Source organism: Dreissena polymorpha, chromosome 6 (assembly GCF_020536995.1).
Source record: "Dreissena polymorpha isolate Duluth1 chromosome 6, UMN_Dpol_1.0, whole genome shotgun sequence".
Lineage (NCBI taxonomy): Eukaryota > Metazoa > Mollusca > Bivalvia > Myida > Dreissenidae > Dreissena > Dreissena polymorpha.
In genome coordinates, this window is record NC_068360.1 from 14,157,820 (window position 1) to 14,273,076 (window position 115,257).

The window sequence follows — 115,257 nt, forward strand, 5'->3', positions numbered from 1 at the left end:
TCCAGACCGGGACTCATGCACAATAACAACACCAGCAACAGAAACAACGATAACATTTGGACTATGATGGATGCGCTCACCTCAGCACTGGCACAGATTACAATCACGATACCGCTTTGAGCGTATTTTTCTGCACGGGGCTGTTGTAATACTCGTACTAGTCCTTAGCCTGTGGCTAATAGTACCTACCTCGCACAAATAAAATAGCCTGTACCAAATCCCGTACATGGTTTGTCTGAACGCTCTTATTACCAAGTATTGGCATAATTATGATAAACTGTATTGTAATACAGTTTGTTAATTCATTGACGAGTGAAGTTTCCAAACATAGGAATTAATGGTATTTGTTTATACTGACATACCAGAAAGCTAGGTTTACGTTATTCATGAATAATGTTCCATCTATGACTTTTTTCCAACTTTAATTTTACATGTATATAACATGACATAAATCATTCAAATATATACATGTATGCACAAGTCTTCCGTGTAAAAGTTAATTTAGGGAGTATGATCAAAATGTAGCGAATGTGATCAACAACGAAACACCGACGTTTTGGATTGACGCGTGTCATTTATAGGGTCAATCGGGATACATGTTACACCGAAAGTTTAAACAAATCATATCATAGAATGTATAAAACTAAAATAAACCTTTTCACTTGGTTGTTCAAGAAATTGGTACCCGGTTACTCTGCTAACGCCGGTTTGCGCCGGGTCCGACTCGGTGTTCAAACGGTGGAACCAGGCAAAAGAATCTGTACACCACTTCCTGAAAAAATAAATGTACTCAGTGATAATGGGGAGGCGGAAAACTACAACGGGCGAGGCATGGTATGGTATTGCGCAAGGGGGGGTTAGAGGGTTAGGGTAATGGTTTGGGTTAGTGTTAGGGGTCGGGTTAGGGTTTGGGTTAGCCTAAACCCAACCCTAACCCTAACCCGACCCCTAATCCTTACCCTTACCCTAACCCTTTTTTGGGGTTATCACCCCTGACCATGCCTCGCCCGTTGTAGTTTTCCGCCTCCCGTTTTCCGCCTCCCGTGATAATGTTAGAGTCACGTGGGTTTCTGAGACACGTACTAAAGTGTATCGATTTGTTTTGTTAAATATTGATTTATTACCACTTCCTTGATTTCGCTAGTGTATTGACTGGTTTCGGTTTAAATTTACTCTAGTATCGCATTTTATTTGAGGTATAGTATTATGACAGGTTATTTTATATAATTGAAATATTTATTTTCTTAATTGACGGATAAAAACATACCATATTTGAGACTTAAGCACTATTTCTTTTTTTAATTATTGTTTTTGATTGCATTCAAATTGATATCTCTTTGTTCGAACATTTGGCGAAAATCACACAAATGATTACGTTCTTTCATATTTGATTAACACAAAAATGACGACTCGTTTAATAAATGATTTTTATATTAAACATTATTCTTTTGATTAATAAATTCAATGAATGTAAATTTCAATAAGCAGTAACAATTTTAAACGGATATAATGATAAGAAAACATATTGAAACAGTGGGTAATTTTGGGAAAAAAATCAGTGCATACACAGTGCGGTTTTCCTTTTTAGAGATGGGCCGTAGCCCGTTGTTCACAAATTTGAGCAGTTTGCGACTCAAAATTTCACAATTATTAACAGTTTGAGTCTCATTTTTCACAATTTTGAACAGTTCGGGACTAATTTTTTCACCAAGCGGGGCCAAGGCCGCTTCACAATGATCGGAAAAAATCACTGCATACCTGAACTGTTCAATCGATTCCACAGGCGTCTTTACCGTCGTCGGCCGGCAGATGCCGGCGGCGCAATGGCTGGTCGTCTCCGTCGTGAATTTATCTGCGATAATTGTAACTTTGCGACCCGGAAGTGCATCCTGGATGCAGAAGGCGGTCGAGAGGCCGACGGCGCCCGCCCCTAGGACTACGATATCGTACATAACCGGAAGCGATCCCGTTGGCGGGTACCAGTATCTGAAATGTATGCGCTTGACAATCACATATCATCATTCAAGTTAACACGTATGTTTTTCGTAAAAGGATACAATATTGATAAGAAATACAATAAATACAATATCAAACGTGCACTACATAACTAATCATCACCTTTTTTCCCACTGTTTACATCTTGCGGCGTCTCATCTGGGTCCAGCTGTTTGCAAAGGCCCTTTTTCTATACGCTAGGCATAAATGAGTTAAACTGTTATGTACGAATAAACACATAAGGTATTCGTCATCATTTAAGAATTAATAAACTTGTTTCTATTATCTTTTTGTTCTGTGTCGATCTTGTGCTAGTCTTATCCCTCGTGAATATATCCATATTAATCACAGTTGAGTAACTCGTTGTTATTTGGCCAATACGCATCGATGAATCGAAATGTATTTTTAATGAAAAAGTATGAGGTATTTGCATGGCAATTATTATGTTAAATGGGTCTTTTCACGTTTTGGTAAATTGACAAAATTAAAAAGAGTTGTTTCAGATTCGCAAATTTTCGTTTTAGTTATGCTATTTGCGAGGAAACAGTAATACTGAACATTTACCATGCTGTAAAATAGCGATTTTATTTATGCATCTTTTGACGATTTAAAAACCTGACAATTATAAAGCGTTGCAACGCGAAACGATTGAATAATTTGGAGAGTTCTGTTGTTGTCGTTATATTTAGTGAAACTACGAGGATTGCGTATATAAAGTATAAATTTATACATCCGTCAGAGTATGCGCACGGACGGCCGAGTAGTCAATGTGGAAGGGTTTACTCCAGGGCCCCAGGGGTCAGTGGTTCTAGCCCCGTTGAGGATTACTTTTTTTTCTTTTGTTTTTACATTTTATTCTTGATTTTTTACTGAAGCTTTTTAGATACATTGTTTACATTTATCAATACTTCAATACATGCTAAAATCTGTGAAAAGACCCCTTTAACATATCGGTATCTCGTTATTATGACGTATCCTTCTGTTTAAAACATGAACATGTATCCTTTCTTATAAAATCATCTTCAACCATTTACGCTTTCGTTGTTCATACAAAGTATTCGTAATTACTAATTATTAAGTATTCTAGCAAATGATTTCGTCCATACGTCCTCATTTTTCGGCCTTTCACTTATAAACACTGTTGAATGATAAACGAACATAAACAAAGGCCGGTTTAAACCGTTCATAGAATGCAATTTATAATTCATTGATTTCTGTTTACAACATTTTTCAACAATAACATGGACATAACATGAAGAGCATAAATACTACAAAAATATATTAAGTGTCAGGGTTCCAATTCCTGCTCGTTATTAATACATATACATACCTTCAGGCGAAACACAATCACGCTTCACCAGCTATTAACTGGCACAAACTTATGGAACGCGAATGCTGCCTTCTGATGGCACTGGTCTTTATGTTCTGTGCATTTACTAAGTTGTTTTGTTTAAACTACATTTTGTCCTGTAGAAACATCATTTTGTTCTGTACATTTTTCATTTTGCTATGTGCATTTGCAATATCGTTTTGTACTAACAACATTTTGTTAGGTGCATACATCTTTTCGTTCTGTACATTCGTCATTATGTTGTGTGCATTTACCAACCCGTTTTGTACTAACGACATTTTGTTAGGTGCATACATCATTTCGTTTTGTGCATGTGTCATTATGTTGTGTGCATTTGTCAGTCATTATGTTGTGTGCATTTGCCATTATGTTGTGTGCAACTCTTTCTGTATTAACGACATTTCATTTAGTGCATACATCATTTCGTTCTGTGCATTTGTTATTATGTTGTGTGTATTTGTCAGTCATTATGTTATGTGCATTTGTCATTATGTTGTGTGCATTTGTCATTATGGTGTGTGCATTTGTCATTATGTTGTGTGCATTTGTCATCATGTTGTGTGCAATTGTCATTATGTTGTGTGCATTTGTCATTGTGTTGTTTGCATTTGTCATTATGTTTTGTGCATTTATCATTATGTTTTGTGCATTTGCCATTATTATGTGTGCATTTGTCATTATGTTGTGTGCATTTGTCATTATGTTGTGTGCATTCGACATAATGTTGAGTGCATTTGTAAATATGTTGTGTGCATTTGTCAATATGTTGTGTGCATTTGTCATTATGTTGTGTGCATTTGTCATCATGTTGTGTGCATTTGTCGTTATGTTATGTGCATTTAGTAACTTGTTCTGTACTTACGACAGTTCGTTCTGTGAATTTGTCATTTTATTATGTGTATTCACTAATTCGTTCTGTACAAACGACATTATGTTTTGTGCATACATGCAATTGTTTCCTTTTGTGCATTTTCATTATGTTATGTGCATTTACTAATTCGTTCTGTACTAACGACATAATGTTTTGTGCATACATCATTTCGTTATGTGCCAACGTCGTTATCATGTTCGGATACATTACACTGGGCAATAAAAGAGATAACACCGCTTCGAAAAAATTGGCGGAAAATGTAACCACGTTGAGGTTACAGTATACTAAATAATCGTTTTATGTAGGGCTGTACATTCCACTAAGAAACGGCCGGAAAAAAGTTGCAAAAACAGTCGATTTTGATTAGCGTCAAGTTCTTTTTTGGTTTGAACATGACATATCTTTTTTATTGCATAAATCGATTCCGCTTAGAATGGCCTTTAAGAAAAAAAGTACGGTAATGGGGTCAGAGCTCCAGATAAGGATTTGGTCTAAAGGGTATTTCACCCCCTGATATTATTGTAAAAGCGTATTTTACTCTTTTATTTCAGCCATAAAGAGTATTAAGGAATATTCATGGGTATTTTCCATAGAAATCTGACATAGTAAATGGCGTGTTTAACCTACAAATATTATTATTGGTTATATATATTATTAAATGCAAACAGAATGATTTTAAATGACGATATGACCAGACTTTCTTAAAAAATATTCCCACAGAAGCCGCTGGTCGCTTAAAACGTCCCTTTTTCTTATCCACAAACATTATGGACCGCCATTTTTATTACAAAATTATTTTGATTCACTTACTTTTGATTCAACGGTAAACTTACACTTAAAAGTAAACTTGATTTTTGGTTAAACCTGTTACGCACTTTAATCGATTTAAAATACGAACCAAGATTTGTATTGCGTTTTGTTACGCAGTGGGTCGATTTTTAATGCGTTTTTGTATGTTTTTCAATGCGTATAAACGCAGATACGCCTCTTATCTGGAGCTCTGAATGGGGTCTCTATGTGCAAAATGTTGTAATTATTTTCGCTTAAAGTTGTCAGGGAGGCAAAAGTTCGCCGCTGCTGTACCTTATCTACATAAATGGCCTGATAGAGAAACTTGAAGAGAGTGGTGATGGTCTGTGCATTTATGACATAAATAAATTCGCCTACTGTGGCCGATGATATGGTTCTAGTATCATACTCTAAAAATGAATATGCAAACAGGTGGAGGTTTCTTTATAACGCATCGAAGTGCTCAGTACTAGTCTAGAATAAGAAGACAGAAGAGACTTCAACCTTCTATCTTGGACATGATCGTCTGCCCGCTAGCGACAAGTATACCCATCTTGGCATTGAATGCAACTCTCTTCTAACCACTAATAATGCGATTCATGATGCATGCGTGCGACTGCGAGGAACATACATGAGCTTGTGCTCAAAAGGGGTAGCGCCTGAAAGAATGAGTCCACCAATTCTCTTAACGATATTCAACTCATCTGTTATCCCAAAGGCCCTATATGGCTGTGAGCTTTGGAACAACAACTCGCAAAGTGATCTTGTTCAACTTTCTATTGCACATAACTTTTGCCTGAAACACATGCAATGGTATGACAGAAACATCTCAACAGATTATTGCCTGTCAACCGTTAATACCGTTCCGATAGTGAATGAACTGGAAATCAGAAAACTAACATTTTTCTGCCAAATATGCAGATTGAATCCTAAATACCTAGCGAAAGATATCTTCAACAATAGACTTATCCGGTATAACGGAATTTTCGCGCTTCATTCACTTAAGTGGCTTAGAACAAAGTGCATCGTTGCTGAAAATGATATCTGAACTTGTTGACTCATATTTTGTGCATTTTAAATTGTGCAAGGCTGCTGTTTGCATCCTGAACTAGTGTTAGACGCTCTGAGCCAGGTTTTGTGTGTTTTGTTTTTGTTTTTTTACACATATATTGACATGTCTATCCAATCTATATTAGTGTATCTTAACACTATATAGCAGCCTTCCGTGGAAGGCAAAACCTATGACACATGTTAAGTATATTCGTCTATTATGTCTTTATTGTCGCTTTCGCTTTAAGACATATCCTCGGCGAATAAGTTACACTGAAAAAAATATGATTTTAATTATTATTTCAATGTGACTAATTTTCCTTATTAACAATTATTTATCACCTACATAGCTATGTTATACTTATCTTTGTAAATAATCTAATTGAATGTATTGAGTTGTTTCATTTATGATCTCATGTGTGTGTATATACTCGATTGTACTTCCTTGCTTGTATTATATGTTATGCTCTGCAAGAATGCAGGAAAAAAAAGTCTATCAATCTATCTAATTTCAAAGTTTTTGATGTTTTAATTTTGCACTCTTTTTTATTAGTCCAGGTTTCACTGAACAAAATGATATCATATTGATTAATGTATTTTAAGTCTTGATCCTGCCCATTTGGTTGTTTTACAATTCGTTCCCGGCCAACTATGTGTTGTTTAACTCGTCGCTTTTCCAGGGTAGCCTTTGTCTGCTGTATCCCAACGCCTTGGTGTAGTGCCCTTCAATCTGGATTCTTTTCGATTGAGGCTTTGCGAATATGCTCCCGGTCGGAATAATGATGGAACTTCGCCACTATTGGTCTTGTTTTGTGCATACAATATTACAAATGGACCGATATTTAATGAATGTTTTAATTCAGTGTAACATGACTAATTAATTTATGTTGAAAAACGCCCTTTCCAAACAAGTGGTATTTTTCAAGTATCAGAGAGGTCGTTCAAACAATTTAGATACATCTATCGGATTGCCGTCATAAATTGTTAACAAAATGTCGTCATAAAACAAAGTCTAATTTTCTTCAAAGCAACTATTAAAACCAAAACCTAATTCTTTTTCTGCCTTTCCTCTCCGTTCGATTCGGCCGATCGTGTACGCGCATGACTTGCCAATCACGTGATGTATCGGTCGATCTTATACGCTGCGCTGCCACTATGGCGGTGTAGTTTCGCAAGTATTATAAAGCCCTCTCCCTAGACCAACTCAAAAAAGCAAATTATTAGTCCCCTACCGGTTTCACAGGAGGGGACTTATGGTTTTGTATCCGTCAGTCCGTCAGTCCGTCACACTTTTCTGGATCCTGCGATAACTCTAAAAGTTCTTTCATGAAACTAGGAATATGGATAGATGGCAATATGGACATTATGCACGTGCACGTCCTTTTAATTTTGTTCCTACGTCAAAAATTTTGGTTGCTATGGCAACAAATAGACTAGAAATACTGCTGAAAATGGTGTTTTTTCTGGATCCTGCGATAACTTTTAAAGTTCTTAATATTTTTTCATGAAACTTGGAATATGGATGGATGGCAATATGGACATTATGCACGTCATTTAATTTTGTTAATACGTCAAAAATTCTGGTTTCTATGGCAACAAATAGACTACAAATAATGCTCAAAATGGTGTTTTTCTGGATCCTGCGATAACTTTAAAAGTTCTTAATATTTTTTAATGAAACTTGGAACATTGATAGATGGCAATATGGACATTATGCACGTCATTTCATTTTGTTCCTACGTCAAAAATTCTGGTTGCTATGGCAACAAATAAAAAAAATATGCGGACAATGGTGGAATTTCTGACAATGGTGGAGCCGGTAGGGGACTTTTATTGCTTGACAATAGTCTTGTTTAAATAGATTTATTCAAAATATTTATTTATTTATTCATAAAGTTTGATTTGGGTGTTATAAATGTTTTCCAAAATACTAATACATGTATCTTTTATTGATTTGTGTTAGAAACTTGTCTACATACATTTCAAAATGAAAAGGTTTGAAAAGAATATAATTAACACATAAAAAACAACCATCATGCACAAACTTTAAGTCAAAGTAATATATAAGTTCGATTTACGATTTATTACACTCCTAATAGATAGAGTTTATAGTTGCCTTTTTATCGACAACAACTTATAAATGTTATTTTATTCAAAAACACGCGCTATGTGTCTGTTTAAATAAAACACGTATTCAAAATATGGGAGTCCTGTGTCAGCAACTAGTCGATATGCACGCAGAATGTCACAACGTTAGCGACCCATTCTAAATAACATAAAATGCACGAGTTCAGTGTTTTTGTTAATATTAATAATATAAGTACTCCGGAGTGCATAAGATTTTTGAAAACAAATGTGTGGGGACACTTTCCCATGTTAACATCTGTTTAATTCATATATCAAATATAATTATGTGAATAGAACTACTAGTGTCTAGCACTGGGGCATGACATGGGTCAACGGTATTATTACCTAAGTATTATAGTGGTTTTTGCTAAGATGTGGAGGAACTGATTACGCCTATTTTGCTTCGTGTGTTTCAAACATATTTCAAATAAAGATATATTCGGGTTGTTCGATTGAAAAACTTGAACATACCGTTCGTATTCATCATCAAAGAGACAATTTTTATGACCGAGGTACTCCGAGTACAGGCTCCAGTCCTGTTAGATAACAAGTTGAACGAGTCTTTAGTTAAGATACCTCGTCAGCGCACTAAATTAATGGCCATGTCAACCAAGATAGCACAAAAGACCGACTTCAGTATTTAATAGCTTTATTCTCATTGTCGTAAAGATAACAAAGTGGTACACTGCAAACAAATCATTTAGTTAATTTGCTTAAGCGGGCTAAAAATAGCTAAGAATTGTACAATTTGTTAAATGTTCCAAAACTAAAAGGAACACTCAACAATGGTTGCGATATAACTTAAAATCGACGAAGACATTAACCTGTAACCGCCAACGACTTATGGAATCTGATGGATTTAACACTTCTCTTTAGATTCTTTAATACGGGACCTAACCTCTTGATATGCGGAGTGAAACGGGAACCAGTTGAGGACATTGTAGAAAAACAACATAGGATCCCGGCGGAATTCCGATGGATTGACCTCATTGAGTAACAGTGCTACAGCAATAATAAAGTTGTCCTAATTTTAAAAAATCATGTTATTCATATAATTATTATTTCATGTCTTCTTATGCAAGCTCTTTGTGATTTCATCCCTTACAATACTAGAGATGTTGTTAGCACCCATAAAAGTGTTGTCTTGTCACAATACATTTAACATATACATTTATAATACGTTTCTTAAACGAATTCTTATGCGTCATGGTACATTGCTGAAGATAAACTTCACTATTAGGTGAATGGGCGGTGAGAGGATACGGTACAGACTAAAACACCTGTCTTACTCACGCCTCTCTAGCTACGGTTGTCGACAATATATATAAATCTTAACCGCCACAGTCATTCAGACAAGGAGACAGTTCCAAGAACGAATTATTCTTGGGAATAAGTTGTGCCTATAGTACGATGTAGATGTTGATATCGACAGGAACTTTATAGAATGGTTTGATCGGGTCCAAGAAAAACGGCATTTTGTTGCTGTCTATGAGTTTATTCATTCATCGTCAGCTGGGCCTTGGTCTTTCTGATTCCATTGTTTCCCACTTAAGCTCCACCGAAACCGTCGTATCACTCACCCTCGATTCTGTAAAAGATACAAAGAGCGTTATATAAGTATTAATAAGTATTTTCTATGTCATACAAGTATGATATACATATATTTTACAATAAACGTATACATTATCTAAGTGTCTTTTTAATGTATTTCGCTATTTAGCCACTCCATTAATGTCATAGTTTAACGACATTCTGATTTACAGGGATTATTTCAATAGACGTTGTTTTCAATACTCAGTTATACTTAAAAGTAAGCATACAATTAAAAGTATTCTAAAGAAACATGTGAATGAAATAACTTACTTTCTATCATATTTCTATGCGTTTCAGTTTCATACGAGAATACCAGTGATTGTGCATAATGTTTTCTTTATTATAATCACATAATAAATATAATTATTTAGATAAAATACTTATATATTATATTTTTGGCATCTTCATCTTACTATAATTTGTATGTACGAGTTAAATTGTCATGTGTATTTATTGTGTTATTGTGTTGAATGTTTGTATCATGCATCTGAATATTACAGTGACAAAGTAGTCTTACTATTTAAAAGATTTTTTTACGATTGTGCGTGTATAGAATGCCTTATATTTCTTTAAAATTTGAAATAATTCGCATCAGTGCATGTAAGAAACATGGTTCTTAGAAATTAAATAAACATATTTATTAAAGAGGGGATTAAAATCGTCTAAGGCACGCATTGACACCCGTTCGTGCATCATAGTCGCTTGAAGAAAACAGGAACCAAACTTAAACGTGTATACGAAAAACGAAAACGTGACAACAGTCGCAATTTACAATATACGATGATGTACATCATTTTTGATTTGAAGAGTCCGCAATGCTTCCAGTAAAGTTATGATTTGGAATGACCTATAAGTGTAGTTTTATGTAGAAAACTAAACGTGGAGGTACATGCACTAGTTTTTTTAATTAATGTCAAAAATTGAAACTCACTCCTGCGTCATCGAGCTGTGCAATTAGTCCATTTAAATATATAATCAAAGTTTGGATTAAAACCAATGTCGTTAATCTAGGAATAATTTGAAATAGTATTTGATCCTGTAATAAATGCAGGTTTTAGTAATAACCATTTACAAGTATCCATTTGATTGATTACTCCAAACCCTCCTCTCCAACCGCCAGCAAGTCATATTACATTATTATTATTGCGATAAACTACTTTAACATACATTCAGTAATAAATGTAAAGCAGGAAACGTGTTGGATGTTTTCATCATTTGCATTAATGCAATAATAACTGACTCACACGTGAAGCAAATCTCTTACCTTATGGATAATGTCGGTGATTCATTGAACGTCTTGTAAACCCAGTTTGTGTCCATCCATTTGGGAAATCTCACCAGACAGGCGCCACTTGATGCAGGCTTTGTAATAGTTGTGGGTAGGGTCCCACGTTTCCACGGCCAACATCTCTAGCGTCATTGTTATGTACTAGAGGTTTGCGGAGACAAAATGTTTGGTAAGAGTTAATAAATTAATATGCGCGATTTAAAAAGCAAGTGTATTTTTTCTCTTACAAGTAATACATGTTTGCTTAAAGAAAGTTTGAACATGTGTGATAAAATGTACGACCACAAGTCAAAACTTCATTCTTTCTCATCAACATAATAATAATTTAGAGTTGCGTGTATAATGTTTATGTCTACGTGATTTCGTGGACAAGGAAACTGGTATGTTAAGTACATGCGTTTAACAAGACGTCTCAAAACAATATCATCACTTATTCGATTTGGTGTTTGATAGAGTAACAAATGGCCCAAGGGAGCAAACGCATTCGCTGTCTTTAAGTGTGTTAAAAATAAAAAATAATTCATTATAGGTGCTTAAAGGGTATATATATATTCCCAGGCGGTTTAGGCACAGCGGGCCCGCGGTGCTTGGAAGTCAAATTTTTTTTTTCGCGGCGCTTGTTTTTCCGATCATGTCGCCGCGGCGCTTGAAAATTTCATATATATTTACTGATAAGAATTGTACACAGAATCTTGGGTACAAAATCTCTGTTATATAAAATGAAAATTGTTAACGACAATCTATGTTCTTTTTGTAAAAAACATGAGGAAACCTTAACTCATCTTTTCTGGGAATGTGAACACATTCAACCCATTATCAACTATATAAAATATTCAATGAATCTAAACAAAATCAATTTTCCCAACATCTCTTGCCAAGATGTTCTACTTGGGATTTGTTCTGAAAAAAATGACCCCCATTAATATTTTATTTCTTGAAATGAAAAGGTATGTTTTTATCTGTAAAAAACATAGTAAAATCCCAACAGTACCAGGGCTAAAAAATAGTTTTCAACTAGCATGGGAAATTCAAAAGCACACCATTTGCCAAGGATCGGAATTTCCAAATTGGTCAGTTGTAAGATTATTAATCAATGAACCCATAACTTAAAATGTACTTGCTTTACATTGATGTGCACTGAAATGAATGATTTCAACTATACACTGTGGTTTTGTTTTCACATATTTTGTTTGTTCAAATCTACACTTTCTTTACCTTTTACAAAAGAAAACAATGATATGTGTAGTACAAATCTCCATATTAAGTATGAAGATCCCTGTGTTATATAGAAAGTATAGTTGCTACTTGTATTTTCTGTGCTTTCACAAAGTTTGTCATCAACTATGTATCTATGTATACATGCATACATTGTACATTGCTAAATATAAACTTGCATCCGCTGTTTATAAACGTGCAAATCATTTAGTTGTATACTAACACAGGCTGTATTTAATTGCTACTAACACATAATTTTTGTAAGGTATGGAGTAGGATGGCCTCGACCTACACATACCTATTTACGAGGTAAATAAAGTTTTCTTATTTAAAAAAAAAAAAAAAAAAAAAATTTACTGATATGATCTTTGGTATCATACATAGAGTATGTGTTTAAGAGCAGGCTTTATATTGATTTGTTTGCATAATGTGTATAAATCAATTCAAGTTGTTATCTCAAATATATACACACATCCGTTTATGCATTAAATCATTAGACAGTTACCGGATGGCGTTAAGACAGCAGTATCAATGTTCTAAGAATTTAACACATACTAATTCATTAAACCTCTCTGAAAACCAGGATTTGTGTTCATGGCGGAGTATGAAAATCAATATACTCTAAAAAATTTGGAAGGTTAAAGTTTCTATAACGCTCAAAATCAACGAACATTTCGTGAAGTATTTCGTAAAATAAAGTTAAACAATTAAAAAGCAGTGTTCATTATGGCAATTGCCGAAATTTCAACGCCAGATGCGGTAAAATAGATTTTTGTAGATATAAAATGCTCGTTTTTATTATTGTTTTGTATATTTAATTTTTAATATTTACTGTTGGATATGTTTAAACTTTTTTTTGAAGTTTGGATGATGTTTTTACTGCAATTGTGTATATATTTAAGCAAAAAATGGGATTAAATCACTCCCTAACTTACTTTTATTTTAGTTTTAGTGTTTAACGAGACACAGATACAACACGATCTTCTTTTGCGGCGATTTGATTAGTACGAAATCTCTTATGCAAAAGATAAACACTGTGAGCCTCATTCTGGAAAATATGGGCTCAATGCTTGAGCGTTAAATTCTTAGCGAAAATTCAGTTTACGCGGAAAGAATCATCCCTGATTTGCCGGTGTGGACTGCACAGACTGATCAGGGACGACACTTTACACACATGCATCATGTCCCGTATTTGCATTTTCCCGGAGAGCGATTCAAATCATGGTCATCCAAACTGCCACACAAACTGTAAAACCAAAAAAGACAGCACAAATATCAACAACTACAACAACGACGGCGGGATAAAACACTCACCGGTACCTCCAGATGGACCCTGGGGCACTTCCATACATTATAAAACTGTATGTAGTCGTATCCGCGCAGGTTGCAGTGTGGGAAACCATCCTCTGAGAGCTGGGTACCATACATTAGGAAGGGCACCGTGTACTTGATGAGTTGTGTACCGTGGACAAGCTGGCTGTACGGTTCCATGAAGGCGCTGGCCTTAAAATGCATTCGTGTATAGTAAAGTGAATTGCGTTCTGGGCTTAATGCAAATTGGTAAAGTGTCTTCCCAGAAAAGCATTTGCAGTCCACATAGGCTTATCAGAAACTACACTCTCCACTTAAATGAAAATCCATCGAAGTTGGAAAGTACTGCCTTTGTGGAAAGTACTGCCTTTGTGGAAAGTACTGCCTTTGTGGAAAGTACTGCCTTTGTGGAAAGTACTGCCTTTGTGGAAAGTACTGCCTTTGTGGAAAGTACTGCCTTTGTGCGGACTGCAGAGGCTTATCTGGGACGACACTTTATGCACAGGCATGAAGCCCGATTTTCACCGAGCGCGAATCATATATTTATCGTTAAATTTTACATTCAAATATTCGGTATACAGAAACAAAACACAAAGCAGGCTTGATCTTCTATTTTCATACACGCTGTTTATCTATCTGTTGGACTTGGAATTTTAAGAAGAAGACGAAGGATGGGTAAGAGTGTATATCGCTTATAGTCATGTTCAAAGTATGTTTGATTTCGATTGAGTGTTTTGTCTTTATAAATGTTTTACTAAAAGGGATTAGCCCACCAACTCAATAGATCGAAAACAAAGAGAACCAAACGTGTCACTCCGACCTACAGCCCTCATTTTATTTAGTTATGGACATCTTCGGCCGTTTTTCGCATAACGGCAATCAACAGCTAGTCAAATATATCTAGATAAACGGCACTATCAATTTCACTGTTTATTTATTTAAAACAAAAACATCGATGCTTTTTCATATTTTTTGATTAATTTTAATCAACCTTACAAATGGAATTCACAAATCCTTACCCATATAGTAATTTATAAATCTAACACTAACTAGAAACTTTTCTATTTCTTAAACGTTCAATACGACACCATTATTCCTGACACAATTGCGGATGATTTAATACAATATTTCATGGACATTTTTCATTTCTATAATTGTCAATGCTATTTATTAATTTCATCACATGATCAATATGTGTAAACTTAATGAACAAAAGTTAAACATATATTTCACAGCATAATTCTTTGTATCATTTATGAAACCTTACAAAATTTAGTTCCTCGAAATATACGTTCAGATCCTCCTAAACAGCGTCCAATAGAGGATAACCATAGTCTATCCCGAGCACGAAGAACACGTGTGTGTGACAGCACGATGCTATAGACTTCAGCAGGCACGTAAGCGCTCAGACCTCCGATGAAATATATCACTGGAAATTCCCCTGGTCCGAGTGGGAAGTACACTATAGTACAAAGTACAAGTGGCGACTTGCTTTTTTGTCAGGATGCGGAAATGGTGTATTAAACTAGGCACACAAATGTGCCGTTAAAATAGAAAAGCACGAGGAAATATATCGAAGTTAGCAATTAAATAGTAAAACAAAATGATATCCCATTTGTTAAAGATAGACACATTTGAAACTGTTCTCGTTTATATGTTATGTACTTGGTTCAATTCTTATTAAAACTGTCCGCTTCTAATTTAAATGATTTGTATAAACGACCGAGTAAAAATGCAATATATTCGGGCAATTCATTTTACAGGCTATGAAATAAATTTAATGAATTTTTTTTTGGAAAATATGCAAATGGGTTAATAACGTACATACACGTTTAACTCATAAAATGCTTAAACCTTAAAACTTACCTTTGACATGTTTAGGACTGGCGTCAATAGTGACTTCAATAGTAAGCTCTGCTGATGATAATTTCCCATCATCATAGGGGATACCGTTGTCAACGTAAATGACATTACCTTCAAACAATAAAAAATAACATTCATTTTAAATATGGTGATTAAATGACATCTGTGGTCCATATAATAAAAAGCAGATGCGATAGGGTTTATAGTGTATTTTTAAATAGCGATTAATACGTTACAACATGTGGATAATTTGCAATGTTGAATTAAAAATCTGATGGTATCATATTGCAGCAAGATGGACGGACAGACACAGCACGGTATGTTAGACTAATCCGATCTCTTAAATATAACGCACCTTTAGTACGGATATTATATGTTTATGGATTTGCTGCCAGAACAGTCACTTATCGTTTAACTAGTCTACACATGTGCAAGCCCAAAAATTGCTTAAGATACGGTTTTAAATAATGATAATTATGGATAACAGTAATTTACTGAGCAGCGGACATTTCAGTTATCGCGCAAAAGGAATATGTTTCAATATTTAGTAGTCTACAAAGTAACATTTTAATATTTCAATATTATACTCTACTGGAATCAGTATATATTATATACCTGATTTATATTGTTAACATACAAATACTTTATACATAAAATTGAATATTGTATAGATTTTAACAAAGAGCATTTATAATATTTGCACATAACCTCATGATTATCAGAATATAGAATAATCCCTTAATTCAATATGGTAATACAGGTATTCTCAGTGCTGTATTGTTTGCGGATTGTTTGAAAAAAATATACCGAACATTTAATGTGAGAAAAAGCCAACCGTTATAAATTATAAGCTTTGAAATGTGTAACGTTTTGTAGTATATATCAATCTGTTTATATAATGATTGTCATGATAGCAGTTGGTTCCTCTTGAAAATGCATTCACATAACACTAATAACAACTGTATGAATGTGTATTAATGCTAACAGCATGGACCTCATTTCCAATGCATGATGTTTGCATGCATGCATTTGTTTTTTTATGATTATGGAGTTTTAATGATTCTACTTTTATAAAAAGAAACTAGTACTTATGATAGAAATTAATCGATCGTCGCAGTGTTCTCATTGTTTAGAAATTTACGTCTATATGATCAGTTACAAATTCAATTACAATTCAAAACAAGACTCAACAATATTTACCGCATATGTACTTCATTGCGTCACCTTGCTAGAGATATCAGTATTGAGTATTCGGAACGACTTAATTGTTCCTAAATTAATTATTTGAAGAAAATTTAGACAACGACACTGTGTTTTATGGTATAACATGTTTGTCATATAAACAATTTAACATTGTGATTAGGTTTTCTTAAAACCGGACTGAACTGTCTACATAAAACGCAGTCATTTTTTTCTAGTAGAAGACTTTTTGTAGCATTCTAAATTTTATCATTTTTATGATAATACTCATTAGTCAAAAGTTGTTTGACACGGAACAATTTTCACTCTTTCCTGATACATAACGCCTGAATAAGCTTTTCAAAGCTTATTTTTACAAAGTTTATACATTTTCTTTATTATACTAAACAAATCAATGTCAATATACAATTAATACGTATGGCGTTGTAAACGAACTCGTCTTTTTGATATATAAACTACATTTATTTTATAGTATGTCCATCTTTATTTTTCGCGGTGTAAGATCGAAAGTACCATATTCTTTTTGCATTAACCTTGTCATTTATGACGTATCTTTGTTTATATCTAGAAACTTATCACATTAAAAAGTGTTCTACGATTTTGGTGAAAAACTAACGCTTCTTTATAATTATAATGCTTGGATGTGAAAGTATTGAATTTGAACGCAATAACACGCATTGTATTTCACGGATATACTTATATAAAACATGTTCAACGTGATTGAAGTACATACAAAATTAATGGAAATATAATTTAACTTGAAGACACAGTTTCGTGTTAAAATAATGGTTTTGTATGAATGGGATGGAACAGCGTTTGTTTTGCGGACAATTTTTTATAAGCCTTCCGACGATTTTTTAAAAGTGTTGAGGTAAACCAAAACCATTAATGCCACAACTCTTTTTGTGTTTAGAGAATTAGTATCATGTATTTTATATGATCCTCAAACAAGTACATACTGCTATACTAGTAAAATGAGCATGTACCTTGTGAAACGAATTTTGTTACTTCGGTATAGTACAAAATATTTGTATTTCTATCTCAATTGTCATATGATGTCCTAATTTAAGAAATATTAAATAACATACATTATATCGATTTATATTAATATAAATGCCAATTATCTAATAAAACATGTATGTATTCTTGCAATAACAAGTAGTATTACTTTATATATTATAAACTATTGAAAATCACCAAAAACATCCCGTTATTACAAACCACTTGATCATGATGGATACAAATATATTTCTTATATTAAATTTGTGACTTTATATTTTTGGACAAAGATTCAATAATAAGACCAGTTGTGCATAGATAATCATTTTTTCTCAACAACAATTTTATGGTCAATGTGTGGTTATATTCTCGAGAAGCTTCAGTATTTTTTTGATGACGTGATTCGTGTTACGTATCCAAATTGCAGGTATTCTTTTATGAGACAGAGTATTTTCTTTCTTGATCCTATTTGAAGACGGGAAGTTATATGGTATATTATGTTCATCACATTTATTTAATGTCGAAGGTTTGAGTCTCAATTTGAATAATTAATACCGATAATTTTCATATACTGTTTCCAACAAAATGTAATTGTGTATGTGCTTATTTATGGTATGTCTTTTTGCTTATTTCCTATGTTTTAACTTAAAATATAAAATACAATAGATCACTACAGTTACAAACGTTCTTTTCATTCGAGTATGTCGCATTGCGTTTCTATTTAGCTTCTTTTGCTATTATTTCAAACATGATGTAGAAATGACATTCGCGTATAATACTCAATAACAAAGTTTAAAATTATAAATAAAACTTCCGATACGGTATTCAAACCAAAGCAGTTCGTTTGAACAGCCGATATGCCTCCTTTTTGACAGACTCGGCCACTGATATATATCGGATAATTTCCATGTAATTAAATGTGTCATCGTGACCGCGGGCGAATACTTAGACCTTTAAAAATTTTGTCCTAACTATGTTTCAAACAAATTAAAACCACATTGTTGTGCGATTTGCGAGAGTCACGTATAAAATTTGATGTTGCCAAGTAGACGATCTCGCTAAAACTGATTACGAACACGTTTCACTTTTAAAAAACCACACACAAACCAAATTGCAAGCCCTGTTTGACTTCTCATGTCCGTTAGAACATCCATGTACCGTATTTATATTTTTACACGTAGCTTTCATAAAAACGACGTTGCCAAATGCGAAACCAATTTAATTGATATAAACATGTATTCATGCATTACCAACTTATACCCGAATATAGAAAACAAGTACTGTTTATGTTGTGCGACTTTGCTTATTGCTCGATTAGATGTTGGATAATTTTCAAGAATTGCATTTACCTAATAATTTACCTTTTCATGTTCATTCTCTTTGTGAGAAATGATGTGCAAAAATGCCCAAATATACATGCAGGCATAGATGTAGAGTCCCATAAGTCTTATTTAAACACATAAACAGTACAAACCCGAGCAATTTTATAGTATGATTGTTTCATACTCAAGAATTACATCATATGAGAAACGAAATTTAAAGCGAAATAATAATGTTTGTGTACGTGTGTGCATATGTGCTCAGCACGTTGTATATAAATCGACATTAAAACTTTCACAAAATGATTGTTTGCATTGCATTGAAATACAGTATTTTCATCTTAATGTTAATGGCAAATGTCAAAATATGAAATTCAGGATGACACATAATTGTGTTCAAACGGTAGTAAAATGATACAATATGACTGCCAAGATTAATGGGTCATTCATAACAACGGTAATGTAGATACATTAAGAAGACAAAAGAACTCATTAGTAGTAAACAGGACTGTTTTACTCATTTGTTGTAATGACACGCGTTGTTGACACTTGTTTTAATTTTAATATACCTGCACTGCACTGTAAATCAATAACGTTGTATGTCAGGGACAAAGGGCTTCATTATGTTAATATGTTTAAAGCAGATTTATTGCTGTCAGTTGCTGCTACTGCTTAAGAAATCGTAGTTGTAATAGTAAAAGTAATAGCAGTGCAAGAAGAAGAAATAATAATTATTCAAAAGCCGGTGTCAAGAAGTAGACACCCGTCTCGATTTGTTGATAATTAAGAAAGTAAATTCTTTTTTTCCCTTTATATTTCATATGTATCGGGGGCTGCCACCACAAAACCCCGTTTTACGACACCCCCAATGAATCAAACAGGCGGCTAAATTTGGTCAATCATATTCTAAGCAACGAAACGCGGACCTGCTGGAATGCACAGTAGTGGTAAACCATTTCGTAATGGAAAGTTCACCAGATCTACCAGAAGTTTCACTGCAATCAAACAATTTATTAATTATGATATGACCATTACAATTTGTATATTTAATTGTGATATGCAACAAACTATTAACACGAATTTACGTCTACAAACATTTGGAGACTAATAGTTCTTCCATTATATAATTCACCGCAACGGCTTCTGTCTTAATTCTATTAGAATAATAGAATGTACATGAAATAAACAAATTACAATATGTATGCAAAAATAAGGAAATGCGTCATGGTAGTTTTACTTCGCACTACCTCCAAAGCACTTCATCGATATATTAAAGGGTCAATTGAATCAGTTCGTTTCTTTTACTTGCTTTGCACTTCAAATCCCGGTATGTAGGTATTATTTTCACATGAACCAAACGCCGAGTGCAATGACTCCAAACATACTTAAGAAATAGCCATCCGTTCAAGTAATGATTGTGAGCTGTGAGCTTCATTCTATCAGGTTTCACGCGAGCCGTACTTGTATAAAGATGCATGACCTTTGGACCTGTGTACTGGGTCTTTGGCACAGCGGAGGTTTGGAATCAGTGAGTAATTTAGGTCGGGGATACAACTTACAGCTGTTATTATTTGGAAAACATTAACTTGTAAAGAGTTTATTATACGCGTTTTGTGAAAATAAAAATAACACAAAGACACACGTAGACATTCAGTTTGCACATGTTCCATTATTAAATTCACGCGTTTCAACTACAATATATGAACTTAAAATAACAGAATACGGCACCGCTTTTCCTAATATAATAGCTGATGTAATTGGTATCAACATGCAAACGCTTTTTGCGATTTAATTTCAATACCAATTTTTAATACATCGAATGAACCTTATTAAGTTCGAGATAGTTGTATTTATGTTCGAGATAGTTATATTTGCATTCAATCAGTATAAGATTGTGCATATTGTTTACACAAGAGCAACTCGTTCTGATCTCTATTAATGATGATTTCCAGAGAACAAATCAAACAAAGACCGTCTAAAGTAATAATCTCTTTGTGTTCCCAGCCATTTCATTACCAGGGAATCCGTTAATGTAAATATTCTTATCTATTAAAACCAATTATTTGGTACAGTTAACGTTATAAATATTTTCTTTGTGTGTGTTCACATAAAAGCCCATCTGTCATCAAACTCGTACTTGTTAATATCCTAATATTGATTTTTTTTGTTATCGATACGAATCATAAGTCAAAATTTTGTGATTTTTTATTTTATTACAATTTAAAATGTCTTATTAATTCAAGCGATAATATTCAACGGACCTATATTAGAGATTGAGACAAAACTTACGATCTTCATACTCTTACCATCGGTCCATGTTACACAGGCTTTATGATTCCCACGAAACGCCTAACCTGAATTTTATTAAGAATAGTTGTGTCCATCGGGAATCCGTTCGCAAGCTTTTGACCTGCTCAATACTTTTTGTAACGAAGAGTAAGTACTCTCAACTAAAATAAATCGAAGAATACATGTTTTCTTCGCTCCTAGTTTATATATCAATTCGACGTATTCTGAGCTGATACTAAACTGTACCTTAACGTGTGTTCGGCATTCGCAAAATAGTCTTAGGTGAATCTTAGCTGAATAATTCACACGTTGAAACTTTGACCTTTTTTTTAAATCTCACAATATGTATATTAATCATTGCTAGATTAAGATTGATGTTTTTTCAAAATGTGCCTGACATATCCCCGTTAGAGTGTTTTTGTTATACCAACTGCCACACACATTCCGCATGTCAGATGTACGTATTATGAAAGTTAGACTAATTAACAATTACGCATTAGTCAAGTTAGTATTACGAACATGAGATGACATGACGATGTCGATGAAAAAAATCATCGACGAATATCTTTGGTGTCTTGATAGTATTATCACTCGTCATAATTGTTATTTTGGTGTGAAGCTTTAAACGGTTAAATATTAAAAAACAACATAATAACACTGTGCACTTAATACTATTTTATTAGATTTGTCCAATTATAAAATATTATTTTGTATGCTATTTAGCAAGGACTAATTCGTCAAAAAACATTTATGCACCGTTTTTTATAAAATGAATAACACAAACAATCATTGGCGGGTTTACAACATTATCAAAGTAAGTAGAGAACTGAAGACCACGTGTGGCTAGTATTAGTCCGTCATTCTCGCGAGGGGGATATAATTTCAAGACGATAACTCCACAAGACCGAGCGAGGGCATCTGGCGAATTAGTTGCTAGTCATTTGAAAAACACAACGGGGTGTACTTCCCGTCACCTCACATAATTGTATTGAAACTATATGGTAATACATTGAGAGAAAATGGTCTAGAATAACATAACATTAAAAAGCAACAACGATAAATTATGTCGCGCAGTCAACGATATTTGGCCAGCTTTTGGCATTGGTTTATACAAAGCCCGTATGCTACGTAGCAAAAAAATCTAACAAAATACTATGGAAGAATATTGTCATTTTGTTTACGCTTTCATGGTTATTTAAGTGTAGTGTGGTATACTGTTTAACATTTAGTGTACAATAGTTTATTTACTTTCATACAATAAATCAAACTTAAAGAAATCAAAACTTGCTACGTGTTCGGGTATCAACAAAACCGATGCAACTTCGTTTTACATTGATGGTCAATATTTAATCTGGTTACACATTTGTTTAGCTTTGATCCCATGAATAAATATCAACAATTAAAATTCACAAAATAAGGCTATTAGTATTAATTAGATAAGATCGTATCCGTATGACACAACGAAATTACAATAGGTGTGCATCAGCTTGTTGTCCGATATTCATTCGTCATTATATATACTTAAAGGGTACAGTTTAACAAAATCATTGTCAAAGAGAATACACATAAACTAAAATGATTGTTTGAATACTCCACCTTTCCACAAACAAATCATAAAATGTTCAAAAATTTAACTGTAAAACATAAAGCCTGACTTCGTTCAGTTTATGGTAGAGATTTCTATGACAATAGTCAGATATAAACAAATTATTTAAATATTTGCAGATATCGTTGCATCATATACTGTGTTTGTGTTATAGGAGGAGTCAACACGGGCAACAATTTATTAACATCGTTTTACATAAGCAAAATTCATTACAATAACGACACTTAACTTATAATAACGTCACTGAACGTTGACATTCAAGGCTTGCGAGCAATATCAGAAAAACGTATTTGTGAGCCTCGATACATACATGTATATCAATCTAAAGATTGCCGGCATTCGCACCGTACCGAGTATATATACAATTTAATGATCAATAATGCATTGTTGGGTTACTGTTATTTAATGAATTTGTCTTCTTTTATATTAATAAGAATTGACCAAACCCTTTGAACTTGGGTGCATAAAAGCTTTATTATACCGTATGTTAATATACAGATACTTGATACGATTAAGCGTTTTGTTCGAGTTTCAACTGTACATGTTTTAAGAAGCAGTTAACTAATTGTGTTAAATGAGTTATTGCTGTATAAATTAGTTTATTTTGCTTTAACTGTCTCCAACTTGTTGACCACTGGGAAATAAACAAATATGTTGTTTACGACTGGCTTATACTTGTACTTAATGTACTGATTGAAACAGTCGTAAGGTTTCTTAATAAATGAGCGATCATCTTAACTTTGACCTCAAAACATTCTTGCATAATCATTTAATACGTTTTGTACTAGTTTTACAAAATTAATGACAGAATCTTATGCAATGTTCGAGTTATCACATTTATCCTGTGAGGAATTAAGGGCACTTTATATAAGTTTAGGAGTTGCATTCGATAAAATAATTTAATAGCTTAAAGTCCAAACGTTCTTTAATCTTAAACAGCTGCAAGCGAACGTTACGAAAATTATGCAAAATAACAAATTAAAATAAAAGCAACAATTGCCAAAATATAGACCAATACAGAACCCCTAAAGAGGTAAGTGTCAACTTTGTATGCAAAATTCATTCTGACCACATTTGATGAAACATCATTGGACTTCTCAGCATTTGCGTCGTTAAATCCATCTTTAGGGCGATCATCTCTTCTCACATCGCCAACGTCTTCATGTGTATTCAAATGTACATATCTTACGATCGCAATGGACATAATGGTTATAAATGCCGAGAACGCAATATCAAGAATAACAAACACTTGAAGAAATGACACGTTTGAAACCTTCGGCACAGAATCACTCACTGCGTTCAACAGAACCGACAATGTAAGAAACAACGAAACGCAATACGAAATTCGCTCTCTACATTCAGGAGGGATCATCAAGCTTAAAATATTTAAGAAACACAGAACGAATATGGGAATGAAAATGTTAATAATGTAAAACGCCGGTTTTCGGCGTATATTTATTTCAATAGCTATGCCTGTAAAATCGAGATGGTAGACGTACTGTTTCACTCCAGTAGAGATTATAGACCATTCATCACGATTTCTGTTCCAAATCTCCAATCTTTATGTTTCCGTTGCCATAATCATTTTCTTGTCAGTGTCGAACAGCTTCCCAATCATTATATGACACGTTTGCACATCAAATGGATACATTGTAATTGTTACTTCACACTTTGTAACCAGGTTAAACCAAACAGAAAGTTTTACACGTCCATTCGAATAAAGTAAGACCATTAAATCCTCTGAAGCCTCAGTCAATGGTGTAAACGTTGTTATTGTGTGCAGTACGTGAATACCGGGTATCCATGTTTGCTCTTGTGGCACTGTAACCATGTCCATATCACTAAATTCAGACATGTTCCAAGTAAATATATCCTGACTCCATTCAAGCTCTAGACCAAACGAGGTTCTCAGAATTTGTTTCCTTGCATCTAACTTAATAAATGCACTAAGATGTGGAATAATTGTCACGTTAATTGCTTTAGTCTGATCAAGAGTCGGCCTTATTCGCGGATCAAATGAGGATTTGATTAAGTCATGCAAACGTCTTTGGTCAGCATATGTTGTACAACTACAGCTGTGCAGAACAAAAAGTAGAAAAACACCAGTGATAACCATTTTCAAAGTATGCATTTTAAATTTCAAAGCCACATGTATGTCAACTTGAATATCCTTTAACGAAACCGATACAAATTACGTCCAGTTTCACTATCACCCAATGCAAATATCATTTTCAATACGCGTGAAGTAATTTCATAACATATTTTGACAAGTTATAGAGTACGAAATGAAAAGTGTGTTAACTTTTAATGTTTTAAGACCAAATACAATTTTGAATTGTCCGTTATACCATTTGCTAACTTTCTCAACCGAAGTCCTATTCCTTGAGTCTACCCGACCGATTTAAACTATTTTTTCACATCACATTATCCATTAAACACATTAGAATGTGTCGACATCGACATTGGAAGCATTCATTACAGATCTCATACAGCCGTGAAGTGTCAGAGGATTCGACCAATCGCTAGCTCTGGCAAAGTTAATTTTGTATCAATACAAATCGACGGCAGGACATGGGTTGTTTTTACTGACGATAAACATGGCATTAATCAAAGCGCTAATAGCTATGAAAGACAGTCGCCAGGAGAAATCATGACACAATAGGAACAATCTACTGATTAAGATCTACATACATTCAATTTCTAAATTTTGAACATGAGTATCGTATGTTGCCATAGTAAAGAATAGGCTAGAAACAAAAGGACAATTAGAAGGAGGTTACATGTTAATAGGGTACTAAACAGACGAGCGAATATTTGTAAATATCGTCCAGCTCAAAGAGAGGTCGGATTTTGTAGGAGGACTGGGAATGGTCTAAATAAACACACGTATAAGTAGAAAGGAGCCGAGTGTTGATGCTAGACGATCACCTAATCTGCAAACTGTCACAGACGATAACCAGAAAATATTTCTTTTTATTTTTACGTGAGTACAGGTCAATGTCACTGTAGCTTAAATTAGACCAAACAAAACAACATTTTTTACTAAATAACGTGAGATTACTGTGGTGATAGAGGTATTGCACGAGCATTGTGTTTGTATGTAGCTTACATGATGACCTTGAGCGACATTGTATAAGCGACCGGCCATAAAATGGTCCATTAACTGTTCAGTCCTACTTAAAATAAAAACAGCAGGCATGTGGTTTCCGGTCAATTACTTTAGTAAACTTGATTAAACATTTCTTATAGCAAACTCACATGGATTAAGATTGTTTTTGTTCCAGTCGGTCAAAGTAAAGGTATCTGTTTCTAAACTTGAAAAACAAGAGGACCAAGATGGCCCTAGTTCGCTCACCTGAGAAGAGTCGGTTCATTCAATCTTTACCTAATGTCAAACATGACCTAGATGTTGACCAGACAAACATCCTGTTCAAGTTTCATCATTATTGAACCAAAACTCTGGCGTAGGGAGTGTTTTTGTTTTTGTAAGATTTGAAATGGTGACCTATATTTTGAGTTGACCCCCCAAACATCAAACTTTGCTTACAAGGATTTTGTATAATACTGTGAAACCATTATTATTCGTCCGACATTAATTTTCGCCTTTTTCGTCCTTCGACCGATGGACGAATTCAAGATCCTAACGAACAATCATGTCCCATATTTGAAACAAATAAGAATGAATTACCATAGGCATGAGGCATTTAAATCCAGCGTAATCCACGCATATACACAGGGCTCGAAATTAACACTCGCACACTCGCAAAATGCGAGAAAAAAAGATTGCAAGGTAAGTTATAAGCCACTAGTATTTTTTGCAAAAAAAGAAATAGTGAAAAAAAACGAGTTATATTTCTTAATGCGTTCGACGGCATGAACGCTAAACCGTAGGTCAATTTTTTGAATTTCCGAATACCCATATGCGGAAGCACCTTGTTTGTTGACCGGTATACTTATAATACAGATACACAGATGGTATTGGTACGCAGAACATGAAACAGTCGACTATTCACACTCAAGTTAAATCCGGTTTTGACACAAAGGGGTGTTCATTATAGAGTGTACTGACAACTGACATTTCCTGTAAAACGCGAATGCAATAAGGCTGTATCGAATGCGTCGACTTCGTTTAGGTATAATAGTGTTGATTGCGCTAATTGTTAGCAACTTTATTACCCATTGTGTGTATTGTGTTTTTCAGGGGTGTTGCAGATTATACAGCCTACACGCGGCGAATCCGGATTAAAGACAATACTATTAAACGCAATTAAAATATGACGATGTGTGATCAACACCTGACTGAAATATATTCTGCGCTTTGTTACAAATTAATAAAGAACATTTTGATTTGTGTTTGGTTGTTTGGTTTTAACTGCATCTACTATTTTTGTACATATACATAAAAACCCGTACCTTTGTTTTTTTATAACAAAAACATTTTTTTTATAGATTTAATACTGTAGTTTATCAATAAATGCAGCGTTCCATTCAGAAAAAAAAACACTTAACAAACTAGATCCTCTTTTGTATAATAGAACAAGTTTGATAAATGCATTGACCAAATTTTAATGAAACTAAGGTCATTCAGACTAAATACCATACTCATGAAAAATGCACAAATGTTAATTTTGTTTTATTTGTCACATTAACAGTGACATTTCAGACAAATTACTGTACTTAAAATGATCAAATATTTGCAATGCAAAACGCTTGAAACTTTAATGAAATATGACCAAAATAATTTGCTTACGCTAATTATAACCCATAATGTTCGCACCTTCTCTTATTGGTGCCGATGAAGGTAAGATTGTTATCAGTTTGACCGTGATAGTAATGGAAAAAGACTAATTGGCAATTGGCTTCGTTGTTTAAAACACTCGTCAACGATTATTCAGTCCCACTTATCCACTAATCATAACAAAGAACGTGTCAATGACATTAAATAATAAGGGACAGTTACTATTACCTAAAATAACAGACTTGTTAATTGGCATATGCCAAACAAGGCCCACCTCCTGCAAGTGACTACCAAGTGTCACCTCTCTTTCCCCAGCACGATTTTTTCGCAACCGCGTATTACATGTATTACAAACAAATCGGACGTTTTTTTTTTTTTTTCAAAACCAGAAATGGACGAATTTAAGAGCGGACGAAATAGTCATTTTTATGAAAAGGGCGAAATTTTGTGCCGACGAAAATAAATGGTTTCACAGTATAATGAAAATTTTGACAATCTAAGGGCAATAATTATGGCATTAATTATGTGATTTTGCTCATCATCAAACTTGACTGAGATCTTTCAGCAACTTTGATAAAGAATGCTTGAGAAATGTGAATGCTAGAGTGTTTACAAACCAAATGTGGACGGACGGACAGCGGACAAAGACCAATCCTTAAACCTCACCTGAGCAATCAGGTGAGCTAAAAAGTGTGTTTCACCGATCTGATCCATTTTCCAACTTGTCCAAGAAATCAATAAAACCAATGTTTTGACTAAGTTTCACGATGATTAGGCAAAAAATGTGACTTCTATAGTGTTCGATCACAAGGTTTCTCTCTATATAGTCACACAAGGAAAACTGCCCCACCCCCTCCATGTTTATTGACCCATCGGGATCATTTGCAAACTCATCTGAGATATATATAAAACAAATCTATTCACCAAGTTTCATGATGATTGGGCAAAAAATGTGACTTCTAGAGTGTTCACAAGCTTTTTTTTTACTATATAAATATAAGAAAACTGCTACCCCCCGGCAGCAATGTTATTCAACTGACCGAAACCATTTTCCAACTCAACTCTCGTATCTAGGAAACAAAAGTTCTGACAAAATTTCATGAAAATTGGGCAAAAATGTGACTTCTAGAGTGTTGACATGTTTTCACTATATACATTTAGAGAAAAATGCCCCGCCCACTGGCGGCCGTGTTTTTTCACCGATTTGGACCATTTTCGAACTCGTCCGAGAAATCAATAAAACCAATGTTTAAACAACTTTCATGATGATTGGGCAAAAATTGTGACTTCCAGAGTGTTTACAAGGTATACTATAGCCAAATAAGGAAAACTGCCCCGCCCACTGACGGCCATGTTTTTCAACGGACCGGAACCACTTTTGAACTCAATCAACGTATCATTAAGACAAACATTTTGACAAAGTTACATGAAGATTGGGCATGAAGTGTGACTTCTACAGAGTTTACAAGTTTTTTCTTTTTTTGACCTAGTGACTTAGTTTTTAACCCGGCATGACCCAGTTTCGAACTCGACCGAGATTTCATAAGGACGAAGCTTCTGACTAAGTTTCATGAAGATCGGACAATAAATGTGGCCTCTAGAGTGTTTACGAACAAATGTTAACGGACGGACGGACGTACGACTGACAAAGACAGGTCTCAAAAGCTCACTTGAGCAATCAGGTGAGCTAAAAAACAAGGTTTCCTCTTAATAAATTGTGTTTGGATGGGAGTATTGCGCTGAACGTTAACTTGAGAGTTCATTTGGGCCAAGGTCATCGTCTCAGTTACCAAAATAGAAATTTGGTATCCGCATAATTACTCCCCTTTTGATTGAGGTAATGAGTAAAGTTATGTGCATAGGTAATTAACATGCAAACGTAACTTGAGAGTCAAATCAGGTTCAGTCAACGTCAATGTGAACAAGATACCGTCGGAGACGGGTGATGCTCCCCAAAGTGTTTTTTGTCACAATGTTGCACTATATATTCAGATAAAAGGAAACGTCTTGAGGGTACAGTAGTTGGGGGGGACAATAATTTTTGTATATAAAATTTTAAAGGGCCATAACTCTGTGAAAATTTATCCGACCAGAACCCACTGATACTATGCACATCTCTTCTTGGTAGTGAAGCTTCCCATAAAGTTTCATTGAATTCCGGTCATTAGTTGCTGAGAAATAGCCCGGACAAGAATTGCACTATATGTACAGTTGATGGAAAATTTCAAAGGGCCATAACTCTGTGAAAAATCATCCGACCAGAACACGCTGATAATATGCACATCTCCTCTTGGTAGTGAAGCTTCCCATAAAGTTTCATTGAATTCCGGTCATTAGTTGCTGAGAAATAGCCCGGACAAGAATTGCACTATATGTTCAGTTAATGGAAAATTTCAAAGGGCCATAACTCTGTGAAAAATCATCCGACCAGAACCCGCTGATAATATGCACATCTCCTCTTGGTAGTGAAGCTTCCCATAAACTTTCATTGAATTCCGGTCATTAGTTGTGAGAAATAGCCCGGACAAAAATTATGCACGGACGGACACGAGGTCGGACGGACAGACGAAGCAGCGACTATATGCTCCCCCCAAAAATTTTTGGGAGAGCATAATAAAAATAAAAAACAACAACAACACGATTAGTGCTCAATAATTGCAGTTGTAATGAGGTATAATCCATTAACAGGTTTCTTGCATGCATACGTAATCTTAGTTTGCATATGAGGCCATTGGATCCACGTCGAAGTCAATATGTGTGTATTACAAAAACGTAAGTAAGAATGGAAGTATAGCGCTGAACATTTGTGCGTAGGTAGCTTACATGCAACTTTATCTTGTGATTGCACAGTTTTTTAATTAAAATAAGTACCTTAAACATTGAAAACCCAGTTAAATAGCATTGCGGTTTGTATTACTATTTATATAAAGGAAAGTTTCATTGCAAAGAAGCGATCATAAGCTTACTTTCGACTTATATTCCCAACTGATCATGCCTTTAAAACAACGTATGCTACTTACATTTTGTGCGCGGAGTCACGTTGGAGAAAACACTGACTGACATCAAAAATTGTGACTTGCAATCAAAAAGAAATTGTTAAATCGTGTAGACAAGGAAAACAACACACACACATCAAGAGTGTTTTTTAAATACATGATGTATTTCTACACATAAAGGTAAGTGAAAACATAGTATGAGCTAAATGAATGAAATGCCATACATAATAACACAGAAGTAACACATTCCCTGGACGCAACCTACCCTTTGAATGCAGCTAAACTACTCGCTTCAAAGAAATTGTAACTTGAAAAAGAGTTTTGTCTTTATGCAATAAATACTGTAGGAATATACAAATAATAGAATGATAAGTTTTCATAAGCAATAAAGCATGATAAACGCTGAAAGCTTGATACGTAAATGGACATCTGCGAACAAGTTTACGTAGACCGACGAACGGACATGACCGATGTACGGCCATTATGAATCCAGAATACCAACTTCAATTCGTAGAGGCGGTTAACAGAAAAAAATGTACATTGTTCTGAACAAGGATGGTCCAAAACATAAATCATATTGAGATTCTATTAAAAAGCTTTTATAAAAACGCTAGAGAATCAGATGCGAAACAAATTGATTAAAAGTATATCATTTACATACACACAAATGTAGGATACTAGCTATACATCTGTTGTGAAAATTATTGCTCTGATCATTTGACATCAAATGTTGTATATGTATCTAGACATAAATTATTCCCATATTTATTTTTAAAATATTTCCCGCTTGGAGGGAATTTTTCGTTCACATTTGATCCCTGGGAACAGTTTTCTTTCACGAATCAAAATGTCTCTTGCCGTCCAGATAAAGCATAGACTCTGAAACATACAAAACACAAAATAAGAAATACTTCAATAAATACTTTCAACATAGTCAAGGTCCTAGTTCAAAGTTTGGATTAATGACAATTAAAAAACAAAATTGCCATATAGTCTCATACTAAAATGAATGAATTATAATTAAAAACAAGAGATGTGTTCGTCAGAAACACAATGCCCCCTATTGCGCCGCTTTGATTTTTTTTTGACCTTTGACTTTGAAGGATGACCTTGACCTTGAACTTCCACCACTCAAAATGTGCAGCTTCATATGATACACTTGCATGCCAATTATCAAGTTGCTATCTTCAAAATTGCAAAAGTTATGACCAACGTTAAAGTTTTTTTTCGGACGGACGGACAGACTGACATACTGACTGACACACTAACGGACAGTTATACTGCTATATGCCACCCTACCGGGGGCATAAAAATAAGCAGAACTAAGACAATTTCAAACATATCGGTTTGTTTAATGATTATCACTAATCGAAATCGTTGAAATAATGAAGCGTTTGTAACATCGATAATGACGATAATGATAATTGATTACCTGATTATATCAATTTCGCATTTTACCAAATTTGTGTCAGTTAACAAGTCAAAATTATTTAATAATTAATTATTTGTTTTTATATGTGTTGTCTGTTTAAATGAATGGTGTATGAAATGCACACATGTAGCAATTGTTTTCAAAAAGCATTCTTTGTTAAAAGCGATAACATAATAATGCAAAACAAATGTGTTTTGAACAATTTATTAAAATTCCATTTAGATAAAAATAATTGTGTTGGCGTTAATATATTCATACGCTTAGATTCAAAAGTTCATGTCAATTAAGTTAATGTTTCGCTCTTTAATGCGTGCCACTCAACTAATTATTTTCAGACATTAATTAGTATCTGTTATTTAAAGGCTTAAACCGGTAATTGCAAAAGTCACGATATAACATGATATAGTTGATAAATAGCACATACTCACGTTCAAAAACGTATTTTTAATAATAAAAATGTGATCACAAAGATTAATGTGTTGCATAAACTATGGTAACCACACAAAAACTCATTACGCGAACAAACAAGTCCATTAGTCCATCCATTAGTTCATGGGATTCGGATCAATAGAAAATAGTCAGTAGTTAATGTGTTCGCATTAAGGTACTTGTCACAATTGTTTGCATTTCAACAGAAAAACTTCAACATTTATGTCAAAATCAGACTTATAACTTTATATCGTTCTGCTACTGAACACAATAGTTATTGGAATAGTAGTTGTGGCAGTTAAAATAATAAAAATAAAATCATATTATTATATCAATAACAATAATATTAATAGTAAACAAGAGATGTGTTCGTCAGACACACAATGCCCACTATTGCGCCGCTTTGAATTTTTTTTTGACCTTTGACCTTGAAGGATGACCTTGACCTTGAACTTCCACCACTTAAAAGGTGCAGCTTCATGAGATACACATGCATGCCAAATATCAAGTTGCTATCTTCAAAATTGCAAAAGTTATGGCCAACGTTAAAGTTTTTTTTCGGACGGACGGACAGACTGACATACTGACGGACAGTTCAACTGCTATATGCCACCCTACCGGGGGCATAAAAATAAAATAAAATGAGCGAGTATTTGTCACAAAATACATAAGTTAAATGTATGGGTTACATAGATCCGTGAGGGATGTATTCATTAGATGCACACATGATGGCACAACAATATAGGGTACAACCAAAAACATTCCAGTGCAATGAAACCATGTATTAAGCTATCTATACACACCATTTGAACAGTTTTTGCAAGAACCGACCTTACCAATGAACATTTTTAAGGAACCGCCAACAAGTCTTTCCGGATTTGTTTTCATGTCCGTGATGGGGCCTTCTAATTCATTTTAGTGAAATAACAAATAAACTAAATGCAAATTGGAAAACAACACATACATTTGAATACTAAATTAAATGATTGTCATTTTACGATAGTTATCTTTATTCGAACATAATTCGAAACAAATCCTGTCGACTTCCATCATCAGTTCAAGATTTCGCTAATCTCTTATTTTTTTGTTTTTGAATGTTGCTAATATTCAGTTATGATTTACCATGCATGCACTAATACACACATAATTTCCATGTTTACCAGTGACAGTATCCAAAACATTTATGGGAAGCGGATAACGACAACGAGCGAGGCCTGGTATTGTAATGCGCATGGGGAGGTTAGAGGGTTAGGGTAAGGGTTAGGGGTCGGGTTTGGGTTAGCCTTAACCCTAACCTTAACCCTAACCCGACCCCTAACCATAACCTTACCATAACCCAGGGTTATCTCCCTATACCAGGCCTAGCTCGTTGTCGTTGTCCTCTTCCCTTATGTTTAGTGCAAAATCTGAGCTTAAAGAAATAAAGGCAGTGACATACCTGCATAAGACTTCGGTATAACTCTCGGTACTGCTGTGGTCTGCGCCGCAAACATGAAGTAGAAGTCATTGGTAGTCTCCCTTGAATCGTCTTTCGGGTTGACAACCTCGGCGTGTACCTTCACCATCATGTGATTGTCCAACGTGTAAACAACCTTTATTGAAATGTAATATTAACATTATAAAAAGGCAAATCGCCAACGTGTATGACGTCTTGATTTAGATGTGACATTTATTTCATTAAAACACGATTGTCCAACGTGCACATAATCTCAATGGAAATGTTATATTCATATCATAATAATGTGATTGGCAAAAGTGTATGACAATTTGATTTAGATGTGATATTCATATCATAATTATGTGATCGGACAAAGTGTATGACAGCTTGATTAAGATGTGATATTGTAACGTGTCTTCGACCGAGCGTCGGTCTTTATAGTATGGTTCAGACAATAACCCAAAGCACAATACAATTGTATAAAATTTTCCTCAAGCTACCTTGCTTTATGATTGGTTATTAATACAATAATTGGTTTGGAACAGTAAATCAAATGTAATCAAATGCTATATTCATATGACCTCGAACCCCCCTATTTACGATTATGACCTCGGGTCTATGTATGGAGACCTATGTCTCAGAATTATGTATGGAACCCTATGCCTCGGAGCTATGTATGGAGACCTATGTCCTCGAGACGTTGTATGGAGACCTATGACCTCGAGACTATGTATGGAAACCTATGTCTTCGGGTCTATGTATGGAGACCTATGTCTCGGAGCTATGTATGGAGACCTATGACTCGGAGCTATATATGGAGACCTATGACCTCGAGACTATGTATGGAGACCTATGTCTCGGAACACTTCGTTATGACTCCGAGTCTGTGTGACTCGTTACCCTAGGTATGGAGCCTTGTAGTGTTGTGTGAAGGTATGTGACTTATATATCAACTATTAGCGACCCGGGCTGCTGAGGGGTAGGAATCCAACTTCAAGGCTCTCAGAACGTTTGAAGAGGATAGCCAGTCTCTATGTGCCCAAAGTCCCTAATGTATGTTAATAATATAATTTAATTACCTAATTTCGCGATGTTAACTCGACGAAGTCGGCAGTACAACTGACTTTTCATAGAAGAAACGCGCGCTTTTATACTATCTGCTCATGCGGCGTTACTCGGACATTTCCATAGTGATACAGTTGAGATCTACGTAATAGTGGTTTGACTTAATTATAAAGCATAATAATGAGATTCTGGTCTTTATCAACAGAATAAACATTTATTAAACAAATGGATATAAAAACAACATACAACGACATACAACGATAAATTTCTAGGCATATTTTCAACAATGAATTAAACGTCAACAATGCTTACCGGAAATTAATGGACGCTTTTAATATATTAACTAAAAGGAACAATTTACCCAAAGAAAAATGAACGTAAGTAAAGAACGGTGGTAGGTTAAAAATCACCACATTACCCACGCCTCCGATTTTAAGCGTCCCGCTTATTCATGTATTTATATATATATTTTGTTTTTCTTAAACAACATAACATGGCAAATCAAAGCAGTCTTAAAAGAACACCAAAAATTAACAAAACATGATACTCTTTAATACTCTGTAACAGTAATATGCACTTTACCTAAGTGTCAATGATTAACAGAAAATAAAACAATCATATTTCACAGTCTAAGCACTGTGTTGCATTGTGACATGAATGAAGAATGACTGCCTGTCATTACATGTGTGTCCGCACACATTACACCTCCAAGGCTGTCCATTGGTATGGCAACCCTGGTGGATGAAGTACATGGCCATATTCTCGAAATATATTCCACAAAAATTGCACTTGTGCAATTTGTTGCACTGACATTCATTTAGCATTTGCACGCTGTCTCGTGTCTGTGTCCCCCTTTCAGCAACGATAACTGCATCCTGCGTACTTTTGTTCATTTGGACAACACTGTCGACTTGAACGGCATTCTCTCCCTTCGGTTTGTAATCCGCTCGAACGCCGCTACTACGCAACCACTTCCCAGTCTCTACCTTATCAATGCCTCTACACTGTTCATCAAGGATTTTGACTTGACAACTGGGTCCAGGATGTTCAGACTCCGAACCTTTGGCTCGCTTAACCGGCGCTTGAACAGGAGTGGGAGCCGTTCTCTTTCTAACAGTCCTACCTAACTCAAAGTCACTATCTTCGTCTGAAGAAGAGCCCTTCTCGTCCACACTGATCTCGGGATCGGAATCCCAGTCACTTTCGCCTTGATCTTCCTTATCATTCACTGCATTCGCGCAAGCACTGGCAGACTCATAACAACATCCCTTGTCACTGCCTTGCGAAACTTTATCGTGCCCCGTTCGGGCATAATGTCGTTTAAGGTATACGACCTTCTTGAAGTTCACTCCGCACGTCTTGCATGCGAGTCTCTTCAAGGTACACGTCATAATATGGTCTCGGAAGCTAACCGTAACCGGTACATCCTTTTTGCATACTGAAAACGAGGTGCTAGTACTTGCGATAGCCTTCGTTTTCGCCATGGTCCTCCTTTTTGATCGAGCAGGACTCATGCGTTTAGCACAAACGTCACAACCGCTCACATAGATTTTCACATCATGTCGAAGTCCAGGCCAGTAATATCGTTGTCTAATCTTTTCAAACGTTTTCTTAATACCAAGGTGTCCTGGTGCCTTGATACCATGCATGTTTTTCAACACAACTCGCCTTTGTTTGAACGGAACGATGACCTGCCAATACACAATATTGGTCCCAAACACATCCCATTTCCGCACTACTAAATCATCTCTAACTTCGAGACGCTCCCATTGATTAAGTAGTGTCTTGAGGAAAAGACTGCATTTTGCAACGTCAGCATTATTTGGTCGTGCATTATCCAGGATCCACTGCTTCAGACGTGAAACATCTGTGTCAGAGCTCTGAGCTGAGACAATATCTGTTAATATAGCATTATCCTGGGGTTCCCTCTGTTCAATTATATTCACTGCAGGTTTTACATCTCGCGTGTCCGGACAGTTTTCACCACATTGTCTGCATTGCCGCCTGCTTAGAGCATCAGCATTTCCATGCAATCGACCTGGTCTGTGCTCTATCTTGAAGTCATATGATGCTAGTATCTCCAGCCATCTAGCAACTTGACCCTCTGGATTCTTAAAGTTCATAATCCACCTAAGCGAACCGTGATCAGTACGCAACAAAAACTGTTTTCCATATAGGAAATGGCGAAAGTATTTCACAAAGTGGACCACTGCCAGAAGTTCCTTCCGTGTAACGCAGTATTTTTGTTCACTTTTAGCTAATGTTCGACTTGCAAACGCGATGGCTCGCTCTTCACCATTCTGTTTCTGCGATAATACCGCACCAATTGCCCTGTCACTGGCGTCGGTATCCAATATGAAAGGCTCACTAAAGATCGGGTGGCCTAGCACTGGTGTTTGAGTCAGCCTTTCCTTCAGCCCTTCAAATGCTTCGGAGCATTCCTTAGTCCAAACAAACTTCACACCCTTTTCTGTCAACTTGTGCAATGGTTTTGCAATTTCTGCAAACCGATATATGAAGCGTCTGTAGTAGCTACACAGACCTAGGAAGGATCGCACGTCTCTTACACACCTTGGGGTTGGCCATGTGCGTACAGACTCAGTCTTCTTGGGATCAGTCCTAATGCCATTCTCAGATACAATGTGTCCTAAGAATTCAACTTCTTTCGCACATAGCTGACATTTGCGGGGCTTCAGTTTGAGACCTGCGTCTCTGAACCTCTCCAACACCATGTTCAGGTTTTTCACCATGTCGTCAAACGTAGCCCCCGTCACAATTACATCATCTAAGTATATCAGGCATACTTCCCAGTGCAATCCTGATAGTACAATTTCAATTAAACGCTCAAAAGTTGCCGGGGCATTGCAGAGTCCGAAAGGCAAAACTTGAAACTCAAACAACCCTCTACGGCTTGAGAAAGCGGTCTTCTGTTTATCTTCATCTTCTACCTCAACTTGCCAGTATCCAGAGTTCATATCTAATGACGAAAACCATCTACTTCCGGATAACTGGTCTAATGATTCATCTACTCTCGGTAATGGGTATGAGTCCTTTATAGTTACGTCGTTGAGCTTTCTGTAGTCAACGCAAAAGCGCTGGGTACCATCCTTCTTCTTTACTAGAACGATACTGCTTGTCCATGGGCTTTTTGATGGCCTTATGATGCCTCTGTCCAGCATTTCGTCGATCTGAGCATCGACCTCCCCGGTCATGTGGATTGGTACACGACGTGGTGGCTGTTTTATTGGGCGTGCATTTCCTGTAGGGACACTATGCTTTATTATCCCAGTCCTGCCAATATCACCATCGCCTTTTGAAAATACATCCGAGTATTTGTTTAATAAGTTAGCAACTTGCCTACGTTGCTCTGGATTGAGTCCATCTATCGTCCTCATGTAGAGCTCCTGGAGATGTTCAGGTACTGTCTCAACTACACGTGTAGAAGTTTTATTCACTCGAACCTCTTGTACCTGGACCACGGGACTGGCAATCGCTATAAGTGTCCCGGGGTAGACGATCTGGGACTGTTCTGATGGATTAAGCATACGTACGGGGAATTTCTGAGTACCTTGTATCAGGCATTTGGCAACTATTCCTCTACCAGCTTCCAATGATTTCAATGTCGGTTCGATAATGCACAAGTTCTCCTTTATTTTGTCCGTGCCAGTAACCTCTGCTGGTACTATAATTTCTGATCTAGCAGGTATTTGAACTTTCTCTGATACAACTACTCGGTAGCATCCAGAAGCCCCTTGGCCTGTAAGGGTACAATTGTCTCCGTTAATACGTATCTGTTCTGACTCCAAGTCAATATGGCATTGATACTGTTTGAAAAAGTCGAGACCTAATATAATGTCTCCGTCAATATCCGCAACAATTGTCGTAGTGGGGTAGGTTTTCTCATTAATGCGTAGATCTACTGTGGTTTGACCTTTGATAGTAAGCGGCGTTCCACAAGCCGCGAAAATGTCCTTGTCAAAATATTTGAGTTCGGTACACTTGCCACAAATCATACTCCAGGTCTGTGTTGACATCAGTGAAAGTGTAGCTCCTGTGTCTATAAGACAGCTTACAGCAGAACCATCGATGTGTGCTGTTACGAAGAATAAGCCGGCCCCATTGAAAGTGGATTTCTTAACTTCACCACCCTTGTCACCTGTACTTCGGTCCATTTTATGTGACGCATTCGTATTTGACCTTTGACTATTATTATACCTGGGAACATTAGTGCGCCTCGGGTTCCATCGATGTGTTCGGAAGTTATTCCGTGGTCTATCTGAGCTCGTATTCCTAGGTTGAAATGATCTCGGGGCACTATTACTTTGTCGTTTCCACTCACGAAACTCGTTTTGTAACTGTTGAATTGCAGACTGCAAGGACTTGAGGTCGTTCTGGTGTTTGATCTGGCTATCGCCCTCCGCAGTACTTGTTGTCAGCACCTGACTTGAGGCAAGGTGCTTTTGCTCAGCTTTGTAGTAGGCTTCCATTTCGACTGCATGACGCACAGCATCATTCAGACTCGATGGTCTAGCCTGTTTGGTTCGTATCCTCAACTCTACGCTATGTAGCGAATCTAAAAATTGCTCTTTTGCAAGGGTTTCTCTAACATCGGCTGGGGCAGTAGGGTAAGCCAAATTTGTCAGCCTTCTGATGTCCTGCGCTAGTTCTGACAAGTTCTCCGATGCACGCTGTTTTCGTTCTCGAAGCTGCACCCGGTACAATTCTGTTTGATTGGGCGGCTGAAACCTTTCTTGCAAAGCTATCACAAGCTCTGTATAGTCATTGCAGTGTTTGGACAAATTCCCAAATACACCCTGTGCCTGACCTCTCAACGATACGGCAAGGTACAGTCCCTTCTCTTTTTCAGTCCATCTGTTTAATTCTGAACAAGCATCGAAATGTGCTTTATAATCGGACCAGGACCCGGAACCATCATATGTCGCAGGTCTCATTATAGCGGTACGCTCCTTGCTCGGGGTCTCCGCTTGGGGTCGCGATGTACTCCGTCTTTTGGTTACATACTTCGGGGTATCTTCAGCATATTTCAGGTCTGGTGCTCGAGTGTGTTCTGAGAAACATGGGCTTGACGATTCTTGTTTCATACCTGCCCCTCGAGACAGTCTTTTGCGGTCGGTCGACCCTGTGTCCATGTTATCCATTTCTAGCTGTAGCCCGGAGATCTCACTTTCTAGTCTGAGTCTCTGGTTTTGTATTCGAAGTTGCTCTAGCTCTTCATACAACGCATCGAGCTCTCGGTCTCCGCCTGACGCCATACTGTTGCTGTAGGTAACGGATAACGGTCTGATATCCTGCTATCCCACCGCTGCCACCAAGTTTTGTAACGTGTCTTCGACCGAGCGTCGGTCTTTATAGTATGGTTCAGACAATAACCCAAAGCACAATACAATTGTATAAAATTTTCCTCAAGCTACCTTGCTTTATGATTGGTTATTAATACAATAATTGGTTTGGAACAGTAAATCAAATGTAATCAAATGCTATATTCATATGACCTCGAACCCCACTATTTACGCTTATGACCTCGGGTCTATGTATGGAGACCTATGTCTCAGAATTATGTATGGAACCCTATGCCTCGGAGCTATGTATGGAGACCTATGTCCTCGAGACGTTGTATGGAGACCTATGACCTCGAGACTATGTATGGAAACCTATGTCTTCGGGTCTATGTATGGAGACCTATGTCTCGGAGCTATGTATGGAGACCTATGACTCGGAGCTATATATGGAGACCTATGACCTCGAGACTATGTATGGAGACCTATGTCTCGGAACACTTCGTTATGACTCCGAGTCTGTGTGACTCGTTACCCTAGGTATGGAGCCTTGTAGTGTTGTGTGAAGGTATGTGACTTATATATCAACTATTAGCGACCCGGGCTGCTGAGGGGTAGGAATCCAACTTCAAGGCTCTCAGAACGTTTGAAGAGGATAGCCAGTCTCTATGTGCCCAAAGTCCCTAATGTATGTTAATAATATAATTTAATTACCTAATTTCGCGATGTTAACTCGACGAAGTCGGCAGTACAACTGACTTTTCATAGAAGAAACGCGCGCTTTTATACTATCTGCTCATGCGGCGTTACTCGGACATTTCCATAGTGATACAGTTGAGATCTACGTAATAGTGGTTTGACTTAATTATAAAGCATAATAATGAGATTCTGGTCTTTATCAACAGAATAAACATTTATTAAACAAATGGATATAAAAACAACATACAACGACATACAACGATAAATTTCTAGGCATATTTTCAACAATGAATTAAACGTCAACAATGCTTACCGGAAATCAATGGACGCTTTTAATATATTAACTAAAAGGAACAATTTACCCAAAGAAAAATGAACGTAAGTAAAGAACGGTGGTAGGTTAAAAATCACCACAATATTCATATCATAAAAATGTGAGATGATTTAGAAATTATATTCATTTCATAATAATGTGATTGGCTAAAGGGTATGACAACTTGATTAAGATGTGATATTCATATCATAATGATGTGATTTGCCAAAGTGTATAACAACTTGATTTAAATGTGATATTCATTTCATAATAATGTGATTAGCCAAAGTGTATGACAACTCGTTTTAGATTTGATGTTCATATCACAATAATGTGATTGGCCAAGGTGTTCACAACATGTATACATATTTTATATAAATTGTATGACACTCTGATTGTCCCGTGACTACACCACCATGATTGAAATGTTATATTCATTTAATAATCAAGTGATTTTCAAACGTCAATACCTCCTTCATCAACAAGTTATATATATTACTAATTCGAATTACAATATGTACTCAACCTTAGATTTATATACTGGTGTTTGATCATAATAATGTACTGCGCTGAAAAAAAAGAGCTTCGGGAACGAATATTTGAAAGTACCGTTGTAATGAATACATATGTTGTATTGACGTCGTGTTAAATAGATACGACAGAGCAATGATGGACCTAAACAGCCCACCTTATAACAACGTACAACCACGTGAGTAAAAGTTAAAACAACTTCGATGAAATTCACAGGAGCTTATTCTAGACTCGACAATGATATGGTTAAGACAAACATTCAGATTTCGTTTGTTTTATCTTTCTTAGGTCTCAAATGAGGTATTTTGAGTGTTCAGAGTTTTTTTCTCCGATTTGACCCGCTGCCATAGTTTTCAAATCGATCGGACCCAAAACTGAACTTGACAAAGATGATGTCAGCACGATAAGACGTCTAACACCACGCCATTTTCATAACAAGAGCACCGCATTGCGGGTGCAGACCGCTCATCTATTATTCTTTTTAAAGCTGTAGGGACCTGTCTTAATTTCAATCACAAATGAGGGAGGGGTGGAGTGGAAAGGGGTGTATAGTGTGGGGGTGTGGTAATTTATTACATTATCTTCCATTTGGGTTGTTTAACCATGTTTGATAAAAAACAGGAGATGTGTTGTCAGAAACACAATGCCCCCTGTTGCGCCGCTTTGAAAAAAAATGTTTTTAGTTTTTTTTTACCTTTGACCTAGAAGGATGACCTTAACCTTGAACTTCCACCACTAAAAATGTGCAGCTTTATGAGAACGCCGCTTTGAATTTTTTTTTACCTTTGACCGTGAAGGATGACCTTGACCTTGAAGGATGACCTTGACCTTGAACTTCCACCACTCAAAATGTGCAGCGTCATGATAACGCCGCTTTGATTTTTTTTTACCTTTGACCTTGAAGGATGACCTTGACCTTGAAGGATGACCTTGACCTTCCACCACTCAAAATGTGCAGCTTTATGAGATACACATGCATGCCAAATATCAAGTTGCTATCTTCAATATAAAAAAGTTATAGCCAATGTTAAAGTTTTTGGACGGACAGATGCCATATATTTGACATTTGACCTTGAAGGATGACCTTGACCTTCACCTTTCACCACTCAAAATATTCAGCTTCATGAGATACACATGCATGCCAAATATCAAGTTGCTATCTTCAAGATTGAAAAAGTTATGGCCAATGTTAAAGTTTTCGGACTGACAGACGCCATAAATTTGACATTTGACCTTGAAGGATGACCTTGACCTTGACCTTTCACCACTCAAAATGTGCAGCTCCATGAGAAACACATGCATGCCAAAAATCAAGTTGCTATCTTCAATAATGAACAAGAGATGTGTTCGTCAGAAACACAATGCCCCCTATTGTGCCCCTTTGACCCTTGAACTTCCACCACTCAAAACGTGCAGCTTCATTAGAACGCCGCTTTGAAAATTATATTTTTTTTTACCTTGAAGGATGACTTTGACCTTGAACTTCCATCACTCAAAATGTGCAGCTTAATGAGATACACATGCATGCCAAATATCAAGTTGCTATCTTCAATATTGAAAAAGTTATGGCCAATGTTAAAGTTTTCGGACGAACAGACGCCATATATTTGACATTTGACCTTGAAGGATGACCTTGACCTTTACCTTCCACTACTCAAAATGTTCAGCGCTATGAGATACACATGCATGCCAAATATCAAGTTGCTATCTTCAAAAGTGAAAAAGTTATGGCCAATGTTAAAGTTTTTGGACGGAAGGACAGACGCCATATATAGACATTTGACCTTGAAGGATGACCTTGACCTTCACCTTTCACCACTCAAAATGTGCAGCTCCGTTAGATGCACATGCATGCCAAATATCAAGTTTCTATCTTCAATAATGCAAAAGTTATGGCCAACGTTAAAGTTTTTTTTCGGACGGACGGACAGACTGACATACACACATACTGACATACACACATACTGATATACACACATACTGACTGACGGACAGTTCAACTGCTATATGCCACCCTAGGGGGGGGCATTAAAAGTTATGGCCAATGTTAAAGTGATTTTCGGACGGACGGACAGACTGACTGACATACTGACAGACAGTTCAACTGCTATATGCCACCCTACCGGGGGAATAAAATTATTTTTTTGGGGTGTGGTGGGGGGGGGGGTATAGTGTGACGGTGTGGTGGTCATTTATTAGATGATCTTTAAAAAAAATTGGGGGGCTGATTGAGGGGGGATTCGGGGGGGGGCATGGGGGATGGTTCGGGTGGAGTCTATTGTGGTATGTCAGGTAAGAGTTGTTTTGTCAAGGTATCAATCAAATCTAATCATAAATAAAGAAGTTATATCAATTTTAGCAAAATTTAATAATAAGGTCAAGGTAAAATTCAACTTGCCATGTACAGTACCCTCATGATAGCATGAAAGTATTTGAAGTTTGAAAGCAATAGCCTTGATACTTTAGAAGTAAAGTGGATCCAAACACAAAATGTAACCATATATTCAAAGTTACTAAGTCAAAAAAGGGCCATAATTCCGTAAAAATGACAACCAGTGTTATGCAACTTGTCTTTTACTGTCCCCTTATGATAGTTTGCGAGTGTTCCAAGTATGAAAGCAATATCTATGATACTTTCGGGGTAAAGTGGACCAAAACACAAAACTTAACCAAATATTCAAGTATAAAGGGCCCATAATTTCGTCAAAATGCCAGTCAGAGTTACATAACTTGCCTGTACAGTCCCCTTACGATAGTTAGTAAGTGTTGGAAGTATGAAAGCAATAGCTTTGATACTTAAGGAATAAAATGGACCTAAACACAAAACTTAACCAAAATTTTCAATTTACTAAGTATAAAAAGGGCACACAATTCTGTCAAAATGCAAGCCAGAGTTATCTAACTTTGCCTGCCCAGTCCCCTCATGAAAGTAAGTAAGTGTACCAAGTTTGAATGCAATAGCATTGATACTTTATGAGAAAAGTGGACCTAAACGCAAAACTTAACCGGATGCCGACGCCAAGGTGATGACAATAGCTCATAATTTTTTTTCAAAAAAATAGATGAGCTAAAAACAAATATACTTCGCTACTGTCTGCAACGCATGTTGTTGAATAGCATCACAATGCGGAATCGAAATGTCTCAAAGTTTATAACTAGTTTACTAGCAATGTTAGATAAAGTTGGAAGACTATTGACAATTTCATGTTTAATACCGAGATATTTGTATGCAGGTATACACTGTAAATAGTGTTTTTCTTAAACCTATTGCTGGAGACAAAGATTTTGATTGTGCGTAGCCAATCAAATACAGGAAGACAAATATTTGGAATAATAATTATCCAACCATAAAGCAATAAACGACGATAAGATTTGCATGTAATTACATAAAAGCTTGCTGACGAATTAGAGGATTGGTAAGCTCAATCTACCTGTGATTAAAGGAACAAGAACGATCCTACTTCAACTGATTTCTTGAAGGCGATATCGTCGACAACCAACACTTTTGCTCGACCTTTACTACAAAAACAGTTACTTTTAACGATTCTGTTATAGATGCAAAATGCAGTAATGTTTTTATATGATAACTACTGTTATCAGCATCATCATATCAATCTTTTTCCTTGCAACAATGTCTATGATTGGCATGATAATGGTATACTTGATTGCCAACATAAAATGAGACAGGTTAACTGACCGAAAGTCACTTACTGGAAACAACTTAATATCGAGAAATATGCAAAGCAACCCCAACACAACTTGAGTTTGCTAGATTATTAACTTGACAAATTCGAAGTTGGAGCTTATTAGAGATTTAAAACGGGCGAACTACTTTCCACACAGATCAACAAAAAGTTTGAATAGGCATATACCGATACGTGGAATTCTTATATCCATGGGTTAGCTCAAAACATTGTTAAGGATATGTTTAATACTGATGCATAGCACAGAGTCATCGATACAATTCCGCTGTTGTTAATACAGGATAAGGTTCGTGAGACACTATTAACATACTGACTTTTTAAATCTTATACACTCACCAATGGAGACAAGCATTGGCATAAGCCAGCTCAAAAGCCTTTCGCATTAGAAAACCGCCAAAGATTTTGTTGTAGAGATTACGTTGCTGAAATGGAAGTATTTCATTCATTCACTTTTTATACAAACTGCAGTGTATCTCTCGATGATCTCAAGATTATAATTTTAAGAGGTCAAAACGCTATTTTCTAGTGTTCTTTTTTTCTTCTTACTGTTTCACTTTTGTATTGGCATTGAATGCCAACAGTGTGTGTATTTGCTATTTTATTGTACATGCATTCATGAAGACATGTCTAATGTTCCTCTAGTATAATATCAACAGTTATCTATACAAATGTTGAGATGAATCAACAAATATACGTATTAACTCAATTTCATTTTATTTGACTGTTTGTCTATAAACCACAAACATTGTAAGGTGTGGAGCTGGATGACCTCAATCCCCAAAAACCTATCGACGAGGTTAATTAAGAACTGGAATGAATCTTTGCAGGCTTTTTGTTTTTGAACAACAATTGATAAGCATTTATAATCTAACCACACTTTGAATACTGACCATCCGTGGATATGGACAAATATGTCTGAAACGCTCGTGCATAGTACATTTTATTATTGGTTGATTTATTTGTATCCAGTCAAAAGTGAGATATGTGATGGATTGGATATAAGAATAGCCTAATAAAACATTATAGGATAAACATTCAATGAATTGCGTGATACAGTGAGTAACGATTAATGGTTTTGTCCATTAGAATCCTGAAACGTTGTAAACCAAAGGTGTTGAGTAGAAACATATGAAATGCACAATGTCAATATCTTAAAAACACAATTTAAATTAATCCATGATTAAAACGATTCTCCCCAAGCGCATCAAAATTCCAAAGAACATCAAAGAAGCAAGATAAAACCCAAAGAGCAAACTCGATTTAATTTTAAGGAGAAATTATATAACAAAAAAATTCATCGTACATACATATTAAAATACTGCACGTGTTCGAAAATTCAATAATCTAATATATACATAGAGGGCACACCCATTCTTCTGTGAGTATCCAGCACAGATGCATTCTTTTTCTTCCTTTAAACAAGATTTTAAGTGTCAGTATCGGCCTAGCTTTAGGAATAACTTAATTTTATAAAACTTTGTTATAATGTGTTTAGTTGTTTTACTTGCATTTTTGTCCTGTTTGTATACGCCTTCCCAGTTATATTTTTGAAGTAGGGGCAAATTAATTATTGCATATGAAATAATAAACATTTAAAAATAACACAGATTAATTGAGTGGTCAACAGCTCTAGATACAAAATATAACAAGTTAGTTTCAAGCGAGAACCTACTTCTGGCATACAAATGACCAGATTCTTCAGAAGGGTATCCTCCATCCAAACAGAGCATTCTGGTTTAACCGGAACTTTGAACGTCGATGCTCTGAAAAAGAAACCAACAATAATGACGAAAATTGCTATTTAAAAATATGACACATTTATATCTTGATAATAAGCATCATTAGAAAAAGAACATTACTGCATTTTCATTAAAGTTTAGTAAACATTTGTTCTGCGATTTTAAGCAATGAAGGTATGCTCATTGCAAGTGTTCTAAGCAAAGATACGGACTCTTGTTTTTAAACGTAACGTGCTAAAATATCTACAAACACAACCTTTTTTGTTCCGTAAGACAATAATTCAATATTTTTTATCGGATATATAAAACTAATATTTGTGTTATAATATAATTTCGATGGTATTCTTGGCAAATTTAAGTATAGATTAATGCAGTACATGTATTCGATGAAATGTTATTAGTTGGTCAGCTAATCATGGCTACAAAAAACTGTTTAAGATGATAGTTCCGGTATATTTCGTTTGAAACAAAGAACATACTTCGGATCCAGGGTCCCTAGGAACAAGTTATGTATCAGCAAACGTTCGTTCTCGTCTGGCGGTGTCTTTAACAATGTCTTCTGACTTTCCAACATCCGCTGAGCCTTCGTGTCTAATAAGAATTCAATACAAGAAAATAAGCATCGGATATGCAGTAGTGACAGGTACATAGGAAATATAGAGTTATTAAGGTAGCGCACCTCTAATGATTTCCCGCGATTTCTTCGAAGGTTGAAGAGCCTACTATTAGGTGCCGTAGCCTAGTGGTTAAGGCGATAGACTAGAAATATTTTGGGATATTCCCGCGCAGGTTCGAATCCTGCCGACGACGTATACTTTTTTGCGACGCGTTTTATTTATTTTCTAACGTAATTTGATTTAATATGGCATATAAGCTATATTTATTGTTAAATATGTTGCAATTTTTATGCACATTCTTCAATTATTAAAATTAAAACAACGTTATGGCGAAATTGTGTGATTTACTGTTGAAAATACGAACCATGCATGTTGCTTTTTTATTTTTATTTCAAAAAGTAAACGGTAAATCTGTCTAGTTCTTGGTATTTTTGCTATATATAGTGTTTCTATAAAAACTAAGTTTAAAATATGACTTAAATGATACTATTTTGAATTTTATGACACTTTGTTTTTAACCGACCCAATTTTTACCTGGCTGAAATCACTTACATTTCATGGCGCTCTTCCATAGATAAAAATTTGTAAAAAATAAATGTCTGTAAAAGAATACTTATTTCATCTTGTTTAAACTTTAAACACCTTTACAGCATCTGTACACACCAACTGCATGCCCATATTTGGAAATTTGAATGAATTATGGAACTTTTATATACCCCAGGGATGAAAATAAACTGGACAAAAGCCGAGCGTGGGGGTGGTTTTGAAAAAATCGGTATATTTTTTTTTAAAGCATGGAAAGCCTACCTACAAATTTGCATGTAGTTCAGTGAAATGATGCTGATTAAGAAAATAATTAATAAGGTTATATTTGGATATGTGCCCATTAGAGGTGCGCTACCTTAAAGATCGTCTACCAGGTCACACTATACAGCAAGTAATTGTTGATTATCCATTATGCCGTGTTTTTAATCAACAAATTTTGTTTAGCTGCAACGGAAGAATTGTACTTCCGTTAAGGATTTAATACAAATTCCAAGTTGTTATTCTTAATATTAAATGCATGTGGCAGTGGTAAAATTGCACACAGATTGTATCATTTTTTGACATGCGTCAATCTGTGCAAATGTGTGTTCTATTCCGATTTAGACTAATTTACTGCTTTATCAAACTTGAATGCAGATCTCAAAACTGCAATCATATAATGCACAGAAGAACGTGAATATTTAAGTATAAAATAATTTGCTATAACAAAATTTGGCTAAGGTTCGGAAAGTCTATAAAAAAGGTAAAAATCATTTGCAAGGGTATGATAATTAATTATCAATAGTGCAAGACTTCATGTTTCAAAAATGCTATTGTTCGAGTTCTTCACATGGGCAAGGGTGATTTTTAATAGACATTTGGCTTTTGCGAGGGGGCAGTAGTATCCGGTAAATAAAAACTGGAATACTCAAATAAGTGTCACATACCTTCACCGAGTTTGAACAATGCCTCCTCTTCGGGACCTTCCGGTATCAATTTGTTTATTACAGCAGCACTGGTACAGAAAATATAATAGTAGTGAGCAATCCATGAATTAAAGATTAACACATCATTTAACATGATATCAATTCATATAGAATTAAAAAAGCACGAATTGAATTTTTATGAACTTCAAAAACATCTGTGTACCTTTTAGTAGCAGGATTTCTTGCAACCATCAAAAATTTGGCTTCAAGCAACTGCTTCCAATTCTGATCAATTTCCTTAACATACAGAATAGATAAAAATTATCACATCAAATCTATGGACAAAACACACCAGAAACGTATGAGAAATGTGTGAGCAAGGCAACTTTTATCTGAATGCAGTTTATTTGAACATATTACTAATATAATAATGTATTTCATAACAGTTCGTTTTAAATAAATCTTACGTTGTAGTCCTTATAAGAGAATTAAGAAATTAACATAAAAAGTCGGTTTATTATTTTGAATTAAGTGCATAACGCATGCAAAATACTTAAAAAGGGTAATTCTCACAATTGATCAGTTTAGTTTTCCAGAAGTTAAAGGACTGCTTTTCATTCATGAAGCGTTTAACCATTAACGCATCCTAAAAGCAACGTGATAACTCGGTTTTCTTAACATAAGCCTATCATTAAATAATCCATATTTTCATTCTTTGGAAAAATTAAATTTCTTCGTTTCAATTTTCAACTGAAATAATTTTTGTATCAATTACCAAGAATCCAAGACCTTGCCAATTTTAAGTCTGAGGCTTTTGTTAAAAGGTATCTGTCAGGTGATTGGTGTGAAACACTTTTCGGGTGTTAGTTGCTATATACAGATGAATTGTTTGTACATCAATAGCACATGTTAACATCAAACTGAAAAATTAACGTATGTGTTAATATCAAAGATTCAAATAAAATGAAACATCATGAATAGGCACAAAAAGCTACATAATACCTGGTCCAGCTTCATTGTGACCTCCATAGATGTCTTTCCTGCCCAGGTCACTTTGCCTTGCATAGAAGTCATGGTAAGATTGTTACATACATTTTGCAATTGTGTTTATGCGTTACTGTTATCAGTTTAATAAGATTGCAATCCGCATTTCGATTGATAGTTGCTTCATATATATGTGTGTAAGGGGACCCTGTCATAATTTACTAAAGTCTTCATGAAGATTGCACTATTATTAATTTAACATTCGATGCAATAGTTCAATAAATGCGAAATGCACCTTTCTTGTTAATTTAACACCGTTAAAAATAAATCATGTAAACAGTATTAAGCTCGATAAAATAAATCTGGTGATTCTTACGTCTTTTGCAAAACGTTGCACGTTTAAATGGTTACATAAATTTGTATATTTTATATAACCAGGTTTTAATCGAAGTCGAAAATGCGGGCTATTAAATTGGGATATTTCTGGCAAGCGCTTGGTCATGCGCTTGTGCGGAAACCAAACAGACGGACTTTAAATAACTTTGAGTTGCATTTACCAATCGTGATACACCTGTAGATATTGCAAATGTGCAAAAAGACATAGCACGCGATTTTGCTTTAAGGTCAGGTGAAGTTCATGGTCACTGTTCAAACTTAAGTTTGGATTGCGATATTGCTTTAAATATGTTTGTGTATGTAGCGTGCAAAATACAGGTTTGGAATTGCATTTGTGGTCAGTAAAGTCAAAGTCAAGGACATTGCTACTAAACATTGAAAAACAGCAAGCAGGTTATGTCCGGTCAATACATGTAGAGCTTGCATTCGCCAATCGTAGTAAGACTTCGCATATAGCAAGCTTCCATGGTTACCCAGCTTGGGATTGTATTTCGGACGAGTCAGATAGAGGTCAAGGTCATTCAATATAATAAAAGAAAAATGCCATTCGCTCAAAAACTTGCATTTAGATAAGGTATTGCACCTTATTTATGTATGTAGCATATCTGTAAATTTTGCTTGAGATATGCTAGTCAAAGTCATGGTCGCTGTTACCTATTAAAGAATTACTCAATTATGGCATTGCTGTGACATTGCGTGTGTATGCTTCTTGTTTGCAGATATTTATTTCAGTTGATTTCGAGACATGCGGGTTATTTTCAAGGCCATCGATACTTAAAAGCATGTTTCCCGCTTAAGAACCGCTTAAGTACCTGATTTTGCATGGATGTCTTGCGCTTAAAGTGTATGTGTAGTTAACTTAATGTAAACCTATATAAGGATAGCATTATTGCACAATTATGTTAATCAAATTCAAAACTAAAACGTTGAAAACCTAGTTTCGTTGCGTCGCAATATTTCTTGTGTTAATTTATGTTGAAGCCCATTTTCTTGGATATTTCACAAATGTTTGTAAATAAATATGTCCGTATTTTTGTATAAGCTCGAGTCCAAACGCGGCCAATATACATTCAATTTAGCTAAAAGGTGGGTTTCCGATATTTGCATTAGGCATATAAATAAACATTCCGATTACAGCCGTTTTTAACGCGAAGGTGCATGCACATTATCGAATCCTGGTGATTTAAACACTGGAGTTATTGTGCCGACGGTCAGAAAAATTGTTTGCTTTAGTTATGCGTTAATGTATTCAGATGTCATTGAAAATTATTAGAATAGTTCATATGACACATCATACAAGTCATTTAATCTTATCGAACACAAATCGCGATTAAAGCCATTAAAGTAAAAATAAATCGATTGTTGAGAGCTTGTGCAGTTGTGTCTGACTACAAATTTTTTAATTGTTTATAATGCAAATAGAAATCACAACTAATTACATCGGTTATGTGCATTTCACTCAAATAGTTATTTAGGGAATTTTAGTTGTGTCTGTTTACTTCAGAAAGCATTCATACGTGTAAAATTGAAAATGTTTAGACTCTCTTTTCTTTCCGTGTTAAACAAGTGCAGGGCGTGAATCGCGCATTTTAAGACATATTATTACCAAGTATCTGAGTTAAACATTTAATAGCATAGTCTTTACAGTAAATGAACAACAAACACATGCCTATTGAAATGTGTTCGATTTAACAAAGTCATGTTTTCTGTACAGATGCGGCAAGTATATATTTTTTAAACATGTTATTATTATCCAGCTATAATTATCAAACGATATTTCATGAAACAATCGTTAATAAATAAAACAGGTTTTGTCGTATTATTGGTATTCATGTATTATTGCTTATTCCTGATTTTTTTTACAGAAAATTATTTGCAAAACAGCAATTCATTGCTTAATCACGGTCACGGTTGTGAAGTCTGTGGTATTGTTGGTCATTACCATTATCTGGACAAGAATACGCAGTGCTAACAACGAGCCGAAAACCTTCAACCTGTGCAAGGTTTGTGAGGACCTTGTACCACTTAACAAGAACGTTGGCATTGCCAGTCAAATTGCAAAGCTCAAAGCACCTCCAGACTTGCAATGCTGTGGAGGGGCGGCAGAAATTATTCGTTTTGCTGCACAGAAGGCAAGTGGTAATTTTCGTATTATTTTTTTAAATTCAGACTTGACCTTATAACTTTTTTAAATATAGTCGCTTAAACATGTTGAGTGTATTCCACCAAAAGAACGCATGTGGAAATTACCAGGGCCCCTTCTGCTAATGCCGTTGACATGTATGCTTATGGCACAATATGCATATGTATGAAGTGATTTATATGACTCAAATATAAAATATACTATTTGAAAACAACGTTTTCATTTTTTTTTAGCAAACAAAGGATATTTTCTACGAGCGTATTCGTTATAGTGAGTTATTTTTTATACTTACAATTTAAAGTAATATAACAGTGTATATCCAATTAATATATATCATTGAGAGGTTGCAAACTTTTAATATCGACTAATTCTATAAACAACTAGGCGTAAGCATTGTTGAGTTATCATCCGGAAACCATTTTACTGTTTAGAGTCACTGTGACCTTGACCTTTGACCTAGTGACCTGAAAATCATTAGGGGTCATCTGCCAGTCATGATCAATGTACCTATGAAGTTTCATGATCCTAGGCCTAAGCATTTTTGAGTTATCATCCGGAAACCATTTTACTATTTCGAGTTACTGTGACCTTGACCTTTGACCTAGTGACCTGCAAATAAATAGGGGTCATTTGCCAGTAGTCATGATCAATGTACCTATGAAGTTTCACGATCCTAGACCTAAAGCGTTCTTGAGTTATCATCCGGAAACCATCTGGTGGACGGACCGACCTAACCGACAGACCGACATGTGCAAAACAATATACCTCCTCTTCTTCGAAGGGAGGGGGGGCATAAAAAAGTTATAATGTAATCTGAGTTCAAGAATCAGGAAAGTTATATTCAAGCGCATGTATGGATAGTATAAAATTTCAAATTCAAAACCTCTGTGTATTATTTGTAAAAACAGTTCTATATCGATCACAAATAGAACTAGAGCCGATGCTTATATTCTGAGTATAACATTCCAGTGGTGACTGGTGCAGTGTATCAGATGTGTGACTCGCACGTTCATCATACTCGCTACGTTCAGGCTGTTGGAATCACAGGATCCAAACCTGTTGGAGGTAGGAGACAAAACGTGTCAAGTATGTGTTAGGTATGCGTGCGTTTGTGGGTTCATTTTAGGTTAAGAAAAGCGTTTCCATGAACTTACAAACGCTGCATGCTATGCTGATTTGTTTGTCATCCTTCCATTGATACATTTATTGCCTTGCAGGCTTCGAGTCAATCGCATTCCAAAAATTTAACGTTTTGTCATGCAAACCATTCTCTAGGTCTATATCAACTCTTCTGGAACGAGAACGGGAAGACTGTGACACAGCCAAGCATTCAACACATAACCCACTTGCAGGACGAGGGTGAAATCTTTATTCGTCATGCTGGTTTGTACACGGTGTCAAGTCGAATTGCAATTAAGACCAACGACACGACATTTGATGGCATATTTTCACACTTCTATTACGTTCTGTCACACAAATATGGGACTCGGCGTATGCTCGGTGAACGTAGGACAACACTGGATGGCCGGTATCAAACATTCAGCACTTTCCGATCAGTTTACGACCTTGACCTACATGACCGCCTCTCTATTGTCATAAATAAGCCCGAACACATTGACAAACAAAGCAATGATAATATGTTCTCTGTCTACTTTGCCGGGTAATGCGTTTAACCACGCCTTAAAAGTGGTACATTCGTTCATATCCACTTGAATTTAAAGGGAAGATTAAATGGAAATGATGAAATATTATATGTTCCTTGCAAAAAGAAAGACGTACATTAAGAATGCTTGACAAACAATGTTAGCTTTACAATGCATCCATAAGAGAGTCAATACAACGCTTTAAGGGTGTAAACGTTCACGTCCATAACATCATCAACATCATACTATAACAAAATAACAACAACAAAATATTTCAATTTCAATTATGTTAAATAACTAAATTGTAATGTGTTTATTGGAGCAATAACATTGCAACGTCCACGATGTTTCACACTGTACTAGAAAGCGCATTTTCTATAGTGCATTCATCAAGTTCGGCAAATCAAGCCGTTATACGTTTTATAAACTTTTATCTTTTTGTCAAATAGGTATGATAAATCGTTTTACCTAAATTGCTGTTCAAGTCTCTGGCATATGGCTTATTTAGGGAAACGATACATTCGAAAACATTTATATCATGATCAAAGTATGGAAGAGACAATCAACCCCCTTATTTTGACATATAACCCTAAAGTCAACTTTGAAATTAAATATATAGCACATGTTATTGTCGAGTTGTTTACCTTTGGAAATGTGTTACAAACTCCTTCCGTTTACCGGATTAAATTTTGACCTACGTATGATATAGTTACATTTGGCATCGGAACCTTATCTAAGACAGCTACTTGTACATCAGCTTATTAAAGGAAACCAATTTCCAAGTCATTGCTTAATGCTAAGCATCAATACAAGATACAAGACTAGACGCAATTGTCACTCTAATACCACCTGAATGAAATGGATAGATAAAAAGACTGCTAAATGTATAGTCATGCTGGTCTTTGATAATCAATATAATGTCATACGCATGACTTTCTTAAGGAGTAGTGTGCACAGTTCACAAAGAAGTTATCTGGTATACTTCTTATGACAAACTATTATAAATCAACTTATAAAAAGTCCCTGTTCAATAAAAAAAATATATATTAAAACGCAATTTAAAACATAACTTAAATTATCTTGGAAAATATTGTACGGAAGTACCACTTTTATGAGAGTCTCAAGCCTTTGCAAAGTGGGAGAGGACGTTTAACATTTGGTAGCCCACGCCTTCTATTTAAGTATTTGGCAATAAAGCCGTTTGCAAAATTTAAGTGTTTAAACGGGTAAAGACAGTTAAGTTGAAATCTTCAATTCATCTTAAGGTTTAAAAATTATAGTGTAAATAATGGACGATATATATAATTCATGTATATAGTATTGCATATGTTCTTATCATCAATATTTTTCAATTTGATGTATTGTTACACATTTGTAAAATGTATAGTTTCAAACAGAAATCGTTGTTTTGCTCTGAATCACTTGTTTTTATATCACTGTTGTATACGTGTCAAACTGTATGCATGTTATCAGTTGTGTATATAAATTTTAATAAACATCTATGTGCTTTACCTAGTCGTTCACTAATAACAGTGGATTAATAGCACACGCCTTCTGTCCGTATTGTCGTATTGTTGATATCAGTAGATTGTATGTATAGTGTTAAACAAACGGTTGCATAATCCAATCGGTTAACTGCCAACTCTTGGATAAATATCCGAAATAATCCAAACATGTCTATCTCATGGTTAATTAAAATCTATATTTGTTAACAAATATGGGGAAATAAAACAGATTTTCGGTGAAAGACTGATAGATTTATGCTAATTAAGTTTTCTATCGCATCACATGTTCAAAGTTCATGTTAACAAGCCCCGTCTTGCATATAAAACCGCAAGAGTGGGCATATTGTCTCACACCTGAACTAATGTTGCATTCAGTTGCTATTTGTTTCGGTGCTGCACAAGCTGTTGACGAACACATATGTCAAGCTCGAAACAATAAGTCTAAACAGCTAGCCATTCAAAACGTCCCGAATCGTTTTTGCGTAAAAACTGATTATTTATCCTTGCAATGTGAAACATGCATTATCGTGTCGGAATATCATGGGATGCTGCTAGTAAGGAATGAGATTACTACAGACTACACTTGCTTACGCATCCGCTTTTGACGGGGGTAATTTTTGTTATGACTCAAGTATAATTTATTAATTCATACGTCATCGTGTGAACCGTACGTGTTAAAATTTTAATGTTGGAACATGCTTACCGATCACTAAATCATGTTAAATGCACGTGTTACTTTAAGTCTGTATCTGTGTAACATATTAACATGAGCACATACCAACATTAGCATAGATATAAGCAGTAGTACTATAGCATGGTGCGTGTACAGTTCGTTCTTTTAGTTCAGTAACAACAATGAACGGTAAGATTAAACGAAATTAAAATACATAAGCATTTAACGGCATTCTAATGAGACAGTTAAAAATGGGGGAAAATGTTTATAACAGTTGTTAAGATTAGTTCGGCACCACTATTCTGTTTGCATTTCAATGATTTAAATTTCGAACTGAGAGGGAAAAAAAGCCATGAAATTTAACTACTAGTGCTAAGCAATTAAACTATGTTTTGTTGCAGTTAATAAAAGTCAGGCACCTATTCGAACAGTTCAGTTGGTGAAGATATTTTGCGTTGTAACCACTTTGTTTAAATTGGAGTTTAATATAAAGATGTAACGTTGCCCTAAAAATATTTTACACTTCGCGCGTGCACTTGAAAAAACCCAATACTCCTTTTATACTGCTATTGAATACAAAATAAACATCGTTAACGGTCATGTTAGAATGCATATAATAGATTCAATATGTTTAAAATTTACTGAACATGAAGTTATGTAAACTAAATTTCTTTGTAATTCCTTAAAACATTCAATAGGTTTTGGAATCCTTTAAATATTTGTTGTAAATTTGGATTCATCTACGTAATGTAATGTTCCAAAGTGCAATCAATTTTCCAATGCATAATTATTGCAAAATCCTTAGGTAAACAGTGATGTAAATCAGCTACGCAAAACACAAATGTCAGTGTTCAAGGTTCTATAACTATATATAGACTTGTTTACAATAACAAGTTTGATCAGTTACCACTCGACACCATAACATGCCCTACTAACACAGATACCGGGCGAGCTGAAATCTACGCAGTTAGGTTGTATTTCAAAGTGCAAAAGCGATCATTTATTTCTTCTTAAAATCTAATATATCTACGTATGTGTTTTATTTCGAAGATGATGTTGCGAGCTGAAATCTGTGCAGTTAGGTTGAATTTAAAATGTGCAAAATCGAGTATTTATTTTTTTTTCTTACAATCTAACAAATCTAGATGTGTATGGTTGTGTTTTATTTCGATGGTGGTACTGTCCCTTCGCGCCTGAGGTTGCAGTATGTGGGGACCCGGAGTGAGTCTATTGGAGTGTTATTTGACTCTCTGATGTTGAGAACAGTTTTTTAAGATGCAATGTCAGGTGGAGCTAGTTTGTTTTTTCCGGAAAGACGCGATACTATGCCCAATAGACATTCAATAATAGCAATATATTCTTTACGTACAGACGTATACAAATAAAATAGCAGATTAATGTTCAGGTTTACGCAATAACTACTTTTTGTACAAAATCTAAATGAACTTATATTGGTCCAACAAATAACTGTTTTGTTAGTACCTCTCAACATACAATTACAAATGTACATTATTTTAACGAATGTTTTGGTAGTGGCTAATTAGCACAATCGATATCGTTTACAATCCTACCTGACCATCTGACATCTTCATTCGAACCCAACTTGATCCTATTTATGAAGTACACATCGAATACTTTCCGTACACGGGAAAATAAACGATAAACAGAGATCCGTAACCTATAAACTTTTTCCGGAATAAACTGTTCACTGTATACACTCTACAGTATTTTACGATTGTTAGGTTTTGGTACAGCAACGTTATTTTGCACAATACCATATTACCATGCCAAACATCTCAATGGTCTAAGTCATAAAAAAAACGAAACACTACATGGATATTAAGTATATTCCAATAATATCCACACACCGTCGATCCTAGAGTATCCACTGGTTCAATCATAATAATAAGATTAAACAGGGTGTAAACGACACTCATTATCCTCGTAAGGGCTTTACGTTCGTTATTTTCTTTGTTATTTATAGTGTTAAACATGTGCAAGTATCAAATCACAAGTGCGCACATGAAATACCATACATTCCATTCATTGTTCGTGGAGGTTGTCTCCACTTCTGTAAGGGATCACTACAAACTAGTCAAAGTGCTGAAGGCACTGTAGGTGTTCGCTGTTGTAAGTTTAGACGCAACTCAGTTTCAAAAATTATGTTATAGCTTTTTATATTGCAAGTTTTAAATGAACACAACCCATACAAATTTTTAAAGAATTTGTCTTAAAGCACTGGTCCAGATGTGTTTTTAAATCATTAATAAAAAACACAATGAAAGCTTCATTGTGGGAAAACAGGGCTTAATGCATATTCATTAATTGTCATCCCAGTACCAGAGACTCTCTTTAAACGAAAAGCATTATAAAATCAGAAATGTCGTCCTTGATAAGCTTGTGCGAATTGAACAGGCTAATCAGTGTTAACAGGCTAATCTTATTTGACATGCATTAAGCCCCGTTTTCCCTGAAAACTGCCAACATGTACGGATTTCAATGATAAACATTAGACTTTACAACACCACAGAAGCAGTTTAAAAGGGCCTCAAACTCACAAAATGTCTACTTTTCAGTTGTACACTGATGTGTTAACAGCAGAAAACAAAAATGATTATTTTCATAATATTTAAGTTTGTATTTAATATATTCCAATGATATATATTACAAACAATATGTATGTGTAATTTGGTGATTGAAAGTTATATAGTTATTGACTTGCAGAAAAAGTTTTATGTTGTATGCTTGAAATTCAAATTTCCCTGTAAATGCTAAGCACAGCCCACTTGAAAGGTTATGAATTTCTCTCAGCCAGTAGTTAGTGAATGACTCAAATCAAGTTTACATGTAAATTCAAATACAGATTCAATCCTATACAATCCAAATAGCTGTCTGCTCAAACAGTGTTTCTATTTATAAACACTCTAATCAGCAAATCAATTGCAGATAAACCCAGCCCAATAGATAATGCAGATTAACATTTTACCAACGCAAAATCAAGCAATTGAGATGAGGCACGAATGACAACTCTGCTAGGAGAATTGCATCTGTCGTCTGCATTATTTAACTTCAACAGGCAATGGTTGTCTTTCCATAGCGTAGTTTAGCGCTACTAAAGCATACCGATTTGCAAAATATGCTCTGTAAAATAAGCGTGACCTTACGCTCACACTATTAATAAAATGAAGTTATACCGATCAAAAATGTGGAATATCTTTTTTTAAGCAGTTAAACAGCAAGAAGGGTATTTGGTAAAGCCAAGGCAAGTTAAACATAGACTATAACGGGGTGGGGTCGATAAACGGTACAAGGTGCCCCGAATAAAAGGCCTTTCGTGATCATGTATATTGTATTTTAGAAACCTTGAATGTACATTTTCCAGATTATTTTATTCGTGAGCAAGATTGAGCGATGCAAATAAAACATAAAAGTATACCAATATATATTATATGGTAGGTTACCACCGATTAATGCATGTTTATTGGGGTTTACATATATAAAATCGTGTTTTATAAATGTCGACGAACTTGCAACGACTGTAACTTATCTAAAATCAAAGCGCTGAAGGCACTGAAGTTGTTCGCTGTTGTTGTCCTTGATTAGCTTGTGCGCATTGCACAGACTAATCAGTGTGCACAGGCTAATCTTATTTGACGTGCATGAAGCCCCGTTTTCCCTGAAAGCAGCCAATATGTACAGATTTCAATGATAAACACTAGACTGGCCAATGTCGTCTTACAAGCTGGTATATACAAACACTGCTAGAGCTGAATCATTTGTCGTCTGCTGCAGACAGGCAGCGGTAATCGTCCCTAGCAGAGTGAGTTGCGGTTCTTACCGTAGCTAAGGCTTCTAAGCACATACTGATTTGCAAAATATGCTCTGTAAATTTAGTCGGCCGCTAACGCGACCAACTAATTACTTATCCCCGCTATGACACGACTTGGCAAAATGCCAAAGCTATAAACTGAAAATCCGCTGTAATGATACGCTAATGCACGTTATTCTTAATTTAAAAGAACGTGTTGCTCAAATAACCATTAAAACAATTGCCATATATTAATATCGGAATACAGCATTCAATAATTACGATACTATTACGTTCAATTTGTACCGCACTAATTAAGACAGCATACATGTGTTAGGGGCCGTCCATAAAGAATTTCACGCTCCAGGTGGGGAGAGGGGGTGTAAGGACGTGTGACAGTTTTTGACATGGGGGAGGAGGTGGGTCAGGCCATGTGTGATGTCACACATTTATTTACAAAAAAATATTTCTAATTTATGGTTTCTTTAGTGGAATATTAAAATAATTTTCAAAACATTTGTGAAACATTTGAATTAGTTTTATGTCAAAATAAGACACATTGCGTATCTCCTGAATGTGTTGTTCGAATTTTTAATAGGCATCTTGGCACAACCTTCACGCAGATTTCATTAGTAAATGACAAAATAATTCATTGTACTGTTCCATTTTTTAGATAGTAAAGGGTTGAAAGAAAATCTAAATTATAATTTCGTTTTTGTTAGAGGTTTACACATGGATAAATATTCATTGATGCCAGTCGTAACTATGGATGAACACTACACTTCACCATGCATGGATGATGTCCACAGTGAACATTTTTTAATTAAACATGTTATTCAATGAAAAACTGTGACAACTGATGACAAATAACTATTCTAGTATTAAAGTCATTTTAATAATGTGAAAGTTGATCTTTTCAGTGAAATTGTAATACGGTTTATTAGTGAATTGTGTTTTAGATTAAATTGAAATAGGTATTAATTTTAAAAAATATGTTCGAAAGTGTGAGTTCGTGACGTACTTTAGGAGGGATGGTCCAAGATTTTGTGACAGTTTCTGACATGGGGGGAGGGGGGGGGGGGGTTACATATGGTCAAAAAAAGCGTGACATACTTTATGGACGGCCCCTTACGTCTCAATCTGTTAATAGTCTTTTTACAGTGTATCCCTTATATAAAGCAAATATATTTATTTCGAAATATGGGTTTTTCAAAAGCGGACTTTGATCTTGAAAAAAAAATACAGTTAGCTAGTAGCTCATATATTCTACCGCAGCCCGGAGCACTTGCAAGTGATTATGTTTTATTTCAATTGAACGGCGAGCGACTTTTTCAAAACACAATATTTAGAACGCAGTTTACATTATGGAATAATGCATTAACAAAAGTCGGGCAATTACATAATGTTTCCGCATACTATGTGTATGGAAATAAAATGGTAAATACATACCTAAGTAACGTAATACACGATGCGTAGGAACAACATGGGCTTTTTTAAACTTATATACTTATAACTGAAATCGGAAAATTGTGTATCTCTACCACTATAAGTTGACTGAACTTCTACAGGCTCTGTCTTACATGAATCAAAGCGCTGGAGGCGCTGAAGTTGTTCGCTATTGCATAATTTAAGACGCAACTCATTTTTCAAAATTAATTGCAAGTTTGAAATGAACACATGCCATTCAAATTTATAAAGAGCGTGTCATAACGCAGGGGTCGAAATTTGTGTTCACTTTTTATCATCCTATCTATATCAATCAAATATGAACATACGATAGTTTTCGATGATGAAGAAATATACTCATAATAAGGCATGTGAGGACACATATGATGTGTAGAATTTGTATTTACTTAGATTAATGTGAGGTTTGACAATGATAACACACATTTCATGCGGTGAATATGCGACTAACAAGTGAAAAAACACACAGAAGTCAAACTTTTGTTTTCAAATTAATTATTTAGAAACGTAAATTGCAAACTTTATTTCAAATTCAGCATTGAGGCGACTACCTTTTTAAAAGATATTTCTTGTTATTTTTAGTTGTTGTTTATATTCGGTTTTAGTTATTATAAAGCATGTTTGTGGCTGTCTTTAGTATACCTGTAAAAATTGGTGAACTCATGTTCAACGTTTTGTAAATTGAGAACTGTGAATATAAACAAGCTTTATCGTCAAAACTTTACGGGTAATCCAGTGCACTTATATTTCTATAATTAAATATATTGTAATATCGACCAATAAGTGTGATAAAATGTGATAGAGTATGAACCATATGTATATATGTGTATTATGATCTCTGATGGAAACTATATGTGATATATCTGAATTGTTAAAATTGTTGACTGTTAATTGTATTGATATGTTATGTGCACAAATAAAATTATTATTATTATTATTATTATTAGCTTAACATTCTATTATTGCGTTGTTAGCACCCGTAAATACAAAAGATCGCCGCTATCTGTTGAGAACAAAAGAACGTTTCCCAGAAATATCAAATTTAACCCCTGCTGTAGTACATGTAGCATGCACTATAAACGAGGTTACAAAATATCCCACTATACGTGTTTATCAGCAGGTGTTATTTCCCGCATCTATAAATAGCCTCATATGCGTCAGATGCGGTGGTTATCGTTCAACGCGTAGTACTAACCTTAGTTGTTCGCAAGCGAACAACTGAAAACTAACAAATTAAACAAGTTCAGTCAATAAATGCTGTATAGCATTCCAATTGTCAATAACCGTTTAGTGCTAAGTGATGAGATATCGAAAATAATCGGAGAAATAATTCCTATTATCATTTCTGACATTGACAAGTGACCACTTTTTTGCAAATATTAATTTGATTTTAATGTGAATGTCTTGCCACGTCCATCATTCAAAATCATCAAAAAGAAATGAAGGCAGTTAGCAGCAACCGTTAACACGATGGGCATCCGAAAATGATACCTGGAAGCCAACGACGCATGCTCTTGGTATTTAGAATAGTCTAAACAAAAGTTGACAAGGGTGTGTTTATTTAACTTAAAATATCGTAAATTAGCCAGACAACAGTTTTTGTTGTTTTTATTCTACGAACAATTAATTGTACATAACAATAAAAATTACTTATTATCAAAAAGTAGGAAATACAATAGGCTCCTATTTGCTTCAATGAATTTGGCTTAAAATACTCGAGTATTTTGTTTTATCCTGATATCAAAAAGTATTTATACGCAATAAAATGGATTATACACAGCCTTAATTACAGAGTGAGACGCATTATATATAAAAACTACGTTGGCTTGTCTTGTTTTATACGCACATGCTATCTGGAAAGTTGTTGAAGAATAGTCTTTAAAGGGGTCTTTTCACGTTTTGGTAAATTGACCAAATTTGAAAAAGTTGTTTCAGATTCGCAAATTTTCGTTTTAGTTATGATATGTGTAAGCACGGACTCTAGATGAGACAATATACGCTCCGTGGTGTAAGGAAACACTAATACTGAACATTTACCATGCTGCAAAATATCCATCATATGCATCTTTTGACGATTTAAAAACCTGAAAATTATAAAGCGTTGCAACGCAAAACGATTGAATAATTTGGAGAGTTCTGTTAATTGTTTTCGTTATATTTTGCGAAACTACGAGGATTGCTTTTATAAAGTATAAAATACCACATTTATTCTATGAGCAAGGATGGCCGAGTGGTCTAAGCGGTAGTCTTTTACTCCAAGTCACAAGGTGTCAGTAGTTCGAGCCCAGGTGAGTGTTACTTTTTTATTCTTTTTTTTTTATAATTTATTTTTGCGTTTAAATGGAGCTTTTTAGATCCAATGTTTACATTTATCAATACAAAGCATTCAATGACAAACTTCTATACATGCCAAAATCTGTGAAAAGGCCCTTTAAAAGCTAACCCATGTATAAACAGAAGGGCAGGTTGGACAGGAAAAGTTATAACTAATATCACTCCGGTATTAAATTAGTTGTATTTAAAAATCGATAAAGTACAGGTTTTATAGATAGACGGTTGTGTAAAATTTAATCATCGAGTTGAGGTGGAATATGTGAAAGGCCGGACTTAAAGTGGTCGTACGGGGCCCAAATGTCTCGTTATAAAGTCTTTCTAATAGACACGATGTAAAATCATGAACAGGAGTTTGTTTAATAACTCGTAAAAAGATGTCAGAATGGCTTTTAACCTGATTACATTATGCTTAAGAATTTTCTCTTTGTTTCTTCCGGTCTTGTTCATACCGTAATACAGAGTTGTCTTCGAGGCATTTATCAGAAATTTGAACTTCATATGTGAGATTGACTTTTAACCGACGCGGGTCACATTGTTTTCACATACTACTACTACTACTACTACTACTACTACTACTACTACTACTACTGCTACTGCTACTGCTACTGCTACTGCTACTCCATTGCTACTGCTACTGCTACTGCTACTTCTACTGCTACTGTTACTGCTACTACTACTACTACTACTACTACTACTACTACTACTACTACTACTACTACTACTGATGCTGCTATTCTTTTTTTAATTTATACAAAGACCTATAGATAACATGTATTCTATACGTCTTTGATTTATATGTCCATCTTGCGCTTAATGTGCACGAATTCTCGAATAGCGATTGTTAACCTGCGCTTAAAAGTTGGAGTTATTCCCCTTGTTTTCATTTTTGTCATTTTCCCTACAGTGAATATAACGGTATCGACGCTGGAAAAAAGTAAGTTATTTAGATTACAGTGAGAAATAATTCATAAAATAATTGATGCAAAATGTTTATTCTATTAATTTTAATAAACAGCCGAGCTTGATATTTATAATGTCCTAAGATACATATTGATTTTCATTAGATATATCCTCCGATTGCCGTGTATCGACCGGTTAAGGAATTATCGATAAGTAAAGGAATTTCTGAATCAATGCAAACAATGCCGCATTGAATGATTTACCTTTTAAGCTTTAATTATTGCCGTTATATCCATGCCAACATTGTTTATTTACAGGGTGTTTAACCAGACAATGACGATAGTTAAATACACTCCCGGAAATTACATCCGTTTTCATTATTTCTGTTTAATAAATAATTTACAATTACCTTAATTCAATCATCTGTTAAGTAACTAGATTTGTATGCCCATAGCAGGGAGCTATATAACATTATGTCTGCCTGTCCGTCCGTCCAGCATTCCATTTTCAAAGTCTTTTTCTTAATCCTTTCACATATTTACCCAATTTTTGGTGTGTGAGTCTAGCTGCATGACTAACAGATCTAGTAGAGGCCTTGGACTTTTTCGTTATCGTTTGCAGATGTTGACCTGTTTTTTTGTGGTTGAGTCTTCCTGCAGGACTTACACATCAAGTTTAAGTTTTGTTCTGGACCATGGATTTTTGGCGAAATTACGTGGTTTGAACTTTAAATTAAACAATCTGAAATGCTTTCAGATACTTACCTGATTTCTGTGTGTGATCTACATGACTTGCAGATCAAGTTCGAGTTTCGTATGGTCAATTGATCTTTGACAAAGTTAAATGCCTTGGACTTAACAATTTTCTTATAAACACATTTTTTCAGATTTTTTTCTGAATGCTTTCAGATACTTACTAGTCTTATTTATAAGACGCGCAAAGAATTTAGAGATACTTTTTATATGGGCTAAATTCTTTGGAACGTCATATTGGGGAAAAGTCCATTATGTGTTGGACAACAGAAAGTTTAAATTTTCATCAATTTGCTTAAAATTGCAAAATAACATTACCAACTCAATGTTTTTGTTCAGAAGTCCATTTTTATCTCAAATATCTTCAAATTGAAGTAAGAAAGGCATAAATTCTTCAGTTAAACTTCTGCTATATCGCAAAACAATCACTGACATGTCGCCATGTCATAAAACTGATTTAAATATGAACCAATCAAAGGAAGGCATTACGGTGTAACGTGTACGCCTAATTTTATTTAACATTAGCTTTTAACACCGACTTTTACCTAAGTAGATCTTTAATGCTCATCTTTGTCGATTTAATAAGCATATGTTCAAAAACAGATATGGTGCAGTTTCTATTCACTTCTAAGTTTCAGCAAATTTTTATGCGTGTCTTTTTCGCACCTCTGTCTGTGTTGTTTTATGTACTTACATTCTACATTACATAGGGCGGTATACTGTACGATCTGTATCACTATTATTGATGAACCGTATAAAAATAAAAGATGTTATTTATTTCAGAACTTTTTAATTGTCACTTTATAAAAAAAACAATGCTTTATAAATCCCGAAAAGTATAATAACATCGATTTACAATATAACCCTCCGCACCACAACAGATGAACGCCAACTGTATTTTTTTACGCCATTTATTCTTCCACATGCTTTCCATCGAGGCTGATGTCTACCTGCATGTCTTGTTCATTCATCAATTCAATTTTAAAACAATTTACCACAAATTACAAACATTAAGAGACTAGCTGAATGTAGTGTGTATTGCCTCTCAAAGGTGTAGATTTGGAGACAAAAGTGGAAAGCAAGGGCATCTGTGCCCTATAAACACATGTCTTCTTCTCTTTTATATTTAAGATGCAGCAACACATCCTTCATGCGCTGAGGAGGCCATGTAAAGTAGATATTCTTCGAAGGACACTTTCATCCAACACTAGTAATGGGGAGACTTTAACCATTAAAGAAAGTATGCTGGCATATTGCAAATAGTTTTCCTTTTAATCTGAACAAAATAATTATTATAATTTCTTAACAGCAAATTTTTATTTTTGAAAAATCTTTATTTTTGAAAATATTTTTTCTTTAACATCAAGCACATAAATGTGATTAATTTAAATTTTACATGAAATGACACACAAATTGACCTTAAAAGAAACATGTGACTTTGTATGATAAACGTAACTTAAAATGGATGAAATTACTGTTTCAGCAAGGGAGAAATTAAAGTTGCTGGTAGGAGCACAGACAATATGGGGGTAATATAACAATTTAATAGATTAACATACAGAACAAACGTTTACTCACACTGTCGGTTTTAACTACTATGGTTTGAACCATTGTATTGGTGCTGACATTTTATTCCAACAGTACATGTAACTTAGCTGTTGAAACATTTGATGGATCCATAGCAAAAATATACATTTCATAATAATACAAAAGATCACTAAGTTCTTGGCTGTTTAAATTTCACGCAATTTAACAGTAAAGTGGTGCTATCTTGTTTATGTGTCTCTTATTTTCATGCACACATAATTGTATTTTCACAGGAAATAAACCATTATACTTGAGGAGTAAGCAGTTTCCTAATGATTTGCAAATGCCAGCAAAATTATTTGCTTCATTTTACAGATCATCCACGGCTGGCTCAGTTTTCGCCCCTGTTGCAACCAGTCAGGATGAGATACCACCTAGAACTATGGCACATAGCTTCCGGAAGGTTGTTATCCCTCTTGGCACCAACCCAATGCTAAAGGAAAAATATATCAACTTCTACCAAGGCATCAGATTTGGGAGAATTCTGGAAGATCTTGACACATTTGCAGGTATATTCTGGAAGATCTGGACACATTTGCTGGTATATTTCATTCTCTTGTCAGCTTACATGTACTTTACATTTTCATTGCCAAAATTATCACAACAATTTTAGAGTTTTGTAAACTCATCCATGCAATACATAGTGTGAGCTTTATTTAGCTCCTTTTTTCCATCATAAGTCAACAGTGCGGTCATGTGTCAATGTTTTATTCAAGGATATCTCCTCCTTAACGGCTGCACAGATTCAATTAAAGTATATGTTGGTCTCCAAGGCTAAAAACAAAGTTGGGTAAATAGGGTAAAACTGGCCACCGTCTTGGGGCCACATGATTGATATAGACTTTCAAAGTAAATAATTTAAATCATCTCTGAAATCTTAGAGGACATGGGTTTCATATTAACTGTGTAGTATGGTATTGGGGGGCACCTACTCATCTGGAAACGCACTAGGACAACCTAATTTATAAAGACTTATATTGTATTGTAAATCAATTAAGAAATCCCCTCTGAAAACTCAGTCCCTCTGCTTTGATATTTGATGTATAACATCGTATAGTGGTGGTTAAAACTTGCCTGACCCAAATTTAACACACTATCTTTATAGACTTATTTACAAACTAATTTTAAAATCTTCTCTGAAACCCAATGCCTCAGGGGTATTATATTTGGTGTGTAACATTATACGGTTCCTTGGATAATAATGCCCAAACTTAGGGTCAAAACCTGCCATGTCTCAGGGATCACATGATTTATTTAGACTTATGTAGGAAAATATTGTTAAAATATCCTCTGAAAGAACAAGACCAATTGGTTTAATATTTGGCGTGTAACACAATATTAGTAACCTATACTAGGTATATTAACATCATGCCCCATTGGGGTAAGAACTGGCTCTGTCTAGGCATGTGGGGTGTAATATTTTACAGTGAATAAAAAAGCAAAAAAAGAATTAAAATTATCTCTGAAACCACATAGCATGCAGCTTTCATATTTGGTTTATAAAATCAAGTTGTGGCCGTTTCAAAATCATGCCCCTTAGTTCGAAACTGTTCATGCCCTATTACACTTTGCACATCTTTACCCCATGGTTTTGTTTTAATGAATAACTTTTATTATTTGTATTCAAATGTTACAAATTGTTTCAGTGGACATAAGTTACGCACACTCACATGACTCCGCACACCCTGATAAGAAGTCTCCACTCAGTATTGTCACAGCCCTGGTCGACAGAATTGGTGGGTTTGCTATGGAAATGTTGATATGCCCATTTTAGACTTTCATGTATTTGAATGTGTTTAATGATGGCCAAAGTATTGATAATGAATTCAGTTTTAAGTTGATTCTTCTCCTTTTTTAAATATTAATATGAAATGGTTATTTCATTTTTTATTCCATTGTTTTTTCTTACACTTAGTGATGTTTTGATTATATTTTAATGCTGTGTTTAAATGTATGTATATGTAAAGTATAATAGTAAATAGCTAAGTACTTTACCCTTTATGCATGTATTCTCTTAATATTACCAGTATGTTGCTTTCTCGAAGCATTTTTACATTGGTGGTGGTGGTTATTATGACGTTATTGACAATGTAGATGAAGATAATAATGATGATAATGATTATGATGATGATGATGATGAAGACGATGACGACGACGACGATGATGATGATGATGATGATGATGATGATGATGATGATGATGATGATGATGATGATGATGATGATGATGATGATGATGATGATGATGATGATTATGAAAAGTTGTCAAACAAATATAAAGTTTAATTCAGGACCATATCATGATAGCCAGAAATGTTATCTAATTTTTGCTGTATGTCAGTTCTGTGTGAGCAGCCAATACTTCCTGACCGCGACATCAGGATGCAAGGCAATGTGACCTGGGCAGGAAAGACATCTATGGAGGTCACAATGAAGCTTGACCAGGTATGATACAACCTTTTGTTCTTAACCTTTATGTTTCATATCAGAAAATGATTGTCATATTACTTGAATCTTTGATGTTAGTTCAGAAGTCAATTTATCAGTTTGATGTTTAAATGTGTTGTTGGTGTAAAATGATGTTCTAATATTAGTTGCTACTAAAAGTTACTTTAAAACAAACGTTTCTGACTTGAAATAAACTTGGACTCTTGTTCATTATACGAATATTTGTCCTAATTTAAGTTAAAAAATGCAACTGAAACGTTAAATTTTTAGCTCCACTGGCCAGAGGCCAGCGGGGCTTATGTCATGGTCCTGTGTTCTTCATGCGTGTGTCCGTGCGTGCGTCCGTCCGTGCGTTAACTTTTTCTTTAAACATCATCTTCTCCTAAACTACTGGTCCAATTCTGATGAAATTTCTCAGGAATGTTCCTGGGGTAAACCTCTTCCAAATTTGTTCAAATTATGCTCCTGGGGTCAAATTTGACCCTGCCCCTGGGGGTCAAAAATTGAAAATTTGCTTATATAAGGCCTATTTTGTGAAAACTTTAAAAATCTTCTCGTCCATAACCATTGTGCCTAGGGCTACCAAATTTGGTATGTAGTGACATCTTATAGTCCTCTACCAAGTTTCTTCACATTATGCGCCTGGGGTCAAATTTGACCCTGCCCCGGGGGGTCAAAAAATTGAAAATTTGCTTATATAAGGCCTATTTTGTGAAAACTTTAAAAATCTTCCTGTCCTTAACCATTGGGCCTAGGGCTACCAAATTTGGTATGTAGTGACATCTTATAGTCCTCTACCAAGTTCCTTCAAATTATGCCCCTGGGTCAAATTTGACCTTGCCCCGGGGGGTCAAAAAATTGAAAATTTGCTTATATAAGGCCTATTTAATGAAAACTTTAGAAATCTTCTTGTCCATAACCTTAGGGCCTAGGGCTCCCAAATTTGGTATGTAGTGACATCTTATAGTCCTTTACCAAGTTTCTTCAAATTATGCCCCTGGGGTCAAATTTGACCCTGCCCTGGGGGTCAAAAATTGCAAATTTGCTTATGTAAGGCCTATTTTGTGAAAACTTTAAAAATCTTCTCGTCCATAACCATTGGGCCTAGGGCTACCAAATTTAGTATGTAGTGACATCTTATAGTCCGCGACCAAGTTTCTTCAAATTATGCGCCTGGGGTCAAATTTGACCCTGCCCCGGGGGGTAAAAAAATTGAAAATTTGCTTATATAAGGCCTGTTTTGTGCAAATTCTAAAAATCTTCTTGTCCATAACCGTATGGCATAGGGCTACCAAATTTGGTATGTAATGACATCTAATAGTACTCTACCAAGTTTGTTCAAATTAAGCCCCTGGGATCAAATTTGACTGTTCCCCAGGGGTCACAAAATTGAACATATGCTTAAATTGGGCCGATTTTGTGCAAACTTTAAAAATCTTCTTGTCCATAACTATTGGGCCTATTTCTACCAAATTCGGTATGTAGTGACATCTGATAGGTCTCTACTTAGTTTGTTCAAATTATGCCCCTGGGGACAAATTTGACCCTGTCCCGTGGGTCACAAAAATGAACATATGCTTAAATAAGGCCTCTTTTGTGCAAACTTTAAAAATCTTCTTGTTCATATTTATAGAGCTTAGGGCTACTAAATTTGGTATGTAGTGATATCTAATAGTCCTCTACCAAATTTGTTCATGCCTCGCAGATGACCCCCTATTGATTTTCAGGTCACTAGGTCAAAGGTCAAGGTCACGGTGACCCAAAATAGTAAAATGGTTTTCGGATGATAACTCAAGAACGCTTATGCCTAGGGTCATGAAACTTTATAGGTACATTGATCATGACTCGCAGATGACTCGCAGATGACCCCTTTTGATTTTCAGGTCACTAGGTCAAAGGTCAAGGTCACGGTGACCGGAAATAGTAAAATGGTTTCCAGATGATAACTCAAGAACGCTTATGCCTAGGATCATGAAACTTCATAGGTACATTGATCATGACTCGCAGATGACCCCTATTGAATTTTAGGTCACTAGGTCAAAGGTCAAGGTCACAGTGCCAAATAACATATTCACACGAAGGCTGCCACTACAACTGACAGCCCATATGGGGGGCATGCATGTTTTACAAACAGCCCTTGTTATATTTTGAGATGATGCTTTACAAAGAAAGATGCTACTATTGTATTTGTTATAAATGTGTGAAAGGCTCTTAAGAAGGAACCAGAGATTATTAACCCTTTACCAAACACTAACAGGATTTTAGAGGTTTGTAGCTGACAACTTTATAAATAATTGTGATTAAAGGAGAAATTGCTCAAGATGAGCGATTTCTACTTTTATCACAATTATTTCTACCCTACCTGATCATTTCCTTCAGATTCCATTACAATTTAATTGTCGTCTGCAACCTCTTTCAAATCGGGAAAGTCCAAAATATGTCGTTTGGTAAAGGATTAAGGCATTTTGATTCATATGGGTCTTGTGAATCTGTTTCAAATCAAATGCATAGATTTGATCTTCAGCATCTGAAAATATGTGAAATAGAAAGAATAACAATATCTTTTTGAGAGATAAATGTACCTACGTTATAAGCAAAGGACCTGCGCAACAATTCCAGGGCTTTTTATCTGTTTATTTAACACGGTAGCATAAAAATGCTCACCCTTCCAACTTTAAGCGCCCAGTGGGACGAGGGATAGAAAGAGAAAGTCTCATGCTTGAGTACATTTCAACCCATGCGCATTGCACGTTTTTTTCGCATAAAAAAACAGTCGAGCGATACAGGGCCATCGTGGCCCTCTTGTTTATGATGAAGACATCATCAATACTGATGAAAAGGTTGCATATTGAATTGTTTTAGAAAACCAAGTAGTCAAGTTGCTTTAAGCATGGTTTTAAGATTCATGAATAAAAAAAACAGTCCTTTAATTTACGGGAAACTGGACTTATAAATTGTTAGACGCAAATTTGTGTAAGTATTTTAAATGAGTTATCAATTAAATTCTTGACGGAGTCTTTTCGTAATTTCTTATTTCTGTGATAAGAAATACAACATAAGATGTGTTTAATAGGATATGTTATGAAATGTCATACATAAAATGTTAAATTAAACTGCGCAGAGATACATACAAATTTTCTTTTGACATTACTTATGCATTTTTTTGTGTGTGTTTTTAACAATTTGACAGATTTGATGTGATTTTGTCTGTCTTTTCTGTTTGTAAAGGAAATTGATCAAAATTGGAAGCAGTTGCTTGAAGCAAAGTTTTTGATGGTTGCAAGAAATCCTGCAACCAAAAGGTAAAATGATGCTTTTGGTGTCCATCTACATTACTTATATGCGTTTCGTTAATCCAATGTCATCATGATACAACATGTATCATTTATCATTTCGTCTGTTTCTCAAAAATTGTCGTAAAGCAAGTATATATTATACGATCCTTTTACTTAAAAAAAAAGATATAACGCTGATGAATACTAAACTAGAATAATAGTTCAGTAGAAGAAGAAACGGAAACAAACTGATAGTATATGTTTATTAAATTGCAAATGACCTTCTGCTGTACAGCAGAAAACTCCTTTGTGAAAATCAGACATGTACACTATTGGGAAATCCCGCTAGTGTGTGCATTAATTTTATAACTACTCACTTTTTGTTCCACATCTAATATGAGTCAACTTGTTGGTTTTGGCTTTAAATTGAACGTTATCAATTTCATTGAAGAAAACGATGCTTGATTAATGGCGTCTTGTAAAGACTGTATTTGTTATAAAATACTCCGCGTTCATATTCATGTGTTCGTTTAAGATTCTGAGAAAAAAACGTTTACATTGAAATCGTATATACTTGCCTTATTTTGTTGAAGGATTAACAGTTCACGGATTTCAAAATCTTTGAAAAATCTTTTTTTTTATGCTTATATTTGCAAATAAGACGAAATTTTGTAAAACATAAATTAAACATTCGTAACAATCTATGTGTGAATGTTGTTTTTGTTAAGATAAAAGTGTATGTTATCTTTTATATACTATTCGTTTTAAATTAATATTTACAAGTTTTTTTTGACGTTCCGAGGGATGAACGTGAAACGAGTGTATCTGCGGAACATTTCGATATCAGATACAAGAGTCAGCGCCCAGTCAATTATTGCTTTCCCACTTTTAATTTTTTGGGCGATTGCCTTCTGCAATTCGCCCCATAGGTAACACAATATACGTAAACAGTTGAAAGAAGTCCGTTACTGCAACCAACAACTTTGCATCTCCAGATTCTGCATTCGCAAACAAAATAGCTCTGATCGCATGGTTTTTGTATTAATGCGCCACAAAAAAACACTGACAAAGAATATCGTTATTTTCGGTTGCAAAAATTGACCAATCAGAAGATGTAAAAGCTATCGGAAATTGTTTTATTTTTAGCTCACCTGTCACGAAGTGACATGGTGAGCTTATGTGACCGTGTGATGTCCGGCGTCCGTTGTGTGTGCGTGTGTGCGTGCGTCCGTCAACAATTTGTTTGTGTAGACAGTAGAGGTCACAGTTTTCATCCAATCTTTATGAACTTTGGTCAGATTGTTTATCTTGATGAAATCTGGCTTGGGATTGTATTTGGGTCATCTGGGGTCAAAAACTAGGTCATTAGGTCAAAAACTAGGTCACATAATAGGTCAAATAATAGAAAAACCTTGTGTAGACAAAAGAGGCCGCAGTTTTCATCCAAACTTTATGAACTTTGGTCAGAATATTTATCTTGATGGAATCTGGGTTGGGATTGTATTTGGGTCAAAAACTAGGTCACTAGGTAAAAAACTAGGTCACATAATAGGTCAAATAATAGAAAAACCTTGTGTAGACAATAGAGGCCGCAGTTTTCATCCAATCTTTATGAAATTTGGTCAAAATGTTTATCTTGATAAAATCTGGGTTGGGATTGTATTTGGGTCATCTGGGGTCAAAAACTAGGTCACTAGGTCAAATAATTGAAAAATCATCAATTATTTGTTTGTGTTGACAGTAGAGGTCACAGTTTTCATCCTATGTTTATGAAATTTGGACAGAATGTTTATTTTGATGAAATCTGGGTTGGGATTGTATTTGGGTCATCTGGGGTCAAAAACTAGGTCACTAGGTCAAAAACTAGGTCAACTAATAGAAAAACCTTGTATAGACAATAGAGGTCGCAGTTATCATCCAATCTTTATGAAATTTGGTCAGAATGTTTATCTTGATGAAATCTGGCTTGGGAATGTATTTTGGTCATCTGGGGTCAAAAACTAGGTCACTAGGTCAAAAAATATGTCAAATAATAGAAAAACCTTGTGTAGACAATAGAGGTCGCAGTTTTCATCCAATCTTTATGAAATTCGGTCAGAATGTCTATCTTGATGAAATCTGGGTTGGGATTGTATTTGGATCATCTGAGGTCAAAGACTAGGTCACTAGGTCAAATAATAGAAAACCCGTCAACAATTTGTTTGTGTAGACAGTAGAGGTCACAGTTTTCATCCAATCTTTATGAAATTTGGTCAGAATGTTTATCTTGATGAAATCTGAGTTGGGTTTGTATTTGGGTCATCTGGGGTCAAAAACTAGGTCACTAGGTCAAAAACTAGGTCACTCTGTGGAATAATAGAAAAACCCGTCAACAATTTGTTTGTGTAGACAGTAGAGGTCGCAGTTTTCATCCAATCTTTATGAAATTTGGTCATAATGTTTATCTTGATGAAATCTGGTTTGGGATTGTATTTGGGTCATCTTGGGTCAAAAACTAGGTCACTAGGTCAAATTATAGAAAAACCTTTTGTAGACAATAGAGGTCACAGTTTTCATCCAATCTTCATGAAATATGGTCAAAATGTTTGTCTCGATAAAATCTGGGTTGGGATTTTATTTGGGTCACCTGGGGTCAAAAACTAGGTCAATAGGTCAAATATTATAAAAACCTTGTGAAGACAATAGAGGTCACAGTTTTCATCCAATCTTTATGAAATTCGGTCAGAATGTTTATCTTGATGAAAACTGGGTTGGGATTGTATTTGGTTAGTCAGGTAAGCGATTCATGGCCCTCTTGTTTTAATAATACATTTTGCGGAGACGAATGTGTTCGCCCGGCTAGCCCAGTCGGTATAGCACGATAATGTTAAACACGGGGTCGTGGGTTCGAGTACCATGTAGGGTAATACTTTTTTCCCTATTATTGAATGGATTTATTTAATTCTTGGACAGAACATCCCTTTGGACAAGACCTTTCTGTTGACTTTTTTAGCTTAACCCCTTTTTGACGTTGACCTAAAGTATCCCATTGCTCAAAAACTAACATTTGCCTACTTACTTGATACTGAATGGATTAACTTTATACTTTGACACACACGGAGACCCGTGTACTTAGGCAAGAACGATCCAGAAACCTTACTGTACTTATTAGAAATTACTGCAATGCTTGTTTTTATCAAATTTATGTCAAGTTTTGAACTGGGTTGACTTTTTTACCTTGAACCTTGGTAGACATTGACCTTTAGTATTCAATTGCTCAAAAACTAACATTTGTCATATCTTACTTGATACTGAATGGATTTACTTTATACTTTGACACACACTGAGGCCCGTGTACTAAGGCAAGAAGGATACATAAACCTTACTGTACTAATTAGAAATTACAGCAATGCTTGTCTTTATCAAATCTATGTCAAGTTTGGAACTGGGTAAGTATATTATATCTTCGCAGTTTAGCTTTTAATTGGCAAATACGACAATGACTTGTTTTAAAAAGCAGAATTTACATTTAACCCCAAAAGCTTAATCATATTATGTTGATTGCCTGTCACCCTTCCTTACTTCCATATGTTTTCTTCAAAAAAAGGTGATTGGTTGGCACCACGGTGTATAGTGTTTTAAGGACCACAAAATTTGAGCAAAATCGCCCACCACTACTTTGAGTACTTTGATTTATATTTATTATTGCTGTTTTATATATTTGATACCCGACAATTGCTCACGAATCTTATCTTTTCCACATCAGTGCTGCTGTAATAAACAAGTTGATACCGGAAGGTCCCGAAGAGGAGGCATTGTTCAAACTCGGTGAAGGTATTTAAGCCAATACTAGTATCAAGAGTTTTCACTTCAATCCAAATACTACACGCCTTTTCTGAAATGACAAATTTCTAAATATGTGTCAGTATGAAAAACCCTAATAAGGTGTATGTTAAGATAAGGTCCGACTATAGGAACACTACAGACAACACACTATTGTACTATTGAACCTTCATAAACATCCACATGTAAATATGTTAGTCATTATTTGGCTATTTTGTTATTATTCAATAGAAGACATACAATGTATACCTGTATATGATCATAAAACAAAGTGAAACCATGTAGCAACAATAATGTTCAGACATGTTACACAAGATATGCTAATATATTTTTTTGACTTTGTGGTTTCCTTAAGCAAAAAAGGTTAATAATAAATAAATATGTATTTTTTGGTTGCTTTTGATAGATGTTTTTTTAGAAAAAAAGGATAAAATTCCAAATCAAACAGAATAGTTATGAATACGGATGAGTTGCATAAAGTGGATAGAAAACATACTGGACTTGTTTATGAAAGTTTAATGTGTTTCCATTTTTGTTCAAATATATAAAGTGTATCCTTGTTTAGGGCTATTTCTTTTTCAATTTTAATCTTCAGTTTTAAATAATTGATGAAGCAGTTCATTGTAGGTAGTAGTTTTCTGCATTTCATAATGAATATTAAATATTTCATTAATATAATTATGTAATTCACAGCGTTATTAAACTCTTGTATTTTGAAGGTATTGACTCCTTAACTGATGTCTAAGAGAGATAGTTGAACATTTAATTGTTGTTTCTCTAGAAAGGTTGTCAATTGATTCCATAGAGATTGAATATGTTTACAATCCCAGAAAAGGTGTTCTATTGTTTCAATATGTTCACTGCACATATCACATAGATTTGTGTTGAATAGTTTGCACTTAAAAAGATATTTATTTGTAGCTATGACTATGGATGTATTTATATTGAAAATGTCTCAGTGTGCTATCAGAAGTTGATTTATATGGCGTGACAAATATTTGTTTCCAATTTAATTCTTTTTTTCCAAGAAGGTTTTGCTATTTAGTTTGAGCTTTATAGTTTTCGGCAGGGGTTTTAATTTGTAGTGTTTAAAATATTTTGTTTGTCCTGTTTTGTTTTGCAATTATGTTTTCTACGAATGTTTTTTGAGTACATGGTGTGTTATTTGTATTGGTAGCAGCTTTGATATGTATAGGTATACTTTTGATCAATGTGTAGTACATTAGGAAATTACAAGAAGGTATTCCGAATATGTAGCAAAAGTTATCAAAAGAATATTATTCTGTAGTCGTACAATTGATCTACATATTTTATGTTTCGTTCGAACCAATCTTTATAGAAAAACGTTTTATTGTTAGTAGTTATGTCTCTATTGTTCCATAGAATGATTTTACTGTCTATTTTAGTTTCTAAATTATGAGTAACTCTTAACCATGCCGATAAAACATTCGATAGAAATATGTTTTTGGTTGAAATTTCATCCAAGATATTATTGTCGATATTACATTCAAAAAGTAAGGAGTCACCATCTTTTTTAAGAATTTTCTGGTAGAATAATTTCCATTTACTCGTATTGGTATTATCCAAATATCTTTTAACCCAACTGCATTCTACTGATTGAATTAATTGACATCGTTTAATTTTATCATGTTTACCGTCCCAATATGAAATTAACTATTTCTGATTTTATATCTTCAATAATATCATTTGGTGGGTTTGGTAGAACTGTTAGTGTATAAATTAATTAAGGAAGTGCAAACGTTTTTAAACGATAAGTGTAAGTTTATGATGTTGCCATGATTTTAAACAATTTTTAAATTTTTGTAATTAGACATTATGTTTTTTAGAATTGTTTCATTTTCATTGTTTGTAAAAGTTTTTCCTAACGTTGTTGCTTCATCTGATGTCCAGTTGAATTTCATTTCTTTTTTAAGATGAATATTACTTTGTTTGAATTTACCAACTCGTAGCACAGTGCATTTAGTTTTGTTTAGTTGAAGACACGATGCCATTCCAAAAAGGGTGAGCGATTCTATAAGATTATTGAATGAGTCACTACTGTCATTTAAGAAATAAGTTGCGTCGTCAGCAAATAGGAACTGTTTAATTTCTTCGTCAGGTTCAAGCGATATTCCCTTTATATGTTTATTTGATTGGATATAGTGTGATAGATACTCGATACATATAATAAATAGGGAAGATGAAAGTGGGCATCCTTGTCTTACCCCTCGTTCGATGTTAAAACTGTTTGAGAAAAAGCCATTGTTAATAATTATACTGTTAATATCGGTATAAAATAGTTTTTAATTAGACTTTCGCCGAAATTCATATTTTCTAAGCAAGAGAACAAAAACGAGTGGTCTAGTGAATCGAAAGCTTTTTCGAAATCTGCAAAAAAATGAGGCCAGAATTGTTTGGTTGGTTGAAATAATTTATGCATTCTTGTATCAGACGTACGTTTTCACCAATGCAGTTTTTGGCTATTAGTGCATAATAAACTTTATTTAGTCAGCATACATGTATATGTTAGGTTCGCCCAGAATTATGTCATGAACATTTTATATATACTTTAAATGTTTTTGATCCGCTGAGCTTTGAAAATTTTGGATTTTAGAGTAATACGTTATGTTGATGAGTTCTAAACATGTATGCAGCGAAAAAGAAACACGCATTTATGCATATTGACGCCTATCAAATGATGATTCAATTCGTGTGCATTTTTACAATTACCGCATGCATTCAGTATTTAACAAAGAAACCAGGATCTTGTAGTCAATCCTTACCATGGGCAAAATTCTTCCGTTGAAGGTAGAAAAACACTGAACACGATATTCTATCAACAATAATTATATATAATGACCTGGTAGGCGAACTTTGAATACCCGTCACAACTGCATATCAAATGCATATGGTTAATGTGTTTAATTCTTGTTAGAAACAAAGGCAAAGCGGATGTTGGAAAGTCAGAAGACATTGTTAAAGACCCCACCAGACGAGAATGAACGTCTGCTGATACATAACTTGTTCCTTGAGACCCTTGATCCGAAGTATGTTTGAAACGACTACCGTTAACAGTTCTTGTTTTGTATTGCCATGATAAGCTGACCAAGTATACATTTTAGCTGAAACATGCACTGCATCTATCAATTAATTAAAATTTCTATGAAAACCATCGATTTTCCTTGCATTTTGCATTATATCACATAGGTATGTTCCATAATCCGATACAAAATGATAAAATGTACTTCTTACAGGCTAACAATGGTTTGGTTTTGTGTTCAACGTTAAAAAGGAGTCTGTATCTGTTCTTTGTACTCATGTGATAAGCATGCCATAGTTGCATAAAACCGCAACACAAATGTTAATTTAACTTGAATGATTTTGCAGTAACGCTCGTTTACCAATGATGCTAATTTTCAATTATAAATCATATTTCCGAAACGTAATAGTCGTCACTAGTGTTGGTTTCGATTTTAGAGCATCTACGTTCAAAGTTCGGGTGAAGCCAGAACGCTCTGTTTGGATGGAAGATACACTTCTGAAGAACCTGGTCATTTGTATGCCAGAAGTAGGTTGTCACTTAAAAATTGTTTGATTTACTGTTAGAAGCTTCGACTATCGCTTTAGTCTGTTTGTTTGTGTGTGTGTGTGTGTGTGTGTTTGTGAGTTCATATTCACAATGGTCACGATGTTCTCGTACTTTTTACGGTAACACCCTGAGGGTGAATACAAACAGGACAAACATGTAGTAACACAATTATATAGCTTTAAATGTACCACGATTTACACGTTTTTTTTAAACTTAATTTAATCCCTAATGCTGAGCCTATATTGAAATGTTGAATCGTATTTGAAGGAGAAAACAAGAATTTTTATGTGTGGTCTACTCACATAATATTGGGTTTGACCCCGATGACGATATAAAATGTTTTATCGTTATGTTTTCATATATGAATTAACGATGGTTTTTTTATTAAAATATATTTACGCTAGTTATATGTGTTTGATTGTACTTACTTGTATAACATACTATGCAATGTTGTTGTGATCGGGAAGGGCCTTGGATGGTTTTAGGTATTTCATTGTACATGTATTCATATATGCATCACATATTTCACTTGGTTTGATACAAATTAATCGAACAATAATCTAAGCTATACATCAGCATTTAAGATATATGCGTCCATATTCACGCGTATTCATTATGTAAAGTGGAATTGGATTTTTGTTGATTTTTGTTAAAAGAAAAGTATGTTTTTTATTCTCCAATTTTTATTTACCTCCTCCATAAAATGTGCAACAAACAGTTAAATGTAATTCAAGTTATTTTATAATGATATTTGTTGAGATGTCTTAACATCTTATTGATTACTGATTATATAGAAGAGGCGAATTTGGTATGTTCATGCGAATGCATATACAACCAGGAATGTGGTATCGGCTTAGTATTAGAATAATAAATACTAACACGTGTTAAAAAACTTCACTTTTAGCAACGTAATCTCTACAACAAGATCTTCGGCGGTTTTCTGATGCGAAAGGCATTTGAGCTGGCCTATGCAAATGCTTGTCTCCATTGGTGAGTGTTATAGACTCTAAATCAGTGCGTAAATATTTAACCAAACGATTCACGAATATTCTAAATAAAGGCGGACTATATTGATGGCTCCGTGCAATACATCAGCATTCAAAGTATGCCTACCAATGTTTTGAGCTTGACCTATGATTAAGGATTTACACATATTTGTATATGACTCTTCAAACCATTTATCTATCTTTGTCGAAGGTGGTACGCCTGATTTTAATCTCTAATAAGCTTTACCTTTAAATATGTCAAGTTAATTATATAGCAAATGTATGTTGTGTTGGGTGTGTTTAGCATATTCGGCGACATTAAACTGTGTCAGTTATTGTCCAGTCATCCATTTTCCTTGGCAAGCTGGTATACAAGTAACATGACTATCATACACATGATGGCAATGAGGAAGATGGTTATGATGTTACCGCTGTAATTACATAAAGATAAACAAGTACTTTTTTGCACATATGCCCGGTTCTTTTAAAGATACAATTTGTTGTAGTAAAGGTCGAGCTAAAGTCCTGGTGGTCGACGATATCGCCTTCAAGAAATCGGTGGAAGTAGGCTCGTTCTTGTTCCTTTCGTCACAGGTATATTGTGCTTACTAATTGTTCATATTTGTGCGCGGGCATCTATGTATTTATGTACTATTCCGATCGTCGTTAAAAGCTTTATGGTAGGCTCAATATTATTCTAAATAGTTGCGTCCGTGTATTTGATAGTCTACGCTTAATCCAAATCTTTGTATCCGGAACTATGTTTCAAAACTCACTGCTCATAGTTGATAGATCCATACAAATATCGCAGTATTATATAAAATTGTTGCGTTGCAGACACTATATTTAAATTCAGGCCTGATAATTTTCCGGCCTGGGCCGGATTTCAGGTTTTTAAATTTGCTCAGAACCGATTTTGAGATTCACGCAAATCCGTTGAGAAATTTTGGAGGATGGGGGGGGGGGGGGGGGGCGAGCTACCTTTTTACGACAAGGGTTCTCGGAGATACCTTGGAGAATCTGAATCGGTAGCCGGTAAATATACCGCACCGATCAATGGCCGATAAACGCTTATGACGTCATGTTAGTTTTTCAGGCTTTCAAGTAACTCGGATACATGAAGAAAATTTTACGGAAAATTTTGAATTTTGGCGAACTAAAACGAGCAGCAGCAAATTGTATCTTCAATCGCATTATTTCTTCAGGTAAGTTTGTTTAAATTAATATTATCTATGTAGCAGGGAGAGTTTTGTTTCTGTCTTAGACAGAAACAAGCATCCATGACGAATATGCCTACATTATTCAGAAATGACATGTCACGATCATTTAAAGTTTCATGATTGACTCGTGAAAGTTTGAATTGATAATGCTATTTTATTTTTGAGAGCTTTTAATATTTTAAGAAATATAATGTCACGGCATGAATGTCATGGCTGCAGTCCCATCCTCTTCCTTTTCTCTGCCTTTTCCCTGCTTTACTGGCCATGCACTTTGATGCTGATTGGGACTGGTCCTATTTAAACCATTTGTCCAGAAATTATGAGCCCAACAGCATCAAGTGTCACCGATAAAAACACAGATTAGAAGGGGAAGTCATGCCCAATTTTTCAATTTAATGGAAACTTTTTTTTTTTAACCAGGTTTTCCGAAGGAAAAAACTGGTTATTAGATTGGCGAATGCGGGCGGGCTGGCGGAATAAGCTTGTCCGGGCCATAACTATGTCGTTCATTGTCAGATTTTAAAATCATTTGGCACATTTGTTCACCATCATTGGACGGTGTGTCGCGCGAAATAATTACATCGATATCTCCAAGGTCAAGGTCACACTTTGAGTTCAAAGGTCAAAAATGGCCATAAATGAGCTTGTCCGAGCCATAACTATGTCGTTCATCGTCAGATTTTAAAATCATTTGGCACATTTGTTCACCATCATTGGACGGTGTGTCGCGCGAAATAATTACGTCGATATCTCCAAGGTCAAGGTCACACTTTGAGTTCAAAGGTCAAAAATGGCCATAAATGAGCTTGTCCTGGCCATAACTATGTCATTCATTGTGAGATTTTAAAATCATTTGGCACATTTGTTCACCATCATGGGACGGTGTGTCCCACGAAAGAATCACGTCAATATCTCCAATGTCAAGGTCGCCACGACTAAAAATAGATTTAAAAAAAAAAAAACTTACAAAGGGGGTTTATTTTTTTTGGTCATTTCAAAAGTTCAGTTTTAGTTTTCTCCCTTTATCAGATTTTTTTTTCACAATGAAAACCTGGTTTTGTGACAATTTTGTCCCTTGTTTTTAATTTGTACTGGATCCGTGATTTTTTTTGCATCTGCTTAGCATAGTTGCCACTGTCTGTGTATGCTCTGTAATATTTGTTTACACCTCTTATTTACTTACACAAATTTTAGTGGATATTTTGTTATATAAATGTCTAGAAACAAATTCGTATTTATTTAAAAGAAATTGGTGGATATTTTATTTCTTAAAAAAAATATCTGACTTTTAAGCAGACAATTCTAAACTTTTTAAATTACCACATCTGATGTTATAATATCATTCATAATAGTTTTATGTATATTTGCCTTATTAAAAGCATCGGGCCAATCAGCAGTGAAGTATTTTGCCAGAGCAGATGTACTGTATAGTCCAGTCCGGGCTAAAATGGTGCAGAACATTACAAATGCCAGTGGAGAATACCGTCACATTATTCAGAGGAAGAAACAGGAGAAAGACCAGATCAGCAAAGAACTGATCATTAACACACAAAAGCCACCCTCCAAAAGAACAGCCATGGATATGATCAGCACCTAGCTAAAAGACAGAGGCAAGACCATGTTGACAAACTTGACAGTGTACAGACTGGTGGGAACAAGGAATGAACATCAGAAGAAGCCATTTGATATAAACAAATAGAAAGATTAAGTAATCAAACTCATTTTTCAAAGGCATCATATGATTTCAAGATGCAATTAGTTTGCCATTGGTTTGAGATTGATGCTATCAATGTATAAAGTGTACATCATCTTAGTTAGTTAGTTACAAGTTTATCAAGTGTTTGAACAATTGTTGTTAAATATTGAAATAATTAGATGTTCCTTTATTCTTTATCTAGTCATTTATTGATAACTTGGAAGTGTTCAGCCTCTGGACTAGTCATTCATTTAATTAGATCAATGTGCTATCGATGTAGTTATCTTGTGTACATAACCTAAGGACAAAATGTATGTTACAAGTTTATCAATTGTTTTAACTGTTGTTGTTTTGTATTGAAATACTCAAATGTTCCTTGTCTTCTTGTTAACAACTGAGTCATTTCTTGATACCACAAGCATTCAACTCTTTTGACTAGTGTTGCTTTGAATTACAACTATGTGCAATCAATGAATGCAGTGTACATTACCCTTGTACATTTCAAAAAAAGTCAATTGGTTTAACAGGGCTTGAATTACTTTTTTTTTTCAACTCGCAAAAAATTGCTAGTTGTTAATATTTCAACTCGCATTTTTTATTTCCAACTCGCAATACAAGTTTTCATAATAATGCATCCTTTGGTTGATAAAAAGTGATTGGCGATGTTCACTAAGCACTGAAAGGATGGACCTATGTTTATTTTAACTAAAAACTTCAAAGCAACATTGTAACACAATTGAGTGTAAAGAGTATTTTTTTTTATATCAGTTATATCATCCAAAGTTAATGCCTCGGTCCATATGGGGCGACATCTGGCCTTTTGCTACTGTTGCCACTGATCCACCACCTATTCACAGCTCTGCGTGGCTGGAACCCCTCATTATCTCTGATAGAGATTCGCATTAATTGGTCCATCCTTTCAGTGCTTAGTGAACATCGCCAATCACTTTTTATCCTTTTCATAACAGAAAAGCATCTTTCACACTCAGCATTGCTGAGGGGGTAGAGACCAATCAGATGAATCGCAGAACATCTTACACACATTGCCGTCTTGGTCTCTCTCCGTGTTCAAAGTTATTTTTAGCTCGTCTTCCCATTTCTTAACTGTTTTGGCATTTCTTTTTATCTGGTTCGGCCTCGGCTTTTTTGTCTTCCACAGAGGAGACGGAGGAATTCGCCACAAAAAAGCTAGTTATTTTTTTAGTAGACGACATTTTTGAGTTTTTAAATCGTCTGCTAAACGTGTTCCGTCTATTTATAAGAATGAGGAATTAACGAAATGAGCTTCGTTTTAAAAAAAACTTCATACTGAATAACTATCGCCAATTTTCACTTAAGAAGGGAATAACATACTTTCAATTGCAATAATATAATTTTCAATGTTCTTTACTAACTATATCGGCAGAAAGATACAGTGCAGAGCGTAAATATATTTTAAAAAATATTTCGTAAAATTATTTCTGCTAGAACGGAAGTAACCGCTGAAATACATTATGCAAATTAGGGTAATTCCAATTTTCAGATCTATTTTTAGATCGAAACTAGACGGGGTTTAATTATTTTCGTACTTGGTCGGAAGACTTTCGATCGGCGAACAAATCTTGTATTTAATCCAAGATCTTTAAGCACCTTGTTTGTTTTTTCCCCAACTCGCAAAAAATGGCGAGTATCTAAATGTTGCACTCGCATTTTAGACGTGTTTTTTAAAATGTACTCGCAAATGGCCTGTTTGCGAGTGCTTAATTCGAGCCCTGTTTAACTATTTGGTTTTGTTTTGACAAGACTTTTAATGAAACATAGCAAAGTAGCTCAAATATTAATACTACAAGTATATGCACTTAAATATTGAAATTGCTTGCATATTTATTTTTTAAAGGATATGATGTACCTCAATTTTGTATTAGTCATATATTGAAATAATGAGCCTTCAGCTCTTTTAACTAGTCATGCATTGAATTGCACTCATTATGTAGCTCTGCTTCAACTCTTACCTTGGTAGTCAAATTATAAGTAAACATTGTGCAGCTATATTTCAACAAATGAAACTGTTTTAACTAGTCATATATTGAATTATATGTGTCATTGTGTATCTAAACTTTTTATGCTGTTGGTTTGAAATATACTTGAATAACTTGACAATGTGTTACTTGTATGACTTAATTATGATAGTTTAGTTTTTTTGGGTGCAAGGAACATGAATGTTTACAAAATTTATATTAAGTACATTGTCTTAAAACAAATCATTTTTTGATCAGAAGTAAATGATTTCTGTTTATTTTAATGAGAGAATGATACTGAATTTATTTTTATCAGAAACAGAGCCCCCAACACCCAAAAGCAGTTATGTGCCAGAGATGTAAGATATGTGTCAGACAGCATTGATTTTCAGTATAAAATAAATTAATCATTCAGAGTCTAAAGGCTTTCTGAGAGCCTGACAAATAGGTTTTAGAATGCTCAAAATCATTTTCGTCCGGGGGGCTTCGCCCCCCTTGCCCCCCTACCAGGGCGTTGCCCCTGGACCCCCTTGGGGACCTAGGCGGCCCCCAAACCCCCGACCAAAGTTTTTCAGGCCTGGCCTTCAGCCCTTAATATCAGGCCTGATATTACTATAGCTTTATTTTAAACTAAGCACGTTTTTAGCTCGGCTGTTTTCGGAGAAAACCCAAGGTATTGTCATAGCCGCTCCTTCGTCCGCGTCGTGCTTAAACCTTAACATTGGCTCTAACATCAAAGTGCTTCCACCTACAACTTTGACACTTCATATGTAACTGCACCTTGGCGAGTTCTACACGCCACACCCATTTTTGGGTCACTAGGTCCACGGTCAAGGTCACCGTGACCTCTAAAAAAATCTTCTTACAAGCTTTCATTTATTCAAAACTGTACTCGCAGCCGAGCGTTGGCATCTGCTATGCGGTGCTCTTGTTGTCATTTTGTAACAGCATGATTGACTGTCGCCTGGTGGAGATCGTATACTCGACGTTGACGACACTGGTCTGAATCTTGACAATAAGTTCAATTTTGGGTCCGATCTTTGTGAAAACTAAGGCACCGGGTCAAACCATAGAAAAAACTTTCTTAACACTGTTAATATCTCTTCCAATACCGTATTACGACGAAACATAGTCTTCATGCTTGTCTATGCAATATCTCAGTTTTAAACTAGATCACATGAATTTGAAAACAAGATCACAAGAGATTATTCACAAGAGATTATCTTCGATAATGATTGTGCCTTGAAATAAGATGGTTGTACGTTCAGTTAAGCGATCTCTTTAGGGCCATCATGGTTCTGTCATATATATTTAATCAGATGCCAAAACGAATATGTATTTATTCATTAAACGCTACGTTCATATATTCATGATTGAAGATAATTTAGGAGCGCTATACATAACGGCAATAAAAAAACAACGTCAATATATAATAAAGGTTGCGTACAAATTTTAAATTACATGGTTACTATATGAAGATTGTATTGGGTAAACGCGGTGTTGACTTGGTAAATTTAAATTTATATCATTTAAATCAATGTGGACAATCACAAGATGATGAAATCAATGTGAAATATAAGTCATTATTGTATACTCACTCCTTTGCCAATCACATTATAATGATTGGATATCACATTTCAATACAGGTTGTGTACACGTTGGACAATCACATGATGGTGAAGGTACACGCCGAGGTTGTCAACCCGAAAGACGACTCAAGGGAGACTACCAATGACTTCTACTTCCTGTTTGCGTTGCAGTCCACAGAAGTACCGAGAGTGATACCGAAGTCTTATGCAGGTATGTAACTGCCTTATATTCTTAAAGCTCAGATTCTGCACCGAATATGTGGTGGCTACTGTCACTGGAAAACATTGAAATTTTGTGTGTATAAGTGCATGCATGGAAAATCATAGCTGAATATTTTGCAATATTCAAAAATATGAAATAAGAGAATAATGAAAACTGGAACTGAAATCGCCAGGATTTGCCTCGTGCTATGTTCGAATTAAGAAAACTCTTGAAAAAGTGACAAAATTGTTAGATAGTATTCAAATGTATATGCGTTGTTTACACTTTGCATATATTTTATGTGATATTTCACCAAATTAAATGAGAATGCCCCATTGCCAGCATGGACAAATCTGGAAATACGTATGGCTGTTTCTGAAGAATTTTCATTTATTAGAATGGTTATATTAGTTTGGTTATAACACGCCCTTTCTTAAAAATTGGAGCCTTTTTTGAACACCTGAAGCATGCGGCGTCTAGGGTAACGATTTCCGATAATTATTCCAAAACAGTTAAAATCAGATAATAATTTAACTAAGTGTTTTTTTTTGTGTGCAAAAAACACCTTTGCAGAGTCGCTAACCAGCAAGATTTCATGAAGCAATTCATAGTTATAACCTCTGAATTACAAGATAATGGCTTGCGTTTGCGGTATTTCGGGTCAAAGTCAACGTCAATTTTGATAGAAATATAAAAACCGTTGTCAACTGAATAAATTTAGCATGCATATTGGGTGTAAGTCGCTTAACTGCAGACCAATCTAAGCATTGAATTCGGGGCCAGTCAAGTTATAGTCAGTGTCTCTTTTACATAAAATATTTTTTTGTCTTAATCTCTTGAGTTTGTATGCTGAAATTGCAATAAAATAGTGTGTATACTGAATAGCTAGCTTAAGACATGGTTTCATAACACTGGAATGTTTGCGGTTGTACCCAATATTTGTGTGCCATAATTTGTGCATCTAATGAATACATCCCTCACAGATCGATGTAACCCATACGTGTAACCTGCGCATTTTGTGACAAGTAATAGCTCATTTTATTTTTACTATTATGTTATTGTTATTGATATAATAATATGTTTTATTTGTACTATTTAACTGCTACTACTAGTATTGCAAAATCTATTGTGTTCGGTAGCAGCACGGTTAAAAGCTATAAATCTGATGTTTACATAAATGTTGATTTTTTTTTCTGTTGAAATGCAAACAATTGTGACAAGTGCCATAATGCGAACACATTAACTACTGAATACATTCTATTGATCAGAATCCCATGAACTAATGGATGGACTAATGGACTTGTTTGTTCACGTAATGTGTTTGTGTGTGGTTAACATAGTTAATGCAAACCCATTAATTTTTTTATTACATTTTTATTATATAAACTACGTTTTTTACGTGAGTATGTGCTATTTATCAACTATATCATGTCATATCGTGACTTTTGCAATTACCGGTTTTAGACTTTAAATAACAGATACTAATTAATGTCTGAAAATAATTAGTTGAGTGACACGCATGCATGAGCGAAGCATTTACTTAATTGACATGAACTTTTGAATTTTAGTGTATGACAATGTCAACACCAACGCTATTATTTTCATATAAATGATATTTAAATAAATTGTTCAAAAACACATTTATGCTACATTAATTTGTTATTTCTTTTAAAAAAGAATGGTTTTTGAAAGCAGCTGCTTCATTTGTTCTTTTCATACACCATTTATTTAAATAGACAACACATATCAAAAACACATAATGAAATCTTATATAATTTCGACTTGTTTACTGACACACATTTGATAAAGTGCGATTAGGGAAATAATCAGTTAATCAATATTAGAGAATCTTATTCACAGATTTTCGTATATTTGAAAAAATGGTGATAATCGATGTTACAAACGCTTCATTATTTCAACGATTTGGATTGATGATGTATCAATTAACAAACCGATATGTTTAAAATCGTCTTAGTTCTGCTTTTTTTTATAAATATAATTCATTCCTTTTAGTATGAGAAAATATGGTAATTTTGTTTAAATTGTCATTGATCCAAACTTTAAACTTGTACCTTGACTATGTTGAAAGTATTTATTTAAGTATTTTTTTATTTTGTGTTTTGTATGTTTCAGAGTCTATGCTTTATCTGGACGGCAAGAGACACTTTGATTCGTGAAAAAAAACTGTTCTCATGGATCAAATGTAAACGGCCAATTCCATCAAATCGGGATATATTTTAAAAGTAAATATTAGAATAATTCATGTCTAGAAACATATACATCATTTGATGTCAAATGATCAAAGCAATTATTTCACACAACAGCTGTATAGCTAGTATCCTACAATTGGGTTTATGTGAATGATATACTTTTAATCAATTTGTTTCGCATCTGATACTCTAGCGTTTTTATAAAAGCTTTTTAATAAAATCTCATTATAATTTATGTTTGGGACCATCCTTGTTCAGGACAATGTACATGTTTTCTGTTAACCTCCTCTACGAAGTGAAGTTGGTATTCTAGATTCATAATGACCGTACATCGGTCATGTCCGTTCGTCGGTCTACGTAAACTTGTCCACAGATGTCCATTTACGTATCAAGCTTTAAGCGTTTATAATGCTTTGTTGCTTATGAAAACTAATCATTTAATTATTTGTATTTATTAACAGTATTTATTGCATAAAGACAAAACCCTTTTTCTAGTTACAATTTTTTTTGAAGCGAGTAGTTTAGCTTCATGCAAAGGGTAGGTTGCGTCCAGGGAATGTGTCACTTCTGTGTTATTATGTATGGCATTTCATTCATTTAGCTCATACTATGTTTTTACTTACCTTTATGTGTAGTTATACATCATGTATTTAAAAAATCACTCTTGATGTGTGTGTGTTGTTTTCCTTGTCTACCCGATTTCTCAATTTCTTTTTGATTGCAAGTAACAATTTTTTATGTCAGTCAGTGTTTTCTCCAACGTGACTCCGCTCACAAAATGTAAGTGGCATACGTTGTTTTAAAGGCATGATCAGTTGGTAATATACGTCGACAGTAAGCTTATGATCGCTTCTTTGCAATGAAACTTTCCTTTATATAAATAGTAATACAAACTGCAATGCTATTTAACTGGGGTTTCAATGTTTAAGGTACTTATTTTAATTCAAAAACTGTGCAATCACAAGATAAAGTTGCATGTAAGCTACCTACGCACAAATGTACAGCGCTATACTTCCATTCTTTCTTACGTTTTTGTTATACACACGTATTGACTTCGACGTCGATCCAATGGCCTCATATGCAAACTAAGATTAAGTCTGCGTGCAAGAAACCTGTTTGTGGATTATACCTCATTACAACTGCAATTATTGAGCATTAATCGTGTTGTTGTTGTTTTCTATTTTTGTTTACATTGACGTTGACTGAACCTTATTTGACTCTTAAGTTACGTTTGCATGTTAATTACCTATGCACATTACTTTACTCATTACCTCAATCAAAAGTGGGAGTAATTTAGCGGAAACCAAATTTTCTATTTTGGTAACTGAGACGATGACCTTGACCCAACTGAACTCTCTAGTTAACGTTCAGCGTAAAACTCCCATCCAAACACAATTTATTGAGAGGAAACCTTGTTTTTTTTTCAAGTTTACAAACAGATACCTTTACTTTGACCGACTGGAACAAAAACAATCTTAAGCGTTGTTTTCCATATGAGTTTGCTATAAGAAATGTTTAATAAAGTTTTGTTTGAATTCGAACTAAAGTAATTGACCGGAAACCACATGTCTGCTGTTTTTATTTTAAGTAGGACTGAACAGTTAATGGACCTTGATATGACCGGTCGCTTATACAATGTCGCTCAAGGTCATCATGTAAGCTACATACAGACACAATGCTCGTGCAATACCTCTATCACCACAGTAATCTCACGTTATTTAGTAAAAACTGTTGCTGTTTTGTTTTGGTCTAATTTAAGCTACAGTGACATTGACCTGTACTCGCGTAAAAATAAAAAAAATATATTTTCTGGTTATCGTTTGTGACAGTTTGCAGATTAGGTGATCGTTTAGCATCAACACTCGGCTCCTTTCTACTTACGCATGTGTTTATTTAGACCATTCCCAGTCCTCCTACAAAATCCGACCTCTCTTTGAGGTGGACGATATTTGCACATATTCGCTCGTCTGTTTAGTACCCTATTAACATGTAACCTCCTTGTAATTGTCCTTTTGTTACTAGCCTATTCTTTACTTTGGCAACATACGATACTCGTGATCAAACTTAAGAAATTGAATACATGTAGATCTTAATCAGTAGATTGTTCCTATTGTGTTATTATTTCTCCTGGCGACGGTATTTCATCGCTATTAGCGCTTTGATTAATGCCATGTTTATCGTCAATAAAAACAACCCATGTCCTGCCGTCTGTTTCTATTGATACATAATTAACTTTGCCAGAGCTAGCGATTGGTCGAATCCCCTGACACTTCACGGCTGTATAAGATCTGTACTGAATACTCCCAATGTCGATGTCGACACATTCTAACGTGTTTAATGGATAATGTGATGTGGCAGAATAGTTTGAATCGGTCAGGTAGACTCAAGGAATATGACTGGTTGAGCCATTCAGCAAATGGTATAACTCACAATGGACAATTCAAAACTTTATTTAGTATTTAAACATTAAAAGTTAACACACTTTCCATTTCGTACTCTATAACTTGTCAAAATATGTTATGAAATTACTGCACGCGTATCGAAAATACTATTTGCATTGGGTGATAGTGAAACTGGACGTAATTTGTATCGGTTTCGTTAAAGGATATTCAAGTTGACATGCATGTGGCTTTAAAATTTAAAATGCATACTTTGAAAATGGTTATCACTGGTGTTTTGCTACTTTTTGTTTTGCACAGCTGTAGTTGTACAACATATGCTGACCAAAGACGTTTGCATGACTTAATCAAGTCCTCATTTGATCCGCGAATAAGGCCGACTCTTGATCAGACTAAAGCAATTAACGTGACAGTTATTCCACATCTTAGTGCATTTATTAAGTTAGATGCAAGGGAACAAATACTGAAAACATCGTTTGGTCTAGAGCTTGAATGGAGTCAGGATATATTTACTTGGAACATGTCAGAATTTAGTGATATGGACATGGTTACAGTGCCACAAGAGCAAACCTGGATACCCGGTATTCACGTACTGGACACAATAACAACGTTTACACCATTGACTGAGGCTTCAGAGGATTTAATGGTCTTACTTTATTCGAATGGACGTGTAAAACTTTCTGTTTGGTTTAACCTGGATACAAAGTGTGAGGTAACAATTACAATGTATCCATTTGATGTGCAAACGTGTCATATAATAATTGGGAAGCTGTACGACACTGACAAGAAAATGATTATGGCACCGGAAACAGAAAGATTGGAGATTTGGAACAGAAATCATGATGAATGGTCTATAATCTCTACTGGAGTGAAACAGTACGTCTACCATCCCGATTTTACAGGCATAGCTATTAAAATAAATATACGCCGAAAACCGGCGTTTTACATTATTAATATTTTCATTCCCATATTCGTTCTGTGTTTCTTAAATATTTTAAGCTTCATGATCCCTCCTGAATGTGGAGAGCGAATTTCGTATTGCGTTTCGTTGTTTCTTACATTGTCGGTTCTGTTGAACGCAGTGAGTGATTCTGTGCCGAAGGTTTCAAACGTGTCATTTCTTCAAGTGTTTGTTATTCTTGATATTGTGTTCTCGGCATTTATAACCATTATGTCCATTGCGATCGTAAGATATGAACATTTGAATAGACATGAAGACGTATGCGATGTGAGAAGAGATGATCGCCCTAAAGATGAATTTAACGACGCAAATGCTGAGAAGTCCAATGATGTTTCATCAAATGTGGTCAGACTGGATTTTGCATACAAAGTTGACACTTACCTCTTTAGGGGTTCTGTATTGGTCTATATTTTGGCAATTGTTGCTTTTATTTTAATTTGTTATTTTGCATAATTTTCGTAACGTTCGCTCGCAGCTGTTTAAGATTAAAGAACGTTTGGACTTTAAGCTATTAAATTATTTTATCGAATGCAACTCATAAACTTATATAAAGTGCCCTTAATATCTCACAGGATAAATGTGATAACTCGAACATTGCATAAGATTCTGTCATTAATTTTGTAAAACTAGTACAAAACGTATTAAATGATTATGCAAGAATGTATTGAGGTCAAAGTTAAGATTATCGCTCATTTATAAAGAAACCTTACGACTGTTTCAATCAGTACATTAAGTACAAGCATAAGCCAGTCGTATACAACATATTTGTTTATTTCCCAGTGGTCAACAAGTTGGAGACAGTTAAAGCAAAATAAACTAATTTATACAGCAATAACTCATTTAACACAATTAGTTAACTGCTTCTTAAAACATGTACAGTGGAAACTCGAACAAAACGCTTAATCGTATCAAGAATCTGTGATATACATGTATGTATCGAGGCTCACAAATACGTTTTTCTGATATTGCTCGCAAGCCTTGAATGTCAACGTTCAGTGACGTAATTATAAGTTAAGTGTCGTTATTGTAATGAATTTTGCTTATGTAAAACGATGTTAATAAATTGTTGCCCGTGTTGATTCCTCCTATAACACAAACACAGTATATGATGCAACGATATCTGCAAATATTTAAATAATTTGTTTATATCTGACTATTGTCATAGAAATCTCTACCATAAACTGAACGAAGTCAGACTTTATGTTTTACAGTTAAAATTTTTGAGCATTTTATAATTTGTGTGTGGAGGGGTGGAGTATTCAAACATTCATTTTAATTTATGCGTATTCTTTGTGACAATGATTTTGTTAAACTGTACCCTTTAAGTATATATAAAGATGAATGAATTTCGGACAACAAGCTGATGCAAACCTATTGTAATTTCGTTGTGTCATACGGATACGATCTAATCTAATTAATACTAATAGCCTTATATTGTTGTTGCGATGTGAATTTTAATTGTTGATGTTTATTCATGGGATCAAAGCTAAACAAATGTGTAACCAGATTAAATATTGACCTTCACTGTAAAACGAAGTTGCATCGGTTTTGTTGATACCCGAACACGTAGCAAGTTTTGATTTCTTTAAGTTTGATTTATTGTATGAAAGTAAATAAACTATTGTTCACTAAATGTTATACAGTATACCACACTACACTTAAATAACCATGAAGCGTAAACAAAATGACAATATTCTTCCATAGTATTTTGTTAGATTTTTTTGCAACGTAGCATACGGACTTTGTATAAACCAATGCCCAAAGCTGGCCAAATATCGTTGACTGCGCGACATAAATTATCGTTGTTGCTTTTTAATGTCATGTTATTCTAGACCATTTTCTCTCAATTTATTACCATATATTTTCAATACAATTATGTCAGGTGACGGAAAGTACACCCCGTTGTGTTTTTCAAATGACTAGCAACTTATTTGCAAGATGCCCTCGCTCGGTCTTGTGGAGTTATCGTCTTGAAAATATATCCCCCTCGCGAAAATGACGGACTAATACTAGCCACACGTGGTCTTCAGTTCTCTACTTACTTTGATAATGTTGTAAACCCGCCAATGATTGTTTGTGTTATTCATTTAATAAAGAACGGTGCATAAATGTTTTTAACGAATTATTCATTGCTAAATAGCATACAAAATAATATTTTATAATTGGACAAATCTAATAAAACAGTATTAAGTGCACAGTGTTATTATGTTGTTTTTTAATATTTAACCGTTGAAAGCTTCACACCAAAATAACAATTATGACGAGTGATAATACTATCAAGACACCTAAGGTATTCGTCGATGATTTTTTCATCGACATCGTCATGTCATCTCATGTTCGTAATACTAACTTGACTAATACGTGATTGTAAATTAGTCTAACTTTCATAATACGTACATCTGACATGCGGAATGTGTGTGGCAGTTGGTATAACAAAAACACTTTAACGGGGATATGTCAGGCACATGTTGAAAAAAACATCAATCTTAATCTAGCAATGATTAATATACATATTGTGAGATTTTAAAAAAAGGTCAAAGTTTCAACGTTTGAATTATTCAGCTAAGATGCACCTAAGACTATTTTGCGAATGCCGGACACACGTTAAGGTACAGTTTAGTATCAGCTCAGAATACGTCGAATTGATATATAAACTAGGAGCGAAGAAAACATGTATTCTTCGATTTATTTTTGTTGAGAGTACTTACTCTTCGTAACAAAAAGTATTGGGCAGGTCAAAAGCTTGCGAACGGATTCCCGACGGACACAACTATTCTTAATAAAATTCAGGTTAGGCGTTTCGTGGGAATCATAAAGCCTGTGTAACATGGACCGATGGTAAGAGTATGAATTTCGTAAGTTTTGTCTGACTCTCAATCTTCAATATAAGTCCGTTGCATATTATCGCTTGAGTTAATAAGGCATTTTAAATTGTAATAATTATAACACAATCACAAACATTTTGACAAGTGGTTCGTATCGGCAACAAGAAAAATCAATATTAGGATATTAACAATTACGAGTTTGATGACAGGTGGCTTTTATGTGCTTAAACACAAAGAAAAACATTTATAACATTAACAGTACCTAAGTATTGGTTTTTATAGATAAGAATATTTACATTAACGGATTCCCTGGTTATGAAATGGCTAGGAACACAAAGAAACAATTACTTTAGACGGTCTTTGTTTGATTTGTCCTCTGGAAATCATTATTAAAAGAGATAATAACTAGTTCTGATTATTTGCTCTTGTATAAACAATATGCACAATCTTATACTGATTGAATGCAAATATATCTCTAACATAAATACAACTATCTCGAATATATATAACTATCTCGAACATGATAAGGTTCATTCGATGTATTTAAAATTGGTAACGTAATGAAATCGCAAAAAGCGTTCGCATGTGCATACCAATTACATCAGCTTTTATATTAGGAAAAGCGGTACCGTTATTTGGTATTTTAAGTTCATATATTGTAGTTGAAACGCGTGACTTTAATAATGGAATATGTACAAACTGAATGTCTAATTGTGTCTTTGTGTTCTTTTTATTTTCTCAAAACGCGTATAATAAACTCTTTACAGGTCAATGTTTTCCAAATAATAATAGATGTACGTTTTCATCCCGACCTAAATTACTCACTGATTCCATACTTCCGCTATGTCAACGACCCAGTACACAGGTCAAGAGGTCACCCTTTTTTTAACAAGTATGGCTTGCGTGAAGCCTGATAGAATGAAATCCTGTCAGCTCACAATCAGTACTTGAACGGAATTATTGAAAATGCTGAAGATAAAAACAAGGTATACTGTAGTGTTAAATCTTTAACAGTTTCTTATATCACTCAGTATGATAATTAACTATTATAATAAGCTGAACATCAATAGGTCCTCCTGTTGAATTCGTTCAAATTTTATTTATTGTTTACCGTTTTCTTTCATACCTGAAGGCAGACTTTATATTATTTGTATCCGTCTCGAGCGTTGAATCGTATATACAAGTCACGTGTTTAGAGCATCGCAGGATATTGACGAGAGCTAAGCCGCAAATGTAAAAACAGTATATTTTTGCATCATTTAGTTACGATTTGCAGACTACACATTAAACGTACAAAAATAATTACATACTTCGTACGAAATCGTCATCATATTGAGCAAGAACGTAATTTTATTTAAAATGTAACATCCTAATGTATAATTATGAAAGTAATTATGCTGATGGGTAAACATTCAGATGCCATTATATTATATTGAATGTTAGTTTATATCTAGCATGCCCATTAAAGAGAAAGCTAACTATCTTGCATATATCTTTCAAGCCCTGCAAAACTGAGTTGCGCATCAAACCCTCTTGATTTAATACTCCAAGAACAAAACGTTTATGTAACGGTGTTCGTGTTTTGAATTGATCCAAATTAACACATGTATTGTCTTCTTTCATATTTGCACAACAATTATCTAAAACTTCAAATAAACCATTCATTAGATTAAACTCAGTGTATCCAGGTGACAAAACCAAATATTCATTAACTGAAGTTGCAACAAGTGTCTCATACTGGTTTTTAGATGGGAACCTGAAATGAAACCATGAATTCATTCCATAACTTTTAGCATGTGATTGTTTTGTAATGAATAGAGTGGATTTTATAAACAAAAACAACTGTATGTCATAACAAAATAAAAAAACAAATTAACGTTTAACTTATAGCATTCATATATTTTGAACAGCCATTCTATGCACGTGTTCATGAATGATCATACCTTACTAGGTATATTCTTAACTGGCATTGACCGCATGGACAGTTATCCTAGAGCAAACAGCATCATGATTCGTATTATTGTTCCTAATCATGGTCCAAATACGGGATTATTATTAACAGCAAAAACAATACAATTCTGTGCAGTAACGATTGTACAAAAAAGTTCGCATAAAAATATAAAGAGCGAGTACATTCTGCCCATTCTGCCAGATATATCAAAGGGCAAATATGGTACTTGATCGCCGACCTGGGGAATGAATTAGATGTTGTTTTAAATAATTTGTTTCATTTGTACCCTTTTTGTTAATCATGTTATTTCTTGATTGTGGACAGTTGTTAGAAAACTTTCTAAACGACCATATATGTTTTGTGGAAGACACTGATTTACTTTTTAATGTTGTCGAAGAGACGCATTAAGTAATTTTCCGTATGTCCTTCCGCCTGTTCCTTCGCAAGTACGTCTAATAGTAAGGAGTGTAGCTCGAAAGGTACGGAATGGATTCTTCATAACATGACAGGAGGCTGCTAGGAAAATTGCAAATTTACACACCCATCGCTCTTGAAGTAATGAAAGACATATATATTACTACATGTTATGATATATTAAAAGAAAATGCCTGGTACAAGGAGTGTACTCACTTCAGGATGTAAAAAATAACTGTTTATTTTTCAAATCTGGAGCAAACCTTTAGTAAGTGGGGTTTATAAAAAGACCGCATTGATAGAGGACGATGATTGGCCGGGCAGGTTACATGTACAATAACTATTTCTTAAGTATGTTTGGGGTCATTGTCCTCAGCGAATGTTTCATGTGAAAATAATACCTACATACCGGGATTTTAAGTGCAAAGCAAGCAAAAGCAACGAACTGATTCAATTTACACTTTAATATATCGATGAAGTGCTTTCGGAGGTAGTGCAAAGTTAAAGTATCATGACGCATTTCCTTATATTTACATAGATATTGTCATATGTTTATTTCATGTACATTCTATTATTGTATTAGAATTAAGACAGTGGAATACAACTTCATACTCTTACAGAAACCGTTGCGGTGAATTATTTAATGGACGAACTATAAGTCTCCAAATGTTGTAGAGGTAAATTCGTGTTAATAGTTTGTTGCATATCACAATTAAATATACAAATTGTAATGTTCATATCATAATAAATAAATTGTTTGATTGCAGTGAAACTTCTGGTAGATCTGGTGAACTCTCCATTACAAAATGGTTTACCACTACTGTGCATTCCAGCAGGTCCGCGTTTCGTTGCTTAGAATATGATTGACCAAATTTAGACGCCTGTTTGATCCATTGGGGGTATCGTAAAACGGGGTTTTGTGGTGGCAGCCCCCGATACATATGAAATATAAAGGGAAAACAAAGAATTTACTTTCTTAATTATCAATCAATCTACTTCTTTACACCGGCTTTTGAATAATTATTATTTCTTCTTCTTGCACTGCTATTACTTTTACTATTACAACTATTATTTCTTAAGCAGTAGCAGCAACTGACAGCAATAAATCTGCTTTAAACATATTAACATAATGAAGCCCTTTGTCCCTGACATACAACGTTGTTGATTTACAGTGCAGTGCAGGTATATTAAAATTAAAACACGTGTCAACAACGCGTGTCATTACAACAGATGAGTAAAACAGAGCACTGAACAGTCCTGATTACTACTAATGAGTTCTTTTGTCTTCTTAATGTATCTACATTACCGTTGTTATGTTACGGACCCATTAATCTTGGCAGTCATATTGTATCATTTTACTACCGTTTAAACACAATTATGTGTCATGTGTCATCCTGAATTTCATATTTTGACATTTGCCATTAACATTAAGATGTAAATACTGTATTTCAATGCCATGCAAACAATCATTTTGTGAAAATTTTAATGTCGATTTATATACAACGTGCTGATCACATATCCACACACGTACACACACATTATTATTTCGCTTTAAATTTCGTTTCTCATATGATGTAATTCTTGAGTATGAAACAATCATACTATAAAATTGCTCGAGTTTGTACTGTTTATGTGTTTAAATAAGACTTATGGGACTCTATAAATATGCTTGCATGTATATTTGGGCATTTTTGCACATCATTTCTCACAAAGAGAATGAACATGGAAAAGTAAATTATTAGGTAAATGCAATTCTTGAAAATTATCCGACATCTAATCGAGCAATAAGCAAAGTCGCACAACATAAACAGTACTTGTTTTCTATATTCGGATATAAGTTGGTAATGCATGAATACATGTTTATATAAATTATATTGGTTTCGCATTTGGCAACGTCGTTTTTAAGAAAGCTATGTGTACAAATATTAATACGGTACATGGATGTTCTAACGGACATGAGAAATCAAACAGGGCTTGCAATTTGGTTTGTGTGTGGTTAATTAAACGTCAAACGTGTCCGTAATCAGTTTTAGCGAGATCGTCTACTTGGCAACATCAAATTTTATACGTGACTCTCGCAAATCGCACAACAATGTGGTTTTAATTTGTTTGAAACATTGTAAGGACAAAAAATTTAAAGGTCTAAGTATTCACCGGCGGTCACGATGACACATTTAATTACATGGAAATTATCCGATATATAACATTGGCCGAGTCTGTCAAAAAGGAGGCATATCGGCTGTTTAAACGAACTGCTTTGGTTCAAATACCGTATCGGAAGTTTTATTTTTAATTTTAAACTTTGTTATTGAGTATTATACGCGAATGTCATTTCTACATCATGTTTGAAATAATATCAAAAGAAGCTAAATAGAAACTCAATGCGACATACTCGAATGAAAAGAACGTTTGTAACTGTAGTGATCTATTGTATTTTATATTTTAAGTTAAAATATAGGAAATAAGCAAAAAGACATACCATAAATAAGCAGATACACAATTACATTTTGTTGGAAACAGTATATGAAAATTATCGGTATTAATTATTCAAATTGAGACTCGAACCTTCGACATTAAATAAATGTGATGAACATAATATACCATATAACTTCCCGTCTTCAAATAGGATCAAGAAAGAAAATCCTCCGTCTCATAAAAGAATACGTGCAATTTGGATACGTTACACGAATCACGTCATCAAAAAATACTGAAGCTTCTCGAGAATATAACCACACATTCACCATAAAATTGTTGTTGAGAACAAATGATTATCTATGCACAACTGGTCTTATTATTGAATCTTTGTCCAAAAATATAAATTAACAAATTTAATATAAAAATATATTTGTATCCATCATGATCAAGTGGTTTGTAATAACGGGAGTGTTTTTGGTGATTTTCAATAGTTTATAATATATAAAGTTATACTACTTGTTATTGTAAGAATACATACATGTTTTATTAGATAATTGGCATATATATTAATATAAATCGATATGATGTATGTAATTTCATCTTTCTTAAATTAGGACATCATATGACAATTGAGATAGAAATACAAATAGTTTGTACTATACCGAAGTAACACAATTCGTTTCACAAGGTACATGCTCATTTTACTAGTATAGCAGTATGTACTTGTTTGAGGGTCATATAAAATACATGATACTACTTCTCTAAACACAAAAAGAGTTGTGGCCTAAATGGTTTTGGTTTACCTCAGCACTTTTAATAAATTGTCGGAAGACTGATAAAAAATTGCCCGCAAAACAAACGTTGTTCCATCCCATTCATACAAAACCATTATTTTAACACGAAACTGTGTCTTCAATTTAAATTATATTTCCATTAATTTTGTATGTACTTCAATCACGTTGAACATGTTTTATATAAGTATATCCGTGAAATACAATGCGTGTTCTTGCGTTCAAATTCACTACTTTCACATCCAAACATAAAAGCATACATTATAATTATAAAGAAGCGTTAGTTTTTCACCAAAATCGTAGAACAATTTTAAAGGTGATAAGTTTCTAGATATAAACAAAGATACGTTATAAATGACAAGGTTAATGCAAAAAGAACATGGTACTTTCGATCTTACACCGCGAAAAATAAAGATGGACATACTATAAAATAAACGTAGTTTATATATCAAAAAGACGGGTTCGTTTACAACGCCATACGTATTAATCGTATATTAACATTCAATTTGATTTGTTTAGTATAATAAAGAAAATGTATAAACTTTGTAAAAATAAGCTTTGAAAAGCTTATTCAGGCGTTATGTATCAGGAAAGAGTGAAAATTGTTCCGTGTCAAATTACTTTTGATTTGTTTAGTATAATAAAGAAAATGTATAAACTTTGTAAAAAGAAGCTTTGAAAAGCTTATTAAGGCGTTTTGTATCAGGAAAGAGGGAAAATTGTTCCGTGTCAAATAACTTTTGACTAATGAGTATTATCATAAAAATGATAAAATTTAGAATGCTACAAAAAGTCTTCTACTAGAAAAACATGACTGCGTTTTATGTAGACATGTCAAAGTTCAGTCCGGTTTTAAGAAAACCTAATCACAATGTTAAATTGTTTATATGACAAACATGTTTTACCATAGAACACAGTGTCGTTGTCTAAATCTTCTTCAAATAATTAATTTAGGAACAATTAAATCGTTCCGAATAATCAATACTGATATCTGACGATAGGTGACGCAATAAAGTACATATGACCTACTGGTAAATATTGTTTGAAGGTGGTGTCATTTACGTTGACAACGGTATCGCCTATGATGATGGGAAATTATCATCAGCAGAGCTTACTATTGAAGTCACTTCTGACGCCAGTCCTAAACATGTCAAAGGTAAGTTTTAAGGTTTAAGCATTTTATGAGTTAAACGTGTATGTACGTTATTAACCCATTTGCATATTTACCAGAACAATGTTCATTAAATTTATTTCATAGCCTGTACAATGAATTGCCCGAATATATTGCATTTTTAGTCGGTCGTTTATACAAATCATTTAAAATTAGAAGCGGACAGTTTTAATTAGAATTGAACCAAGTACATAACATATAAACGAGAAAAGTTTCAAATGTGTCTATCTTTAACAAATGGGATATCATTTTGTTTTACTATTTAATTGCTAACTTCGATATATTTCCTCGTGCTTTTCTATTTTTACGGCGCATGTGTGTGCCTAGTTTAATACACCATTTCCGCATCCTGACAAAAAAGCAAGTCGCCACTTGTACTTTGTACTATAGTGTACTTCCCACTCGGACCAGGGGAATTTCCAGTGATATATTTCATTGGAGGTCTGAGCGCTTACGTGCCTGCTGAAGTCTATAGCATCGTGCTGTCACACACACGTGTTCTTCGTGCTCGGGATAGACTATGGTTATCCTCTATTGGACGCTGTTTAGGAGGATCTGAACGTAAATTTCGAGGAACTAAATTTTGTAAGGTTTCATAAATGATACAAAGAATCATGCTGTGAAATATATGTTTAACTGTTGTTCACTAAGTTTACACATATTGATCATGTGATGAAATTAATAAATAGCATTGACAATTATAGAAATGAAAAATGTCCATTAAATTTTGTATTAAATCATCCGCAATTGTGTCAGGAATAATGGTGTCGTATTGAACGTTTAAGAAATAGAAAAGTTTCTAGTTAGGGTTAGATTTATAAATTACTATATGGGTAAGGATTTGTGAATTCCATTTGTAAGGTTGATTAAAGTTAATCAAAAAATATGAAAAAGCATCGATGTTTTTGTTTTAAATAAATAAACAGTGAAAATGATAGTGCCGTTTATCTAGATATGTTTGACTAGCTATTGATTGCCGTTATGCGAGAAACGACCGAAGATGTCCATAACTAAATAAAATGAGGGCTGTAGGTCGGAGTGACACGTTTGGTTCTCTTTGTTTTCGATCTATTGAGTTGGTGGGCTAATCCCTTTTAGTAAAACGTTTATAAAGACAAAACACTCAATCGAAATCAAACATACTTTGAAAATGACTATAAGTGATATACACTCTTAACCATCCTTCGTCTTAAAATTCCAAGTCCAACAGATAGATAAACAACATGTATGAAAATAGAAGATCAAGCCTGCTTTGTGTTTTGTTTCTGTATACCGAATATTTGAATGTAAAATTTAACGATAAATATATGATTCGCGCTCGGTGAAAATCGGGCTTCATGCATGTGCATAAAGTGTCGTCGCAGATAAGCCTCTGCAGTCCGCACAAAGGCAGTACTTTCCACAAAGGCAGTACTTTCCACAAAGGCAGTACTTTCCACAAAGGCAGTACTTTCCACAAAGGCAGTACTTTCCACAAAGGCAGTACTTTCCACAAAGGCAGTACTTTCCACAAAGGCAGTACTTTCCACAAAGGCAGTACTTTCCACAAAGGCAGTACTTTCCACAAAGGCAGTACTTTCCACAAAGGCAGTACTTTCCATAAAGGCAGTACTTTCCAACTTCGATGTATTTTAATTTAAGTGGAGAGTGTAGTTTCTGATAAGCCTATGTGGACTGCCAATGCTTATCTGGGAAGACACTTTACCAACTTGCATTAAGCCCAGAACGCAATTCACTTTACTATACAAGAATGCATTTTAAGGCCAGCGCCTTCATGGAACCGAACAGCCAGCTTGTCCACGGTACACAACTCATCAAGTACACGGTGCCCTTCCTAATGTATGGTACCCAGCTCTCAGAGGATGGTTTCCCACACTGCAACCTGCGCGGATACGACTACATACAGTTTTATAATGTATGGAAGTGCCCCAGGGTCCCTCTGGAGGTACCGGTGAGTGTTTTATCCCGCCGTCGTTGTTGTAGTTGTTGATATTTGTGCTGTCTTTTTTGGTTTTACAGTTTGTGTGGAAGTTAGGATGACCATGATTTGAACCGCTCTCCGGGAAAATGCAAATACGGGGCATGATGCATGTGTGTACAGTGTCGTCCCTAATCAGGCTGTGCAGTTTACACCGGCAAATCAGGGATGATTCTTTCCGCGTAAACTGAATTTTCGCTAAGAATTTAACGCTCAAGCATTGAGCCAATATTTTCCAGAACGAGGCTCACAATGTTTATCTTTTGCCTAGGAGCTTTCGTACTAATCAAATCGCCACAAAAGAAGATCATGTTAAATCTGTGTCTTGTTAAACACTAGAACTAAAATAAAAGGAAGTTAGGGAGTGATTTAATCCCATTTTTTGCTTAAATATATACACAATTGCAATAAAAACATCATCCAAACTTCAAAATAAAGTTTAAACATATCCAACAGTCAATATTAAAAAAATAAATATGCAAAACAATAATAAAAACGAGCATTTTATATCTACAAAAATCTATTTTACCAGACCGCATCTGACGTTGAAATTTCGGCAATTGCCATAATGAACACTGCTTTTTAATGTTTAACTTTATTTTACGAAATACTTCACGAAATGTTCGTTGATTTTGAGCGTTATAGAAACTTAAACCTTCCAGAATTTTTAGAGTATATTGATTTTCATACTCCGCCATGAACACAAATCCTGTTTTTCAGAAATGTTTAATGAATTAGTATGTGGTAAATTCTTAGAACTTTGATACTGCTGTCTTAACGCCATCCGGTCACTGTCTAATGATTTAATGCATAAACGGATGTGTGTATATATTTGAGATAACAACTTGAATTGATTTATACACCTTATGCAAACAAATCAATATAAAGCTTGCTCTTAAACACATACTCTATGTATGATACCAAAGATCATATCAGTAAATATATATGAAATTTTCAAGCGCCGCGGCGACATGATCGGAAAAACAAGCTCCGCGAAAAAAAATATTTTGACTTCCAAACACCGCGGGCCCGCTGTGCCTAAACCGCCTGGGAATATATATATACCCTTTAAGCACCTATAATAAATTATTTTTTATTTCTAACACACTTAAAGACAGCGAATGCGTTTGCTCCCTTGGGCCATTTGTTACTCTATCAAACACCAAATCGAATAAGTGATGATATTGTTTTGAGACGTCTTGTTAAACGCATGTACTTAACATACCAGTTTCCTTTTGTACGAAATTACGTAGACATAAACATTATACACGCAACTCTAAATTAGTATTATGTTGATGAGAAAGAATGAAGTTTTGACTTGTGGTCGTACATTTTATCACACATGTTCAAACTTTCTTTAAGCAAACATGTATTACTTGTAAGAGAAAAAATACACTTGCTTTTTAAATCGCGCATGTTAATTTATTATCTCTTACCAAACATTTTGTCTTCTTCGCAAACCTCTAGTACATAACAATGACGCTAGAGATGTTGGCCGTGGAAACGTGGGACCCTACCCACAAATAGTACAAAGCCTGCATCAAGTGGCGCCTGTCTAGTGAGATTTCCCAAATGGATGGACACAAACTGGGTTTACAAGACGTTCAATGAATCACCGACATTATTCATAAGGTAAGAGATTTGCTTAACGTGTGAGTCAGTTATTATTGCATTAATGCAAATGATGAAAACATCCAACACGTTTCCTGCTTTACATTTATTACTGAATGTATGTTCAAGTATTTTATCGCAATAATAATAATGTAATATGACTTGCTGGCGGTTGGAGAGGAGGGTTTGGAGTAATCAATCAAATGGATACTTGTAAATGGTTATTACTAAAACCTGCATTTATTACAGCATCAAATACTATTTCAAATTATTCCTAGATTAACGACATTGGTTTTAATCCAAACTTTGATTATATATTTAAATGGACTAATTGCACAGCTCGATGACGCAGGAGTGAGTTTCAATTTTTGACATTCATTTAAAAATCTAGTGCATGTACCTCCACGTTTAGTTTTCTACATTAAACTACAATTTTAGGTCATTCCAAATCATAACTTTACTGGAAGCATTGCGGACTCTTCAAATCAAAATGATGTACATCATCGTATATTGTAAATTGCGACTGTTGTCACGTTTTCGTTTTTCGTACACACGTTAAAGTTTGGTTCCTATTTTCTTCAAGCGACTATGAGGCACGTGCGGGTGTCAATGCGTGCCTTAGACGATTTTAATCACCTCTTTAGTAAATATGTTTATTTAATTTCTAAGAACCATGTTTCTAACATGCACTGATGCGAATTATTTCAAATTTAAAAAAAAATAAGGCATTCTATATACACACAATAAGAAAAAAATCTTTTAAATAGTAAGACTACTTTGTCACTGTAATATTCAGATGCACGATACAAATATTCAACACAATTACACAATAAATACACATGACAATTTAACTCGTACATACACATTATAGTAGGATGAAGATGCCGAAAATATAATATATAAGTCTTTTATCTAAATAATTATATTTATTATGTGATTATAATAAAGAAAACATTATGCGCAATCACTGGTATTCTCGTATGAAACTGAAACGCATAGAAATATTATAGAAAGTAAGTTATTTCATTCACATGTTTCTTTAGAATACTTTTAATTGTATGCTTACTTTTAAATATATCTGAGTATTGAAAACAATGTCTATTGAAATAATCCCTGTAAATCAGAATTTCGTTAAACTATGACCTTCATGGAATGGCTAAATAGCGAAATACATTAAAAAGACACATAGATAAGGTATACGTTTATTGTAAAATATATGTTTATCAAACTTGTATGACATAGAAAATACTTATTAATACTTATATAACGCTTTTTGTATCTTTTACAAAATCGAGGGTGAGTCATACGACGGTTTCGGTGGAGCTACAGTGGGAAACAATGGAATCAGAAAGACCAAGGCCCAGCTGACGATGAATGAATGAACTCATAGACAGCAACAAAATGCCGTTTTTCTTGGACCCGATCAAACCATTCTATAAAGTCCCTGTCGATATCAACATCTACATCGTACTATAGGCACAACTTATTCCGAAGAATAATTCGTTCTTGGAACTGTCTCCTTGTCTGAATGACTGTGGCGGTTAAGATTTATACATATTGTCGACAACCGTAGCTAGAGAGGCGTGAGTAAGACAGGTGTTTTACTCTGCACCGTATCCTCTCACCGCCCATTCACCTAATAGTGAAGTTTATCTTCAGCAATGTACCATGACGCATAAGAATACGTTTAAGAAACGTATTATAAATGTATATGTTAAATGTATTGTGACAAGAAACCGCATTTAGAAAATCGCTTGCTTAAGACAATGTCATAATGTGGCAACACTTTTATGGATGCTAACAACATCTCTAGTATTGTAAGGGATGAAATCACAAAGAGCTTGCATAAAAAGACATGAAATAATAATTATATGAATAACATGATTTTTAAAAATTAGGACAACTTTATTATTGCTGTAGCACTGTTCCTCAATGAGGTCAAACCATCGGAATTCCGCCGGGATCCTATGTTGTTTTTCTACAATGTCCTCAACTGGTTCCCGTTTCACTCTGCATATAAAGAGATTAGGTCCCGTATTAAAGAATCTAAAGAGAAGTTTTAAATCCATCAGATTCCATAAGTCGTTGGCTGTTACAGGTTAATGTCTTAGTCGATTTTAAGTTATATCGCAACCATTGTTGAGTGTTCCTTTTAGTTTTGGAATATTTAACAAATTGTACAATTCTGAACTATATTTTTTAAGCCCGCTTAAGCAAATTAACTAAATGATTTGTTTGCAGTGCACCACTTTGTTATCGTTACGACAATGAGAATGAAGCTATTAAATACTGAAGTCGGTCTTTTGTGCTATCCTGGTTGACATGGCCATCAATTTAGTGCGCTGACGAGGAATCTTAAATAAAGACTCGTTCAACTTGTTATCTAACAGGACTGGAGCCTGTACTCGGAGTACCTCGGTCATAAAAATTGTCTCTTTGATGATTAATACGAACGGCATGTTCAAGATTTTTAATCGAACAACCCGAATATATCTTTATTTGAAATATGTTTGAAACACACGAAGCAAAATAGGTGTAATCAGTTCCTCCACATCTTAGCAAAAACCACTATAATACCGTTGACCTATGTCATGCCCCAGTGCTAGACACTGGTAGTTCTATTCACATAATTATATTTGATATATGAATTAAAAAGATGTTAACATGGGAAAGTGTCCCCACACATTTGTTTTCAAAAATCTTATGCACTCCGGAGTACTTATATTATTAATATTAACAAAAACACTGAACTCGTGCATTTTAAGTTATTTAGAATGGGTCGCTAACGTTGTGACATTCTGCGTGCATATCGACTAGTTGCTGACACAGGACTCCCATATTTTGAATACGTGTTTTATTTAAACAGACACATAGCGCGTGTTTTTGAATAAAATAACATTTATAAGTTGTTGTCGATAAAAAGGCAACTATAAACTCTATCTATTAGGAGTGTAATAAATCGTAAATCGAACTTATATATTACTTTGCCTTAAAGTTTGTGCATGATGGTTGTTTTTTTATGTGTTAATTATATTCTTGTCAAACCTTTTCATTTTGAAATGTTATGTAGACAAGTTTTGAACACAAATCAATAAAAGATACATGTATTAGTATTTTGGAAAACATTTATAACACCCAAATCAAACTTTATGAATAAATAAATAAATATTTTTAATAAATCTATTTTAAACAAGACTATTGCCAAGCAATAAAAGTCCCCTACCGGCTCCACCATTGTCAGAAATTCCACGATTGTCAGAATATTTTTTTTATTTGTTGCCATAGCAACCACAATCTTTGACGTAGGAACAAAATGAAATGACGTGCATAATGTCCATATTGCCATCTATATATGTTCCAAGTTTCATGAAAAAATATAAAGAACTTTTAAAGTTATCGCAGGATCCAGAAAAAAAAACACCATTTTCAGCAATATTTCTAGTCTATTTGTTGCCATAGCAACCACAATTTTTGACATAGGAACAAAATGAAATGACGTGCATAATGCCCATATTGCCATCCATCCATATTCCAAGTTTCATGAAAAAATATTAAGAACTTTTAGAGTTATCGCAGGATCCAGAAAAAAAACATTTTCAGTAGTATTTCTAGTCTATTTGTTGCCATAGCAACCAAAATTTTTGACGTAGGAACAAAATGAAATTACGTGCATAATGTCCATATTGCCATCTATCCATATTCCAAGTTTCATGAAAAAATATTTAGAACCTTTAGAGTTACTGCAGGATCCAGAAAAGTGTGACGGACTGACGGATACAAAACCATAAGTCCCCTCCGGTGAAACCGGTAGGGGACTAATAATTTGCTTTTTTGGGTTGGTCTTGGGAGAGGGCTTTATAATACTTGCGAAACAACACCGCCATAGTGGCAGTGCAGCGTATAAGATCGACCGATACATCACGTGATTGGCACGGCATGCGCATACACGATCGGCCGAATTAAACGGAGAGGAAAGGCAGAAAAAGAATTAGGTTTTGGTTTTTATAGTTGCTTTGAAGCAAATTTGACTTTGTTTTATGACGACATTTTGTTAACAATTTATGACGGCAATCCGATAGGTGTATCTAAATTGTTTGAACGACCTCTCTGATACTCGAAAAATACCACTTGTTTGGAAAGGGCGTTTTTCAACATAGATTAATTAGTCATGTTACACTGAATTAAAACATTCATTAAATATCGGTCCATTTGTAATATTGTATGCACAAAACAAGACCAATAGTGGCGAAGATCCATCATTATTCCGACCGGGAACATATTCGCAAAGCCTCAATCGAAAAGAATCCAGATTGAAGGGCACTACACCAAGGCGTTGGGATACAGCAGACAAAGGCTACCCTGGAAAAGCGACGAGTTAAACAACACATAGTTGGCCGGGAACGAATTGCAGGCAAAACAACCAAATGGGCAGGATCAAGACTTCTAGTGAAAGGACAAAACGGCGGCTATCATGAACTAAATAATTAGGATAATGGAAAGTTAAAAATAATTTCTTGGAATATAAATGGACTGATGCGAAATTTTAAAGATATCGACTTTTTAGAATACATTAATCAATATGATATCATTTGGTTAAGTGAAACCTGGACTAATAAAAAAGAGTGCAACATTAAAACATCAAAAACTTTGAAAGATAGATAGATAGATAGATAGATAGATAGATAGATAGATAGATAGATAGATAGATAGATAGATAGATAGATAGATAGATAGATAGATAGATAGATAGATAGATAGATAGATAGATAGATAGATAGATAGATAGATAGATAGATAGATAGATAGATAGATAGATAGATAGATAGATAGATAGATAGATAGATAGATAGATAGATAGATAGATAGATAGATAGATAGATAGATAGATAGATAGATAGATAGATAGATAGATAGATAGATAGATAGATAGATAGATAGATAGATAGATAGATAGATAGATAGATAGATAGATAGATAGATAGATAGATAGATAGATAGATAGATAGATAGATAGATAGATAGATAGATAGATAGATAGATAGATAGATAGATAGATAGATAGATAGATAGATAGATAGATAGATAGATAGATAGATAGATAGATAGATAGATAGATAGATAGATAGATAGATAGATAGATAGATAGATAGATAGATAGATAGATAGATAGATAGATAGATAGATAGATAGATAGATAGATAGATAGATAGATAGATAGATAGATAGATAGATAGATAGATAGATAGATAGATAGATAGATAGATAGATAGATAGATAGATAGACAGACAGACAGACAGACAGACAGACAGACAGACAGACAGACAGACAGACAGACAGACAGACAGACAGACAGACAGACAGACAGACGACAGACAGACAGACAGACAGACAGACAGACAGACAGACAGACAGACAGACAGACAGACAGACAGACAGACAGACAGACAGACAGACAGACAGACAGACAGACAGACAGACAGACAGACAGACAGACAGACAGACAGACAGACAGACAGACAGACAGACAGACAGACAGACAGACAGACAGACAGACAGACAGACAGACAGACAGACAGACAGACAGACAGACAGACAGACAGACAGACAGACAGACAGACAGACAGACAGACAGACAGACAGACAGACAGACAGACAGACAGACAGACAGACAGACAGACAGACAGACAGACAGACAGACAGACAGACAGACAGACAGACAGACAGACAGACAGACAGACAGACAGACAGACAGACAGACAGACAGACAGACAGACAGACAGACAGACAGACAGACAGACAGACAGACAGACAGACAGACAGACAGACAGACAGACAGACAGACAGACAGGAGACAGACAGACAGACAGACAGACAGACAGACAGACAGACAGACAGACAGACAGACAGACAGACAGACAGACAGACAGACAGACAGACAGACAGACAGACAGACAGACAGACAGACAGACAGACAGACAGACAGACAGACAGACAGACAGACAGACAGACAGATAGATAGATAGATAGATAGATAGATAGATAGATAGATAGATAGATAGATAGATAGATAGATAGACTTTTATTTTCCTCCATTCATGAAGAGCATAACATGTAATACAAGCAAGGAAGTACAATCGAGTATATACACACACATGAGATCATGAATGAAACAACTCAATACATTCAATTAGATTATTTACAAAGATAAGTAAAACATAGCTATGTAGATGATAAATAATTGTTAATTCCTAAGAAAAATAATCACATTGAAATAATAATTAAAATCATTTTTTTTTTCAGTGTAACTTATTCGCCGAGGATATGTCTTAAAGCGAAAGCGAAAATAAAGACATACTAGACGAATATACTTAACATGTGTCATAGGTTTTGCCTTCCGTGGAAGGCTGCTATATAGTGTTAAGATACACTAATATAGATTGGATAGACATGTCAACATATGTGTAAAAAAAAACAAAAAAAAACAACACACAAAACCTGGCTCAGAGCGTCTAACACTAGTTCAGGATGCTAACAGCAGCTTTGCACAATTTAAAATGCACAAAATATGAGTCAACAGTTTCAGATATCATTTTCAGCAACGATGCACTTTGTTCTAAGCCACTTAAGTGGATGAAGCACCAAAATTCCGTTATACCGATGCATTCAATTAGAGTTGTCCATAAATGTTTTCGCTTATCCTCTAACAGGTGGCAATAACACAACTTATGAATTACGAGATTAACGGTTTTCAGGCAACAATGTCTGCATTCTCGTACATACTGTCTCGACACAAACATACCTATGCTATTCAATATAGTTTTACACACGTTAATTATTCTTGGGTTGTCTTTTGCTACTCTCCATAAAGGGGAGTAACTATTGGAGTCTATTACATGCACAGTTACTCCCCATTGATCGTTGCCTTTGATGCGACTCTGTATTTCGTTCGTAATGTTCATTACGACTTTTCGCTCAACTATTTTTTTCCATTGTCGCTTTGTGGGGAAATTTCCATCCTGGACGTATGATCGTAAGACGTTCATTAAGTCGTACTTTTGTAGTATCCTGTATGCATCAGGGATATATCCGATGCATTGGCCTTCTAGTTCAATGTGACGCATAAGTCTATTATTGAAGATATCTTTCGCTAGGTATTTAGGATTCAATCTGCATATTTGGCCGAAAAATATTAGTTTTCTGATGTCCAGTTCATTCACAATCGGAACGGTATTAACGGTTGACAGGCAATAATCTGTTGAGATGTTCCGTCATACCCTTGCATGTGTTTCAGGCAAAAGTTATGTGCAATAGAAAGTTGAACAAGATCACTTTGCGAGTTGTTGTTCCATAGCTCACAGCCATATAGGGCCTTTGGGATAACAGATGAGTTGAATATCGTTAAGAGAATTGGTGGACTCATTCTTTCAGGCGCTACCCCTTTTGAGCACAAGCTCATGTATGTCCCTCGCAGTCGCACGCATGCATCATGAATCGCATTATTAGTGGTTAGAAGAGAGTTGCATTCAATACCAAGATGGGTATACTTGTCGCTAGCGGGCAGACGATCATGTCCTAGATAGAAGGTTGAAGTCTCTTCTGTCTTCTTATTATAGACTAGTACTGAGCACTTCGATGCGTTATAAAGAAACCTCCACCTGTTTGCATATTCATTTTTAGAGTATGATACTAGAACCATATCATCAGCCACAGTAAGCGAATTTATTTATGTCATAAATGCACAGGCCATCACCACTCTCTTCAGGTTTCTCTATCGGGCCATTTATGTAGATAAGGTACAGCAGCGGCGAACTTTTGCCTCCCTGACAACTTTAAGCGAAAAGTAAATGCAACATTTTGCACAAAGAGACCCCATTACCGTACATTTTTTTCTTAAAGGCCATTCTAAGCGGAATCGATTTATGCAATAAAAAAGATATGTCATGTTCAAACCAAAAAAGAACTTGACGGTAATCAAAATCGACTGTTTTTGCAACTTTTTTCCGGCCGTTTCTTAGTGGAATGTACAGCCCTACATGAAACGATTATTTAGTATACTGTAACCTCAACGTGGTTACATTTTCCGCCAATTTTTTCGAAGCGGTGTTATCTCTTTTATTGCCCAGTGTAATGTATCCGAACATGATAACGACGTTGGCACATAACGAAATGATGTATGCACAAAACATAATGTCGTTAGTACAGA

At 34.8% G+C, this 115,257-nt stretch overlaps 4 protein-coding genes and 1 long non-coding RNA gene across 5 annotated transcripts; 4 read left to right on the forward strand and 1 right to left on the reverse strand.

Annotated features, from left to right (window-relative positions):
- Window positions 1–30,901: 30,901 nt before the first annotated feature.
- LOC127834320 (acyl-coenzyme A thioesterase 9, mitochondrial-like) lies at window positions 30,902–50,389 on the reverse strand. Its single transcript, XM_052360062.1, is given in 9 exon segments — window positions 30,902–31,479; window positions 33,900–34,053; window positions 45,236–45,323; window positions 45,845–45,930; window positions 47,181–47,271; window positions 47,727–47,838; window positions 49,337–49,404; window positions 49,539–49,612; window positions 50,318–50,389. Coding segments are annotated over 9 exon segments (789 nt in total). The 3' UTR covers window positions 30,902–31,435.
- Window positions 50,390–52,564: 2,175 nt separating this feature from the next.
- On the forward strand, window positions 52,565–54,838 carry LOC127836599 (uncharacterized). The gene is made up of 4 exons (XM_052363269.1): window positions 52,565–52,827; window positions 53,072–53,108; window positions 53,808–53,903; window positions 54,114–54,838. Coding segments are annotated over exons 2-4 (486 nt in total). The 5' UTR covers window positions 52,565–52,827; window positions 53,072–53,107; the 3' UTR covers window positions 54,503–54,838.
- A 10,306-nt stretch (window positions 54,839–65,144) lies between these two features.
- Window positions 65,145–91,205, forward strand: LOC127836596 (acyl-coenzyme A thioesterase 9, mitochondrial-like). Its single transcript, XM_052363261.1, has 14 exons — window positions 65,145–65,198; window positions 67,049–67,157; window positions 67,401–67,446; window positions 67,820–68,013; window positions 69,151–69,240; window positions 69,845–69,948; window positions 73,180–73,253; window positions 76,972–77,039; window positions 79,984–80,095; window positions 80,526–80,616; window positions 81,542–81,627; window positions 82,130–82,217; window positions 88,183–88,336; window positions 90,461–91,205. The coding sequence occupies exons 2-14, from the start codon at window positions 67,049–67,051 to the stop codon at window positions 90,502–90,504; spliced, it is 1,260 nt and encodes a 419-aa protein (XP_052219221.1). The 5' UTR covers window positions 65,145–65,198; the 3' UTR covers window positions 90,505–91,205.
- Window positions 74,144–75,943, forward strand: LOC127836602 (uncharacterized). Its single transcript, XR_008028839.1, has 3 exons — window positions 74,144–75,545; window positions 75,725–75,768; window positions 75,914–75,943. It is a non-coding gene; the product is annotated as an uncharacterized LOC127836602 (long non-coding RNA).
- A 129-nt stretch (window positions 91,206–91,334) lies between the features above and the next one.
- Window positions 91,335–95,530, forward strand: LOC127836597 (neuronal acetylcholine receptor subunit beta-4-like). Its single transcript, XM_052363262.1, has one exon. The coding sequence runs from the start codon at window positions 93,157–93,159 to the stop codon at window positions 94,348–94,350; it is 1,194 nt and encodes a 397-aa protein (XP_052219222.1). The 5' UTR covers window positions 91,335–93,156; the 3' UTR covers window positions 94,351–95,530.
- Window positions 95,531–115,257: the final 19,727 nt, after the last annotated feature.

Coding starts and splice junctions, on each gene's coding strand:
- LOC127836599 (XM_052363269.1), top strand. Junction 53,904..54,113: donor AGGATCCAAACCTGTTGGAG/GTAGGAGACAAA, acceptor ACCATTCTCTAG/GTCTATATCAACTCTTCTGG.
- LOC127836596 (XM_052363261.1), top strand. CDS start 67,049: ATGCAGCAACACATCCTTCATGCGCTGAGGAGGCCATGTAAAGTAGAT. Junction 80,096..80,525: donor CTTGAGACCCTTGATCCGAA/GTATGTTTGAAA, acceptor TTTCGATTTTAG/AGCATCTACGTTCAAAGTTC. Junction 88,337..90,460: donor GATACCGAAGTCTTATGCAG/GTATGTAACTGC, acceptor TGTATGTTTCAG/AGTCTATGCTTTATCTGGAC.
- LOC127836597 (XM_052363262.1), top strand. CDS start 93,157: ATGCATGTGGCTTTAAAATTTAAAATGCATACTTTGAAAATGGTTATC.